Genomic DNA, 144,179 nt, shown 5'->3' with positions numbered 1-144,179 from the left:
TAACGTTAATTACTAAACAATAAAGGCACAGATACATTTTTGTCAGTATGAGTTGCTGAACCTGTAAACTGCTAAGTTACTCTACGTGAGTTGGTGAACCTGTAACGCTAAATTACTCTACGTTATTTGACCGTAACTTCAGCAAGGGAGGGATAGCTAACGTTAGTTTATTTTACCTAGAAGCTAGAATCTGCAAACTCAACTCTTCATTCTCAACTTTTCAACCGTTCACCCGAATATAACCTTTTAGCATACAACATTAAAAAGTGTCTGAACATGGCATTAAGAAACATACATGAACTTCACGTTAGCAGATCAAACTTACCAGCAATGTTACAGCAACGTCTGTGCCAGTCCATCTTGTAGGCCTAACGTTAGCTGAGGCTGCTCGGCTGACGACGAGGCGGGTTCACCGGCTTGCTCAGTCTCATACAAAGCCCCGCCCTTTTACCCATATATGGATTGGCTAGGATGTAAGCGGGGTTAGGATTTCCCAAGGTTTTCCAAGATGGCGCCGCCCATACCCCCCATAAACGGCTTCATAACCGTTCTTCAGAAAATCTATGGGTGACGTCACAGACGCTTTGTCCATATTTTTTACAGTCTATGGTCCAAACGGATCCATTGTAAACAACTCAACAGCCTACTTCATAATCCAGGCCTATAGGTGGTGCTGTTTCTGCTACAGAAATTCACGAGTAATTGAGAAGAAGATAAACCTTGTGCGCTGTATACAAATAGACAGTAGATGAAAATAAAACACAAGAAGACAACGAAAATGACTAGTGCAAGGAAACCAGAATCGTTTGTGTGGACCGATAGTGAAGTCGAACTGCTGCTGCGACTAACACTCAACTGCAAGGCGAGTAAATTGCAAGAACATTTTGACTGGGAGTCGTGCCAGTCAAAGTAGAGTGGTAGATACTACCGTCATTTCGTATGCATTCGATTAACATTTTTACATGTTCCAGTTCGTAACAAAAAATCCCTATGCACGAATGCCTGGGGTTTCGGGAATCATAAAAAATTATGCCCCCAATAGTTAATTAACTGCTCACGAGTCCTGCATTCTTATCCTTGTAATAAAATCAGTGTGTATGTTGTCTCTGCGAGGACTAAAATATATAGAATATAAAAATATAAAAGAATATAAATTATCGCTGAAATATGACTGTTGCTATGCCTCTGCTACCAGCGAAAAACATTAAACTACAAACTGTCTTCCACGCTGTCTCCGAGCTGTGCGTCACAAGGCAAGCAGTAGCTGAACCATGAGCTAACCGCAGTTAGCTTTACTAAGCAAGGATAATAAGTTTCTTCACAACAATCACAATGTTAAATAAAGTTAACATGTCGATTACAGAAGGGTTTGACAGCCACAATCTGTTGGATAGTATAAATCAGATGTTTTAGGTACTATGACTGTAATGTAAAGTTATGTGAGAAGTTGAGGGGAGTGAGTGATGTCATCTGTTACCATGGATTTAGCAATCTTCATTTGTACGAAACAAGACTACAGTTTGTAACAAAATACCAAATAGTAAACTAGAGAATGTAATTCCAGGGAATTACGAGTGCATGAAAATGACGCTAGGACAGACATGGTGGTTGCACAGCTTAATAAAAGTTGATAGTTTAAAAGTAGACAGTTTAAAAGTTGAATGTAGATTGGGAGTTGATCACACTAGTTGACTGAAAAGCCCAGGTTGCCAAACAGTTGTGGGCAGAGGACACAATTGGCGGGAGTCATAGCTGATGACAACTGACAGTTGGATTGGTTCAAATATTTCATAGGGAATTATTGTAGTGAGGACTTTTATTTTGAAACAGCTTTGGGCAGAGGAAACAGTTGACGGGAGTCATAGTTGATGACAACTGACAGTTGGAATAGTTGAACAGTTAAAACGTTGGATAGTTTAAATGATTAAATAATTTAATAGGGGATTATAGCAGTGAAGACTTTTATTTTGAAACAGTTGTGGGGAGAGGAAACAGTTGACGGGAGTCAAAGTTGATGACAACTGACTGTTGCTAGAGTAGTTATGGTGGTTGCTATGCTGGTTGCTAGGTTTTAACTGTGAATGTGGTTGCTAGGCTGTTGCTAGGGTACTTGAAGTCGTTACTAGGTTGTTGCTAGGGTGTCCATGGTGGCTACTATCAGAAATAAAGGAGTTACTACAGTGGTTTGCTAGTATAATCATCTTGGTTGCTATGGAAACTGACATAGATGCTTAATTTCAATGGTTGCTAAATTGGTTGCTAGGTAGGTGGTGGTTTAATATAGTAGGCTAGAGGCATAGTTGATGATAACTGAAAGACTTTCTAGAAAAAATTTCGATTACGCTTGCCCCATTCCGGACTCATGTGGTAGGCCTATCAGAAGGCCCATTCCTTAATCCAGCCGAGGTCGACTTGTTAACTGATAATGTGATGAACTCATTACGCTCAACCCTTGATTCAGTAGCACCACTCAAAAAGAGAATGAGAAAACAAGTAAGGCGTGCTCCATGGTATACCACACAGACAAAAACACTCAAACGAACAGCGCGTAAACTTGAACAAAAATGGCGTACCACTAAATTGGAAGTTTTTCGCCAAGCATGGAAAGATAGCCTTATCACCTACAAAAAAGCACTCAACGAAGCCAAGTCAACTTACTACTCCTCGCTGATCGAAGAAAACAAAAACAATACAAAATTTCTCTTTACCACAATCTCCCGCCTGACGAAGAACCACACCGAAGTAACCGAATCTATCCCTATTTGCCTAAACAGTAATGACTTCATGAACTTTTTCAATGACAAAATTGAAACAATTAGAGATAAGATTAATATCCAGTCAGTCTCACCAAATATTTATACTCCATTGCTGAACGGTAGCGAAAACATAATTGAATCACAGATGAGACGAACAACGTTGAATTCATTTACACCTATTGACATATTAGACCTCACTTCCACAATCTCTTCATCAAAATCTACAACTAGTCTACTAGATCCTATTCCTACTCATCTTCTGAAGACTGCTCTTCCTTTGTTGGATAATGCTTTGCTCCAGATTATAAATAACTCACTGCTATCAGGCCATGTACCACAGTCGTTTAAGTTATCTGTCATTAAGCCATCCCTCAAAAAGCCTACCCTTGACCCTAACAACCTGGCCAACTATAGGCCTATATCTAATCTCCCTTTTTTGTCAAAAATACTAGAAAAAATAGTGTCGAAACAAATTGGTACCTTCTTGCATATGAATAAAATCCAAGAATTATATCAGTCTGGTTTCAGAGCTCACCACAGTACTGAATCAGCCTTAGTTAAAGTTTTTAATGACCTCCTCATCGCTGCCGATAATGGACATATATCAATATTGGTCGTCCTGGACCTCAGTGCTGCCTTTGACACCATAGACCACAACATACTACTCCACAGGCTTGAACATTCGATAGGCATTAAAGACTGATCATACCTTTCCAACCGCAGACAATTTGTACAGGTTCACAATGAACCATCTACCCAGACTATGGTAAAATATGGGGTGCCTCAAGGCTCAGTACTAGGGCCCCTGTTATTTTCTCTCTATATGCTTCCTCTAGGCTCAGAAATTAGGAAACATGGCATTAAATTTCATTCTTATGCAGACGATACACAACTATACCTTTCCATAAAACCTGACGAATTGACTCCGTTAGCCAAACTTGACACATGTATACGAGACATAAAGACATGGATGACAAACAATTTCCTGCTTTTGAACTCCGATAAAACAGAAGTCATGGTTTTAGGTCCTAAAAAGATGAGGGATATCCTATCCTCATCACAGGCTACATTTACTGATCTCCGACTATCCTCATCCACATGTGTTAAAAATCTAGGAGTTACAATTGACCAAGACCTATCACTAAGTAATCACATAAAACAGATTACCAAAGTTTCATTCTATCATTTAAGGAACATTTCAAAGATAAGGAAGTCTTTATCCCTACCAGACGCTGAGAAATTAATCCATGCTTTTGTCACCTCAAGGATTGATTATTGCAATGCTCTATACGCTGGCTGCAATAACACCTGTCTAAAAAGCTTACAGCTTATACAAAATGCAGCTGCTCGCACACTCACTAGAACTAAAAAATATGAACATATTTCCCCTATCCTGGCATCTCTACACTGGCTGCCTGTTAGAAGTCGCATTGACTTCAAAATATTACTTCTAACATACAAAGCCATTAATGGCCAGGCACCAGAATATATTAAAGATCGATCACAGAATACTGGCCTTCTTGTAATTCCAAGAATCTCAAAAACTACAGTAGGAGGCAGAGCTTTCAGCTATTGCGCACCCCTCCTCTGGAATAATCTTCCTACCTCAATTCGACTAGCAGACACCCTCCCTATTTTTAAGTCTAGACTTAAAACATACCTCTTTACTGCCTCCCATAGTTAGGTATGGTGCGTGGAAATTCACCCACCTCAGGGTTTTTTGGAATGGACCACCCTGCTGAGTCCTCGTGTGACTGGCACCCCAGTCGCACGTGCGATGGTGGTCACTGACCATACCTGCGCTGGTGTCGACTACCCCTCACCATGCCTTAGTTATGCTGCTATAGCATAGTGCTGTCATGGACTTTTCATGTGTCACGCCGTACAACCCCCCCCCTCTCCTCTCCCCCCTTCTCTCTCTCTCTCTCTCAACTCTCCCTCTCTTGCCTATTCCCACCATGGTATACTGTAACAATATATAGTACTACTGATTACTTATTGACATTAACCATTCTGATTTTCAGTAATACTAACCCACTCTACATCTCTCTTTCTTCCCCCTTACTGTACTTCACTTGTGAGGTATATCATCACCAGTCATCAACCATCCGTGTGTTGGCCCTCCTCTCACCCATCTCACCTGAAGTCCCATCCTCGACTGCCCTATTACTGCCCCCTATCTGGACTCCTGGCCCGTACAGCCTAGCGACCCACCACCAGCCTATGACAACTCTGCCCGGATTACTGGCCCATCCACCAACCCACCACATGCCCCTCGAAAACTCCCTTCCCCTGGACAATCCCAACGCTGGACTATTGAACTTTCTGTCACTAAATCAGGAATAACGAATTACCATAACGGATACGTAATCATCCCACCTCTTGTAACTTTCAGCTCAAGTGCTTAACACCATGTCTTATTCTCTACACCCGACTATCATATGCATTTGTCATGTATACAGACCTTACTGTCATGTACTGACCCTAGGCAGATGGGTCAGGCCCTTGAGTCGTGGATCTGCTCGAGGTTTCTTCCTATATATATCTCCAATTCTAGGGAGTTTTTCCTCGCCCCTGTTACCCATGGGCCTCTCTCTTGCTTTCCTTTTCTTCCTTTCTTTCCTTCTTTCTCTGATTGCCTACATTCTGTAAAGCGCCATGATACATGTGTTATGTTTTGGCGCTCTATAAGCACAATAAATTGAAATTGACAGTTGGAATAGTTGAACAGTTAAATAGTTGGATAGTTTAAATGGTTAAATTATTTAATAGGGAATTATTGTAGTGGAGACTTTTATTTTGAAACAGTTGTGGGCAGAGGAAACAGTTGAACAGGATCTGTAGTCTTAAGAGAGCCAGATTGTGTGCTTAAAGCCTGAGACAGTAAAACAACAAAGCAACATGGAGACTGCTGTTACGCGGGGTCGTGGAGTGAAATTTGGCCTGGTGCTTCATTTGATAATTTGCTGCGCAGTTGATCAAGAAACCGCGGATCGACGAAAAAATAAAACAAACGTTTCTGCTATCGATGTCATTAAACATGGAGCCCTACAATTAAGTGGTGGTATGAGCATTCATTCAATGCGCGTCTGCGCGAGAGAAACTGAAACTAATCGATAACGTTGGTATCAAAGCTCCGCTTCAACCTGTTGGAAGGCTATTTATTTATTTAACGAAACTTAATAGAACGACGTTTTTTGGAACTTCCTTAGAAACAAAGCAGAGACTGTATAATACACTGTCAAATTTCAATATAACGTGGCCAAGAGTTATTGTAGCCTTCTTTCTGGGTACATGTAGATGAGCCCTATGACCCCAAAGTCTGCCATGACCGGGCCTCAGGTCAAAGAAGTTTGAGAAAGGCTGGTCTATATAACCTGCATCAGAATGAGGTTTGCAATGGTGCGCCTGAAGGCACAGGTTGAAGACCCAGTCAGTTACGTCACAATATGCACATTTGTGTAAATTCATTCCTACGTAATCACCATGACCAAAATTGTACTTTTTTTTTTACTTTGAATCTTGAAAAAAAAAAAATTGACCTACCTACCGACCCATTTTTAATTTTTTTTGGCTGTTACTGCAAACAAAAATATTTTTAAGGATGGTGTGAGCGACCGAGGCAGCCAGCCCACCAATTGGGATGTGAGCTTGGGGTTGTAGGTGGAAAAGGAGGTGCAGGAGAGGTTTTCAGCGTGCAATTTCTTTTTATTAAATAACCAAAAGAAAAAACTTGCAGGAATAGCAATAGGCTATTATTTAACAAAAAAAACCACTTTCAAACAAACAAACCAAAAATTAGTTCAGTACTCCAGTTCAGCAGTTCAGTATTCCAGTTACCAACAATCGCAGAGCATAAAGCTAAGTCTCTACCTCACAACAGGAGAGCTGCTCTCTCTTTGCTCTCCTGGGGAACTGAGCTACCCCTCTTAAATAAGCCTACCAATTGGCCTAAATTAGCCCAAATGAGGATATTGGCTCAAACCACTCATAGGTAACCACTTTCACTGGACATTCACTATTAACAAAATAACTACCTATTACAAATATATACAAAATGACAATGGTGCATATTACTATGAAAATACATGTTAATTACCATAACCAATATTCCCCACATACATAATAATAACAAGAAGACAAACAGACAAGGCAAACACCCCTGTATCATAATGCCCCACTCCCTCCCCCTGTGGGATGTTGGTAAAAGCACTGTCCCAACGTGAAGCGCGCTTCCGCAATGGGACAGTGGCTGGGAAGCCGAAGCACCAGGAAGTGTTGTGAGTATGGTGAATGTTAACCGGTTTACAGGCGTTTGTACAGCGAATGCAAATGGTAAATGGAATGACAGTGGGTACCACACTATGTGTTTATGTTACCGGGAACAAAGAAAGACATTGTTATAATTAGCGCCGCTTTTGGCAAAACTAAAGAAAAATCGCGGCAGACCAAACATTTGGTCTGACGCATGAATGAACGCCAAACTGGCGGCAAAACTCCCGACACTAACGATAAGACAAAACTGTACACCAAACACACTTTACACAACATGAAACAATACAACAAACAAACACACAACATCGTTTACATGCCAGGGAGATGTGGCGGGTGACTGTGCGTATGGGTGCATGTACTGTATGTGTGTGTGCAACCGAGTGGAGTCTCTCCCTCTCTCGCATTTCAAGTGGCGCACCGAAACGTCTTTAAAGTACGATATAGGGAGAAGGGGGAAAGTTCAACAATGTTTGGTCTTCTACGCGAATTAGGCCTAAATGTGAAGCCTCTGCACAGCCCGCGGCGCCATCGACTGGTCTGGCATATGCACTACAGTACTTTTAGCCGCTTTCACCTCTGTGTGCACGCAAGTTTTTTCCTTACCGGTAGGCCCAGGGTGCGATTTGTAGGGGGGGATGGTGAGGATTTCCCCCCCTTTCCTATCCTTACCTCTGCTAAATTATTTTTATCGTCGGGGGGGGGACAACATTTATCCCCCTCTGCCCCTCATATTGATTAATGCTACTTCATATAAGTAAAGCGCTGCAACGTGAGAACAGTCTAGTAGGCTAGCCTACATAATAATCTGACATCAGAAACATACCTCAGCAGTGTTTATACCGGATCTGTGTTTGCATATTTAATACGTTTCATACACGTGTTTCAACGCTGCATTTCGGTCGTTGCTTTTACTTTACCATTACCTTACGCATGCCAGTTATGTATCCACCAGCTGCCTGCCTGCAGCCTACTTCCAAAACTCCAAAGCTGCTTGCTGTCAGATTTGGTTCCGAGGGAACAAGTTCAGTGTATCAACAACACTCAATAACAGTTTATGTGATGTGTTACTCAATTAAATTCCCAAACAACAGCTAGTTCTGGAGTAGGCCATTCATCTAGCCCGCTTGCTTACGACAAGACTCAGGCTGCGCAATTGGCACCCGCTTCCTTATTTGGGTTTTGGGTTGCCAGGTTTTAGCCAATGACAAAACGGTTGAAATTGAAACTAAGTGATCGTGTATGTGTAGGGTGTATTTCATACACAACCTGGCAACCTGAATGGATCAATGATTTTAGTTTAAGTTTGATGGCCATGCAAATTACGGGAATTCCGGGAGAAATAACAAAACGGGAGGGTGCTGGGAGATGACCTTGAAATACGGGAGAAACCCGGGAAAAACGGGAGTGTTGACAGGTATGATCAGAAACGCACCGTCACCGTCAGCACTGATGCTGCTGACACAGTGGCTGCGTGATAACTTAATTTGCCCTTGATCGTGCAGGACATTTCAGACTGAGGAAGGGCAGTGTGTCCCGAAACGTCACATGTGGTGAATAAAAAGAAAAAAAAATTAATGGAGCTCTAGTGTGCGGACTTCTTTGTAATTTTTATCGTCACTTTTTGAGTCCAGCACCTACCTTTTTTTAACATTTAGATGTGCGCACCTTTTTCTACATTATTGCAACCTTTAGAGAACCTTCCCCTAACGTTCCCTAACCGTTGCAACCTTTAGAAACCTTCCCCTAACGTTCCCTAACCGTTGCAACCTTTAGGGAACGTTCCCGTAACGTTCCCTAAACGTTGCAACATTTAGGGAACGTTCCCTTCCCTAAACATTGCAACCTTTAGGGAACCTTCCCCTAACGTTGCAACCTTTGCATACCAATTTTATTATTACTTTAAACTACTTTAAACTGCATGAGCAGGAATGCATTATTCTATATTTGCAGGAATGAATAAACAGGCAAACTTGATGAGATTTATAACTTTAATATAAAATAATCAAAATACAAAAAAATATAAAAGGTCTAAAAATATATATAAACATCAGAACACAAGGAATTTGACTTTGGTAGGTGCTCTATACATTCAACAAATAGACAGACATACTGTACAATAGAGACAACAATATACATTGTGGCAGATACCAACACAATAAAACAACTATAGGATGACCCCACTTATCTGCAGTTCAGGAGAGTGACGGCAGTGGGAAAAGAGTTGTTCTTGTGTCTGGTTGTTTTTGTGTGCAGGGATCTGTAGCGCCTGCCAGAGGGGAGGAAGTTAAAGAGTGTGTGTGCAGGATATGTGGAGTCTTTGGTGATGGTCTCTGCCTGCTTAGGTCCCAGAGTACAAGTCCTGGAGGGAGGGCATTTTGTTCCTCCTCTCCTGCAGCTCAGTGACTGGGAGCTCCTTAAGAGCATGAGCAGCTCATCCATCTTCTCCTCAAATGCGTCCATTGCTCAAATGCGTCCACTATGGAAAAATGGATGGTGTTAGTTTTAGTTGTTAAATACATTATATACTTGCATATGTGAACAAATTAAGTGAGTTTTCTTACCTCTTATTTCCGTCTCCATGGCCAAGCCACCTCCCTCTGTGTGATGAGTCACTTGTGCTGTTTACAACAAAAAAAAGTTAGTTACTCTCAAGTTCCTTGTCATGAAATTGTATTTACTTGGAAATGGAAAATTCAAAGACACTGTACCTTGAACTGGGTCCCAAGATGAAGTGGCAGGCGTTATAATAGACCCATCCAGCTCTGGGCAATGAGCTGGTTGCCTGTGTGGTGTTGACTCATCTAAAAAGAAAGTAAATATGAATATTGGTCAGTTCATTTATGGTAGGTTTCTTGCACATGACATTTGCAAAAGATAAACCTATGCTGTTACATTAAACAATCGCTAAAAAGAAAAACTCACATGCAGGTGGTGGAGGCAGTGACATCTGCTGACCTAAAAAAAGGCAGGAAGAGACATACATCAGAACAGTCACATGATATGCACCAGGTTAATAAACATGAATGTCAGTAGTTCAATGGTAGGAAATATGACTCAACTGGTTTCTTAAATACATGTATAAATGTTAACTTACAGCCAGGGATTCCAGGCACACGCACCATCCTGGAATGCTTTCTTGCTTGCGGAACGGATTCATCTGAAATAAAAGACCATACAATCTGCACTGTTTGCAAAAAGAATATTTGAATTGTGTAAATAATGTAGTCTGTATTTAAGAGGTCTTACCATCACGTGACCCTGCACTGCCTTTTGTGGACGCTCGCATCTTCTTCCGCCTCAATGCTAGAAGTGTCCATCAGCCGCTGACATTTTTCCATAGCTTTGGTGTATGAATCTACGTTAAGAGAAGAGAAGTTTTTGTGAGCCAGTAGTAGAACAAAGCAGTATTTCCATACAGAGAAATCTATTATTGATAGTATTGCAGCAATCAGTCACCTGTACCCAACCAGATTTTCTTGACTGGATATTTGGCCCAGCTTTTGACTTGATTATTGTATTGTAGCCCAGAGAATTTCTAATGAGGGGACACAGCATCCATAGAAATGCATGGGCTTAGTTTGTAAAGCCAGTATGGCAGCTGTGTAGCCTACTACAGACATTCCGCCCCTTCCTGTATGCTTCCCAACACATTCCGCCCCTTCCTGTATGCTTCCCAACAGACCTCTAAAGTTCGCCTACAAAAAGGAACCAAAACTGCCATCTTTGCCTATAAGGAGATCAGGGTGTTAATTTAACCTAACTACCTATGACAAGTTACATTGCAAGTTAGGTCTGGGGTAGCAAAAATCTAAGTTGCTGTCTTAACGTAGGCCTACCGAAGATCACAGTTAGCCTACCACTCGAAGGCAGAGGACAAAAGTGTGTTGAGCAAAATGTCTGCATTTCAGACTTCTTCGTCCCCGGGAGAGTGCAATAATTCTCTCCCCATGTTATTTTCCCATAGCAAAAATCGCAAGATAGGCTACCGGATCTCAGCTTTTTGAAGGCAAAATTCAGAGGTCTATTCACTTGAATCGTCTATCCGATAAACTGTGTTACAAGATGGCCACCGACAGTGTATACTGTATGGTTATGGTTATGGATTTAGCAGACGCCTTTGTCCAAAGCGACACATAAATACAAAACAACATAATAATATTTAAAATTGAACAGGGAACAGATTAGAATGTAGGTCAAATATAGTAAGGAGAATAGTTATAGTACACAATAATATCAATTCAATCAATAGCCTAATAAAAAAGCAATGGAAAAAAAAGGGGAAAGGCAATAATAAACAATAATGTCCATTCAATCAATAATATAAAAACAATGACATGCTAAGACTACATTAAGGAGAATATCAATAATAAACAATGTCAAATTAATTAACAGCCCAATTAAAATAAAACAACATTATACAAACCATAACACATAAGCGCTTAAACAACTAAGTATATGTTGAATAGGAATGTCTTTAGACCCCTCTTAAACGACCCAAAACTACCACAGGAACGGAGAGCACTGGGCAATTCATTCCACCAACATGGAACCACTGAAGAAAAGAGTCTGGAATTAGACCCAGTTTTCATGACTGGTCGACACAACATGCGCTCACCAGAAGACCGCAGTGGGCGGTTGGGGATGTAAGGCTTGTATTATTGAATTAAAATAACTAGGAGCAGATCTAGTTAGTGTGAAGGAGAAATTTTGGATTACTAACATTTTTTTATATTCTGTATATGCTTTCTATACATTCAATACTGTGCATCAACTTTGCTTTGTCTGTCATTTGCTCTCTCCATGTCATGATTTTCTAATAAAGGTCATGCGACCCCCTTTGTCACGAGTTAAGGGTATTCTGCCTGAGGCAGTAATATTAGGAATATCCCGACAGGAACTAGACTATGGCAAGAGAATGCTGAAGGATGTATATGTATTGTATTGACCAATTATCTACTTACTTGGAGTAGCCCCATGACTTGCGTATGGCGCATGGATCACATGCTATGTCCAAGAAGTGTATATGTATTGTTGTATTTCTGCATGTATGAGGATTTTTGGAAAAGACCATTGTACTCATGTGATTTGTATTACCAATGTAATTAACATGTATAAGATGGGGCTTCGCCCTAGAGAACTTTGAGTAGTGTTACTGGAACATGATGTTGCTAGTGACCTGCTCCCGGTATCGTGAATAAACCTGCAGTGGTTCCTCACACCTGAGTGTTGCCTGGATATTTTTGACCACATTTTGGTGGCAGCGGTTGGGATACCTAACTCTGAGACGCGGCGGTGAAACCTGGAAGGCGTAGGACCCGAAAAGGCCTTACGGGAGATCTATTTTTGATTTTGGGACAATACCGTGGAAAAAAGGCAACAACGCCCGCGGGACCCATCCTTGCCGGAAGGGAGTCATCCTGTGTCTCGGATACGGTATTACCATATTGTGGTCACAGGCACCTAGGTGGTGAGTGGGAAGCGATTTTTTTCTACCGCTTTGTAGTTAAGAATTGGCTTGTGTGCCGGGGTGCCACCGAAGCAATCTGCTCTACTTGTAGGAAGGTAGAAAGGTTGGCTTGTGAGCACAGCCGAAGAGCAATCGATAAAGGATCTGCTAAGAGAAGCAATCGGTAGGATTGGCTTAAAGCGCTTGATACGGGGATTGGATTGGTTGAGAACATTGCTATTGTACTCTGATAGTTTGCTCTGTTTTAGGCGTGAGGTAATTTGGCTAATAAAAATATATTAAAGGGACACTGCTATGGGGACTAGTAATAGTAAAACTGTTAAATTGCCCAAAGGTATACATAATTATGGATGTTTAAAAAATATGGATAAGAAATATGGACCTGAATGTGTAGATTAATGTTTATTGAATAAGTGGAGTAGATGGACTGAAGGAAAATTTCCTTTAGATGGTACGTTGAGTTTTGAAAGGTTAACTGAATGTAGGGCTAAGATGGAAAGGAAGGCTAGGCCTTTTAAGTATGATTTGTTTGATAAGTGGGAAAAAAGAGAAGCGAGGGAAAGAGAGGAGAAGAGAAAAGTTATGGAACAGAAAGAGCAGGGCCAGAGAGAGAGAGAGAAGGTTTGTGCGGAGCTATGGACATTTCAACTGAAGTCTATGTGCAGACGAGTGAACCTGACAATCCAGCCCTTATAGTCCGTAAATCTCCACCACCATTCCCTTCAGCACCCCCTACACCACAGCTGGCTTTGGCTGTTCCTGCCCCTAAGCCCCTGCAAGTATTCACCTACTGAAGATTGGACTAAAATGGCCATTTCTCAGCTTACAACAGACTGCTAGAGAATTCTTGGGAAGAGTGGCTTCAGCAGTTAACAAACTTTGTGGAGGAAGGAGAGCAGGATTTAGGTGGACTGAAAGAAACGGTTGCTGGAATTGTGGAGACATAGAACACATAGCGAGATATTGTCCGAAGCAGGGTGACTGGAGACAAGACGGGGATAAATCATCACAACGACGCCCTCAGGGCCCGGTCTGGACACAGAATAAAATTTCTGAATAGGACAGAGAAGACTCTGAACAGGGGACTCCGGGACCCCTCACCAACACTTCTGTATCACCCTATGAACTTTATCCACAACTGACTTTGAATGCTGCCGCACAACCTAAGCTAACTCTTTCTCTGAATGGTAATGATTTATCTTTTTTAGTTGATACAGGAGCAGATGTTAGTACACTTGGAAGGAAAGATAGTTACGTTAAGTACGTTTTTTTTAACATTAAAAAAGCAATAGAGTTATATATGTAACAGGAGCTTCAGGCCAATCAGTGGCAGAACCAGTTTCTACCCCTTTAGTGGTTCAATATGAACATCAGACAGTAGAACATTCTTTTCTCCTGAGCAGTGTTTGCCCTGAAAATTTACTAGGCCGAGATCTAATGTGTAAATTAAATCTTACACTTTTTCTTTCTCCTGAAGGAGTAGGTCTAGAAGGGCCCATTTATCTGTATTGTCAGAGAGTTAACCCCACATGGATAGGATATGAGTGTAAAGACATTAGTTTAGCATTAAAATCTCCGATCTCGGTTCTAGAAAAGACAGAAACCCCTGAGCAATTTCAGTGTACAATCGCATGTTTTCAAGGCTCTCCAGATCAGCTGTATGTGAAAGAGTGGTACCAGATAGGAAATAGTATTGAGACTATTGATGTAGCCGGCGTATTGACCTCTAAAATCTACTCTGCAGTAGTAGTAGACCTGTCTCCAGGTCTGAAATATTTGTTTGCAAACCCAAATTCTTATCCACATGTTGCATTGGTGAAAGCCCAAGATAATTAAATTGATTTAGGGTCGTTTGTGAAAGCGTGTGTGAATGCTAAAGATTGGACAGGGGTCCAAGAAACCCTAAATTTGTTTTATTAGCCATCACAAGATGCATGCAAGATGCATAGTGTTCTTTGAAAGTTACTCCTGTGCAGAAAGAGCTCTCTGCATGTTTAACACCCTCATTAACCCAACCCAATGAATGGAGGGTTCTCTCTTTAAAAGAGAAAGCAGATCTGTTAGCCGCTGTTCCAGATAATCTCTGGGCAGCTGATAGTTATGACTTTGGGACTATCTACTGCTCAACCATTAAAAATATGCGCAAAAACATTGCATTACCCGTCGAAAGCCCAATATCCGTTGTCGAAAGAGGCTGAGCAGGGGATAGAGCCCGTATTCAAATCATTATTGGACAGGGGAGCTATTGTGCGTTGCAGTTCCTCCCCAGTTTACACACCAATTTTGCCCGTTAAGAAGTCTGATGGCACTTGGAGATTTGTGTAAGATTTAAGACTTGTTAACGACGCTATTCACCCGAGGCATCTTATTGTGCCAAATCCTTGCACAATTCTCTCTAGTCTGCCATCCACTGCGAAGTTTTATTCTGTAATTGATATTAAAAATGCGTTTTTTACGATAAGAGTACATCCTGCCTCTCAATTTTGGTTTGCCTTCACCTTTAAAGGTCAAAGGTATACTTGGAGTCGTTTGCCTATGGGATACACAGAATCACCTTCAGTGTTTAATGAGGCATTAGTGGCCTGTCTGACACAATTTACTCCACTGGCAGGAAGTACTGTTATTTCTTATGTTGATGATGTTTTATTAGGAAGTCCATCAAAAGAATCATGCCTGATTGACACAGTGGCATTGCTGAAATACCTGGCCAGGGTGGGACTTAAAGTCTCTAAAGAAAAGTTGCAACTCTGCCAAGAGCAAGTTAAGTACTTGGGTCATATACTTACTCCTGGCTGCAGGGCCCTGGATGCGTCACGCATCACTGCAATTACTGGTTGTCCGAGACCCAGGACAAAGCAGCAATTGTTAAGCTTCTTAGGAATGATTGGTTATTGTCGTGTTTGGATTTTAGACTTCTCGGAGAAAGCACAACCTCTCCGAGCATGCGCAAATGCTTGTAAGAGTTTGACTGACATTGTAACTTGGACTGACGACTGTGAGACTGTTTTTGTGATTTTTGAAACAAGCTTTAGCTTCAGCTCCAGCTTTGGGAATGCCTAATTTTTCATTTGTTTGTGTGTGAAAAAGGAGGTTACATGTCTGGGGTATTATGTCAGTTGCATGGTGGACAGTATAGACCAATAGCCTATCTGTCAAAGAGACTGGATCGGTAGCAAGAGGCTGGGTGCCTTGTTTGAAGTCTGTTGCAGCTGCCTTAAATGCAGTAATGGCTTGTGCGGATCTAGTATTAATGCATCCTTTGACTGTTCATGTTCCACATGACGTGCATGCATTGCTTTTACAAGCAAAGACATCACATCTGACAACTGCCCGCCTCCTCTCGTACCAACATGTGTTATTGACTTTAGCACATGTCACACTTGTACGTTGTACCACCCTCAACCCATCGACATTATTACCTACCGTGAAGATGGCGAAAGCCATGATTGCTGTGGTGTCATAACAATTTGTACTAAACCTCGTCCTGATATATCTGAGGAACCCCTTACTAACCCTGACTTAATTTTTATGTTGATGGTTCCTCATTACGCTTGGAATCTGGAGAGGTAGGGAGTGGCTACGCTGTGGTGAATCAATTTGAAGTGGTTGAATCTTACTCGCTCCCTCCAACTTTTTCTGCCCAATCTGCTGAGTTGATTGGACTTTTTCGAGCTTGTGTGTTGGCAGCTGGAAAATCTGTTTGCATATACACTGATAGTCGTTATTGCTGGGGAATTGTTCATGACCATGGAGCAATATGGAAAGAAAGAGGCTTTCTTACGGCTACTGGTAAAACTGTACAACATAAAGAGTTCATTGTATTGTTGCTGGAGGCAATTCAGCTTCCTTCTGCTTTAGCAGTGGTTAAGTGTGCAGTGCATGTTAGAGGCGCTGATGAGGTCAGCCTTGGTAATGAGAGGGCTGACTCGGCTGCTAAAAGTGCCGCGAAGGGGGGAGTTGAGAGGAGGATACCACCAGAGTTTTTAAGACTTTCGAACAAAACACAAATGTTTTTGAATTTGAATTTGCATATACCTGATATAGTAACATCAGTTCAAGCTTTAAAGGAAGCACAAAAATCGGCAGATAAAAAAGAAAATGGAAAAATTGTAAAAAGAATAATGATGATTTGTGGCTACATACTCCAACAGGCAAGCCTGTTCTACCAAAATCATGTTTTTATATAGTTGCAAAGATCACTCATAGTTTAGATCATGCGAGTGCAACAGCTATGGTAAAAACAATAGAACAACTTTATTTTGCACCAGGATTCACCACCGCGGCAGCTGCTTACTGTGATAGGTGCATTACCTGTTAAACATAACACCGCACCCACAGTGAGAACCCAAGGAGGGCATCACCCACCACCATCAGACCCGTTTGAATATATTATAATGGATTTTATTCAATTGATCAATTAACAAAATGCAAAAGTTATGAATATTGCCTTGTAATTATGTTTTCAAAATGGCCAGAATGTTAATGGAATGTTGAAAGATAAATTGACTAAAATAATGGGATGGAATTGGTTGACTGCTCTACCTTTGGCTCTCCTCTACCTCAGAGGCCGTGCATCAAGATCAAAAGGGTTAAGCCCATTTGAGATTTTGACTGCCCGTCCCATGCCAATTCCAGGTTTACCTAATCCTAACCTCATGTAGTTGTTACCTTGTCTGGTTACATGCGAGAACTGATTGCTGCTCTATCTTTTGTTTCTTAACAGGTGGCGTCAGCTTTGCCTCAAAGTTTTCTGGATACATACCCAGTGCTTGTTAAGGACTTTCGAAGAAAATGCTGGAATGAAGAACGGTGGCGTGGACCGTATCAAGTTCTGTTGTCTACACCTACTGCAGTGAGAATTGCGGAAAGAGACTCTTGGATTCATCTGTCACACTGCAGAGTGGTGAAAGAACCGGAACATTATCTCAACAGATTGTGACTTTATGCTTGAGGTTGACCAGTGGAGGTTTTGGCAAACTTCACCAGTAGGCCTTTGGATATATGTTCCATCGGGGATAAGGGAAGTGTTGCAAGATCCTGCTTTTTTAACCTGCATTACAACTAGAAAGTATTGGACTGCAAATGAAGGGAAGTATACTCTGAATGTTACACATTTTACTAAGTACACATGTGAAGTCATTCCTTTGAGGGTAGGGAAATCAATTAGTGTGGTACACCAGTGTCCATTTAAATTAGTGGATTCAACCATCCATCATCCAAATCAGTGGTGGATATTAAAAGTAGAAACAAGATATCAGTATACACTAAACTAGCACTGCTTTATTTCCAGTTTAGCTAGATATTTAATCATCGCTGGACAGTTACCTGGGGAGGGCCTAAAAACCCAAGCCAGCTCTGCTGTTGAAGATAGAATAGAGCTTTTGTTGTTTTGTAACTGGGAGTAGAGTGGGGCTAGTGTTGCTATTCTGTGTGTTCTTACTGATTATGCCCACTTCTCCAGAGGAGGAGATCTGTGGTACTAATAAAGCCTGTCAACTTGCTTTCCAAGTTAGAACAACTGTAGCAGGGACGAATGAGACCTGCTGGGTGTGCCAAGAATAGTCTTTTCAAATGTGTGTTTTTCCCTACAGGACTTCTGATGATTCTGCATGCTCTGCATCTTGACTGTGTACTAGTAAAGATTGCCTTAACATAGTAGGTGTGACAGGGATAGAACAATTTATAGGTGGTTCGTCCTTGAATATTATGTTAACATTAATGGATTCTGTTTGGATAAATAAAACTGGACAAAAGATTTGATAGAATGATATTAAATTGTGAAATGAGTTTTACCCTGATATGATGACCCGGAAATGTTTTTGGAAAATGTTATTTGAAATTGGATTTTTCTTTTTTATTTCTTTTTGATTACTAACATTTTTTTGTGGCCTTAAGCCCCAAAGGGGGGAAATGAAGGAGAAATTTTGGATTACTAACATTTTTTTATATTCTGTATATGCTTTCTATACATTCAATACTGTGCATCAACTTTGCTTTGTCTGTCATTTGCTCTCTCCATGTCATGATTTTCTAATAAAGGTCATGCGACCCCCTTTGTCACGAGTTAAGGGTATTCTGCCTGAGGCAGTAATATTAGGAATATCCCGACAGGAACTAGACTATGGCAAGAGAATGCTGAAGGATGTATATGTATTGTATTGACCAATTATCTACTTACTTGGAGTAGCCCCATGACTTGCGTATGGCGCATGGATCACATGCTATGTCCAAGAAGTGTATATGTATTGTTGTATTTCTGCATGTATGAGGATTTTTGGAAAAGACCATTGTACTCATGTGATTTGTATTACCAATGTAATTAACATGTATAAGATGGGGCTTCGCCCTAGAGAACTTTGAGTAGTGTTACTGGAACATGATGTTGCTAGTGACCTGCTCCCGGTATCGTGAATAAACCTGCAGTGGTTCCTCACACCTGAGTGTTGCCTGGATATTTTTGACCACAAGTGTCCTATAGGCCAAAGTGAGAGATTTAAATTTAATTCTGGCTACTATAGGGAGTCAATGGAGAGTAACTAGGAGAGGAGTTACATGTGTCCTCTTTGGCTGATTGAAGACCAGGCGTGCTCCAGCATTCTGAATCAGCTGTAATGATCTTGTTACACAAGCGGGTAAGCCAGCTAATAGTGAATTACAATAGTCCAGCTTAGAGATGACCATGGTCTGAACAAGAAGTTGTGTGGAATCTTGTGTCAGATAAGGTCTGATCTTCCTAATGTTGTAAAGCATAAACCGACATGATTTTGCAATAGAAGCTATATGCTCAGAGAAGTTAAGTCGGTCATCAATTACAACGCCCAAGTTTCGTGCCGATCTAGTTGGGGTCAGTGAAGTTGAGTCAAGCTGGATGTTAATCTGTTGGGGAATAGCTGTTTTAGCTGGAAACACCAAAAACTCTGTTTTTGAGAGATTAAGCTGAAGGTGGCGATCTTTCATCCAGGCTGAAATATCCTTAAGGCATGCAGAAATCCGGTGGGAAACACTAGAGTCATCAGGTGGGAAAGACAGGTAAAGTTGAGTGTCGTCTGCATAACGGTAACGATAATGGTATCACCTAAGGAAGTGGTGTAAATAGAGAAAAGCAAGGGTCCTAATACTGATCCCTGAGGCACACCTGTGGTGAGGTCATGAGACTTAGATACCTGTCCCTGCCAAGACACGTTGAAAGAATGCCCTTTAAGGTAAGATTCAAACCAGTCAAGAGCTTTTCCAGAAATTCCCAGTTCAGATAGTATAGATTATGTACATTATCTATAGCCATCTCTATGGCTCTAGTGTAGCCTACATATGCAGGACTGTTCAGTAGGTTATACCCACTTAAAAACCATCACCATCTCAGTATACCCACTTAAAATAGACTAGGATACATTTGGGGTTGATCACAGTATAGCCTACCCACTACAGCTAACTACTAGCCTATATCACAGTAGCCTATATCCAGCTACATACAGTATATCCACTAGCCTACTAGACTACACCACTGCTGCCGAGTGACTTGCCTAAAAGGACTGACTGTACACTAAAACTAATTAAAAGAAACGGTAGCCTAGTGCTATTATTTGTAACATCAACGCGAGCAGGTTAACACGATGACACAAAACATACAATGCTGCAAAATATAACACGTTGAGAACAGCAGCAAACAAAGACGAACGAGCAATGTGCTCTGGTAAGGTAAATTACAAACTTGGCAGAATCGGAATATAACAAAGCCCTACAAGTGAAAGGACTTAAGGTTAAACCTCAAACCCTTGCATTACAACCACTAGGCCTACATCATGAAACTGTAACATATTTCACTAACTTTTGTGAGATCGACTTCAAGACGAGTGTAATCCTTATATTTTCTTCCAGCGGTGTTCAAGAATCACGGAATTCAAACAGAGCCCGCTAACGGAAGTCAGGACAAGACTTCAATCGATCACCTGAAAGCAGAGGCGCTGTCTTCCCCCTACTGGCGTGGGGGTAGGCCTACGTGTAAGGGAGAGCTTGTCTGATTGAACTGAAGTGAAATGAAAGAAGTGAATTTTCTTAGTTGTGAAAAGTGTTCTATTGATAGATTCTTGTTTAAAGTTCATTCACCTAATACGGTAAAAAAAGCACAAAAGTATTATTTTTATTTAGTAAAGTTGACATTAGCCTAAAATAAATATTATCTTGATATGATGTTTACTTTACTTAGATTTTATAAGACCAATCATTTGAGTGGATCTAAATCAAGTGACTGCAAACATTTTGTATGTTACTTCAAAAACTGAAATGGAGCTTGTTTAAATAAACATTTCAAAACCGCACTCAGAACAACCAAAAAACAACCAAAGACAACCAAACGGGAACGTTGTGTGAAGGTACTGTGCAACCACAGGAGAACGTTTTAGTTGGTTGGTTCCCTTAACGTTTAGGGAACGTTAGAACCCTTAGGGAACGTTCCCTAACCGTTAGTTTTTGGTTTGGTTCAAACTAACCTTTAGAGAACCATACGCTAACGTTCCCGTATAGCCAAAAACGTATGAAATCATGGTTCACTAACATTACAGCTATAGCAGCAATGTAAACTGTAGGCCTACAGTTTAGCTGCAATATGCTGGTGAATCAACACAAGATTATCTCAACTGTCAGACGTCGTACATTAAATGTGCATACCATATACCGGATCATACCGCGACTATTTCACTCTCACACTCGCGTTATATCAACGCATTTACAATCCTCAATAATGCTTCTAACGAGCACAGACTGAACTAAACTTAACAAAGGAGCAGTATCAATACTTACGGCCGGGTAGGCTATCTGAACGCACAGTTATAATAATAACTATTAATACAGAAACACCATCCGCATCTCCAGTCCACTGCTCTGTTATTCCCGCGACTTGGTAGCCTACCGTCGGCGCCGGCATCCTCACACTTGATCTAGGCTACAAGTGCAAGGGCGAAGGAATGACCCAGCAGCAGCAAAAAAGTCTAGCGTAACCAGCTATTGGCATATCCTATTTAAGTGCAATATAAATGCACTCTTTTATTTGTTCTTCACAGGGTCGGATGGAACAGCAGGTGGAAGACCATCCGCAAAATTGAATTTCCACATTATTTTAAATAAAATATCATTTGTTAGTGTACAGTTGTCTTTTCTTTTGAATAGGCTCAACATTAGCAACAGCCAGTCAAAATGCAGGTAAAATATGAATGTGGCTTGTCTAGGCTATCTCAACTAGATTTTGTGCGTGGCAGTCATAAATTGATACTTGTTAGTGCAGCTGTCTTGAATAGGCTTGGGGTCAACATTAGCAACAGCCACCAGCCAGAATGCAGGTATATGAATGTGACTAGATTTTGTGGATTCTATGGGCAAATGAGGACTGCACATGCAGATCCGCCCTAACGTGCTGGCGACATTATGGCAACCTTTCTCAGGAAGGTTGCTAGAATGTCGCCAGTATGTCTTTTGGTTGCCGCAACGTGGCGGTTACGTGGAGGCAGTGTTGGGAACGTTACTTTAAAAAAGTAATTAGTTATAGTTACTCACTACTTGTTCCAAAAAGTAACTGAGTTAGTAACTGAATTACTCTATGATAAGAGTAACTCGTTAACAGGGAAAGTAACTATTTGCGTTACTGTTAAAAAAAAAGTTGCTATATGTCAAAGAATTTGGATTTTTTGAGCAGTTTTGAAAAGCCAGTTGAAATTAGTAGAACAGACAGGTGTTTGTAGGCTACATAACTTTCGATATTTATTAGATAGATAGATAGATACTTTATTGATCCCCAAGGGGAAATTGTACATCGACAGACCTACGGTTGACTTCAGCCTGTGTCATAGGTTTTTGTTGTGAGGCAGAAAGATCTAGCTTTTGCTGCTTGGAGGACATTGCTCTGAGTCCTTCTTTGCTAGTGGATGGCGAGCTATCATCTCTGGTGGAGGGGGGCTATCGGTGTTTTTGGCCACTAGCGTGTGTGAGATGCCTCATTAAATTAGAGTTGCTTACAACGGATGTCGACAAAGTCTTCGCTCCTGGACATAATGTACACATTACATGCACGTTCTTGCCTTTGAACACCAATGAATTTGAAGTAGTGCTTATATCTCCACCTTGAAAATGCCAACTTTTCATCGGATTGCTCCTGACCTCTGCTGTTTCATCGAATCTCTACTTTAGCTGTTGCGTGTGTGTGGCGCGTGTGCTGGCAAGTGTGTAAAAACACTGGCTCTGATTGGCTATCATGAAACATGACTCTGCCTTAGCCAATCCTAATCGCTTACGTCGTTATTAACCCACCTCCTCACTAGCTGTGAGCCAGGGGTGCGTTCGGATTACACAGACATTCAATCAATGCAAAGTAAGTAACGCACCGCATTTAACGTCCAGTAACGTTAACGGCGTTGTAACGTTGTAAAAAGTAATTAATTAGATTACTGCGTTATTGACAAATTAACGCCGTTAGTAACGCCGTTATACTTAAACGCCGTTACTCCCAACACTGCGTGGAGGTTACGTGCGAGAAACGTTGCCAAGATATGTTGCGGCAACGTAAACGCGTCTTTCACCCGCACGTATCGGCAACGTTAGCACTTACGTGGCGGCAACGTATGTTTGGTAATAAAGTTACGTAACCGCCACGTAACGGCGACGTAACTGTGTTAGCTGGGCACTAAACTGCTTTGGGAAAGGTGTGTTCCATGTGAGGGTTCCATGTGAGGATCCTTCCCTCACATGGAACACACCTTTCCCAAAGCAGTTCAGTGTAAATCATGGGAACCCACTTCTTTCCCGTGCTTATGTGCCTCTCCCCCCACAAGAAGAACATTCCAAATCAAACAATGTATCAATATATCTACTTCTTTCTCGTGCTATGTGCCCCACCCTTCACGAGAACAATATCATATTTACTGACAGACACTACATAAGCAGTTTTCATGTTGCTTTGCCCTCATTTTATTCTGCAAACAACATGAAGAGGCGAATGACAGTGATAGAGGCTCTGGAGATTGATGATGAAAAAATAGAAACAGAGTCAGAGCTAGAGGAGGATGTGTCAGAAGACGACTTCAATCCAGACATTGATCCAGAGGATTCTGCAAATGAGGAAGAGGACCAAGAGGAAGAAGCAGCTAAGGAGACATTCCAGTCTAAGAATGTTAAGCTACTTTGGTCTTTATTACCCCAGGAGAGAGCAGGCCGAACAACAGTTGAAATATTGTGAGGATGACCCCAGGGCCAACGCAGTAGGCTATGTCTCATGTTGATGACATCAAGTCGTGCTTCGGACTCTTTTTGCCGGAGTCTATTGAACAGACTATACTGGACATGACATACTTGGAGGGGAGGTGTGTGTTTGAGGACAGGTGGGAAAACTTGAGCCAGGAAGACTTCCAAGCCTACGTTGGCTTGTTGATTCTGGCAGGAGTATACTGGTCAAAGAATGAGGCTACACCTTCTCTCTGGGAGGCCCATTTTCCGGGGAACTATGAGCTTAGAACAGTTCAATGTCATCTCAAGAGTCATTTGATTTGATGACAAAGATACACAACATGCTCGCCAGCGAAATGACAAACTGGTTGCCATCAGAAACGTTTGGGACAAGTGGGTGGAGCGCCTGCCATGGATGTACAATCCAAGCCCTGAGGTGACAGTTGACGAGCGCCTGGTTTCTTTCAGGGGCCACTGCCCTTTCAGGCAGTACATTCCAAGCAAACCTGGAAAATACGGAATAAAGATCTGGGCAGCATGTGATGCCAGGAGTAGCTATGCTTGGAATATGCAGATCTATACTGGGAAACCTATTGATGGAAGGCCAGAAAAAAACAGGGCATGCGTGTTGTTCTAGACATGACAATCGGTCTGAAGGGACATAATGTCACATGTGACAACTTTTTCGCTTCATATGCACTTGGTCAGGACCTGCTGAAATGAAGGCTCACCATGGTGGGGACAGTGAGAAAGAACAAGCCTGAACTTGCTGCTGCACTGGTGAAAGCCAAAGGAAGAGAGACACTCTCATCCATGTTTGCCTTCACTGACACACACTCTCTTGTGTCATATGTTCCGAAGAAGGACAAAAATGTCATCTTGATGAGCACACTACACAAAGATGCTGCCATCAGCACAGAGGAGCACTAGAAGCCACACGATCCTGGACTAAAACAGAAACAAAGGGGGCGTGGACTGCATTGACAAGGTACAGTAAAGCACTTTTTCATCTTTCATACATTTTCATTTTACATTTAGTCTTGTAAAACCTTTTTTGTAAGACCTGTTCGTCTAAAGCCCTCCTTACACTGACAGACTTTGGAAAGATTTGCAAAGATTTGGAAAAGATTTTTGAAAGACTACAGTCTTAGACCCTCTCACATCTAAAGACAAGTAGTAGAGTTTTAAGTCACAGACTATTATTTTGCAATGACTAGGGATCTTGCAGGGTCACTATTTACAAGACTGCAACTAGATTCCTTTAAATTATTACCCATCGTGCAATAGATAAACAGGAACTGAAATGATAGCATACTAAACTCAAAGTCGTATTTTCGTGTTTCTGCAGCATTGTTTCATTCGTGACATCCCTAACCGATATAGAGTTGTTCTGTCACATGGAAGAGCCGACTAAATATGTATAAGAAATGACAAATATTATAAGAATAACAAATAATCATATAGGCTACAGCTGTTGCCTACTTTGTCCCTTCCTGTTTGGTGTTGGAGAGAGGTCACTATTGGTTTTCATATTGTTCACGTCACTATTTGCATGAGCCACGACTCAAAAGACTTGCGATAATATCAAACATGTTTGATATTGTTGTAACGGCAAAACTAGAAAAAGACTGACTCCGACTGACTTAAAACCGCTAAGATTGGCACTTTACACTAAACGATCTAGTTGACGGGAGCGCGCCGCGATTCCAGTACAACTCCCATGATTTCTGTCCCGACTTTGGAAATGTAGTCGCCGACTGTGAAAACAGATAAAAATCGTACAATGTAAGGCCGCCATAATCTCTTTGTATTTCATTGCAGCTTACTAGTACCTATACCTGCAAGCGCAAGACCGCCCGCTGGCCTGTAGTTGTGTTCCACAACATTCTGGATGTGTCTGCATAAATGCATTTGTAGTGTGGACAGCGATAAACCCAGCCTGGAATCATGAGAAACCCTTCAAGAGGAGACTCTTCCTTGCAGAGCTTGGGAAAGCTTTGGCTACTCCTTCTATTCATCGACGACAGCTCCTACCCCGTAAACCAGCATCTGCCAGTCTGGTGAGGAGTATGCAGGGCCCTTCTACTCCCCCATCCCATCAACCTCAGGAGGTGCAAGCCAAACAAAGGAAGAGGTGTACACTCTGTGCCCCCCAGGATGTGAAAACTGGCATCACATGCCACAGGTGCTTCCATTTGCAAGGGACACTGCACCATGACTGCAATTTGCCATTTGTGCGTGTGAACCACCAATGCATGCACGCTGTTGTACAACTACATGTTGTAGTTGTTAATGTTCTAATGAGGTTCTTTTTACAATAAATGTTGTATTAAAACGACTTTTTGTCACTTTTTATTGGTATTTATGGTATGTAAGAGCAGTTAAAACTGTTCGGTCAAATTTGACCGTGAACAGTAAATTAAGGGGGGGTAGCAACGAACAGTGTTTAAAGGTTAAGTGACACATACACGCAAGATGGCGGAAATACGGGACCGACGGTAATAGGGGGACTTCCAATAAGTCACGGCCCTTCCGTTAGCCACCATGGGACCTATCTTTGGAAAAATTATAAACGGTAGTCAATGGCGAAAGAGAAATTATTTTCTGGACCCCATCGACTTGTGCCTTGAACTACCTATATGACGTTTGTCAATTTTAAAGACAATTTTTATAAAGAATTTTTTTTTTTTTTTAATTCAGACCATTCTCATTTATTTGTTTCCCCAGCTGCCTGTAAGGCCTATTACGAGACAGTACACAGGAGCTTCAGGTAAAAACAACCAGACCTTGCATTGCAGGCGGAAACTGAAGAGTTTAGCTCGGAGTCGATCGAGAAGAAAGAGGGTAAGATCTGTTTTCAGGTGCATTAGATGTGTTGTTTCCATAGCCTACACAGTGCATTGTGCACAGAGATTGGAAGTAACGAAGTACAAATACTTTGTTACTGTACTCAAGTAGGTTTTTCAGATATTTTTACTTTACTATTTATTTTTGTGGCGACTTTTTACTTTTACTCCTTAGATTTTAACACGAATATCGGTACTTTCTACTCCTTACATTTTACAAAACTCTTCTTTTTCTTAATTTTCATTTAGTATGTATGCTGTTCAGTGATGCCGGGAAAAGCGTGTTGTGTGGTCGGCTGTTTTAACAACAGTACGAATATACAGACCTAGAATTAAACCGTTTGTGAAATTCACAAACCTTTGTTGCAAAAGTGGATGAAATACATACTTTTAATAAAATAATCCTGAATACCTGTAAGAACATGTATTTTACTGCTACCATGGTCATGGCTAATAGTTATTTGCAACTTCTGAAGCTTGTGAACATATTAGCAACACAGCATTCGGTTTTATTGTTGTCATTAATTAATACACGTCTTAATACATTACCTTCATCGGTAAGTTTTGGCCACTGCCTGACATCATCTACCCAATGTTCCCTTTCACCTGACATTTTTTTCATGAGCAGGATTTCCTATTAGATATTCTCTGACAGGATGCTTTCATTGAAAAGTCATTAGAAGGCACAGGCAAGTGTCACACCGTCACACTCCGCAGGCACGCAGTAATGGTGGCAGGCAAGATGGCGGCGCCCAAAGAGTTTGCGGCGGATTGGTGTATACTGTATAGGTTGCACTTGATGCACCACTACAAGATGACTCGACAGATTTGGGCGGCATTCATTCAAGGCTAATCATTGTAGCTTGATGGCAGTAACGTCAACGTTAGCACGTAGTAGTAGGCTCCGAAGCATCTGGCCCCCCATCTGGCCGCTCAATTAAATTTAGTCAAAAATGCCCTCCACCTCTCCTCGCCTTTGGTGCTTCCCTAACTTCAAGCTGCAGTGTAACCTATATTGTTAGCAATAAGTAGATGCAGCTTGAACAGGGATGTAGTGGAGGCTAAACGCAAGTAGGCTAAACACAGTTTACCCACCTGAAATTTCAGAAATAGTTTATCCACCTCTTATTAGAGTTTATCCACCTCTCAAAATTGTTTATTCACCAATTACAACTGTTAACATTTAAAAAATCACACTGTATTATCCACAATAACAATAGGTACACTCATCAACACTCTATGAACCATTTAATGGCACTTGTATTATATAAACATTGGACAATAACCTCCACCATCATCAAACATGTTCTGAATGCCTCTACAAAAAAATTTGATAGGCCTACGGCATGGCACAGTCCACCTTACTGTGATCACAGAATTGTTTACCCACCTCTTATTTTACCACTGCATTCCTGGTCTTGAAATATTCACAGGAATCCATAGGAATTAAATATTTATGTTGATTTATCCCATATTAGTTGTATAGTCCATTTTATACACACAAAGCCAACAAAAAAAATGCAAAAATAGAGACTTTTGTATAATCATTCCATTTTGTGTTGTCATTATCAGAACCTGTGATACCAGCATTAATTCCTGCAGGCGCCCCTGATTAGGCCTACTGGATGGCCTTTCCCCCGACGACAGTTGCAATTTGTTGTTGCCCGAGTGACATAACCATGTGTCTTAATAATGTCGTTACGTTTGTGTGGAAATTTTCTCTTTAAACAATAAACTACACATTTGAAATAATTGTAGGCCTATTTAATTATTATTATTATTAATAATAATATAATTATTATTATGTAATAATGGTTGTAATATTATTACATTTGGTTTAAGCTGGATGAGAAAGATGTGACATAATTCTATAGCATTAAACAGCTGACAGGAACGAAATTAACCGTTCCGGGAACAGTATTTTTTTGTTCTAACCGGTTCGGGAACGTCAATTTATTGGTGGAACTCATAACCGGAAACGTTATAATTCCGTTTCTGTTCGGAACGAACCGATTGGGGGGAAAAAATCGGTTCAAAGCCCTGCTTTATTATGTATATCTATGGTTCTAATAGGCTTTCACAACATGGCATCTTGTTGGGTTTTCCAACACAGGGAGGGTGAGAGCCCCTAGTGGCTGGAAACAGTACTGATGGGAGAGCAGAATAAACCCCAAGAGCTGGGCTGGCCTAGTTAGATAGGCTATGCATGATCGTACTTCACCACCAATCTAGGCTATCAGCAAACATTCCATTGCACATTTGTTTACTTGTGACAGGTGCATCAGAAATGACAGTAAATCATTTGCTGCCAATTAGATAATTATTCTGCCCCAGTTGTTAAACACCCGGATTGTACCATTCACATCGGAATTGACCCTAGTCAGATCCTCTTCTCACACAACCCTTGACCCGAGTCGGACAACCCGGGTTTAAAAACCCTTCACATCAAGCATCAACCCAGGAAGTTGAAGCCCTGATTTAAAATGGGTATTAGACCTGGCCATTTGACATACACGTCCAGTTAGTTGTGCTTGTGGTGATTATTTGGATATCCTAATCATATTGGAATTAATTTTGCATTCAGTGAGAGATTGCAAAGTGCTGGTACAGTGGGCATCGCTTTCAAATGGCCACTTCAGTCGCGCATTACGAGGCGTGAAGCTGCGTGAAGCTTTAGTACCACTTTCAGCCACTGTGCGTCGCTCTGCCACTGTACATCGCTCTGCCTGCCGCCCCTTCTGAAAAAGCTCGATTTACCTCGATTTAGGCTACTTGGGTATGGCTTAAGGCTTGACTACACGGTGGCAGGCTCGGACTGGTAATCTGTACAACCGGGCAAATGCCCGGTGGGCCGGTCCACATGTGGGCCGGTGACCTCCGGGATTTTTTTATTTTTTTTTAAAAGTTATTTAGCCTATTTGCGGCCCGTCATGTAGACCTAGGCAGGCTTAGCCTATAAATGCAGTTGCATCCATTTGGATTGGGGGGTGACAGGTCAATCATTTTGGCCTCTTCATGACAGGTTCAGTGTGTGTTACGATCGCGCCCCCCTGCCCCACCCCTCAAGTGGATTTGTCCAAGCAGCCGCTTGGTTTGTGGGGAAATATAGCCTACTACGAGTCCATGCATGGTAGCCTAGGCTATATAAGTGCCCTCCGCTGGCTGGTGTTCACATCATCGCAGTTTAACCGTAAACAGCAATCAAAGGTGTCTAGTTTTATTCCATAAATATATTGTTTTTATAGACGTTAGTTACACGCGCTACGAAGAGCTTCCATTTACTGCACCATGTAGGCTACTGTAGTGCGGTTTGTCTGTCAACATAAAAAAAAACTCCGGGTAGCCTACAATTTTCGCACAACTTGGTGGAAAAGTGTAGCACAGGTTAAAGAAAACCTATTCATGTTTGGACTCAAAAGGAACTTCAAAGTATTTTCCATATACAGTAGTAGCCTTTTAGCTCACAACGACACTCTCCACCGAGTGTTCCATTAGATGCACAATCAATCGTGAGTCGATGCACGTGAAAAAAGTATCAACTGGTAGGTTAGTAACGAAGGTAGCCTTATTTTGCAAAATGTGATGATGGCACACAAACTTGCAAAAACGTTTAGTATACACTTGTGGTGATAGCCTACAGTTAATGTGAATCGCTGACTATAACCAAAGTAAAGGAGAAGATTTGCACCAAATAGGCCTAAAGGCTGTGGTTGTGTTTCTACAACATGTTGGCACAAATCGTGATTTCTGTCAACTATGACGATCTCCACGCATGTTTAGTAGCCTATATTTTTCATTTAGTCAAGCAGTGTGGTTTAATACATGTGGTTTAATGCATGGGGTAACATGACGTGAGACAGACAGAAGATGAGCCTGTCTTTAGAGGAGTGAACAAGTCTCTGGTGTCTGCAGAAGTGAGTGTGGCATCTGACTCATATTCTGCGCGAGGGACTGTTGTGGTAGGTGAAATTTCACGGGGAAACCATGACCAAATTTGCGAAAAAGTTGCAGTGTTTGGACAAAATTGCGAGGTCGCCCAGAATTCACGAGGATTTGCTGAATTTGCGTTAATTGTTGCGATCGCAACATCGCGAAATCCTGGAGGGACTGCCTAATGCAGTTCAGTGAATTAGCAAGATACCATCAGAAGGCAACAATCATAAAGCACAGTGCGCGCGCGCGCTCTCTCCCCTGCGCATAAAGCTGTCTGCGTGTTGTAGGCCAGATTTGCGTGAGTTCTTTCTATCTGCTTTACTTTTATGAGTTGCGACCACCTAGGCTATGTTATAGACGTTCTATGAGGTATCAGTGTTTAGCTGTGTCACAAAACAATAAGCTTTGTCAGACTACTTTTAAAATGATATTCAGGGCTATATACATTTTAAACATTCGGGGCTGAAGACCTGACAAAGCCTTGCGTTAATTCTTCAGGTGGGAAGTGTCAGGAATTTTCATACGAGAGACGCTCTCATTGGTGGTCAGTATATGAAGTAGGGAATTGACAGCAACATATCCAATCACATTATGAGAGATGCTGAATTTAACATAAACTGCGATGTTTGATTTTAAATTAATGTAAATTTAGCCGGAACTGTAAGCTGGCACACGTGGGTGCTCGATGTTTTCAGTGGGTGCCCGAGAGACGGAGCACCCATGGTATCGGCGCCTATGACAAGTGTATCTCGCGGTTGCATCCATTACAAACAAACATGCAATGTGAACGTCTGGGTTTGAGCACTAAATGCTCTTCTGAATAAGCACGAAGTCAAGCCTTTAAATGAAAAAAAAACACTCTTTAATAATCAAAGAAATAAACGCTAATGAAGTAAACTTGTGACCATCAAAAATAGTTTATCGCCTGTAACTCTGTGATAACAGGACGTAACAGGAAGGCATTTTGTACTGATCTCCCTGCGCGTTAGGTACTTCGTGTACGTTATCACAGTTCACCAGCCAGCCAAACTCAGGTATTGATGGGTTTCATCAGGTCCCTTTCCACAGGTGTATTAATCAAGCACCATGCATTGATAATCAAGGTGCTTGATTTTATACACCTGTGGAAAGGGACCTGATGAAACCCATGAATAGAACTACACTTGAGCCAGGATTCGAAGCGCCCTGCTCCCTTTATTTCCTTTCACAAAAGTTGCAATACCACGAGTGAAACTGCAAATGGAAACAATACAAACCCTTAGTTTCTTTTTACAGTATGTCGCTAATAAACAGTATAAAATTACGCTATTTTCAAAGTGATTCACAAGAACTACGCGCCAAAAGTCAGCCCTTATGTAAACATGCTAATACACTATTACCGTTAGCACACAATGTAGTTACATTAGCTCATAACCAGGGCTTTGAACCGGTTCAAGGAACGAAAACGAAAACCGGGAACTTTTTGTATTTTACAGGGAACAGAAACGAAACCGGAAACGTTATTATTTTTTATGTTCTGGAACAGGAACACTTATTTAAAATAATGGTAACCGGTTAATACCATAGACAGTAAAAGAAATGGACGAACAGACTCCGTCGTTTTCAATGGGAGGGCACTGAGTCAAATAGAACGATTTTTCAGTTGGTCCCCCCAGTACTGCGCAGACTCACACTTAACTTCGTGACGTTAGCCATCGAACTGAATCTTGTAACTCATATAGATACACAGAAATTCTTCTCACACTTCCTTCGCCTTCAAAGTCATCAAAGTTAAACATTTATTTATGTATTATCATCCTCACCAAGTCGAGTTAATGTTGAAGCTACCACACATGATCATCTTCAAAAACAGTCATGCTAAAACAAAACAAAGTTATAGCCTTGAAGCTAATCTTCTTTCCACTTTTCCGACCTACGGTCAATCCATCGAAAACCTCTGAAATGATTAGTGCCCTTTTTAAAAAAAATTAGGTTTACTTTTTTATTATTATTGGGTTCCCTCTGTGTAATGCTTTACCTTAACATACGGTCGTGTATGCTAGGTTTTGCTTATGAGTTACCGTCAGACAGTAAGGTGGACTGAGCTTCTTATCCAAACAATACGGTTATCTCCCTACGGCGGGAAAGAGAGATTACGTCAAAGCTAGCTTCCTTCCAACCGAACAAGCTAACCGTTCTTCTTACGGGTAACCAACGTTACGGACGAGGTAGTGGAGTCTGTTTTGCCTTTGTAGTGTTTATGTGGATTACACAGAAGCTACAATATCGGCACAGGATATATGTTATATGAAGTTATGGTATTTCAAAAAAATCCTACAATGAATGGACTTCTATGGGAGTTAGCAGAGAGGTGGTCCCTCCAGCCTACGTCGATTCTTCTACTTCCGGGAATTCGCCTGCCCCCTTGGTTAATACCAAGGGGGCAGGCGAATTCCCGGAAGTAGAAGCATCGATGTAGCGGTGGTTATCAACTCTCTGCTAACCCCATAGAACGCCCAGTCATTTAGGATTTTTTTGAACTCCCATAACTTCATATAACATATATCATGTGCCGATATTTTAGCTTCTGTGTTATCTACATAAACAATAAAAGGCAAAACAAGACTCGACTACCTCGTACGTAACGTTAGGTTCCCGTAAGAAGAATGTTTAGCATGTCCGGTTGAAGGGAAGCTAACGCACTGAAGGGAGATAACCGTATTGTTTGGATAAGAAGCGTAGCTGCTAGTCCAGCCAGCACGGAAACTCGTGAACAAGCTATGTAGCCTACAATAGCATTGTAGCCTATGTTAAGGTAAAGCATAGAGGCAAGTAAACCTAATGGAAAAACAGTAGTTTTACCGTTAGGTAGTCTAACGATAATCATTTCAGAGGTTTTCGATGGATTGACGTAGGTCAGAAAAGTGGAAAGAAGATTAGCCTCAAGGCTATAACTTTTTTGTTTTGTTTTACCATGACTGTTTTTAAAGATGATCATGTGTGGTAGTTTCAACATTAACACGACTTGATATCACTTGTGAGGATGATATTAATAATAATACATAAATACATGTTTAACTTTGATGACTTTGAAGGCGAAGGAAGTGTGAGAAGAATTTCTGTGTATCTATCATATGAGTTACAAGATTCAGTTCGATGGCTAACGTCACGAAGTTAAGTGCGAGTCTGCGCAGTACTGGGGGGACCAACTGAAAAATGACTCAGTACCCTCCCATTGAGAACGACGGAGTCTGTTCGTCCATTTCTTTTACTGTCTATGGTTAATACCGGTTTTATTTCGTTCCTCAAAGTTTTCGTTGCCTAATTAACTAAAAAAAAAAAAAAGTCATTATTTTCCTGCGTACGTTACCATGACGGCTGAGGTTCACTTCCTGTGTGACATCACATCAGACATTCGCTGACTGAATGGAGAGAGAGCTCCACTCCACATCTTAAATAAGAGGTGAATTACGATCCATCGTTAATTAAAACGCTCATTCCAAACACAATATCAATAGCTATATTTGTCGACTCCACGTTAATAATGGACTAGCGACATAGGCCCAGGCGCGCCTGCAGGTGTACGTCCGTACGCACTGTGCGTACCATCAAGCTACTCAACAACAGAACATTTCCCTTGTGTGTGTGTATTCACACCAAATTGGCCTACCATACCTTCCCAAATATGCACAGTATCCCTTTAGCTGCATGCCATTGGGCTATTTACCATCTATTACGTAAAGTTAGTGAACTTCAAAATTAACGTGCACGCATTTTGTTTGAGCAGGAGAGAGAATACGCACGCAGACACGCAATAGGCTACTTGTTGTTTTCTTTTACTCGGCTATCTATATATGGTTATCAGCACACAATGTTGAGCTAATTCACTAACTCAATACTCATCATGGATATCACAAGTTTACACAACGACAACAGAAAGGATGGAGGCAGCAAAGCTAGGAGTTATTCCAGATTGGCAAGGTAGGCAATTGGTGTGCTTGTCAGAACGTTAGACTGTGCTAAAGCCAGACGTCACGTTACGCTAGAACAAAACTAAAGGTAGCTTTAGCCTGTATAGGGCTGTATCAAGTTGTCCAAATGAATAGGTCATTGTAGACATTGTCGTTGTATTATTGCATGTGGATGTTGTTATGTTATGTAGGCTACTTTTTTGCTGACCAATGCACGGACCTAAAACGGACAAATATTGTTCACGAGTGATTTTTTTTTTTTGCGGGGAGGTGATGGGTGTGTGTACCATAGCATTAATTCCTGCAGGCGCCCCTGATTAGGCCTACTGGATGGCCTTTCCCCCGACGACAGTTGCAATTTGTTGTTGCCCGAGTGACATAACCATGTGTCTTAATAATGTCGTTACGTTTGTGTGGAAATTTTCTCTTTTAACAATAAACTACACATTTGAAATAATTGTAGGCCTATTTAATTATTATTATTATTAATAATATAATCATTATTATGTAATAATGGTTGTAATATTATTACATTTGGTTTAAGCTGGATGAGAAAGATGTGACATAATTCTATAGCATTAAACAGCTGACAGGAACGAAATTAACCGTTCCGGGAACAGTATTTTTTTGTTCTAACCGGTTCGGGAACTTCAATTTATTGGTGGAACTCATAACCGGAAACGTTATAATTCCGTTTCTGTTCGGAACGAACCGATTGGGAAAAAAAATCGGTTCAAAGCCCTGCTCATAACTTCAACTTAGTGCATGACTTTACAGTCGGTAAACTTTAAACTTACAATGCCTAACATCACATTGCATATTCAGTCAAACTCATACATTAACTAGATGTCCGCATAGCGGTACAAAATATGACCGCCGCTCAGTCCTGTACAGCCGTTCCGCGAAAATAAATCACTTCAATTTGTCTCCATATTTTACTCCATCCCCCACTCTTGAAACTGTAACAAACTGTAAGATTGTCTCAAAATGGTCTTTATTGGTTACGCACCAAAAACATGAACGTCATAAAACAGGCAACACAAGGGAGGTCAATTAAACAAGCACAATACACAAACAGGGTAGTCACATACAATACACGGGGTAAACACATGAGGTACAACATAAAGAAAGACTATACCAGCTAACACATACATGATAAGGTAAACGCCATTACTCATACTAAACCAACATCAACATTACACACACACACACGCACAGCATTATGGGAGTACAGTGATGACAGCTAGGCTCAGATCATTACACAGCCCCCCCGAGACTTAGTCCATGTCCCCTTGACTCAAGTCTTACCCTACGTCAGTCCATGAGCCTGGCTGGGACGCGACGCTGGCGTTGTGGGCGCCCCGCTGTCGCGGCGGTGACTTCCGGTGAAGGCTGCACGGTGATCGGTGTTAGAGCCACAGCTCCATTGTCACCAAGTTCCACAGAGTCAGTGTCAAAGTCTCCACGACCCTCAGCTGAGGCCAGGGGTCGATACGGGGCCAGTCGATCACGGTGGAGAGCCACAACTCTCCGACGCTTAATCAGTCTTACACGATAGACCACATCAGACAGCTTCTCTAAGACATCGCACGGCCCGACCCACTGGCTAGTGAGTTTCAGGGAAATGCCTTTCTTTCTCTCCGGGCAGTGCACCCACACTTTATCGCCGGTCTGGAACTCCTGGCCGCGACAGCGCGTATCGTAAGCTCGCTTTTGACGTATTCCAGCTTCACTCATAGCCTGCCGGGCCAACTCATGTACTCCTTTTAGTCTCTCGCGTAGCTGCTTGTAGTATTCCAGCCCTGGCTTACCTCCAATCTCCGCTTCCGGAGGCGAACCGAACACCAAGTCCACCGGCGTGCGTAGCTCTCGCCCGAACATCAGAGCTGCCGGTGTGCATTTTGTTGACTCTTGCACCGCTGTGCGATATGCCCATAGCACCAGGGGCAAGTGTAAGTCCCAGTCCTTTTGTCGGCGGTCGGCCAATATGGCCAGCTGCACTGCTAGCGTCCGGTTAAACCGTTCGACCAGCCCGTCGCTTTGTGGATGCAGAGGTGTCGTTCTCGTTTTCCGGATGCCCATGCGCTGGCAAACCTCAGCAAACACCTCCGCCTCGAAATTCCTCCCTTGGTCGCTGTGGAGCTCTTCCGGTGCCCCGAACCGGCAGAACATCTCAGTGACCAGTCTGTCCGCTGTCGTGTGGGCGCTCTGATCTGGCACTGCATACGCCTCCGGCCACTTAGTGAAATAGTCCATAGCTACGAGCACGTAGCGATTTCCCCGCTCTGTGACTGGCAGTGGGCCCATGATATCGACGGCTACCCGCTCCATGGGAGCCCCGACTGCGTATTGCTGCAGCGGAGCGTGCGAGCGTCGCGTGGGGCCCTTCTTCGCTGTGCAGGCGTCACATCAGTGAACATGCAGTTCAACGTCCAGCCTGCATCCCGGCCAATAGAAGTGGCTTCTCAGCCGACGAAGAGTTTTTGCGATGCCGAAATGAGCCGCCCCCACAGCCCCATGTACCTGTTCCAGTACACGGGCTCGTAATCCAGCAGGAACCAGCAACTGGAAAATGTCAGATTGTCGATCGGGGGCTCGCCAGTGTCTATACAACAGTCCTTGACGTGCTACTATTCCCGGCCACTGTGAATAAATCGCTTTGGTCTCTGGATCGAGTGCTGATACGTCAGTCCATGGCGGTCGCTGACCGGCTTCGATCCATGACCACACTCGGCCAAGCGTGGCGTCCTCCGATTGCGCCTTCCGGATCTCCTCCCTCGACATCACGTCCACCGGCGACTGCGCGTCCATGGCCTCAGCTGCCGCTCTGCAGTGCTGTGTTGTGGCGTTGGGCTGCGGTGCGTTGTCTCTCTCGCTGGCGTGAAGCTGGCGAGCGGTGGCTCTCTTGATGGCGCGGCGCTGGCGAGCGTTGAGTCTCTCGCTGGCGTGCTGTTGGCGAGCGTTGACCCTCTCGTTGGCACGACGCTGGTGAGCGTTGAAAACAGCGACTCTCTCTCTCTCTGCCAGCGGTGATGCAGCCTGTAGCCGACGAGCGGGCTCCGGTTGAGCCGCGGCCAGGCTCCTCTCCTCCCTCCGGTGGCAGTGCTGGCACTGGTCTGCTGCACACGGACGCCTGGACAGGGCGTCCGCGTTGCCGTGAAGGCGACCCGCCCGGTGTCGAATCTCCGTGTCGTAGTCCTGGAGCGCCTCCAGCCAGCGAGCCAGCTGGCCCTCTGGTTCTTTGAAGTTCAGCAGCCAGGTGAGCGATGCATGGTGCGTTCTCAGCAGGAACCGTTTGCCGTAGAGGTAGGTTCGGAAATGGCGCACTGCCACCACCACAGCCAACAGTTCTCTGCGGGTCACGCAGTAGTTCTTCTCCGCTCGGTCCAGTGAGCGGCTGAAGTATGCCTGCTTGAGAGAGGACGGCGCCGACGCCCACGTCGCTGGCGTCGGTGTCCAGGATGAACGGCAGTTGAGGGTCAGGGAAAGCGAGCACTGGGGCCTCACATAGCGCCCTCCGCAGCCGCCGGAATGCCGCGTCGCACTCTCGCGTCCACTCGAAGAGCTGGCCTTTGTGCGTCAAACGATGCAGCGGACTGGCGACTGTAGCAAAGTCCCGGATGAAACGCCAGTAATATGATGCCAGGCCCAGGAAGCTCCGCAGCTCGGCACCATCGCGCGGAACAGGCCAACGTCTCACCGTCTCCACCTTAGCTGGGTCGGTGGCCCCCACGACATGGCCCAGGAATCCGGTTTGCCTCCGGAACAGGTGGCACTTTTTCGGGTGCAGTTTGAGCCCAGCACCCCGTATGGCGTCGAACACCTTTTCCAGATGTCCTATGGCACCGGTGAAGTCTGTTGCATGACACAGGATGTCGTCCAGGTAAACCACGCAGCATGTACGTGGAATGCCCGCCAGGACACGCTCCATCAGCCGCTCAAAGTTCGCTGGCCCGTTGCATAGGCCGAACGGAAGTACCCGGAACTGCGGGGGAGCGGGTAGGAGTCTTTCCGGGTTACCTGGTTGAGGCGCCTGTAGTCAACACAGAACCGCCACGAGCCGTCCTTCCGGACGAGTACAGCCGGCGCAGCCCAGGGACTACTGCTTGGCTCTATCACTCCTGCCGCGGCCATTTCCTTGATCTTTTCTTCAGCTGCTTGTCGTTTGGCGAACGGTAAGCGATGAGGCTGAAGTCGGATGGGCCGAGCATTTCCGGTGTCGATATCGTGTTGGACCAGGCTCGTTCGGGTCCAGTCCTCATCTCTTGCAGCGAAGATGTCGGTGTACGCTGCTAGTAGTCTCCGCACCTGGCTACCCTGTGCTTCACTCAGCCCCTCACAGCTACGAGTGCAGAGTTCATTTACGGCTTGCCTTGTCTCTACAGAGGGCCGCGCTCTCTGAGTGGAGAGTGGTGATTGCTCAACCCGCGCTCCTGGCTCCTCTCTAGTGGGCGTGAGCTGAGCAGTGGCGAACTCAGCAAGCCGACCTGGACGAGACCTGTTGTTTTCGCGGGCTTGAGTTTCGCGGGCTTGTGTGGGGCGGGGCGGAGACTCAGCAAGCGGACCTGGATGAGACCTGTTGTTTCCGCGGGCTTGAGTTTCGCGGGCTTGTGTGGGGAGGGGCGGAGTCTTGGATGGCGAGCACTCTTTGCGAGTTTGCTTCCTGCGGGCTTGTGTGGAGCGAGTTGGAGAGTTCTTCGTCGCGCCAGCTCTCCGCACTTCATGCTCTGTTTTCCCCGCCGTGTGCAACACTACGCTGCTCGTCCCTAAGTGTAGTGTGAACCGGGAAATGTCCACCACAGCCCCCCATTTCTCTAGCACGTCCAGGCCGAGAATGCAATCATCCTGAATGCTAGCCAACCAAAGCCGGCGGCTCGCCGTCTCACCGTTGATGCACACGCACACCACTTTTTGTCCATACAGTTCCGCTCGCTCTCCGGTAACTGTTGTGATGCGCGTTTTTGTCTTTTCCCAGCCTCTGGGTCTGGCTACTAGCGTGCCGGGTAAGAGACCGGGGCGCACAAGCGAGATGGTGGAGCCAGTATCGATCAAGGCGCGACACCGAGTCCCATCTAGCGTGCAGTCCACATACAGTCCTCTGGTTTGGCCGAGCCGGCCCAGCCGTATGCAATCCATAGCCCCTCCCGCCGTGCCACCTTCTTCTAGTAACTGGGGTGCGAGCGTGAGGGGTGCCGGGGCTGGGCAGTACCACGCGATGTGTCCCGGCTCGCCACACCGGTGGCATCCGTCTCCGCTGGCCGGCCTCTTCCACTCGCGTGGGCGCCGTTGTGGTGGCTGTGCCGTGGTCTGCCGCGTCACCTCCATCGATGTCTGGCGTACGCAATGCCGCGACTCTGTTGTGCGGAAGATGTTTTCCACCCGTTCGGCTTCCGCGAGCGCCACGGACAGCGAGCTGGGGGCGCTCAGGCGAAGGTGTTCTTTTAGCCGCTCTGGGTGGATGCCTCGCACGAACGCTTCCAGTGCCATCTCTTCATGTAGACCCTGGCTGTACGTTGGGTAGCCCCGCCGGGCATACAGCTGCAGGTCAGCCGCGAACTTGCCCAGTCTCTCGTCCTTGTGTCGCCGTCTGGAAGCGAGTTGTTCTCTGGCATCGCTGATGAAGATTCTCTGGCCGAATCGTCGCTGCAGAGCTGCTTCGATTGCGGTCCAGCTTACTTGCTCCGCCGGTGGCAGGTCTTCTAATACTTGTAGCGCTTCCCCCTCCAGGGCCAACGCCACCTGTACGCCCGTTTTCTCCGCCGACCAGCCATTCAGCTCGGCTGCCAGCCGGACCTGTACCAGGTATGTCGCCAGCGGCCTTTCGCCATTGTAGTGGGGCAACTTTACGCTGGGGCGCCCTTCTACCGCCGCCGTCGCACCGAGGACTGGCCGGTTTCCATCGCTCCCGTGTGGAGCGGGTTCAAGTGGCGGGATGCTGCCATCAGCCCGGTTCGTTTCCTCCTGTGGCCGGGGGCGGGTCTCTTCATCACGGTCACGCTGCAGGCTGGCTCCGTCTGCTGGGCTCAGCAGGTGGCCATGGGCGAGCGTGCTGTCGAAGAGCCGTCTTGGCAGGAAACTCATCATCGCCAGGTAATCGGTTGCAGCTTTCTCCTCCCGTCCAGTAGGGGTCGTCATCCCACTTCTGACACCAATGTAACAAACTGTAAGATTGTCTCAAAATGGTCTTTATTGGTTACGCACCAAAAACACGAACGTCATAAAACAGGCAACACAAGGGAGGTCAATTAAACAAGCACAATACACAAACAGGGTAGTCACATACAATACACGGGGTAAACACATGAGGTACAACATAAAGAAAGACTATACCAGCTAACACATACATGATAAGGTAAACGCCATTACTCATACTAAACCAACATCAACATTACACACACACACACGCACAGCATTATGGGAGTACAGTGATGACAGCTAGGCTCAGATCATTACAAAACTTTTGTGTATGCTTGTTTGGCATGCCTGAGTGTGTGTGTGCGGCTGCACAGAAAGTACCCTACTGGTGCTGAAAAGTTGAATAGATTGTAGAATAGCCAAAGAAGATGTAGCATTATAAAACCTTTAAAATCTCTAAACAATCACAAGTAGGGCAGTTCATCACAGTTCATCCATTGCAACTGATTGATGAAAGGTCATTTACACCTGAGGCTACATTGTAGGCCCTATTTGGGAAAAGCAAAAGGTATCAGCATAATGTTATTTATGTATTTATTTGTTTGTTTGTTTGTTTGTTTATGAACAAAAACATCTCTGTCAGTTCCATGCCGTTTTCAACAGCTATCAAAAACAAAGGTCCTTTTTGGATGGATGGATTTTTTGTGAATGTTTCTTCTTCTACATAAGATTTTAGTCATCTTTAGTTCATGTAATACTTCATTGTCAATGCACAAATTAAGTAACAGTAGTCTGAAACGTTATTGTTAATGCACAAATTAAGTAACAGTAGTCTGAAACAAAATGCTGTTTTACATGTAACCAGTGGTGCAAATAACTGACATGTCCAAATGGGCCTTGATGAAATGCGTCGCTAGACTGTTCATACACATTTTAACGGGCCAAAGTTGAAGAACTGTTGTCCGTTATTGTTCGTGCAAATATAGGCTGATTCATGTTCCCTTGCATTGTGTAACTGAGGTCCGTGGCTAGTCTGGCTTTCACCAGACCAAGCTCAATCTTTTAAGAAATCAAAAAATAAATAGCTGGCAGATCAGGCTGGGTTCACCCATCCTAGTCCATGGCACCCGATATTGTTTAATTTTCCGATTGAGATATCCACGCTCTGGCTATTCTAAATGCAAAAATGCATCAGGGAGTTATGACAAAACTGTAACTAACAAACTAGATCCTAATAGAAAGCTGTTAGCTTCCCTAAGCTACAGGTAGGCTTATAAGGTAGGCCTATTTACAACATAAATTGTCAATAGGCTATGCTGGCAACACAAATAAAATCTCCTTTGGAAACCAATGGCTTACGCCTTACAGTATCAAGCGGACTTAAACTGCCATATTGTGGCGAAAAGTTGTAATAAAATTCATGCAGGTCCATGAGTTAAGGAAAGCGCGAATGAAGTAGCCACTTCTAAATGGGACCCACTACACAGTAGCTTAAGGTGTGTTGCTAAAGCAACCATAATGAAATGAAGGTGTCATTATTGTTTGGATACTTCACACACACATGCTTTTTAATTTCACAGACTACAACTACAAAGCTGGAATCAAAGCACATCGATTCCCCTCTCACACACCCTGCACGCACTTAAAACGAAATAAACAGGCGTCTTATCACGCATGTATAGGCAAAACTGTATCAGTAACGTTGGAAAATCTTCCATTGCACAGAATGATTTTTGTAGCACGTGCAACAAATGACAGTCGAAAGATACAATTACAGTGCTGCTATCAATTTGCTTGGTATATCCGCATTTCTAGTTTTCTACAAATGCAATCAATCAAATTGGCCTCCATCACTCAACCAACGCTAACGGTAACATTACCTAGGTCCTTATTGATATTATAAGATTAACGTACCTGCAGTAAAAACTAAGCATGTCCGATAAACATCCTCAGATTTATGTCGGCTTCAAGAAGAAATGGGAATTACATTTAATGTGAACATCGTCCTATCCTTATTAGACGTTCTCTGCGGTAAATTACAGTCCTTGTAGGAAGCGTCCATTGTTTTTTTCAACCCACTTTTAACTTCCAACAAAATTACGTCTCACTGCAACAATGCGCCATCTAGTGGACAAACGACTACTTATCGCCAATACTGGAAATGCAGCCATGATGATGGTGATGAATATTTAGTATGGCTTTCTTTTAATCCTACTGAATTTGTAATTATGTATCGGCCGTTCTAATACCGATAGTATGTGGGTGCCTGTGTGTGTGTGCATGTGTATATGTGTGCACCGCCATCTACAGGCCAATGAGTGTACAGTCACTAACTGTACACATAACCTAATTTTTTTTAGACCCCCCATGGATGAAATTCTACGAAACTTGGCATACCCCCAGAGAATGCCAGGTCAATCATACATTTTGGTGCAGTTCTGAACATCTTAACTGAAGATAGGGGCGATTAAAGCAGAATAATATTGCATTTTCATTTTTTACCGGGGGGGTGCAAATCACAAATGAGTGATTATGGGCCAGGTTGATGTGGGCCCTTGAGACCAACATACCATAAAAGATTCTTCATCCTCAGTTCCACGGTTCAGGTAGTTATTTAGGAAAAACTGCTTTTTTTGCGGTTCGGGGGGCCCAGCACGGGGGTGGAGTGGCCCCCGGGGACAAAACTAAATTTTTCCGTAAAAGTCTAGTGGGGCTACATACCCACCAAATTTCATGTGCCCCGGTGGTTCGGTGTCCCGGGTATCGTTGACCAAAAATTCAGGAAGTAGACGACGGGAAAAAAAAAAAAAAAAACTTTGACAATCCCTATATGACCGCTTCGCTAGCGGCGGTCATAATAAACTTACAGCCATTGCTTTCGTGAGCTTGAGAAGAGAAGATTCATCGAATGACCAACTGAACTGTTACCGTCTTTCTTACTGCTGGCTTCTACGTGCTTCAAGTGTAAGCGTTCATAGTTTACCACTGCATGTCAAAATAAAAGTCCAGTTCACTGTAGAACTATAACTACTTGTGTGTGTGTTATTCTTTCTCTTTACCCGAATACATTCAGTAAATCATTTCAAATACCTTTTACCTTCTTTAAATCAGGAAAATAACTCTGAGGACAGAACACATTTGGCTGAGCAACGGAGGTTAATGCTCTATATTTTGTCCAAATGATGTCTGTCTATCATCGTTGCACTCGGAGAAAACCAGAATGTTTCATTTGTCCTGCGTTTCTTCGGCTGCAAACGGGATTCACTCGCCGTTAATCAAATATTTCTTTATTAGGGCAGGGCAGGCATATTTCTGGCTATTAAATTATTTCTAAACCAGTCTGCTAAAGTCTGTAGTGAAAGTCTGTGTAGGGTTTTCCAGCTCCATTTCTTTTTACGAGACACCCTGCTCACTTGAGATCTCTGCCGGTTGTTGCAGCGTCGTTGCAGCGTCACTGGAAAAATACAAATTAAAGTCGTGTGATGCCGCGTGATCCCGCTCGCGGACCGCGAGGGAAGCTGGCCAAGTCGAAGCAATGCCCACTGTATATTTAAAGACCAAGTCAGTAAGCCTGTAAGTCATTAAGTAAGTAGATACGTAGATAGATAGATAGATACTTTATTGATCTCCAAGGGGAAATTCAAGGTCTCAGTAGCATACAGACATAGATAGATAGATAGATACTTTATTGATCCCCAGGGGAAATTCAAGGTCTCAGCAGCATACATACAACACAAACACATTCTTTAACAGCAGAAAGAGTAATTAAAGTATATAATATAAAAACACAACTAAGCAATAAGGACAGAAGAAGATAAAGAATATGCTAAATATACTAAAATACAAATTATACTAACACACTTAATACAATATATAAAAATATACTAAAATACAAATTACAAAAATACAAATTATACTAACACTTAATCTAAATCAATTCTAAAAACAGTATCCACATAGTGGTGATTAATCAATCAGAGGCGCTTGCAATGACTGAGGCAGGGACTGAGCCTGTGATTCTCTGTGCATAGTAAGGTATGGTAAGGTGCTCTAAGGTGCTCTGTGTGAATGAGTGTCATGGTGGTAGTGCAATGGTGATAGTGGTTATGGTGATAGTGTGATAAGTCCAACAGTGCAACAATGCAGAAATAAAGTAAAGTAAAGTCTATATATCTATATATTTAACTATTTAAGAAAATGTATAAGTGTGGCCACAGTTCGGCTGTGGCATGGAGGGGGGGTTATGTGCTAATGTGCTAATATAGCACGCAAATAGTGAGGCATAAAGACAGTGGTACAAGTGGCTAGTGGGCAGACAGTACCAAACATGGAGGGGATGAAGAGGCAGACAGACTATCTCTCCTCTTCCCTTAAGTGAGGCATTGAACAGTTCAATGGCCCTGGGGACAAATGACTTTCTCAGTCTGTCAGTTGTGCAAGGCAGTGAGCGAAGTCTCCAGCTGATCAGGCTCTTCTGCTTAACAATAGTGCTGTGGAGTGGGTGACACTCATTGTCCAAGATGTTGATCAGTTTGTTCAGGGTTCTTGTGTCTGAGTAAACTCAGCTGTAGCTCAGTCTCAAACTGCAGTACTTATGAAAATAGCAAACAGATAGTAATTTATCCCAAGTGGAATTTCTACAAGTAAATTAGCTATTTATTTCACTATACAGATATAGTTTGGAGAGTGTAGGTCTGAGGAATGTACTGTATACAAATGATGTGGAAATGCTGCTGAAGAGCTGCACATCATCACTGCTAATAATAATAAGTGTGAGTTCTATAAAGGTCATCAGTATTACAGTATTAATTTAATATAAAATATATGATAAAATCACATCTATGTATGCTTATGGAATAATTTCTATGTATATATTTTCATCTAGCTGGTAATGCTCTATACATACATGGTATCCCTATACTATTTTAGATTCATTTGCACCCCTCAGTGGATGATAAATGACATTGCAAGGAAAATATCAGGCCTCTGTTCCTCTTTCAACATTGCATAATGTGTAGAAGTCCACACATACTGAGACATCGAATGTAAATAATTTGTAAAACATAAAAATACATTTTTGTACAAAGAATGTAAAAAGACATTCTTCACTAATTCATATAAAATTACGCAACACAAGACTCCACAGAGCATTAAGCTTTTGGTTTTGGCTTTCAGATTCCACTTGCAGGGAAAAATATGAACATGTGACCTCTCCTGAGTAGCCACTAAAGACATGAGATGAGTCTTATAAAGGGTTTATTAGTGTTATCATTATCATCATATATACCTCGGAAAGAAGATTAGTGTTAGTAAGGATTCACACATTTTTTTACATCCTTCCGCAAGTTTGTGTTGATCATGTTTGTGGTTGCTGACTGAGACTGTTTTGCTTTGGCAAGCACAAATCTCCAGTAGGTGCAGTGACTTCCTGACCACAAGGATGCGTCTGTGTGACATCATTGGTGAGGGTGCACAGGGGGTGGGCTGACTGTAGAGACTCTCTCTCTCTCTCTCTCTCTCTCTTTCTCTCTCTGCTCTCTCTCCTCTCTCTCTGCTCTCTACCAGTTTCACATATATGGAGAGCAGTCTAAACAGCGCCTTCTGATTTGCTACTGAAGTGTTTTAATGACTTCCTATCACTCTGCTAATATGGTCACATCAAGTGTGATTGGCGGCTCAGACATACGCATAGGGTCTAGGTGGGGAGAGGAGGGCACAGTTGTGTCAGTGAGTCGTCTGGGGGAGCAGAGGTGAGGGTTGTGCTGTCTGCTGAGCACCAAACTCAGAGCTTCTGCTGGGGGAGATGAAGATGGAGGGCTGCCTAGGGGTCATTATCCTGGCCTCTGTGGCCCTGACCAACCAGCAAAGTAGGATATGATTTCAAGTTTTACAATCTTATTTTAAAAAATGTCAAATTCCTTTAATTTATGAAGGTAGTATTAGTCTCTGATATGTGCAGAGAGGTTTACAGTTTTTACTTAAGAAAGTGTAATGAAACAGTGAGTGCAGGTCACTTAAATTGTTGCAATTAGTAGTCTAAGTAACTACATGTATATATTGTATAAGATACATTACATTACATACATTGTGTAAGATAACAGTAAGAGGTGATTTATCTCCTTGTCTCTGTCTCAGTTGTAGATACTGTGAGATTGGTGGATGGAGGCAGTCGATGCTCTGGGAGAGTGGAGGTTTATCATGCAGGAGAGTGGGGCATTGTGTGTAAGTATAAGTGGGACATGCCTGATGCTGCAGTGGTGTGTAGAGAGCTGGACTGTGGTGATGCTGTAAAGACTCTGGGTGGAGCTCACTTTGGACAGGGATCAGGGCCAAGATGGATGGATGGTGTGGAGTGTGAGGGATCAGAGTCCAGACTGAAGAACTGTAAACACAGGGGATGGAGTGAACGGAGTACAAATGAGTGTCCTCATTCCAGAGATGCTGGAGTCATTTGTTCAGGTAAGCAGGATAACTTTTTTTTAATATTTAATTCGTTTTCTTTCATTAAATAATATCAAATTAACAAGAAATCCATATTACAGTACAATTCTATTGACACATTTTAACTACTGTGATAAAATGTGCAAGCAAAATTTAATGAAAAGTGTATTAATTGTTGCTATTAGTAGTTTAAATAACTATTGCATATGACATTGTGTGAGATAAGAGTAAGAGGTGATTTATCATATTTATCTCCTTGTCTCTGTTGTAGATACTGTGAGGTTGGTGGATGGTGTCAGTCGATGCTCTGGGAGAGTGGAGGTTTATCATGCAGGACAGTGGGGCACCGTGTGTAGTGATGGGTGGGATATGACTGATGCTGCAGTGGTGTGTAGAGAGCTGGGCTGTGGTGATGCTGTAGAGGCTCTGGGTAGAGTTCACTTTGGACAGGGATCAGGGCCAAGCTGGATGTATTGTGTGGAGTGTGAGGGATCAGAGTCCAGACTGAAGAACTGTGAACACGACGGCTGGAGAGACCGGAGTAAAAATGAGTGTCCTCATTCCAAAGATGCTGGAGTTATTTGTTCAGGTAAGCAGGATCACTTTGTTTTGACATTTAATTTCCTCATTCATTAAATAATGTCAAATTAACAAGAAATCCATATTACAGTACAATTCTATTGACACATTTTAACTATGTGAAAAAAAGTGCATGCAAAATGTAATGAAAAGTGTAATAGATTGTTGCTATTAGTAGTCTAAGTAAGTATATTGTATATGACATTGTGTGAGATAAGAGTAAGAGGTGATTTATCATATTTATCTCCTTGTCTCAGTTGTAGATACTGTGAGGTTGGTGAATGGTGTCAGTCGATGCTCTGGGAGAGTGGAGGTTTATCATGCAGGACAGTGGGGCACCGTGTGTGATCCTGTGTGGGATATGCGTGATGCTGCAGTGGTGTGTAGAGAGCTGGACTGTGGTGATGCTGTAAAGGCTCTGGGTCACTTTGGACGGGGATCAGAGCCAAAATGGATGAATGGTGTGGAGTGTGAGGGATCAGAGTCCACACTGAAGAACTGTGAACACTGGGGATGGGGAAACATGTGTCCTTATAACATATATGCTGGAGTCGTTTGTTCAGGTAAGCAGGATAACTATGTTTTGATATTTAATTTGTTCTCTAATTAAATAATATCACATTAACAAGAAATCCATATTACAGTACAATTATATTGACACATTTTAACTACCGTGATAAAATGTGCAAGCAAAATGTAATGAAAAGTGTAATAAATTGTTGCTATTAGTAGTCTAAGTAACTATATTGTATATGGCACTGTGTGAGATAAGAGTAAGAGGTGATTTGTCATATTTAGTAATGATAAAAATGACATGAAACCTAATTATCCGGAGTAAAATGCACTTTAGATCGATTTACGGATGATTGGGAGTACATACGTTGAGTTGACATCCAAATCATGTCATTCGGATGTGTTTTGAGAAAGTTCGATGTTACCGTTTTTAGTCAAAGCTCGTTAGCGTGGAAGTGAGAAGGGCATATTATTTTGCCGCTACAAAACACTATTTTTATACAGTTCCAGATTGCCAAGTGTGCTCTGGAAATTCACAATTTCGTCGCCGTTTAAAAAAAAAAAAAAACATAGTCCAGTATTTCTTTTGAAATTGAAATGAAGTTGTATGGACTGGACTATGTTTTTTTTTTTTTTTTTTAAACGGCGACGAAATTGTGAATTTCCAGAGCACACTTGGCAATCGACTCCTACGGACTTTCCCCTAAAGATGGCAGCAAAGATGGCAGCAAAGATGGCAACATTTCCGGAAAGGTACTGGCTTGATGAAATTCATTCTGGACTCTACTCTCTATACTCTCTCTCTCTATACTTCGGTTTGGCTTTAGGGACCCTCTACTCACTACCACGTAAGTGTAATGTTGTTTGGAACTGTAGAAGAGGTATAAAAATAGCGTTTTGTAGCGGCGAAATAATATGCCCTTCTCACTTCCACGCTAACGAGTTTTGACTAAAAACGGTAACATCGAACTTTCTCAAAACACATCCGAATTACATGATTTGGATGTCAACTCAACGTATGTACTCCCAATCATCCGTAAATTGATCTAAAGTGCATTTTACTCTGGATAATTCCTTTAAATCAGTATAGTTTTTTCTTTTAAAATCAACCCACATTTTCCCCTAGATTAACAAATGGTATCACTTACTGCTCAGGACGTTAGGTTGCTCCAAAATTCAGCATGAGTACCCAAGCTTTTTAATAGATCCTATTCCTGCTCTGGGAGAGTAGAGCTGCTTCACAATATGGCCTGGGCCATGTGTGTAATGATGCTCCCTTTGACAGGATGCAGAGGTTGTGTGTCGACAGCTGGGCTGTGGGGCTCCTGTAGAGGTGCTGGAACTCAACCTCGACCCCAAGCATGTGATAGCCAATCTGACATTGTTATGATGTGCTGCCTGTAGGGGTGTAACGGTTCATGTATTCGTATTGAACCGAAACGGTACGGGCGTCACGGTTCGGTGCATGAATTTACACGGAGAATACACGGTATAAAAATACATAAAACTCGTGTGCGGATTAATTAATGTCATGCGCAATTACTGTTAAGTAGCGAGAGTTACGGGGGTTCTTTAGCGACACCTAACGCTAATCTGTAGCCTCGCCTTAGCTCTGAAGCTCTGATTGGCGCCTATGTTTTTTTTGTCAGGTCGTCGGTCGATTCCGTCAGTCATTAGCAGCACTAAGGTTAGACCCACAAGAGGATCCGCTGGTCTCTTTAAGATCGGAAGTTTGAGAACTTCAGTTACAGTAACGTTAGTACAGGCGAAAGAGTGGTGGATAAGATGAAACTGTGTGTCGGCGTTGTTCAGCAGTTGTTGGGTATGTGAGTGGAAAAAATGCTACACATATTCGAAGCCATCACCCAGATGATGTAGGCTACCAATCACTGAAACGAGGGGAAAAAACTTCCCCTGCGCTTCAGCAGCCTTTGGATACACATACAAATAGGGCCAAAACCTATGGCTTAAATTAAATGATTTCGTAATGACAGAAAGCTATGTAAATCACGTGGTAATTACCTTTATGTTGGGGTAACTTGTAACTTCTCACATGAGGTTCTGGTAGTGTTAAGTGCATAGACAGTAAAATAAAGTGACAACGCTAACCAGGCTAATAAACAAACCATGCTACGGTGAGTTAACGTCAAAGGGCAAAGTCACGTGACTTCTAGTTGTAGTCTGTTTATGAAATGAAAGGAGCAATTTCGTTTTTAAAAAAAAGGCAAAATAGTGTGATATTTTAACAGTTAGTAGGCTAGATTATTACTTTACACACAATAAAAAAAATATTGAGGCAAATTGTAGACCCTTCCATATACAACTAAACACAGATGTTGAAGGTCTTGCTTAAGTGGATTTTTAAAAATAATTTTTCTATGTAATTTGCACTTTCAGAAATAAGAGATGCTGTAGGCCTATTTTCAGTTTTAGAGCTGATTGTCTTATTTTGTTTACAATTTACAGATGGAGTCTGGGTACTTATTGTACTGTTTAGCTTACATCTTACACACTTCAGGCTGTTGCAGATAGCTCAGGGAAGAGACTGTATGACACTAGGTGGTACAGCCTGAGACATGTACAAAAAAAAGTGCTTTCTGCATTTTTGTTTTGCTTTTCCCTCCATTGTACCGAACTCGTACCGAACCGTGATGTCCGAACCGAGGTATGAACCGAACCATGACTTCTGTGTACCGTTACACCCCTAGCTGCCTGTGACTTGCACTTAGTTAGACAGTACACTGTCACAAGCACACCTCATCCACAAGGGGGCACCATTTTGCTTATTTCAGCTGGTAGCCATTTACATTAGCATTAGCTTTACAGTAAATAGCTACCAGGTTTTTTACTGCAAAGAAGTAGCTTAAATGGGGGATGCAGTTTGGCATGGTGGGGCAGGCCTACCAGTTTGTGGGTCTACTAGTGCCTTTTCGTGTATGTCAATTGTAACGGCGGCCTCTGACACAACGAAAGGAAATGATTATGTTGGGCGCCAGACAGCATTAAAACTGCCGTGTCAGTATTAAGACCAGGGGCGTCACTAGACCTTATTCACTGGGGCACGTGCCTTAGTAAAAGTCTCCAGTGCCCCAGTAAAATTCTAGCGCTGCTCTCGCTGGAAATGGCATTCATGAGCGCATCTCCGTGCCTGCTTTAGTCATGACTCGAGCCTGTCACTTACCAGCCAATAAAAAAAAAAACAAGGAAAAAAAGAAGGGGCCATAATAGCCAATCAGGAAATAGCACCTCTGTAGCTGGGTAAGATTGAACGCAACAACCAATGAAAATCGTTCACATGATTCTTCCGAGTGTTAAGTTTCGTTTGTTTCGTACACACACATATATACAGTGGAAACCGCTCGTCACATCGCTTTGAGCACAGAGTAAGTCGTCCCCTGTTTTAATGTTACAACAAATTCACAAATTGTTTGACAGAAAAAATGACAAGTTGATCGCTGTTAGAGAATGTTGCCCACATAATTAGCATCTGTTTTTCAATGCTTAGCCTCATTGTAGCCTAAATTTAGCAACGGTTTACCAGCTTGTGCTCTCTCCCTCACACACACACTCACACCATGCCTTGGCTGCATGCACACATTTCAGAGACTATTCAGAGATGGACATCAGAAAATTCTTCAACAGAGGCAGAGGGAGAGGAACAGTGAGGAGAGATGAGGAGGACGAGGGAGGTATGATAAATGCCCACATTAATGGTAACATTAACATTTATGCTGGTAATAGCCAGTGCTGTGATTTGATCAATGGTTTAATGGCAAACTTTAATAAGTTTTCTGCATTTGCAAATGTAGCCTATAATAATCTACACAGAATCAGAGTAGCCTATAATAATCTGCCTATAATAATCTACACAGAATCAGATTCTGTGTAGATTATTATAGGCTACATTTGCAAATTATCACAAAGTCAGTATGAAGGCTTTAGTAGGCTATTTAAGCTACAAAGAACTATAGGACCCTTGCCTGGGAGGGAAGTATATCTCAATTTTGACTAAAAATAAGTTTCCCTTGTGTTAGGAAAGCCTATTAAATGTATGCAGTGAATATAGGCCTACTTATGCCTATGTGTTTGGATGTTGCTGGATAGTGGCTGCTACAACAATTGAGGGAGAGAGTGCTGGAGGAGAAGGAGGAGGAGAAGGAGAAAAAGAAAAAGGTCAAAGAGAAGGAGAAGAGAGAGGAGAAAGAGCACAGGCTGGGCAGTCCAGTACCAGGCAGGAGGAGGAGAGACACAGGCAAGAAATGGATAAGGACAGTCCAGTCCAGGGGGCTAGACGTAAAACTATTCAGAGTATGGAGGAGGATGTCTGTGACCTAGGGGAGATATGTGATGGTCCAAATCAGGTCAAATTAGCCCAATACCCACAAAACTGGTTTGGGTTGAAAAAACGATCGTTCAATTCCAGCTGGTTTGTAAATTTTTCTTGGTTGGAATACTCTGTGGCAAAAGATGCAGCTTTCTGTTTTTCATGCAGAATGTTTGGAAAAAATGTGAAACATGACACGTTTGTTACCACTGGATTGACTAATTGGAAAAAAGCCCTTGATCTCTTCAGAGAGCATGAGAAAACACCTGCCCATAAAGCAAGCATGGTGTCATGGCACAGTTTGAAATCAACTGTCTCACATGGGAGTGTGGTTGACCAGTTACATTCAGCAAATGAGGCTGAAATCAGAAATAGGCGAGAATACTTGCGGCGCATTGTAGCCACCACACGATTGCTAGCAAAGCAAAACATTCCATTCCGGGGCCATGATGAGGGGATATCTAGTAGCAATAAGGGAAATTTCTTGGAGTGCATTGATTATTTAAAGGAGTTTGATCCTTTCTTGCAATCCTATTCAGTCCCATCCCACAGCACCTATTTATCATCTTCATCGCAAAATGAAATGATGGAGTGCTGTGCGAAGGAGGTAACAGCAAGTATTGTCAAGGAATTGAGACATGCTGGAATGTTTTCCATTATGGCAGACGAAGCCAGAGATGGTCACACGGAGCAGTTGGCTATATGTGTCCGCTATGTAACTGAGGGTAGAGTTAATGAGTGTTTGCTGGCCATGAGGGAACTGAGAGCATTTGATGCAGAGAGCATAACTGCAGCCCTTGAAGAACAGCTAGTTCATGCCGGCATTTCAGATGTGAAGTGTGTTGCTCAGGCCTACGACAGAGCATCAGTCATGAGTGGTGCTATTAGAGGTGTTCAAGCAAAATTCAGGGACAAGCACCCAGAGGCCATTTATGTTCATTGTTATGCGCATCAATTAAACTTGGTGCTCTGCTACACCTGTCATGCAGTACCAGAAGCCAGTGATTTATTTGACACATTGCAGAGTCTATACTCATTTTTCAGCACTTCACTGGTACACCATCACACATTCAAAGATGTTCAAAATAGGTTGGGATTGCAACCATCTGAACTTGTGGAGCTGTCAAAGACACGCTGGTCATGCCAGTTGCGTTCTGTAAATGCAGTTCTGGAGAACTACCCTGCTCTATTAGAGTGTCTCTCTGGCATAAAGACTGCCAATGCTGTGGGACTATGTGTTAAACTCCGCACATTCTCCACTGTGTATAAGCTCATGGTGTTTAAGACCTTACTGTCTGTGACAGAGCATCTACACAAGTACCTCCAGAGTGAGAAAGTGGACCTGGCCAAGGCTGTGGAGTACAATGGAGCTGTGTGTGAAACACTTAAACAAATGCGCACAGATGAGGATGCTGCTAAACTGTATGATACAGTCAAGACCTTCTGTGCAGCAAATGAGATTCCAGAACCATGTACCAGCAGACAAAGGCAAAAGCAGAAGCGCTTAGATGACTATGTAGTAGAATCTAGTTGTGGTGCAGTGAGTGACCTGAGCAATTCAGAGTGCCTCAAAAGGAAATTGTACTTACCATGCCTGGACAGGATGGTAAGTGAAATCGAGCAGCGATTTTCCTCAGTGAACAGCCAAATACTTAGAGGTGTTCAGGCATGCAATCCCAAGGGAGATAATTTTTTCTCTGAAGAGCACCTTCGTGGTCTAGCTGATCACTACAATGTTGAATTGAAACATGAGGAAGTTTTGGTGGCTAAAAACTTCCTCAAAACCAAAACAGAAATTGTGGATATGCAGGGTGTTCTCAACATTCTAGATACAGAAATGTTCCCAACACTAACTCAAATAATCCAGATTGCACTCACAATCCCTGTAAATAGTTGCAGCTGTGAAAGATCATTTAGTGTGTTGAGAAGGCTGTCCACTTGGCTAAGGTCAACAATGGGGCAAGACAGGCTCCATCATCTGGCTCTATTGTCTATTGAAAGGGACCACTTTTGCAGAGTCAGTCAAGGCAATGTCATCGACCGCTTTGCCTCCATGAAGACAAGGCGATACAGTTTAATTGTAAAAAAATGATTAAAAAATGCATTAGTGTATGGCATTACTTAGTTGGACTTGTTTTATAACATTTTCCAGGTTAAACCTTGTTTAACGCCTTTTTAGTCCATGTTGTTCTACCATTCTGTTATACTGTGCTCCACACAGCTTGTAAATGAATAGGCTATGTGCATGTTGGATGTTACCATCTTGTTAGAGTTTGTTAGCTTAATAATGCACAACAGCTTCTTCTGAGAAGGGAGCATCCTGCATAATATAAAAGAAAGATACTTTTTGTTTTTGTTTGTTAGTTACTTTGCTTTCCTGAACTACTTGCTTAAGCATGGATTGAGGTTTAGGTAGTAAATAATCTGACTCTTTCTAATCTTAAATGGTTGCAGTAAGACCATGTTGTTTGTAAATCTTTGAGGTGTGCATGTGCAAATAAATATCATTATATTGTACTCATGAATCTATCCATGTATCTTTACCAGTGGTTTAATATAGCCTACAGTATGACAGTGACAATAATGAAGCTTGTACCCATAGGCTAGCCATTTAATTCATATTGCGCGCACATTTTTTTTTTTATGTATTGGGAGTTGGGGGCCTGTGCCCCAGCAAAGCTCTAGGTCTAGAATCGCCCCTGATTAAGACCCCGTCACCCTTCCCGTTTTGAAGTTGACAAGAAAAGAAACAACACAGCATATGGTTTTCAAGCAGGTGATGCAGTGTATTAAATAAAATGTCATTCAGTTCAGGACGTCGGCGACGTCGACAACAGTTCATTAGATCAACAAAACGCTATACGTCTATGGCGACGCACACAAAAAACCAAAAAACAACCAAATGAAAACGAGCGGCCTAGGAGAGGCTGGCAGCAAGTGTTTCTGTGTGTGTGTGTAGCCTATATGAGCGTGTGTGTCCCGGGAGGAGAGCAGCAAGGAAGAGATGAAAACGACGTAGGCCTAGTTGAAACCGAAGTTTTTGGAGGTTTGGTATAGGCCTATGCTCGATTAGCCAGGCAAAAAGTGTAGCCTAACACTTCGCACTAATGCAATAGCACAGTACCTTTATAATCCACACGTCCATTACAAAAATCCACGTTCACTTCCAGTAGTCCAATAGGTCCATAGATTTTAGTTTACTTCCAGTAGTCCAATAGGTCCATAGGTTTTAGTTTATTTCCATCAAAGCGCTTCCGAACTTCCACCGAGCTACCGCAACCTCCGACACAACGCATTGACTGAACATTCAACTCCCCGCCGGTTTGACAGCTCACTTCCTATTTTGTTTAAATCGAGACTCCAGCTCATGACCTCCACCACACCTGATTGGCTAGTCAATTAGAAGGTCACTAAGCCAGCAAACTACTTCAAGTGACAATAGTGAGGAAATAATAGATTATAAAAGTGTGATGTAGTGAAAATAAGTAAATAAATATATTTGAGTAGATTAAATATTTTATGTAAACATGACAGAAACGTGATTCTGTCACACAATGCAAGTGAACATACACGCCACTTATCGTCTCACTTCCGCGTGTATGTCAACACCAAGTATATGGCGCCCTCTAGGGTTAGGTTATGGCGTTGATAAACACGGCAAAATGCTATTTTGCATTAGATAACATGCTAGTGGCCATTGGCGTGTCATACATGTACATACGCAGTTCATGATATCAGTTTGTTGTGCCCCTAGGTTTGTGATAGATAGATGGATGTTTATTGGTCCTGTCAGAAATTAATCTTGCACCATACAGCTTGTCAGATAAACAGACAACAGGACAACCACCCAATCACATAACACCCACACAAAATCACTAAGCAATTATGCAATAGTAAAGTACAGGATTGTCAGTGACATTTAGTACTAACAGAGGTGGGAGTAAATCACACATGTGCAAGTCACAAGCAAGTCTCAAGTCTTAACCTTCAAGTCTCAAGCAAGTCCAAGTCATTTTTTGTGACAGTCAAGCAAGTCAAGTCAAGTCATAGCTTGAGTCAAGTCAAGTCATAGCCAAATCATTGAAATTCATGATGATTTACCCATGTTTTCATTTTAAAATAAGCTACAATAGGCTAGTTATGAACTGCTGGAGTTTTATTTGTAACAAACAAATAGACATTGCATTCATTCAAGCCACATAGCCTACATCTGAACGGTTTATAGAATAAGATGAAATGTAGACCTATTACAAAATAGCCTATTATTGTTTCAATATGCCTCAAATATTAGGTAGCCTAGCTACATCAAATCATGAAAATATATTCAAACAGTTTAAGTTACACCTGTCCTGACCTGTCACATCTCCAGGGAACCAATAATGTTGAAAAAGTGAACTAATCAATCAATCAAACGCTGCCGCCGACGTCACTGCTAAACTTTGACAAGCGCGACAGCGCAATGGGTTTTAGGAGGGTTTAGGACCGTCAATGCTATATCATATTATACATAAGCCTAACATGTGAAATAAGCTACTTTTCTATGCTGATTGCTGGCAGTTAGCTAGGCCTACTTACTGTTGTTAGCCTACTACTAGGCTGCAACGTATGGAACAGGGACGTGTTTAAGAGGGAGGGAGAAAGAGAGGCGCTTACTTTAGGTTACATTGGCAACATTTTCGCTATATTAAACTTAGACAAGAAAATGTTTCACTTTGCCATTTCACACATTTTAACCTAATATGGCGTTAACTAAAAATCATAATAGATTCAATGCCAACTCTTAACATGCCTCAAATTTGACGGTTTCTAACATGACTAACTTCGGATGAAAATCAACGTGGTGGTGGTTACAGTATGTCGCTATTTTGCACACTTGCAGACTGCTGTTCATTTCTCTTTTGACTTGTCAGATACATCATCTGTGAAGCCAAACATTATTATGTTTTGGTATAAACGTAGAGCCTTCCAGTTAGCCTACCTCAGTCTGTCTCATTTGATCTGGCACTTGATGTTGGTCTGTCGCGTTGCGTCACTTGGTACAATGACAGGTTCGCTCGCGTGACGCATGCAACAGCACCTAAGCAGATTTTCTAAAATCGTAAAGTTAACTCCTTAATATCTATGAAAAAAATTAAAAGTCAAGTCATTTCAAGTCATTTGTCTCAAGTCTAAGTCAAGTCTTAAGTCATGAATAGCAAGTCAAAGTCAAGTCGAGTCTTTTATACATATTGATCAAGCAAGTCTCAAGTCTTAAAAAATGTGACTCGAGTCAAGTCATGTGACTCGAGTCCCCCATGTCTGAGTACTAAAGTGCATTATTTTCTTTCTAGCTTATTCAGCAGTGTAATGCTGGTAGGGATGAATGATCTGTGAGCTCGGTTGGTTTGGAGGCACAGCACCCTATACCAGAGACTTTCTAATGAGGAGACACAGCACTCAAAAAATCCTCCATAGAAATGCATTGGGTAGTTTGTAATGCCAATATGGCACTTGCTACACATATCACACCCCTTCCGCGGCAAAACGTCGACATGTGCCAATCACGTGCCAATCATGTGTTGTAATCTCACTGCTGGAGCAAGATTGTTGTCGTGAAGCCTTGCGCACGCGCATTTCTGCCGAAATAGATGCCTGATAAGTGCCCAAAAAGCGTTGCAATATGGCCGCCGAGTGGAGGGACTTGTCTAAAAGGACTTTGCCTGATGGCAGCAGCTCGTACAGCTGCAATAGGGGATGTAGCGCATCACCACTAATTGCTTGTCCTTTCCTCACCACTCTGCATTCAAAGATCATGGTCATGTAATTCCTAATCACTAACAGTGAAAAAAATAGGCAATGGAGCAAAAATGTAAAATACTCTCAACAAAAGAGCAATAGAAAAGAACCATCATATCACTATCTACTCTAAACTGTAGATAGTAAATTAAAGTATAGTCGCTGCAGACCCTTTTTGTAAATGGCATAATCATCTGCTGGTGGGTCTACCAGTGCCTCTTTGTTTCAGCTGTTGACCCTTTGTTGGATTTGACCTCTCCCTGTTTTGGATTTACTTTGTGTTTGGGCCTTGACTTACTAACAGACATGCAAGTAACAGGCAGATATTCATGCTTGCATAGCCTGGGAGAGATCGTCAGAGTACGCTCGTGCTAGAGACTGCTAAGCTAACTGGCCATCACAAGCTGCTCAGATTGAAGAGACAGCGTTGGATCGCATTGTCCCACTGGTGTTCCTCAGAGACAGTTAGCACTGGTGTGAACCTGAGCCAGGTGAACTGCTGGATGTTGGCGACCCCAGACAGCTCCCTCCATGGCTGTAGGGCCATGTACGAGGGCAGGACTGCCAGTGGTGTGTGGATGAGTGCCCAGAGATGCCTCCACATCAACACACTAGAGCTATACGTAGTGTTGCTCTGAAACACGTCGTCCCCCCGGCTGTTGGGTTGTCATGTCTGAATCACAGCAGACAACACAGCAACGTTGGCGTTCATCAACCACCAGGGTGTCTTACGCTCACCTCAGCTCTGCCACCTGGTAAGGAGACTGTTGTTGTGGGCACGCACACATCTGTGGTCACTATCTGCAATTCATTCATCTGGTGCACAGAGCGTTGGCGTGGTCTTGCGGCCCAGAAGCTGCCCGCAACCATCAGAGTGGCGCCTGAACATTGAACACGCTTTGATGCTGGACAATTCAACCTGTTTACATAGAGAGAGACTGTCTGATAATAGGTGTGGTCACCGATCCTTGATGACAACCCATCGCTGGGCCTGGATACGTTAGCACACGCCTGACCGCAAACGCTCCTCTATGCCTTCTACACAGTCTCCCTGCTCTTTGAAGTGGCTGGTGTTTGCTGATTGATTCACCGGTGTCACAAGAGCTTCAACTGACTATGGAGTCTGTCAGCAATGGCAACGACTTGCTACGCTGACCACTCCGAGTCGTCAGCACCACCTGCCTAGCGGGTTACCACTGCTCAACTAAAATTCGCCCAAGAGTAGCCTGGACGCTACTAGCCTGTCGTCTGCTCCCACCAAAAAAGCCATCCACAGCTGGGCTCTAGACACACGTCAGCATGCTGCTTAAGCTAGACTGCCAGCTTGTGTTCATGACTGCTAACCATGCGTGGGGCACCCTGGTAGTAGTTAGTACATCATATTATCATGGCTCTATTGTATTCACCTTATTCCGCGCGCATACATGGAGGGCGCTAGCTTTGCCCACATTGTCTCCGAACTTCCGTTTGAGCAGTAGCATCCATTGCGATACATTGAGATAGCAGAGCTCTATCGAGATGACTGGCATCATATGTTATGGGTCATCCATAAGTTAGGAACGTTTATTTAGGATTTTGGTGACTTAAGACATTTCTGTTATACACCTTTCCTATCTGAAGTTAGGAAAACACTGACTTTGGAGCGGCTGTTCTGTAATGACTTTCTAAACTAGTTACCATAGTTACCAAACAGATAAGGATTTGCGAGTTTCTCCATACGATACAGCGGCCACTGCCGCATATCGTCTACCCACTCCGTAGGGGTAAATAGCCTTGGGTAGCGAAGTACAATATTACAATCTGACCTCCTGATGGCATTTGTCGTTTTCCTCCCAAGTTAGCCTCTCTATCCTCTTCTGCTGTGTTATCCCATGTGTTATCCCAATGAAGCTAACTAGGCGCTAGCCGTAGCTAGCCGACCGGAAGTTTAAAGACAATGTGGAATTTAAAAAAATGGGCGGGGCTGAATAAGGTGAATAGCATCAGCTAGATGAGCACGCCCGCCACAGCCAGACACTAGGGACACGTCAGTATCCAACTTGTGTTGTTGGCCTTTGTTCATGACCGCCAACCATGTGTGTGTGATGCCCCCTGGTGGTGAGTCTTATGCTGGACGTGTTGTCCATCGTCACCAATGAGGCGCTTATGGACATCACATCAGTTCTCTAAAGGAGAATTAGAGACATTTACCCTTTCCTGCCCCATTGGCACTCTGGAACTGATCTAATTTGATCCCTTGAGAATGTAAATGAGGCGAAGATTGTTCCAGGTGCAGTTATTTGTCTGAAGTAGTCCACAGGAGTAAATGCATGAGATTCTAGTGTTTTGGTGAAAATAACTAGGCAATAGTAAGCACTAGTCAGCTGGTTGCACAGCCTGTGATGGCTAGTGTTTATTCTTGTCAGGGCATGAATATACACATTTGGACCAAAGGTCCATTTATTCGTTTTTTTTTTTTCAAACTGCAGAAATCAAATTATTAGGCTGTTCGCCTACAATCAAACGATTGGAACACTTAGGATATGCTTTTGTGAAATTGTATAAAATATATAGAGAACGAAAAAAAAAAACGTTATTAACCGGTTTTGTGGATTTCAGAATAACGTTTCTGTTCCGGAACAGTTGAAGACCATTTTGTTTTCGTTTCCGTTTCCGCTCCTCGTAAAATTCCGTTCATTTTCGGTTTTCGTTCCTTGTACCGGTTCGGAGCCCTGATTCTTGGAGCCTTTTAATCTGTGTAGGTTTGGCCATTGTTGCCTACTTTTCAAATCAAGTTGGCAAGCATTTCAGTATTTACACTTAGTTTGGTTAAACTTTACTTGACAGTATCGACATAAGAGTGAAATGACACTGTCATAAACAAGTCATAAACGTAACATACATAAATCATAACGCTTTTGTTATTAAGTGATGTTCGTCTTTTGTCATAACACGTTAGGGTTACATGTAGATTTAGGGTTAGCTTTAGAGTTAGGGTTAGAGTTAAGGTTAGGGTAAGGGTTCATGTTAGCCTGGCGAGCCAGACCCACATTAAAATGTAGGGTCTGGGCACTCACCGTTCGCAGTGCTCAGTCCAAGGGGCGGGATAATCAGTTGTATTTCAAATTCCCTCTGCACGCAATAGGACGCAATGGGATATTTGTTTTCAAGTAGCAGGGAATTCAAGCCAAACCGTTGCAACTCTGCCATCAATCATTATGTTAAGCCCACCAAACGACTCTATACACGATTTCAATGCCAGATTAAGTTTCGATTTCTGGAGCTCACAAGCCAACGGAGAGTTGCTAGACTAGCCCTGGCCGCTAGGGGCGCGTCTAGATTTCTAGGCTAGGTTCATGTGTCATCACAGTGTCATGTCACTCTTATGTCGATACTGTCAAGTAAAGTGTTACCCTTAGTTTTTAGTTCTAGTCTTTGAGCTATTGCAAATCATAATTTCTATCACTGGGACTGTCTGTCTGAAGTCCTCTTTTTCATTTAATTCTCTTTTTCATTTAAGTTCATTTATGGTTCTTGACAAACACTTTTGTCAAAAGCGAATAACAATAAATATTATCATCAAAAATCAGTTGAAAGTTGTCGTATAGCCTACATAAAAATACTAATAATAGTAATAGACTAAAACATTTTTATTGGGAACTCCACATAAAAATACAGTATGCAATTTTAATCCCATACACATTTTGTCAGTTTCAGGTAAATGCTCTTCATGGTCATCCAACTGTCTGCTCAGCTCAGTCTTCATTACTCTGTAAATGGCAAACAAGCAGAGGTGCATAGAACAAGTGTATGTAAGGGCGGGGCACAATTTCATTGGTTGTTCAGTACAAATATCAACAACCTATTGTAAAATTGAAACTGAATGGTGGACAGCATCCTTAAATATGGGTTATGTCTCTTATGAACAACACATTTCATGTCGGTCACATCTGAAGTACTTTGTAAAGGTCCAAACCAGGAATTAGTAAGCGCAACTCTGAACACTTGTGCCCAGCTCACCTGTAGGATACAGGAGCAACATATAGACAGGAGGAGGAACCAGGCAGGGCCATATCAAAATTCATTTGAACCCAGACTTTTCTGTAAAAAAAGAAAAGAAAGAAAGAAAGTGTGGAGGCAACGAGACTCAGATTCACCTCTGCCCAACATCCACTATGGACCACAATTGCTCACATGAGAACGATATAGGACTGATCTGCAGACATACAAATAAAATATATTATTGTTGGATTCATGATAACTGACAGACTGCCATATATATGCACCCTTTAGATGCCCTGAGGTTGGTGAATGGCAGCAGTCGCTGTTCTGGAAGAGTTGAAGTTCTACACAGAGGACAGTGGGGGACAGTGTGTGATAACAGATGGGACCTGCATGATGCTGCAGTGGTGTGTAGAGAGCTGGACTGTGGAGAGGCTGTAGAAGCTCTCAAAGGTGCTCAGTTTGGACCAGGCTCAGGAGGAATTTGGATGAGTGATGTGGAGTGTGTGGGGTCTGAGTCAAGAATGAAGGACTGCAGGTCACAAAGATGGGGTGCAGAAAACTGTGGTCATCATCAGGATGCAGGAGTCATCTGCTCAGGTAGGCTAACTGAAAACAACGCTATTTTAGTTCATCACAGGTCTTATTACACCTGTCCATTATCATAATATGACTATCGATGCATTTTTTAAAACATGCCAGTGTGTGAAGTGATATGTTAATTTAAATAAACACAGGGGATGGAATTAAGATACACATTTTATAGCTAGACATTAGTATTAAAAATATACTCATATCAAATGGCTAATTGCAGGAGTCCAACTGATGGGCCATTCTCACTGCTCTGGGAGAGTGGAGCTGCTTTACAAGGAGACCAGACACACTGTATGCAGTACCACATTTGACCAGCAGGATGCAGAGGTTGTGTGTCGACAGCTGGACTGTGGGGCTCCTGTAGAGGTGCTGGGAGCAGCTGCATTTGGAGAGGGAGAGGGCCAGGTGTGGTCAGAGGAGATCCAGTGTGGAGGCAACGAGACTCAGATTCAACTCTGCCCAACATCTCCTACACCCTCATACAACTGCTCTCACAAGCACGATGTTGGATTAGTTTGTAATGAACTTAAAAATGATGAAAATGAAAATGAATTTAAAAGAACAAAATAAACAATTATTGTTCAATATTCCATCTACTATTTTAATGTAAGAGTTGAGATGCATCTCTATTTTCTTAAACCCACAGATACAGTGAGGTTGGTGGATGGGCCCAGTCGCTGTTCTGGGAGAGTGGAGGTTTATCATGAGGGAGAGTGGGGCACAGTGTGTGATGATTATTGGGACCAAGTTGATACAGCAGTTGTGTGTAAAGAGTTGGGCTGTGGTGATGCTGTAGATTCCCTGTCAGATGCCCACTTTGGAGAGGGAGCAGGGAGAGTCTTGATGGCTGAGGTTGGCTGTGTGGGGTGGGAGACCAGACTGAAGTCCTGTTCTCATAAGAGATTGGGAGAGCATACATGCCAGCCTAAAGACAATGTTGGAGTCACCTGTACAGGTAAGCAGAACACATGGCTGCAGTATAAATACTGTGTGTGTTGAGAACTGGACTGTGGGGCTCCTGTAGAGGTGCTGGGAGCAGCTGCATTTGGAGAGGGAGAGGGCCAGGTGTGGTCAGAGGAGATCCAGTGTGGAGGGAATGACACTCTGCTTTGCCTGACATCTCCTATGAACCACATCTTCTCACATGATAGGGATGTAGGGTGAGCTCTTACCAGGGTTCTGTTAATAGCTCATGTCCTTGGAAAGGATTTTAATTCTAATTTCCTGTTTTTAGAATTATGTATTTGCCTACAATTCTTTTAAATCTTGCAACAGTGTTGTACAAAGTGTGAGAACAACAATGGCGTGTCATCATTTTGGTTCAACAGACTTTTCTGTTCACAAAAATGAAATGAAATGGTTTGTCACTGTGCCCTTTCCAGGATACACTGATGCCAGACTGGCCAATGGCAGTGACTCCTGCTCAGGCCGAGTGGAGCTCAAGTACCTCAGAGAGTGGGGCACAGTGTGTGATGCATCCTGGGATATGAGGGCCTCCAGCGTGCTCTGCCACCAGTTGAAGTGTGGGAGTGCTGTGGCTGTTGTAGGGGCAGAGTGGTTTGGTGAGGGGAGTGGAAGCATCTGGCCTGATGTGTTTGTGTGTGAGGGGAATGAAACTGGCCTCTCAAGATGTGGAATCTCCTCATGGCGTCGAGCTGCATGCTCCCATAGACGGGATGCTGGAGTGATCTGCTCAGGTGAGCTCATGACAAGACATCTCTGGAGAGAAAATGGTAGTTAATTTATGAATGTATCAAGCTAAATGTAACTTCAGGACAGAAAGGCAGTATGATGTAGTTTTAGTTATGAGTGAATTAGAAATATAATATTAGCTTTACATCAGAGTACCGGTAAGCACTCAGTTAATATCACATGTATGATTAATAGTTTATTGGCTGACAAAAAAGTTTAGACACACATACTGTAGACAGAATGCTGAAGTTATCTGCTCAGATGAGCACATGATGAAGACCAGCTCTAGGAGAAAACATCAGGAACAGAAACATTTTAGGTTGCTCAGCATAAATGCATCATTTGGAAACTGATTTTTGCTTTTATTTATATTCTATTTTTATATATTATGTCATGTATTATGATCATTTATAGGGGATGAAAATTGTATAAGCATATAAACTGTTTATTAAACTGAAGACGTTTTGCAGGTTCCTCCCTCTCCCAGTACAATGGGACGGTGCGCTTGTCTGGAGAGAGGCAGTGTGAGGGAGCGGTGGAGGTTTACGTCAGTCAGAGGTGGAGGAGAGTTCTGCTGGACTCCTGGAGTCGGTCTGTAGCCTCCGTGGTGTGCAGACAGCTGACCTGCGGTTCTGCTGTTAGGTTCTTTGGTTCTACTGACACAGAGGGTGATGGGTGTGTCTCGGGGATCCATTGTTCTGGACGTGAGACTCATCTGGGAAACTGCAGCACTCCACAGATACTGAACTGTACTTCTAGCCAGCAGGTGACCATTGTCTGTTCAGGTATGTACACTGCAAAATCTACCAGTGACAGCACAGATAGGACAACTATAGATTAGAAGTATTTTCTAGTGTGTTGCATCTCTTTCCCCCATATCAGGGCATCAGCTAGTCAGGTTGACAGGATCTGGAGGAGACTGTGCTGGCAGGCTGGAGGTTCTCCACAACGGCTCGTGGGGGACTGTGTGTGACGACTCCTGGGACATGCAGGATGCCCAGGTAGTGTGCAGACAGCTGCAGTGTGGCACAGCTCTCAGTGCTGAGGTCCCTGCATCCGTTCCCCCAGGAGATCTGCCCATCTGGCTGAGCGAGGTGAACTGCACAGGAGACGAGACGAGCCTGTGGGAGTGTCCCCCAGCAGAGTGGGGGCGGCACGACTGCTCACACAAAGAGGATGTGCGGGTCATGTGCTCAGGTACAAACATCATTCGGCTGCTCACTGCGCTATACATGTTCGCCTTTAAATGGACACTTAGAATCACCTTTAGTTCGCCTTTAAATGTACACTTAGAATGCACACTATCCTTCATGCTCATGCGCTTCAGGCACTAGCACTTCTCCCATCCCAGGATGCCCCACACACTAGTGCTTCTCTAGGATCCCTCTCACAGCTCACACATTTGGCCTCTGATGGCCTCCCAGCAAGCCGTCCCACTGACCTGTACCGGGTCTCCAAACTGGGTCACCGGGGTACTAAACCTGCAGGTGACCACAACGCCTAAGAGCCAGGCTTATTGGAATGGCAGTCAGAGTGCATACTCAACCGCACTCTGTCACATACACATTGTCTTCATATGTATGACAGTGCTTTGACACTCCAGTTATTCACCAGTGTGTACTTGAAGACCAATATGGTCTCAGTTTAGATGGGTAAAGCTGTTACAATTTGAGACAGGTTTCCCATGTAACTCTTTCTGTGTGGTGAATTGTGGTACTGTCATAGACAGAATTACTTTCATGTGAAATATCTATTGTCCACAGGGTTCATTCAGCTGAAACAAACCACAGACAGTCGTGGGCCATGCAAAGGTGTAATAGATGTCTATTACAATGGCACCTGGGGAAACATCTGTTTCAGTGGCATGGACACAAACACAGGCTCTGTGATTTGCCATCAGTTAGGCTGTGGAGGACTAACGATGACCATTGATGCAACGCCAACTACAACCAAGCAACTGATCCCTCCACAGTGTAGGAAGCACGATACACACCTTGAGCAGTGCCAACCTTTTCAATGGAGAACAGACTGCAAGAGGGTTGCTGATCTAGAGTGTAAATATCAATATTGGTACCGCCTAAAATTATGCTGTAATCATACTATTATTGCTATGCTATGTGTTTGTGTGTGTTTGAATGTGTTCATGTGTGCATGCACAAATGTGTGTGTGTGTCAGTGTACTTGCATGCATGTGTGAGTGAGTGGGTGTGTGTGAGAATGTGCATGCATCTGTGTTAGTATTACTTTTTGCAATTTTTGCATTGCAGCCACTCTGGGGTTCGTGCTCCTGCTGCTGCTGCTGGGCTCACTGGTGGTGCTGGTGGGGGAGAACAGGACACTCATGAGAGGTGCTGCAACCTCTTCATTATTTCATCAATACGGTTTGATAATGCATGCATTTGTTATACATGTGTAAATTAAGCCATCAAATGTACAATAAATGTACATTTGCCATCAAATGTACAACATTAATTTTAGTCAATGCTTTAATTCATGACTGTATATATTAAATATTATCATGGGGGTCGGTACTTTACTCTTCCTGTTCTGCAGCTCTCTACAAAAGGAGACACGTGGAACTGAGTGAGGCTGTCGATGAGGAGCTGGACCTCAGACTGACCACAGCCGGCTCCTCCAGAGGTCGTCACAGAGGTGAGAGGTCCTGCGAGGAGAGGTCCTCCTGTTATTTTCCACATGATTTATTTTTGTGTAGAGAATGTGCAAGACTGAGCTGCGGTAATATTTTGTACCGCTATGCAGTACATCTAGTTGAAAAAGAGATAGTAGTGATTTCATAACATCACATTTGACAGTTATAGAGTAAGAAAATGGAGTTAATGGGTGACTGTTCAATTTATCTGGACCAGTGGGGCTGGCAGTGTTATTCTATTATACCATGTATAACATGCAGCTCAAATGAGAGATGATATAGAGTGGCTGGTGGAGTTGGATGATTTAGTGAGAGGATTTCTGTCAACAGAGTCTTTGAGAGAGGAGGTGCTGGAGGATTGTGATGATCACCACTGATGAGAATGCCCCTAAAATGACCAAGGGTGAGTGTATGTCATCAGCATTTTATCAGTTCTCATGCCATACCATACTGAACGTTGGGAAGGCCCATTCAAATGAATAGATAGATAGATAGATAGATAGATAGATAGATACTTTATTGATCCCCAGGGGAAATTCAAGGTCTCAGCAGCATACATACAACACAAACACATTCTTTAACAGCAGAAAGAGTAATTAAAGTATATAATATAAAAACACAACTAAGCAGTAAGGACAGTAGAAGATAAGAATATGCTAAATATACTAAAATACAAATATACTAACACTTAATACAATATATAAAAATATACTAAAATACAACTTACAAAAATACAAATTATACTAACACTTAATCTAAATCAATTCTAAAAACAGGATCCACATAGTGGTGATTAATAAATCAGAGGCGCTTGCAATGACTGAGGCAGGGACTAAGCCTGTGATTCTCTGTGCATGTAAGGTATGGTAAGGTGCTCTAAGGTGCTCTGTGTGAATGAGTGTCATGGTGGTAGTGCAATGCTGATAGTGGTCATGGTGACAGTGCAAATGAGTAAGTCAACAGTGCAACAATGCAGAAATAAAGTAAAGTCTATATATCTATATATTTAACTATTAAGAAAATGTGTAAGTGTGGCCACAGTTTGCTGTGGCATGGAGGGGGGGGGGGTTATGCATATGTGCTAATGTGCTAATATAGCACGCAAACAGTGAGGCATAAAGACAGTGGTATAAGTGGCTAGTGGACAGACAGTACCAAACATGGAGGGGGTGAAGAGGCAGGCAGACTATGCAGAAAAGTCTATCTCTCCTCTTCCCTTAAGTGAGGCATTGAACAGTTCAATTGCCCTGGGGACAAATGACTTTCTCAGTCTGTCAGTTGTGCAAGGCAGTGAGCGAAGTCTCCAGCTGATCAGGCTCTTCTGCTTAACAATAGTGCTGTGGAGTGGGTGACACTCATTGTCCAAGATGTTGATCAATTTGTTCAGGGTCCTTTTGTCAGATAGTGAAGTGATGCACTCCAGTTCAGCTCCCACTACAGAGCCAGCTTTCCTTACCAGCCTGTCAATTCGCCCCACATCCTTCTTCCTTGTGCTTCCTCCCCAGCATACTACTGCATAGAAGAGGACGCTGGCAACAACAGACTGGTAGAACATCCTGAGGAGCTTACTGCACACATTGAAGGACCGCAGCCTCCTCAGGAAGTACAGCCTGCTCTGCCCTTTCTTGTAGAGTGCATCAGTGTTGGCTGACCAGTCCAGTTTATTGTCCAGGTGGAGACCCAGATACTTGTAGGTGCTAACCACCTCCACATTGACCCCATCAATGTGGACTGGTAGCAGAGTGGGCTTAGACCTGCGGAAATCCACCACCATCTCCTTGGTCTTTGAACTGTTAAGTTGAAGATGATTGAGTTTGCACCATTGCACAAAGTCCTCCACCAGGCTCCTGTACTCCTCCTCCTGCCCGTTCCTGATACACCCCACAACTGCAGTATCATCAGAAAACTTCTGCATGTGGCATGACTCGGTGTTGTAGCAGAAGTCAGATGTGTACAGGGTGAACAGGACTGGAGAGAGCACAGTTCCCTGTGGCGCTCCGGTGCTGCAGATCACAGTGTCAGAGAGACAGTTCTTCAGTCTGACGAACTGTGGTCGCTCGGTCAGGTAATCTGTAATCCAGGTTACCAGGTGAGCGTCCACACCCATCTGCAAGAGCTTGTCTCCCAATCTGAGGGGCTGGATGGTGTTAAAAGCACTTGAGAAATCAAAGAACATGATTCTCACAGCACTTTTCCCCTTGTCCAGGTGGGAATGTGTCCTGTGTAGAAGATAAGTGATGGCATCGTCCACGCCCACTTTCTCCTGGTAAGCAAACTGTAACGGGTCTAGTGCATGGCGTACCTGGGGTCTGAGCATGCCTAAGACCAATCGCTCCATTGTCTTCATCACATGTGATGTAAGAGCGACAGGTCTGTAGTCATTAAGCTCACTAGGGTGTGGCTTCTTAGGGACAGGGGTGAGACATGATGTCTTCCACAGTGTTGGAACTTGTCCAAGGCGTAGGCTCAAATTGAAGATGTGCTTCAGTGGCTCCCCCAGTTCAGCAGCACAGGCCTTGAGTAGCCTTGGGCACAGTCTGTCAGGCCCAGCTGCTTTATTGCTGCGCAATTTCTTAAGTTGGACTGTCACTTGATCTTTTGTAATGGCGAGGGGTGTAAGGGGAGGGGAGGGGGAGGGGTGCATCTGGGATCTGTGTGTCTGATGGCTGTTGACTGAGGTCGTTGTCACCTCATTGTTCGTGATCGCCCAGAGGGGTGCAAAATCCAGTGATGGTGGGGATACGATAGCCTGTGATGATGGAGGTGAGTGTTGCGCTGGTATTGAGGGGGTGTGAGGGTGGGGGCTGGGGGATGGTGGACAGACCACCGCCATTGAAGCTGGAGCAGGGCAGTCAAACCTGTTGTAGAAGTGGTTCAACTGGTTCGCCCTGCCCAGGTCCCCCTCCACAGAGCTGCTGTTCTTCTTCAGAATAGAGCATTCTGCAGCATTATGAAGAGCCGTGTAATAATCACAGATTAAATACACACATGAACATTTGTGCCAGTCTTAGTGAGCTTGACTGTTGGATGTTTATCTATTACTATAAATAAATAAGCAAAACAACATTGATTTCAGTATTAATCAGTACACACTTTTGTGTTGATTGGTCAGTGGGGTCAGTGACTGTTGTTGTTGCTAGGGATGGATTATGATGATGTGGGGGCGGAGTCTGAGGAGTGACACATGAAGAGGTCAGCAGAGCAGAGGATTCATCAGCTGTGGTGGACTGGAGTTCTGAGCTTATTGTTGAGATGCCATATATATTTGATAGCTTATAACAAAGTATGTGCAAAGCTTATTTTTGGATCAATGGATATTTTGTCATTGTTGAAGTTGTAATGCCATGTATATTCCAAAAAAATATTTTTATGATTTGTATATAGTAGTCAGGGGGGAAATTTGCAAAATTAGATTGGACCCCTTTAACACTTCATTAACATATCTCATGAATCATCAGGACTTAACATGAGTTCATATTTTGTCATCCATGACCTCATACATGAACAGCGTATCACCTAAAGCATTACGTACGGTGGGCACATCATTATGAATTATGATTTATTAAGCATGATCATGATTATTTATTTGTCTGCCAAAAATGTGGTAAGCTACAATTCACCACTTTAGTTCAGAGAGGCCACAGACATGATGAGCAATTAACTTTAATGTTATCATGATGATCATGCTCAAGAAATCATAAATCATAATGATGTACCCATTGTACCTAATGCTTTAGTTCAGCGGTTCCCAAACTTTTCCCCCCGCGTACCACCGCCTACATTCCGACTCGGCTCGCGTACCCCACCATCCGACACATAAACACATAAACCCCCCCCCCGTTGACAATATTTGTCCGTTTCCCGGTTTTAGGTGTGTGCATTTGGTCAGTTAAAAAGTTATGAAAATTAGCCTGCATAGTAGCCTAACTACATCCACATGCAATATCTTATAATAGGCCTACAACAACGCATGACAAGGATGTATTCGTTTGGACAACATTAGGCTATACAGCCTAGAAAGGCTAAACTTAGGCTACCTTTAGTTTGTTAAATGTAAAGCCTAGCTTAATGTTACCTTTCTTGCCCATCTGAAATAACTCCTAGCTTGCTCCTTCCCTCCTTTCTGTTTTTGTTGTTTTCAAAAACCTGTTATATCCGCGAAACCCCCCACGGACCATCCAACGCATTCAAAAGTAACGCATTCTATTAGCTATTCCAGGCGTTATGTTTAATAAGCTGCCCTTTTTTTGATGAACACATACAGAGTTTATAAATGATATCCTTTAATTTCATGTTTCCATATCATTATGACCTGATTCAAAATTATGTATTTATTCATGAATTAATTAGAAAAGATTTAAAATTTTCATTTTATAGGCTACCTGTCCGCCATAGCCCTTTTCATCTCGCGTACCCCCTAGAAGCAGCTCGCGTACCACCGGGGGTACGCGTACCACAGTTTGGGAATCCCTGCTTTAGTTGATGTGTTGTTCATGCATGACGTCATGAATGAAAGACTATGAACTAATGTCAATTTCTGATGATTCATAAGATATAAAGCAAAGATTCTGGAGTGGAGCGCTCTAGAATCTTTGATATAAAGGAACAAAGTAATGCATAGATCATGAATTAATTAATGCATGAATTCATGATTATTCATGTACTCTTACCGTATTTTGTACCGTACCGTATTACTTAATTTGGTAAGTGTTACCAAAATAAGTAATTGAGTTTTTTGCATTTTTGGTATCTTAAGGACATCTAGTGAACATTTCTCGATGATAACATCAAATGTAGGCTGTGGTAATTTTTTCATTGGCTTATTTTCAAAATAGTCGCATATCTCCACACTTAATGGGTCAAGTTTGATGGTTTTGATATCGAATCATATGTTTTGGTATTGCATACACGGGTCACGTGTAGATTCCTGCAGAGATGCACTCACTTGTCATCAACATGCCAACATACTGTTTGATTTTGCGCTCCTTGCTCTTAAAGGAAATGGTAGATGTCGCTCATTGATGTTACAGCCAAAAATACACTCATAACTAATTAAGAAACATAAGGCCAACGGTCATCAGTTTTTACTGTTGTCAAGACAGCATTTCAACACACTTTAAATGAACATGCCCATCAGATCTGAATTCCACCAACTTAAGATTCTGATACTATCATCTTACCATCCAGGATGTGGCTAGGCTGGTATCCAGGATGTAGCTAAGATGGTATCAGAATCTAAAATTGGTGACATTTCTTCTGACAGGGTTGAAACGGAGCCATAATGAAGGGTTTTTGCTCTCACCATTTCACCCTGGAGTTCTGTGATGTAGATGTAAATCTGGTTTCTAGGGCAAGTATACTTGCGTATACAAGGAATTTGGTCTCTGCATTTATCCCATCCGTGAATTAATGAAAACACAGTGAACACACAGTGAGGTGAAGCACACATTAACCCGGAGCAGTGAGCTGCCTTGCTACAGGGAGCTCAGGGAGTAGTGAGGGGTTAGGTATAAGTATATAAGTATATATACTCTTTTGATCCCGTGAGGGAAATTTGGTCTCTGCATTTATCCCAATCCGTGAATTAGTGAAACACACACAGCACACAGTGTACACACAGTGAGGTAAAGAACACACGAATCCCGGCGCAATGAGCTGCTACTACAGCAGAGCTCGGGGAGCAGTGAGGGGTTAGGTGCCTACTGGTCGGGGATCAAACCGGCAACCTTTCGGTTTCAAGCCCGAGGCCCTAACCAGTAGGCCACGTCTGGCCCCATGTGATTCACATGCACTAGGCATGCTTACCAATCAGAAGTTGCACAACTTGAAGAGACATTTGGAATATGGAAGTCAATCAATTCGTTGACATTCAAAAATCAAAAATCTCTAATCGCAATCCAGATTCTTCATCATCACAATTAGATATTTTCCCTAAATAGTGCAGCAATAGTGTAGGCTAGTCCCAGATGGTAAAATTACCTTGATTAACACTATAACCAATGTCTCAATTTTTAGTTAGCAAGTGAATGATTTTTTTGTTTGCATGTTGGGCCAGAAATTACCATCACCTGACCATTGCAATATTAACCCCAACCTTTTCATTCACTTTAGAACAGGGGTCTCAAACTCAAATGAGCTGGGGGCCAATTCTGCCAATGTCATCTGATTGGAGGGCCGGCTATTTCTGAAAATGCAATGCTCTTTTTTTCAAATACCACACAAAACTGCAAACAGAAAGTGCAAGTGTTTTTATCTAGTTTTAGACACCTGCTAGCAACCTTAGCATATAAATAAAATAATGATAAAATAAAAATTAATACAAATTATAAAACAAATGAAAAGCATAAAAACAGGTATGTGTGTGTTTCACACCAAATAAAAATATTTTCCTCTCATAACTTTTTTTAAACCTGGCAAACTAGGCGTCAGGGTTAGGAAAGCAACACCATTGGATTTTTATATCAAAATTTCAAAAGGCCATGGCTTGAAAGTGGTCAGAGATAAAATCCTACTGTAAATGTAAAAATCTTTGAGTAAAACAAAAGTTTATGAAGGGGGTAAATTTACCCATCTAATTTGCTACTGGATGGCAAGCACCTCAAATTATGCACCTTTCAGTAAATACTGGATGAACATATTTGAGCAGGTTTAGGCTACTTTCCTTTTTTCATATTACCCACAACAAATTAACAGGAAAACACCTAAGATGTATACCAACACCTAACCAACACCAAGGCCTACAATAAAGTATTCTGGTCAAATCAGTTCGCGGGTAATCTGAGTACCCAGAAGTTTGCATCATATTGCGGGTGACTTTGTAGTTTAGAGCCCTATTTCTACTAGCCCTGCTGTCTGTACCACATCCATTACGGACACTATCATCACGATTACCACCGCAACCTCCAAGCTATGTTGGGCAGAGGGTCGAAATAAGCATGGTATGCTTAGTGGACACCGTCGTATACACACATACGCACCTCCATTCAATAGACGATCGATCATAATCTCCAAAAGGATATTCTCCTTCAGATTTAGAATAGGTGAATAACATGAGACCCCTGCTTTAGAAAATGAACTCAGCATCCTAGAAAACCTTTAGCCTAGAAAATCCAGACCCTGATAATCTAGGAAGATTAAGGGTCTGGCAAAGAGCAATGTAATGGCCTAACTCGAGGGGCGGCAACAAGCATGCATTTAAAAATCTCACTGCACACAATTGGATAACACTAGACCATGTTTACTCTGAATGTTTTCGTACTTTGACGCAATCGGGTAACACTACAACCAATGTGTACTGTCCTCCAACGTTGTAGTGCTGTCTTCATCAGTTTAGCTGGTTCCCTGGAATGTAAGGGTAAAAGTAACGTGCATCATTGCTCTTTGCCAATTCCATTGTGCTCTCGCGAGAACAATAGATTTCCAGGGTAGAAAACCTTTGATTTGATAGCAAAACCATCAAAACTGACCCATTAGGTGCAGAGATATGCTCTTCTTACTCTTTTTCTGGCCATTTTGGAAATATGCCAACAAAAAAATTGGCACCACCTAAATGTAATGTTATCATCCAAAAAATGTTGACCAGATGTCCTAAGAATACCAAAACCTAAATAACTTATTTTTAAGTGGTTCAGCTGGATTTTCTCCTGACTACAGGGTTTTGTATTTCCTGATACGTTTGCTGACTTTTCGTCAATGTACTTTTGTGTTTTTCCATGAGAGAGTATAAGAAGTACTTAGTTTCAATTATCACTAATTAAAAAGTGACAGGTGGGCGGGACTTCCGGTTAATGAAGGTCAAAGGTCTTTGATTTCCGGTGAGGGCGGGACATCCGGTCTTTGAACTAGTCATCAATTGAGTCTGACAGGTTGTTTGAATGTGGCGGGTTGCTTTTGGTAGGAGTCATGTGTCTGGGGGAGGGATTGTGCATGTGTGTGTGTGTGCGTGTGTGTGTGTGTGTGTGTGTGTGTGTGTGTGTGTGTGTGTGTGTGTGTGTGTGTATGTGTGGTGTGTGTATGTGTGTGTGTGTGTGTGTGTGTGTGTGTGTGTCTGTGTGTGTGTGTGTGTCCAGGGGTGGGGGCGGTACACGGATGTGTTGGTAATGGGTGAGCGTGTGTCCAGGATGGGGGTGTACAGGGGTGTGTGTGTCTGTGTGTGTGTGTGTGTGTGTCTGTGTGCATGGGTGTGTGTGTGTGTGTCCAGGGGTGGGGGCGGTACACGGATGTGTTGGTAATGGGTGAGCGTGTGTCCAGGATGGGGGTGTACAGGGGTGTGTGTGTCTGTGTGTGTGTGTGTGTGTGTGTGTGTGTGCATGTGGGGTGTGTGTCCAGGGGTGGGGGTGATACACGGATGTGTTGGTAATGGGTGAGCGTGTGTCCAGGGTGGGGGTGTACCGGGGGTGTGTGTCTGTGTGTGTGTGTGTGTGTCTGTGTGCATGGGTGTGTGTGTGTGTGTCCAGGGGTGGGGGCGGTACACGGATGCGTTGGTAATGGGTGAGCGTGTGTCCAAGGGTGGGGGTGTACACGAATGTGTTGGTCATGGCTGTGGTGTGTCCTGTAGGGGGATGTCATGGGAGTGTCATGCGCGAGCAATTATGAGCGGCGCTGTTAGGGAGAATAAAAGCGGTGTAAAAGTATGGGTAAAGATAGCAAAGTAAAAATGGCTAGTTTATCAACTCCTGAAAATGCGGGTCCTAGTAGCGAGCGGATGTCCCTAAACATTATCCAATCGGTGTCACAAAATGAGATGTGTGGCATGTCATCTGAAAACACCAAATCCTGCGATGCCATAGCATATAGTTTCACACTGCAATCATCTTTGTCAAAAACATAGCCTCCTCTGCGACCATCGCTCAGGAGCCATTGGTATTCCACTGCATCACTCGGTTTACCCAGAAAGTTTCCGATCCTGTTGCTAACCGGCATGAGCGTAACTCTTTTCTTGGAGACGGGTGGGCTAGGTACATGTGTTTCAGCCATGTCGGTAAGTCTTTGAGAGCTATTAACTACATAGCCAAACTAGTTTATATAGCTAGTATATATGCTTATGTTACCACACCCGCCCTAAAATGTTATCGTCCAATGAAACACAACGGGTACAGTTACACATCTAGGTAAGACACAGTCCCCAAACACCCCAAAACAAATAGTTTTATTGCTATTGGAATAGTGTTTGTATGAACTTACATTTTCAGAAAACTTGTGATACAAAACAAAATTGTCTCAACATAAGTAATCAACTAAAGAAGTTGCCACCTAAAGATGTTGCCTGTAGAGGTCTATGTTAGGCCTAACATGCTATTTAGACTACTATTTCGGGGTAACTAAACTATGTTGTTTCACCTATTATTATGCCCTTCTTGACTAGCTGTTCATGTTCTCGCCTGTTTCAAAAGATTCTGACTTTTCAAGAATGAAATGAAAATGCGGAGCGGTTGGTTGTATAGTGGGACTTTGATACATGCGTTAAATTTTTAAACTATCTACATACTTTACCATGTGTTGATGTGTTTGTGAGGGTAAAGATAAACATGTTCAAAATCATTATTCTGTATCTGTCCCTGCCTAAATAAACTTTAATAATAATTGTTATTTAAGCCTATGAGCTTAACGCACAACGTTTTGAAAAGATTAGGCTACCAATTGTATCCATTTTTCATAAAAGCATAACAAGAATCCTTGATTACCCCACCATGTTCTATGTACAAGTTCCGCTGACATACAATCCCCCGCTAAATCAGCCATTTCGACGGATGAGAGTCTAATATCTCCCTAAATCTATGATGTATAACATTAATGACTAAGGATGAACAATGATCAACTTTTCTCCAAAAATGAGTCGGTGTCTCACAACATTGTGTGTCAGCTTTTTTGACCTATTAAGGGACCTCTAAATGCCCTCTAAAAGGGATTTAATATGCATTGGGACATGAACCACCTTCCTCCGTGCCACGGGCAGTACAGTACTTCTGTATCATATTTACACAGTATACCTACTGAATCACATTGGTTTTCCTGCATTTTATTTCTTCAGAGCAAAGTAGGAGAAGGAGGAGTTAGAAACAGACCTTTTTAATTAAAAGGTGAGGGATCCTTTCTTTTTATACTTTAGCCACCCTTGAACTCCTCCTCAGAATAAAGTAAGCATCTACTCATACACTTTGACCGCTGAACGATGCATTTTACTTTTTAAAAAAAGTTTGTTTTTTGTTAAGGATATGACCAGATATTTTGCCCTTGTAATGCCACCAAAAAACAATTATGGATTGTGTCCAAAGCGACTTACTGATGAAAATGACTTTAAAATGTGGTTAAGACTATGTAAAGGAAAAAAGTAATAAACAATAATATCAATGCAATATCCATGACCAATAGCCTAATGAGAAGAAACAAACAGTTAGAGATGAAACTACTAAAGACAATAAATGAGCCGACAAAAGAGATGAGTGAAGAAGAAAAGTTGGAAATATCAGCTTACAAACTTGATGATGAACTTTTATTGGGATTTGGCTAAAGGAGACTTTATAAGATCCAGGACCAGATGGTTAGAAATGTAACTACCGGTAAGTGTCCTACCCCTAATTGAATTTCTAAATGTCGCAGCATTTTACAAAAATCTGTACTTTTCCAAGTTTAAACCTCAATAGTTGCAACATATTCAATTGCTGGCAATTCCCTCAATTTTTATTTTTAATTTTTTTATTTTTCTATAAAAAAAAAAAAAAAACACTACACCTCAGATCTTTTAAAACCATATCACATATCACATTGTCATAACACATCCATCCATCCAGCCATCATATGATCTGATAATGTTTGAACCAGTTACACCCTAATGTAGGCTACTCAATGTCCTACACCTATGTAAAAATGTTTACCCCTAGGATATAGTGTATGAGTCACAGTCTGGTCCAGTTTCTATGTTTCCTGTTCCTTGTCATGCCGTGTTGGTCATGTGTGCTAGGCCCCTCTGTCCACGCCATGTTGTGTCCTGTTACTGCACTTCCTGGAGTTCTGTTGATTGAGTCCTGCATCCCTGTTCTAAGTTACTCAATCACCCTGACTATCTCTGTCACACACTGTCTTGTTTCTGGGTCTTTTCTGACTTATTTTCTGTCGTTCCGCGTCACGTCTCTTTTCAAAAACTCTTGAATTTTTGGATTCTTATTGATTCTTATTTTTGTCTTGCCTCTGTTTCCTCTGTATTGAACCTGACTACCGAGATTTACCTACCGCTTTGTGCTGCAGACTAACCTTAACATTCTAACCTTATATCTATTTCCCATCTCGGTGTCTGCATTTGCGTCCTCCATTTTACACCCATGCAGTATGCCTAATAGTAACCTAATAGTAATCTATAACTAATGCTATAGTAACCTAATATTTTTGCAAAGGATTAGAGGATAATTTAAAGTACGTATACATAGAGAATATACTGCCCAAACATGCCGCATAAGACCCCGCCTCTACATTGCAGACTTTTTTCTCTTCACATGGTGAAGTACACCAAATACATCAATCCAGTTCCAAATTTGATCTGGAAATTCAGAAATTCTGGAAATACTATGTTGGTAAAAAGAGCGGTGTTTGGTAGTTGGGTCAAACAAAAAAGATAGAAAGCTATATGTTACGTGGCTCGACCCAATCTTCATAAGCAATGTTGCTCAAATCTCATCTGATAAATACATGTGGTCCTTGTCTTTCTTCACATGTGCCTACAGTTATCTCTTCCTCAGTGCTATATTGCCTTAATTTTCTGTTGCTGACTAGGGCTCCACTGTTGCCCTGTGTTTAGGCCTGATTGTTGAGTTGACAGTTATGCAGCTAGGAGTCTTTTCACCTTATCATTGTGTTTGATCAATTGGGTTCTGGTGGTAGTATTTTGGAAGAATTTTGGAAAATATGTGATTTCTACATCACAGAGTAGAGAGATATGTTTAGTGTTTTGTAAATCAATGTTTGTAGCGTTTTGCAAAAAGTGTGAATGCTGTAAAAAAGGAAAAGTCATATAACATTACATAATACAGTCTAGTTTGGAATGAAACACCAATGTATGGCATTCAGCTAGTCGTTCCAATTGAGCATTCCATTTACCTAATTGTTTTTTACTACTGTGAAAAAAGGAAAACAGGGTTTGTCGCAGTTAGTGATCCATGGTATTACGTTGAACTGATATATTTTACCTCCTCAATGAATTTATCTGACAGAATCATGTGTAAGTGCTGAACCAGGTAAGCAATTGATCATATGGCAAGTTTTGGTGTTGCCGTTTCATGGTGTTCCCATGAGCCTTTTGCCAGAATACATAGGTTTTTATAAAGACAGTTATGCTAAGAGAACAGTAGAATTTGATGCAGGATTGTGTCTTATATGCTTTGAGAAGAAGTTTGTTGAGAAGTTTTGTTCCACGACATACAGTATAATGGAAGTGAATAGGTGAATGCTGAGGCCTGACCTATTCATGTGGTTTGTCAAGGCTTCAAGACAGTTTTGTCTTTGTCTATTTTGTCTCGGAAAAACGTATATTTTACCTTGCCGTAGTAAATACTTTTCAAGGCTTTTCTATACTTTTCAGCCAAATAGCAAGACTGGTTTTCTGCCTGAGAGACGCTGCCCTCTATGCTAAGTGCACAATACTCCCTATTACAACTTTGTTTGCCTGAATGTCTATCCTCAGTAGGCCTATATACTATAAACTTTATTTTCATGGGATTTAAAATGAAGTAAATCCCATTTTTTAGCGAAGCTAACAATGTGGTTATAGTAGGCTAGTGCAAATATGTGCTGATGTTTTGCTCCTTGAGTTTAAGGTTTCGCTAACTGTGGAATATTTTTGATGCTAGTGTTCATGCAATAGATATAGCTAGATATACCTACTGTGGGGGAAAAAAACCCTCCATGCCATGAAAAAGGAAAGGATATATTGAAAAGGATATATTGGGTGTGAAGCAGAAGGAAGTGTGCGGATGAAACTGGAAATTCTTAATTATTTCACTCATTCCCAACTCCTAAATGTTATTATTGATTATAAAATTTTACTTTTAGTTTATTTCATGATATCCTATTAGAGACACCATCTGACTATGACAAAATCTGCATATAACACTAATATAATCTGACCCAGTACAGGTAAACCCTCAACTTACTTGCCTTTGGTGCCTCTTTTGTTGATATAATGGAATTTCTAGATAGATAGATAGATACATTATTGACCCTCAAGGGGAAATTCAAGGGTCTCAGTAGCATACAGACATAACACACAACATGCACTTACAGCACAATGGTAAACATAAGTATAAGTATAAACATATAACTAAACTCCACTGTACAATAAAGACAGTAGAAGATAAGACAGATAAGAAAACTAACAAAACTAAATACTAAATACACTATATAAGTTAAATTAAGAAAGTCCAATGTGCTTGAGGGTGATCAAGCATAAGACGCGTGTAGTGACAGGGCCAGGACTGGTGAGGTGCTAAAGGGAGTGAGTGTCATGGTGAAGGTGCAAACAGTAGTCCAACCATAGTCCTTAGTTATGTGTGCCTGGCAAGGTGCTCAAGAGAGTGAGTGTCATGGTGAAGGTGCAAAAAGTAGTCCAACATTAGTCCAACAGTGCAACAGTGCAAGAGTAAGCATAAATAATATAGACAAATAGGAGAGTAAAGTGTAATGTAGACAAGGTAAAATAAAAAACTATTTCAGTGCAAGAACAGGTTGAGGTAATAGGGTTATAGCCATTCATTCATTCATTCATTCTCATTTGGTATAACCCGCCCTCTCTTTATTTATTAATGATAAAACAGTAAAAAAATATTCATTAACCTCACAAACTTAAAAAGGAGGTGGTCTGAGTGCAAAGTCCACATGAAGTTACAATATGCGTGTTAAATTAATTCCAGTGACCGGTCTACAGATCATTGGATGGATAATTAGATTGATCAATAGCTCCACCACGTTCCTACAGTACAGCAAGTCTCCCCTCCCCAATCTTCATTCATAAACACACACACAGACACCCATCCTTCAGCATAAAGTACCTATACATAGACCCTCTCTCTCTTTTCTCTCCCCCTCTCTCTCTCACACACACACACGCACGCACACACACACACACACTTGCGACCTACCCTTCAGGGCCCTGGAGCCATGACGTTAGACACGCTTACCCCAGAACATTACATTTATGATTTATTTTTTACTCTAGTTCACAGAAATATGAAAGAAGGTTCTGGACAGGATCAGATCATTCATTTCATTCACATTCAGTTTAATCATCCTAAAAACATAAACATAACTAAACATTCCAACCTTTCTCCTTCTCACTCTCAAGCATGCATGCACACACACACACACACACACACCCACACTCACAACCTACTCCCTCAGGGCCCTGGAGCCGTGACATTAGACACGCTTACCCCTGAACCTTAAAGTTCAGCTTAAATGTAGGATTTATGTTTTATTTTAGTTCACAGCCACATGGCTGAAACCTTTTTAGACTCTTGGCATCATCACCTCCTTGATTCTTTTATTCAGGTTCATATCACTAAAACTTTAAACATACACACAGTCATACAAACCCCCTCATCTCTCTCTCACCCCTCTCTCAGACACACATACACACACACACGCACATACACAGACCTTTGACCATCCCCCTACCCTCTCACACTTCTCTGCTGTCTGATACATTTTATTCTTTTCAATGACTTGATGAAAATCTTGATGAATTTGAATGTAAAACTCTGTTGATACCAACCTTTTTTTATACAGACACATTTTTTGGATCATTTTTGATTTTTGATAATACACTCACGCACACACACACACACACACACACACACACACACTCACAACCTACTCCCTCAGGGCCCTGGAGCCGTGACATTAGACATGCATGACCCTGAACCTTAAAGTTCAGCTTAAATGTAGGATTTATGTTTTATTTTAGTTCACAGCCACATGGCTGAAACCTTTTTAGACTCTTGGCATCATCACCTCCTTGATTCTTTTATTCAGGTTCATATCACTAAAACTTGAAGCATACATACAGTCATACAAACCCCCTCCTCTCTCTCTTACCCCTCTCTCAGACACACATACACACACACACACACACACACAGACAGCACCCTCCCCCAGGCACATGACTCCTACCAAAAGCACCCCCGCCAAATTCAAAGGCACCCATACTCAACAGATGCCTATACTGTTGCCTATAGCTTTCTCTTGTGTCTTTTCTTAATGATTTCTCTTAATGTTTTCTCTTAGGGGCACCACTTAGCCGCTCGCTACTAGGACCCGCATTTTCAGGAGTTGATAAACTAGCCATTTTTACTTTGCTATCTTTACCCATACTTTTACACCGCTTTTATTCTCCCTAACAGCGCCGCTCATAATTGCTCGCGCATGACACTCCCATGACATCCCCCTACAGGACACACCACAGCCATGACCAACACATTCGTGTACACCCCCACCCTTGGACACACGCTCACCCATTACCAACTCTAGATTCTGACTTTTCAAGAATGAAATGAAAATGCGGAGCGGTTGGTTGTATAGTGGGACTTTGATACATGCGTTAAATTTTTAAACTATCTACATACTTTACCATGTGTTGATGTGTTTGTGAGGGTAAAGATAAACATGTTCAAAATCATTATTCTGTATCTGTCCCTGCCTAAATAAACTTTAATAATAATTGTTATTTAAGCCTATGAGCTTAACGCACAACGTTTTGAAAAGATTAGGCTACCAATTGTATCCATTTTTCATAAAAGCATAACAAGAATCCTTGATTACCCCACCATGTTCTATGTACAAGTTCCGCTGACATACAATCCCCCGCTAAATCAGCCATTTCGACGGATGAGAGTCTAATATCTCCCTAAATCTATGATGTATAACATTAATGACTAAGGATGAACAATGATCAACTTTTCTCCAAAAATGAGTCGGTGTCTCACAACATTGTGTGTCAGCTTTTTTGACCTATTAAGGGACCTCTAAATGCCCTCTAAAAGGGATTTAATATGCATTGGGACATGAACCACCTTCCTCCGTGCCACGGGCAGTACAGTACTTCTGTATCATATTTACACAGTATACCTACTGAATCACATTGGTTTTCCTGCATTTTATTTCTTCAGAGCAAAGTAGGAGAAGGAGGAGTTAGAAACAGACCTTTTTAATTAAAAGGTGAGGGATCCTTTCTTTTTATACTTTAGCCACCCTTGAACTCCTCCTCAGAATAAAGTAAGCATCTACTCATACACTTTGACCGCTGAACGATGCATTTTACTTTTTAAAAAAAGTTTGTTTTTTGTTAAGGATATGACCAGATATTTTGCCCTTGTAATGCCACCAAAAAACAATTATGGATTGTGTCCAAAGCGACTTACTGATGAAAATGACTTTAAAATGTGGTTAAGACTATGTAAAGGAAAAAAGTAATAAACAATAATATCAATGCAATATCCATGACCAATAGCCTAATGAGAAGAAACAAACAGTTAGAGATGAAACTACTAAAGACAATAAATGAGCCGACAAAAGAGATGAGTGAAGAAGAAAAGTTGGAAATATCAGCTTACAAACTTGATGATGAACTTTTATTGGGATTTGGCTAAAGGAGACTTTATAAGATCCAGGACCAGATGGTTAGAAATGTAACTACCGGTAAGTGTCCTACCCCTAATTGAATTTCTAAATGTCGCAGCATTTTACAAAAATCTGTACTTTTCCAAGTTTAAACCTCAATAGTTGCAACATATTCAATTGCTGGCAATTCCCTCAATTTTTATTTTTAATTTTTTTATTTTTCTATAAAAAAAAAAAAAAACACTACACCTCAGATCTTTTAAAACCATATCACATATCACATTGTCATAACACATCCATCCATCCAGCCATCATATGATCTGATAATGTTTGAACCAGTTACACCCTAATGTAGGCTACTCAATGTCCTACACCTATGTAAAAATGTTTACCCCTAGGATATAGTGTATGAGTCACAGTCTGGTCCAGTTTCTATGTTTCCTGTTCCTTGTCATGCCGTGTTGGTCATGTGTGCTAGGCCCCTCTGTCCACGCCATGTTGTGTCCTGTTACTGCACTTCCTGGAGTTCTGTTGATTGAGTCCTGCATCCCTGTTCTAAGTTACTCAATCACCCTGACTATCTCTGTCACACACTGTCTTGTTTCTGGGTCTTTTCTGACTTATTTTCTGTCGTTCCGCGTCACGTCTCTTTTCAAAAACTCTTGAATTTTTGGATTCTTATTGATTCTTATTTTTGTCTTGCCTCTGTTTCCTCTGTATTGAACCTGACTACCGAGATTTACCTACCGCTTTGTGCTGCAGACTAACCTTAACATTCTAACCTTATATCTATTTCCCATCTCGGTGTCTGCATTTGCGTCCTCCATTTTACACCCATGCAGTATGCCTAATAGTAACCTAATAGTAATCTATAACTAATGCTATAGTAACCTAATATTTTTGCAAAGGATTAGAGGATAATTTAAAGTACGTATACATAGAGAATATACTGCCCAAACATGCCGCATAAGACCCCGCCTCTACATTGCAGACTTTTTTCTCTTCACATGGTGAAGTACACCAAATACATCAATCCAGTTCCAAATTTGATCTGGAAATTCAGAAATTCTGGAAATACTATGTTGGTAAAAAGAGCGGTGTTTGGTAGTTGGGTCAAACAAAAAAGATAGAAAGCTATATGTTACGTGGCTCGACCCAATCTTCATAAGCAATGTTGCTCAAATCTCATCTGATAAATACATGTGGTCCTTGTCTTTCTTCACATGTGCCTACAGTTATCTCTTCCTCAGTGCTATATTGCCTTAATTTTCTGTTGCTGACTAGGGCTCCACTGTTGCCCTGTGTTTAGGCCTGATTGTTGAGTTGACAGTTATGCAGCTAGGAGTCTTTTCACCTTATCATTGTGTTTGATCAATTGGGTTCTGGTGGTAGTATTTTGGAAGAATTTTGGAAAATATGTGATTTCTACATCACAGAGTAGAGAGATATGTTTAGTGTTTTGTAAATCAATGTTTGTAGCGTTTTGCAAAAAGTGTGAATGCTGTAAAAAAGGAAAAGTCATATAACATTACATAATACAGTCTAGTTTGGAATGAAACACCAATGTATGGCATTCAGCTAGTCGTTCCAATTGAGCATTCCATTTACCTAATTGTTTTTTACTACTGTGAAAAAAGGAAAACAGGGTTTGTCGCAGTTAGTGATCCATGGTATTACGTTGAACTGATATATTTTACCTCCTCAATGAATTTATCTGACAGAATCATGTGTAAGTGCTGAACCAGGTAAGCAATTGATCATATGGCAAGTTTTGGTGTTGCCGTTTCATGGTGTTCCCATGAGCCTTTTGCCAGAATACATAGGTTTTTATAAAGACAGTTATGCTAAGAGAACAGTAGAATTTGATGCAGGATTGTGTCTTATATGCTTTGAGAAGAAGTTTGTTGAGAAGTTTTGTTCCACGACATACAGTATAATGGAAGTGAATAGGTGAATGCTGAGGCCTGACCTATTCATGTGGTTTGTCAAGGCTTCAAGACAGTTTTGTCTTTGTCTATTTTGTCTCGGAAAAACGTATATTTTACCTTGCCGTAGTAAATACTTTTCAAGGCTTTTCTATACTTTTCAGCCAAATAGCAAGACTGGTTTTCTGCCTGAGAGACGCTGCCCTCTATGCTAAGTGCACAATACTCCCTATTACAACTTTGTTTGCCTGAATGTCTATCCTCAGTAGGCCTATATACTATAAACTTTATTTTCATGGGATTTAAAATGAAGTAAATCCCATTTTTTAGCGAAGCTAACAATGTGGTTATAGTAGGCTAGTGCAAATATGTGCTGATGTTTTGCTCCTTGAGTTTAAGGTTTCGCTAACTGTGGAATATTTTTGATGCTAGTGTTCATGCAATAGATATAGCTAGATATACCTACTGTGGGGGAAAAAAACCCTCCATGCCATGAAAAAGGAAAGGATATATTGAAAAGGATATATTGGGTGTGAAGCAGAAGGAAGTGTGCGGATGAAACTGGAAATTCTTAATTATTTCACTCATTCCCAACTCCTAAATGTTATTATTGATTATAAAATTTTACTTTTAGTTTATTTCATGATATCCTATTAGAGACACCATCTGACTATGACAAAATCTGCATATAACACTAATATAATCTGACCCAGTACAGGTAAACCCTCAACTTACTTGCCTTTGGTGCCTCTTTTGTTGATATAATGGAATTTCTAGATAGATAGATAGATACATTATTGACCCTCAAGGGGAAATTCAAGGGTCTCAGTAGCATACAGACATAACACACAACATGCACTTACAGCACAATGGTAAACATAAGTATAAGTATAAACATATAACTAAACTCCACTGTACAATAAAGACAGTAGAAGATAAGACAGATAAGAAAACTAACAAAACTAAATACTAAATACACTATATAAGTTAAATTAAGAAAGTCCAATGTGCTTGAGGGTGATCAAGCATAAGACGCGTGTAGTGACAGGGCCAGGACTGGTGAGGTGCTAAAGGGAGTGAGTGTCATGGTGAAGGTGCAAACAGTAGTCCAACCATAGTCCTTAGTTATGTGTGCCTGGCAAGGTGCTCAAGAGAGTGAGTGTCATGGTGAAGGTGCAAAAAGTAGTCCAACATTAGTCCAACAGTGCAACAGTGCAAGAGTAAGCATAAATAATATAGACAAATAGGAGAGTAAAGTGTAATGTAGACAAGGTAAAATAAAAAACTATTTCAGTGCAAGAACAGGTTGAGGTAATAGGGTTATAGCCATTTATTCATTCATTCATTCTCATTTGGTATACCCCGCCCTCTCTTTATTTATTAATGATAAAACAGTAAAAAAATATTCATTAACCTCACAAACTTAAAAAGGAGGTGGTCTGAGTGCAAAGTCCACATGAAGTTACAATATGCGTGTTAAATTAATTCCAGTGACCGGTCTACAGATCATTGGATGGATAATTAGATTGATCAATAGCTCCACCACGTTCCTACAGTACAGCAAGTCTCCCCTCCCCAATCTTCATTCATAAACACACACACAGACACCCATCCTTCAGCATAAAGTACCTATACATAGACCCTCTCTCTCTTTTCTCTCCCCCTCTCTCTCTCACACACACACACGCACGCACACACACACACACACTTGCGACCTACCCTTCAGGGCCCTGGAGCCATGACGTTAGACACGCTTACCCCAGAACATTACATTTATGATTTATTTTTTACTCTAGTTCACAGAAATATGAAAGAAGGTTCTGGACAGGATCAGATCATTCATTTCATTCACATTCAGTTTAATCATCCTAAAAACATAAACATAACTAAACATTCCAACCTTTCTCCTTCTCACTCTCAAGCATGCATGCACACACACACACACACACACACCCACACTCACAACCTACTCCCTCAGGGCCCTGGAGCCGTGACATTAGACACGCTTACCCCTGAACCTTAAAGTTCAGCTTAAATGTAGGATTTATGTTTTATTTTAGTTCACAGCCACATGGCTGAAACCTTTTTAGACTCTTGGCATCATCACCTCCTTGATTCTTTTATTCAGGTTCATATCACTAAAACTTTAAACATACACACAGTCATACAAACCCCCTCATCTCTCTCTCACCCCTCTCTCAGACACACATACACACACACACGCACATACACAGACCTTTGACCATCCCCCTACCCTCTCACACTTCTCTGCTGTCTGATACATTTTATTCTTTTCAATGACTTGATGAAAATCTTGATGAATTTGAATGTAAAACTCTGTTGATACCAACCTTTTTTTATACAGACACATTTTTTGGATCATTTTTGATTTTTGATAATACACTCACGCACACACACACACACACACACACACACACACACTCACAACCTACTCCCTCAGGGCCCTGGAGCCGTGACATTAGACATGCATGACCCTGAACCTTAAAGTTCAGCTTAAATGTAGGATTTATGTTTTATTTTAGTTCACAGCCACATGGCTGAAACCTTTTTAGACTCTTGGCATCATCACCTCCTTGATTCTTTTATTCAGGTTCATATCACTAAAACTTGAAGCATACATACAGTCATACAAACCCCCTCCTCTCTCTCTTACCCCTCTCTCAGACACACATACACACACACACACACACACACAGACAGCACCCTCCCCCAGGCACATGACTCCTACCAAAAGCACCCCCGCCAAATTCAAAGGCACCCATACTCAACAGATGCCTATACTGTTGCCTATAGCTTTCTCTTGTGTCTTTTCTTAATGATTTCTCTTAATGTTTTCTCTTAGGGGCCCCACTTAGCCGCTCGCTACTAGGACCCGCATTTTCAGGAGTTGATAAACTAGCCATTTTTACTTTGCTATCTTTACCCATACTTTTACACCGCTTTTATTCTCCCTAACAGCGCCGCTCATAATTGCTCGCGCATGACACTCCCATGACATCCCCCTACAGGACACACCACAGCCATGACCAACACATTCGTGTACACCCCCACCCTTGGACACACGCTCACCCATTACCAACGCATCCGTGTACCGCCCCCACCCCTGGACACACACACACACACCCATGCACACAGACACACACACACACACACAGACACACACCCCCGGTACACCCCCACCCTGGACACACGCTCACCCATTACCAACACATCCGTGTATCACCCCCACCCCTGGACACACACCCCACATGCACACACACACACACACACACACACAGACACACACACCCCTGTACACCCCCATCCTGGACACACGCTCACCCATTACCAACACATCCGTGTACCGCCCCCACCCCTGGACACACACACACACACCCATGCACACAGACACACACACACACACACACACAGACACACACACCCCTGTACACCCCCATCCTGGACACACGCTCACCCATTACCAACACATCCGTGTACCGCCCCCACCCCTGGACACACACACACACACAGACACACACACACACACACACACACACACACACATACACACACCACACATACACACACACACACACACACACACACACACACACACACACACACACACGCACACACACACACATGCACAATCCCTCCCCCAGACACATGACTCCTACCAAAAGCAACCCGCCACATTCAAACAACCTGTCAGACTCAATTGATGACTAGTTCAAAGACCGGATGTCCCGCCCTCACCGGAAATCAAAGACCTTTGACCTTCATTAACCGGAAGTCCCGCCCACCTGTCACTTTTTAATTAGTGATAATTGAAACTAAGTACTTCTTATACTCTCTTCCATGCAAATAGCATTTATATTTACATTAAACTTTAGCTAAATAGTTAGTGTCACATTTAAAACTTCAGTTAAAAAAAACTTCATAATTGTTTGCTGTGAATGATAAGAATTTAACCACTTATTCAATATTTAAGACTTGTAAGCAGCAATACAACATGACTGCTTTGCTGACATTTTCCTTAAATTTAGCACCAATGCATTTTAAGCAAATCTTCTATATTAATAATTTTGTAACTAATTCCTACCACTGCACTGTTGTTGGACTGTGAATCATAGAACCAATTTACTCATGTGTTTGGCAACTGAAACATCCACGTGTACGTATATCAAGATTATTAGCAGTGAAGAAGTAACGTTGTCTCCCTATTGGTGTAAAAAGCTGTAATGAGCAAGAGAATATTTAATGCTCACAGCCTCCCATCTCCATGCTAACATTTGATGGGACGACGGATATGTTTTTTGTGTGTATCTAGACCAGCGGCAGAGCCGTATAGAGATATATCTATCTCTCTATAGGGCTCAGCCTGAACACATTCCTAGGTTGGTTGTATGATCCCCCTACAGGCCAAAATGTGCAATTGTTGTCAAAAACCTAGGGCCCTATCATGACATTCTAAAGTGCATCGTCACTCGTCAAAAGTCTATTCAAATTTAGTAGAATGTCCAGTTCACATTGGGAGGGGTTTCGTTATCAAACGTGGAACGCATGGCGCAACAAGGTGTTCCTAGGTTTTTTAATCGGTCATATGGGTGTGTTTGGGGCGTAACATCATTTAAACCAATGAGAATGACATCTGTCATTCCCTTTAACGGCGCAAAGCGCGATATGTCAAATACATGCATCGGTATTTTGGCATTCAACGGCGCATTTGAAGGAGGCTGCTTGCGAGACCGTATGGAATAGTCATTCTTAAACCATGCTTTATTAAACCCTAGCATAGCCTTCACGCATTTGCACTCGTCTATTATTTGAACTCATTGGCAAAGTGAAACTAACTTCACCAAGGTGTCAGTCAACGAAGCCAGTTATATGCAGTTACTTTCACTATTGACTGACAATGGGTTACCATCGAAAACATAGGCTGGAAAAAGCAACACTTACCCTAATATTGCTCAAATGACTGAATAAAACAACATTTATCTTGCAGAGGAGTTGCTTATATCTCGTGACAGTGCGTATTTAGCTGTGCTCCATACGTGTCTCTCGCCTCTCCCCTAATCACTTTTAAGGCGAGACACTACAGGTGAATAGGGTAAAATTTTTAAATAATAGACATCACCATGAAACTTCCTCAGTTGATTACTTACACAAGTATGAACAAAAAATGTATTACAAGTTTTTGAAATTCGAATGTTTAATTATGCAAATTAGGCATTATCTCATTAAATATGCGCAAATTTGCATATATTTTCGGTAGATAGATCGATCTGAACATATGATAAAGCCAGGTACAAAATTATTTTTTCATTTTGTTTGCATACAAGATAAAAATAAAATTACAGAGGGATTTCAGGATATCTGCTTTCATTACCTAGGAAATCAGAATATACTGTCCATAGCCTTAAAAAAACGATTTTTGCCATATATTTTTGATTAAAATGTCACATAAATCAGGCCAGAAATGATTTATTAACAAATCCCTCTGTAAATATCTTCAGAACACTGCTAAGTGTATATCTGAAAAGTTTGGTGTACATAGGTGCTACATAGGCTGAGATGTTTCTACTGGAAAATGAGAAAAACTCAATTTGAGAAAACAGCCTTGGAACACAGTCAAGAGATTCCGTTCTCAGCCTAGACTCGCCTTTGAACATTCGCGATTGTTTGCGGTTACAAAGGAAGTGTCCATATTTGGATAGCACAACGTCATGCAGGAAAAACAGAGCTTTCCAATGGTACTACACATGTTATGTTTTGTAGCACGGTCGCGGTAGAGCATGAAACGTTAGAAGACTAACTTTTGGTGAATTTAGGAGAAATATACAGGCGCGAGTTGACAAAATGTAATGAAATAAACACCTAAATGTGTAAATCGGGCTTTGTTGTTGTAGTAGTGTGAAAGAATACATGCTAAGGTAGCAAATTAGATCAAAATCTCGAAATTGACCAGTGCATGAAAAAACGATGTTTTCACCTGCCGTGTTTCGCCTTAACCGTCATTACCAATTTGCAAATGATGGTGAATAACTACTCATCATGATATGTACAGTATTTCGTAATATCTTTATTCTAATTATGTTTCCCATTGTAATTGTGCAATTTGTAATGCTTTGCATGGACGTGCGCTGGTGTGCGTTCATAAATGATAGAAGGATGGTGCGTGCACCTGCCAATATGACTGTTGACATGCGCTCTTAAAATAGCATATGAACAACTCGCCATTGACTTCTGACCAGGTTTAGGTGGTGTACGATAGCAATTTTTAGACAACGCGCCAGGCCCCTCAGGTTGTTAATTGCCACACCCCTGGGCGCAATGTTAATAAACATGCAAAATACTGAATTAAACTTTGCGCGGGTGAAAAACGAGTTTTACACCATGCGCTGGTGTGCAAAATACAGCCCCTGGACATTTGAAGTACTTCTGGACCTGTGATGTAACCCTGAATAGATGATAAATAAACTGTTTAAATTTCATGCAAATAGCCTCATTGGAAGTGTTGATGTGTTCAACACTTATTTCCCCCGCTATAAATGCATATATGGCTACAGTTATGCATAGTTTATACAAATGTATTTAGTTGCTAATGTCAAAATATCTTAAATGTATGTTTCCTGAACAAAATTAATTGGGAACTCCTACATGTAAAGATGGATACAGTCCAGCTGTAAATTAATTAATGCTCATTGTCATCATATCCAATAATATTCTCAGCATTCTCATATTTTGAATCCTGCATTTTCTGCCCCTAGTGAACTACACACAGGTTGGAATGGTATAAAAAAAAAACATTCTATTCAAACTTGAACTTAAAACTTTAAACTTTCAGGGTGAATTTGATGGTAATAATAAAACATTTTACCATTTAAATTTTTACTTTTTAAATTTAAAACCTTTCCATTTTCTTTGGTGGGCCTACTAGGAACAGACGTTTAAGTTAGTGCCAAATATAAATAGAATACACTCAAATAAAAAGATACTGTAGCTTTTGGATAGGTGGGTGGAACGCCCTCCACTAACAACCCAGGCTCAGAGGTCATGGTGAATGAGCGCCTGGTGCCATTTAGAGAATTTCTAAAAGCGTAGACAAGGAAGGTTTGTCTAGAGTGAGCATCTTCAGATAGACCGTAAACACTAACATTCAAAGTCAAAATCACATGCTGCACATGTAGGCTATAGGTTACTGTGTAATCCTTGAGTCTGGCAGCTTAGTGGCCCTTAGGTCTACACTCTACTATGCAGCATGTTGATTGGATGGAATAGTGTATGGCTCAGTCCAAGCACTTTGTTCCTTACCCATATACAGATCCAGGACTACAATCACCACATGTGGATTAGGCTCAAATTAACTACTTGTAAGATCCCTTTTCTGTAAGTTTGTGAGTTTCCTCCCACTGCATGAAAAGTGTGATTTTCGTCCCCGTAAACGACCGGAGATCTCCCTCATTTTCGGTAGCTGACGACAATTTGCAACCCGCGCTTGTCGCCGTTTGTCTGTGCCACAAATTGTCGGAACCGAACAATGACGTATGTGGAGAGCTTGCAGAGTGCTAATGGCCCTAATTAGCATATGAATGCAGCGAAACCGCGGCTGGCCAGGTCTGGCTTGAATATCCTTACTCAGTATTGGATGAAACCACTACTTTCAAACAAGTAAAATCACTCCTGATTGGCAGCAAAACCACACCTGGCCAGGCCAGGCTTGAATTTCCTTACTCAGTATTGGATGAAACCACAACTTTCAAACAAGTAAAATCACTCGTGATTGGTTGGCAGATCTGTCACTATTCGTCACCCTGCCTCATAATAAATGTATATATATATAAATATATATTAATTTATTTATTCATATTGAGCTGTATATTCATGTCATTGTTATCCTATTTAGGCTACCATCAAGGACATGAATGAATTTATAGAGGAAATGAACATTTGCCAGGAACATGTTTATGCAAAGAAAGAGCTTTATTAAAACAAACACAACTATATACAAAGCGAGGATCTGCCCACACATGGGTGGAGGATGATCCAAAAACTACAACTCAGTGAACTGTCCGTTTGCCTCCTCTGGGTTGTCGGTAACTGGCGCTGTTCTTTCCGAGGCAGGTCCGTTGTGCAGACGCCTATTGTGCGTGGCTCTGTACTTCGGAGTCGCCTCTTACCGGGACTGCAGCTTCGCACAGAGTTCAGAGAGCTCCAGCCTACGAAATGACGGCGACCGTACAATCCATCCAGAGACCCCACCAACAACGCCATCTTCTTCGTCAGACAGTTCCACCTAGTCACATGCTAGCACACTCTGTCTCGATTCCAGCAGCTGTAAAAAAAACAATGAATCAGTACTGTGCGATGATGCACTGCGTATGGACACAATACTATCAATGCACCAAATAAAGTCTTACCCTCTTTCTTCTCGCTCGACTCCGAGCTGAACTCTTCGCAGCTTCCGCCCGCAATGAGTTTTCTGGCTGGGTATACCTAACACTCCTGCGTACCGTCTCGTAATATGTCTTACAGGCGGCTGGAAAACAATTAAATGAGAGTGGTATGAATAAAAATCAAACGCAAGTCACAGTAACATTAAACAAGGAAGGAGAAACAGTAAAAAAAAAAGAGTCACTTACACACAATGTCGTCTTTCAACATCGTGTAAATCTGGACTTCCAGATATTGCTCCGAGCAAATAGGAGGCCACCGCCTCATTATGAGGCGAGATTAGTCTGTGAAAACAAAATGTACAGTTATGATCGGTATCTATCCTATGGTATCTATACGTATCTATTTCCTTATACCGCAGAATGAAAGCATATTCTTTAAATCTTACCCTTGCTCCGGTTCGTAGCGCCTGCAATTTGTCTCCGAGTTGTGAAGACGGCGTACTGCTTCCTGTAAATGACGACACAAAAAAATACACTTTAATAAAGCTGGTTCTGCTCACTTGTTCTTTTGCAAGGCTACTAGGCTACTCTTAGCTTTGGTTTTAGGCTATGGTACTTTTAGCTTAGCTAGCAGTCATCGAACATATTCTTACCGCAAGCTTGGGATTGTGCACCAGTCTTCTCTTCTTAAAGTTTGTCTCTCCCGCACAGTTTTTCGACTCCGGAGCAGCCAACCGGTCCTCTATGGACAGCAACCTAGAGTTTACCTAATTGCTTGAATGACTTGCAGACAGCTCCGAGCAAAGAGGAAGTCACGACCCCATTAGGAGGCAAAGTTAGTCTGTGAAAACAAAATGTACAGTTAAGATCGGTATCTATCAACGTAGCCAATCTATTTCCTTATAGCCTACAGCAGAATGAAAGCATAGTATTCTTTAAATCTTAACATTGCTCCGGTAGCACCTATGTGTCTCCGAGTGAACCCTGGTAGGCTACGGCTGGCTCTGATTTCCCGAAAGCAGATGTCCATTCTCCTGGCGAGACAAGTAACCACTCATCTGGCACTAGATCCAATGCTCTCCATTCTTCCAAGCAAAAAGGGAAGTGCTCGTTTAAAGGTCCCCTCTTCTAGAATGAGCGCAGACGATCGTGGGCGCGTTGTTTATGATTCACATCCACATACATCCAAATAACGTGAAGTAGTAGCCTAATGAAACTGTAGGCTAGCCTTACTGTTCTGCTGAATCCAAGTACAGCTCGCTGCAGCCTGTGGGAAGGCGAGGCTTGGAGATGCTCCTCTCTGAATTTGCCGCCGCACACTGACTGTTGTTTATCCTATCAGCTGTTCTGGTGGAAGCGCGACCACAGTGCAACCACTGCTCACTAGAGGAAGTGTCTCCCCTGCTGGCATGGGGGCGTAACGGTTGGACTTAGTGGTTTATTGAAGTGACCCTGCTGTGGCGTATAGACTGAGAATGTTTTGGACTGTGTAAATAGTCTACTACCAGGGAAACAGCCAATCTATTTCCCTGGTAGTAGACTATTTACACAGTCCAAAACATTGGCTATTTCCCTGGTAGACTATTTACACAGTCCAAAACATTCTCAGTCTATACGCCACAGCAGGGTCAATTATATAGGTATATATTTTTTATTCAACAAAAATATATGCAATTCTGCATATATTTTTGTTGAATGAAGATTGTCTTTATCACTATCATTTATATATTTGCCTCTGAAATTCTCATTGTGTTGGTGTGAAGGGAAAATCTGAATCTAAACTCTATCGACTGTTTTAAGTCAGGTTACATTATTGGAGCTTGCAGGGAACAGACATGTCATACCCAGCATCATTTCTGCCTGTTGAGCGTATTACTGTGAGTTGTTTAAGCAAGACCAAAGGCGATAGTCATGCCAGCATGCACAGTTCACTCTCCCTGCTACCCTGATTTGCATTTGTATAGCTCACAGCATTTTCATTTACATGTTAAAGCCTCCCCTAGAATTAGGAGGAGGGGGGTCGTGGGCGGACGACTGCCAAGCAAGGCCCACGTCAATTTCGGACAATTCATGGCAGTTTTCGGCATTGCCTGCAAACTGCCGCGAACAGCCATTAAACTGAACTTCCACGACAATCTACAGTGCCGCATACTGACGGAAATCACACATTTCATGCAGTGTCCACTAATGTACAACCCAGGCTCAGAGGTTATGGTGAATGAGCGCCTGGTGCCATTTAGAGGCTGCTGTCCATTCCAACAAAACACAGAAATTCAAATGCATCACATTTGTGTCTGTATATTACAGGACCTCCACAGCGCCCCCTCTCATAGTCCCATGTAAAACTGTGGTCAGATCATGACCTGCAGCTAACCCTTAAAAAGCTGTTGGGACAGAAATGTGGACTAACAAGGCGGGCCAACACAAATGGAGCGCAGGCCCCAAGTGAGGGAGAGATGATAGAGATAGTGAAAGAGTATCTTGCTGTCCAAGGTGCTGATATATGGTGCCTATTGATCAGTGGCAAGAAATTATTCTGTAGGACCGCTGGCCATAAATAAGCGTTCATGTTATGTTACTTTACATTACAGTAATGAGTACTGTAACTCATTGAATGCCAAGCTGTTTTCGGGAGCTTTGTCCTAGAGTGCCAGCAATCTAGACCATTGTTGATGATTTTTGTACAGCCACAGCATATTCTATGTTATAGCTATGAACACATACAATGGCTCATTTAAAAGGTGAGACTTTAAGCTCTCGGTGGGTGCAAACCGTGTATTTCTACACGCCTCTGTTCCTGAGAAATCCCAAGCTAAACAGTGGCTAGTTTTTATCAAAATCGCTGTTTTTTTTCTAGAAATGGAGATGTAATGTCTTTCATGAAATATGAAGTGTTGCCTGTTACTTACTTGTATAAACTTTCCGGGAAGTGATCAGCGAGACCTGGCGAGACTGCCACCTAGTGATAGACCCACGCAAATGGCCTGGTTTTGACCTGACGTGCATGCGTCACTGATTCGACCCAAAGTGGCAACCGAGTTATGATAAAATGTCCAGATAAAATGTCCAGATTGTGCGTTTTCATGAGTTTTCGATCGTCATATATTTCATTTCCATTAATCACAGAGTTCCCAAAATCACATATAAGGTGTGTTAGAGTGTCTAGTTTCGTAATTTTAAAAAAAGCTAAAAACGTAATATTACGTTTTTGGCACTCAACGCATGGGAAGGAAAAACTTAATATTAAGTTTTTGGCACTCAATGAGTTAAGTTGAAATGCATCACATTTGTGTCAGTATATCACACAGCGCTCCATGGTGACTCCAGCTACTCATGTCATGCATGGGCCTGGTGATCTCTACTAACAGATGCTCCACAGCGCCCCCCTCCACAGCAAATTTAACTCTTACATATATTTGTGTTTTTACAGCATATTTATATATTTATATATAATTATATTTATATCTGTGTGCCATGTTTATGCTACTCTATGGGACTGTGCAAATTGCCCCTCGGGACAAATAAAGTGTTATTAATTGAATTGAATGTCCTCCAGCTGAGTTGTATCAAACTATTCTGACTTGTATCAAATCATTAAATCACACAACCTGTCTAGACAGGGTCAAATGCTGCTCTCCTTCATCCTTGGTAGTTCTAATAGAAATCATAACATGACGACTGCTTGGGTTTCCAACACGGAGGGTGAGAGCCCCTAGTGGTTTGAGATGGTACTGATGGGAGAGCAGTATCAACACCTAGAGCTGAGAAATATATGAACACGTGACCAAACACATGAGCACTTCTTAGATGTTTTATATGTTATATAAAATATGAACACACAAGGTCTACATCCAACCAAGAAGAGCATTCAACATTTACATACTGTATACATACAATATTTGTATACCGGTAATTATATTTATTTTTTATATCTGTGTATCATGGTTTTCTAATGGTAAATATATAAGTATAAGTAGGTAAGTATAAGTATATACTTTTTTGATCCCGTGAGGGAAATCTGGTCTCTGCATTTAACCCAATCGGTGAATTAGTGAAACACAAACAGCACACAGTGAGGTGAAGCACACACTAATCCTGGCGCAGTGAGCTGCCTGCTACAATGGCGGCGCTCGGGGAGCAGTGAGGGGTTAGGTGCCTTGCTCAAGGGCACTTCAGCCGCGGCCCACTGGTCGGGGCTCGAACCGGCAACCCTCCGGTTACAAATCCAGAGTGCTAACCAGTGGGCCACGGCTGCCCGCCAATATCTAATGGTTCTAATATGATTCAGGTTAATCTCACTGGCATGTTTGAAAATGGCACTAATATTCATCATCGGTACTGATGGGAGAGCAGTATAAACCCAAAGAGCTGGGCTGGCACAGTCAGATAGGCTATATGCATGATTGTACTTCACCACCAATCTAATACCTGTGACAGGTGCATCAGAGCTGACAGTAAACCATTTTCAGCCAATTAGATAATTATTCTGCCCCAGTTGTTAAACACCCGGATTGCACCATTCATATCGGAATTGACCCTAGTCAGATTCTCTTCTCACCCAACCCTTGAGCAGGGTCGGACAACCCGGGTTTAAAATCCCTTCCCATCAAGCATCAACCCAGGAAGTTGAAGCCCTGATTTAAAATGGGTATTAGACCTGGCCATTTGACATACACGTCCAGTAAGTTGTGCTTGTGGTGATTATTTGGATATCCTATTCATATTGGATTAATTTTGTATTCAGTGAAAGATTCCAAAGTGCTAGTATATTTAAATACCAAGTCAGTAAGCCTGTAAGTCATGAAGTAACTAACCTCAGCTGTAGCTCAGTCTCAAACTGCAGTACTTATGAAAATAGCAAACAGATAGTAATTTATCCAAAGTAGAATTTCAACAAGTAAATTAGGTATTTATTTCACTATACAGATATAGTTTGGAGAGTGTAGGTCTGAGGAATGTGTACAAATGATGTGGAAATGCTGCTGAAGAGCTGCACATCATCACTGCTAATAATAACTTGTGTGTTCTGTAAACAAGGTTATCAGTATTATTAATGTCATATAAAATATGTTATAAAATCACATCTATGTATTGTATGCTTATGGAATTATTTCTATGTATATATTTTCACCTAGCTGGTAATGCTCCTTATACATGGTATCCCTGTACTACTTTTAGATTCATTTGTGCCCCTCAGTGGATGATATATGACATTGCAAGAAAAATAACAGGCCTAAAAAATATGAACATGTGACCTCCCCTTAGTAGTCGTAAGACTCGTATAAGTCTTATAAAGGGTTTATTAGTGTTATCATTATCATCAAACCCACCTTGGAAAGAAGATTAGTTGAAGGTATGCACACATTCTTTTGCATTCTTCCTCATGGTAAAATATACATGTATATATTTTTTTCTAAACTATTCTCAAGCTTGTGTTGATCATGTTTTTGGTTACTGACTGAGACTGTTTTGCTTGTGTAGACTCCTTTTTCTACCCCCCCTCTCCCCACACAATCACAAATCTGTGGTAGGTGCAGTGACTTCCTGACCACAAGGATGTGTCTGTGATCAATGATATGGGTGTCAGACTGACTGTGGAGATGCTCTCTCTCTCTCTCCTCTCTGTGCTCACTACCAGTTTGACATATATGGAGCGCAGTCTCAACAGCGTCTTCTGATTTGCCACTGAAGTGTTTTTAATGACTTCCTATCGCTCTGCTAATATGGTCACATCGAGTGTGATTGGCGGCTCAGGGATACGCATAGGGTCTAGGTGGGGAGAGGAGGGCACAGTTGTGTCAGTGAGTCATCTGGGGGAGCAGAGGTGAGGGTTGTGCTGTCTGCTGAGCCCCAAACTCAGAGCTTCTGCTGGGGGAGATGAAGATGGAGGGCTGCCTAGGGGTCATTATCCTGGCCTCTGTGGCCCTGACCAACCACGAAAGTAGGATATGATTTCAAGTTTTACAATCTTATTTTTTAAATGTCAAATGTCTTTAATTTATGAAGGTAGTCTCAGTCTCTGATATGTGCAGAGAGGTTTAAAGGTTTTACTTAACAAAGTGTAATGAAACAGTGAGTGCAGGTCACTTAAATTGCTGCTATTAATAGTATAGTATAAGTAAGTAAGTTGTACTGTATATCAGTCATTCCTAAACTGTGGTCCGTGGACCACTAGTGGTCCGTGAGGGTACTGCAGGTGGTTCGTGGAAAAGCAAAATAAAATCTAAAAAAATAATAAACCTTTATTTTACCAGGAAATGCTAACATATATTCTAAGAATATGTATATTCATATCAAATTTAAATGTAAATTAAATAGTAAAGTTATTGTGTGATTATTGTTTGACTAAAAGGCTAGTGGCACTATAGGCTGTGTTCAAGTGCAGTGCCGCTAAGCGCTAACGGTTAGAAGAGTTGGTTAGAACCACAACATGGATCGGTGGATGGCAACAGGTTCTCTGAAGAGAAAAGAGGCTTTGTTCTTTTAACAAGCCTGTTGTATCCGCCCTTTTACGAGTAGCCTATGCGTCAATTAAAGGACAATTCCGGCGCAAAATGAACCTAGGGGTTAATAACACATGTGTACCGAGTTCGACCGTTCGCTGGGATGTATTTTCATGCTAGTCGAATGTGACCAGTTTTATTGCAAACCGCTTATTAGCGTTTAACGCTAGCCTTCGGGGCACACGTACAGTAGAAAGAAATCGCTATTTCTATACCACCAACAAGGCTCAAAATAGCACCACACTTACACAGTAGCATAATGAGGGTCTCTACAAGTAAACCGAAGCATTGAGAACTTTGTAAGTGTACAGGCAGTTTATTAAAAAGAAACACATTACCGTTCACGTCTGGTTCACATATACAGGCAGGCGATGTGAACTAAAATCAAACGTAATTTGCTCAATATAGGCCTATCAGAAACTAGATGTACCGCAGAGCGGTACAAAATATGACCGCCGCCCAGTCCAGCACATTTTTTCCACAAAAAGAAATCACGCTGAAAGGCCTATATGATTCTAACTGTCTCACTAAATTGCATTATCCACACTCAATTCTCACTGGTATCTGCTAGACAACAAGTACCAAAACATGATTAGTTCATAGATTTCACATGTAAAATTCATTTTATACAACCCCACCTCCATCTTGCCTGTTTATAATTCTGAGAAATTCTTGATTGTTTGTGTTATGTTTATGTTATGTGTGTGTGTGTGTGTGTGTGTGTGTGTGAGTGTGTGTGTGTGTGTGCGTGCGTGCTTGTGTTTGTGCCTGCGTATGTGCCTGTGCATGCAAGCGTACATATGTCTACTGTGTGAGTATGTGTCATACGTATGATTACTGTGAATGTATGTGTGTGTGTGTGTGTATCTGTGCACATGTGTGCACATGAAGTGGGTTAACATGACCCCTGGAGGCAACCATACAGAAAAAAATGGTCATCCTAGGCCCTACAGTTCTCAAGATATTCACAGAGAACTGTGTCTGCCCTACCCTCCTTTCGGGGGGTCCAGTCATAATGATCCTACAGTTTTGACTTTGTTAGGTCACAGATACCTTCAATTACAACACCTCATTTTTACTTTTTTGTGTTTAACTAGGTGGCGCTATACATGAAATGAGTGGTTATGGAATGGGTTGACATGGCCCCTTGAGATCAACATACAACAAAAAAATGGTCCTCCTAAACCCTACGGTTTTCGAGATATTCACAGAAAACTGTGTCTGCCCTGCCCTCCTTTCGGGGGGTCCAGTCCAGCGGGGGGGCTACAGATCAAAACGAAAAACGATGGTTCCATGCTATCCATGTGGGGTTACATGCCCACCAAGTTTCGTGTACCCCGGTCTTTCAGTGTCCCGGGAATCATTGACAGAAATTTGGGCATGCGAAAAAGAAAAAAAAAAAAAAAAATCTGACTAAACCTATATGACCGCCGCTTCGCTGCGCGGCGGTCATAATAACAGCTCCGATGTAACATAACTTGTATAGTGTACTTACTTAGTGGATGTCCATCTGGTCCCTCTGGTATGGATCGCCGCCGCCTGTGTGGCATTGACTACAGGTAGCTTCTAGCTCTCTCTCATAGCCCTTTCACGGAGCTCCCGCAGCTCTTCGTTGGTATGTTCCGACTCGAAAAGATAAGGACGTCCAATAAGGGTTCATCCTCGATGTCTTCAAATTCGTTCAAATAACCTGCCATCTGTCTCCTGTTGCGTTCAGTGCTTCTCTTTTGCACAGTCCTTCTGCAACAACGTTTCACCCGAGATTCACTTCCCAGAGTGCTGTTTAACCAAGGCGCCTGCCTGTATGTGAACCAGACATGAACGGTAATGTGTTTCTTTTTAATAAACTGCCTGTACACTTACAAAGTTCTCAATGCTTCGGTTTACATGTAGAGACCCTCATTATGCTACTGTGTAAGTGTGGTGCTATTTTGAGCCTTGTTAGTGGTATAGAAATAGCGATTTCTTTCTACTGTACGTGTGCCCCGAAGGCTAGCGTTAAACGCTAATAAGCGGTTTGCAATAAAACTGGTCAATTCGACTAGCATGAAAATACATCCCAGCGAACGGTCGAACTCGGTACACATGTGTTATTAACCCCTAGGTTCATTTTGCGCCGGAATTGTCCTTTAATATTAATTTCTATACAAATCAAGACAGCGGATTCCTAAAGAAACACAAACACCCACCCCATAAGTGTATTTAAATTAGCTATGTACAGTGACTCGAAGAGTCAAAACCGCTTGGAGCTCCAGTGGAATTTTTTATTTCACGACAAGAATTCAAACTCCGAGCACGGTTCCAATTTATTGGGCATTAAAGCTCACGCTAAGAACCAACCCAGATTTTGTTTAAATCTACACACTTCATATTATGGCTACTGAAAAATGTAAGGTTAATTTATCAAATGCTATTTTGAAGTATTAAAAAACTTTTTTTTTTAGACATATTGGTGCTTTTACGATAGCCTACTGATGTGATGATGCCCAGTTATAGGCCTAGTTTAAGTGCTAGTAGGCCTATTAAGAGGTGCAGATTAATTCAGGTAGGGCTGTGTATAGACATTTTATTAAGGGTATTATGAGGTGGTCCGCGAAAATTCTTCATTACAAATAGTGGTCCACACACACAAAAAGTTTGAAAACCCCTGCTCTAAATGTTTCACCCTCCTACTTTCTCTGGCTTTCTCTTTGTCTTTCTCACTTTTACTTGTCATATCCATGAATTACAGTAAGCCATCACTCTTCCACTTGTAATTGAGCTAAAAGCACAGGCTGCTAGTTCTCTCACTAGCACGTCAAGGTATTATTTACTCAACGTACATACTGCACAGCTAAATACTAGCTGGCTACTGTTACTGTAGTACAAATCAAAATTCCGTAGCTTCTAATGTTATTATGACCGCCGCGCAGCGAAGCGGCGGTCATATAGGTTTAGTCAGATTTTTTTTTATTTATTTTTTTTTTTTTTGCATGCCCAAATTTCCGTCAATGATTCCCGGGACACTGAAAGACCGGGGTACACGAAACTTGGTGGGCATGTAACCCCACATGGATAGCATGGAACCATCGTTTTTCGTTTTGATCTGTAGCCCCCCCGCTGGACTGGACACCCCAAAAGGAGGGTAGGGCAGACACAGTTTTCTGTGAATATCTCGAGAACCGTAGGGTTTAGGAGGACCATTTTTTTTGGTATGTTGATCTCAAAGGGCCATGTCAACCCATTCCATAACCACTCATTTCATGTATAGCGCCACCTAGTTAAACACAAAAAAGTAAAAATGAGGTGTTGTAATCACAGGTATCTGTGACCTAACATAGTCAAAACTGCACGAAATGTAGGAAGTGTAGGATCATTATGACACCCTCTGTATGCACGCCAAGTTTCGTGGAATTCCGTTCATGGGGGGCCACACAATAAATTAATTTATGTTACTATACACCAACTGGCCTGTAGGTGGCCGGAGACAGTTTTCTGTGAATATCTCGAGAACCGTAGGGCCTAGGAGGTCCACCTTTTTTATGTATGTTGGTCTTAAGGGGGCATGTCAACCCATCCCATTACCACTTATTTCATGTATAGCGCCACCTAGTTAAAAATTAAAAAGCAAAAAATGAGGTGTTTTCATCACAATATCTCTGGCTGACAAGGTCAAAACTGCACGAAATTAAAAGTGTAGGATCATTATGACACCTTCCAAATGCATACCAAGTTTCGTGGACTTTCGTTCATGGGGGGCCATACAATAAATTAATTTATGTGTACATTTAGTGACTGTACACCAACAGAGTTTTCTGTGAATATCTTGAGAACCGTAGGGCCTAGGATGACCAATTTTTTGCGTATGTTTGCCTAGGGGTCATGTTAACCCATTCCATATGCACATATGTGCATAAACAGATACACACGCACACACATACATTCACAGTAATCATACGTATGACACATACTCACACAGTAGACATATGTACGCATGCATGCACATGCACAGGCACACACACAAGCACATGCACGCACATACACACACACACACCCATCCACACACACATAAACATAAACATGTACACGCACACATGCACACAATTCAAGAATTTCTCAGAATTATGAACAGGCAAGATGGGGGTGGGGTTGTATAAAATGTATTTTACATGTGAAATCTATGAACTAATCATGTTTTGGTACTTGTTGTCTAGCAGATACCAGTGAGAATTGAGTGTGCATAATGCAATTCAGTGAGACAGTTAGAATATGCCTTTCAGCGTGACTTATTTTTGTGGAAAAAATGTGCTGGACTGGGCGGCGGTCATATTTTGTACCGCTCTGCAGTACATCTAGTTGTTTATTGTTTTTGTCATCTGACTGACTCTCTGTGCCCTTCAGTGGCAGTTCTAGACTCAATTACTCCCCGGGCGAGATCCCCCCGAGCGCCCCCCCAACAACAAAAAAATAGGCTACTATGCTTTGCACTCTTTTAGTTATGACTGAATGATTGTTGTGATTAAAACTGCTGTCACGGATTTGTTGCAAATGCCAAGTGTTCGTCTTTGAAACTAGCCTACCTACCTTGTTACATGAAAATTGCGTTGTCTAAACAGCAACGTTAACCAAAATGATGGAAACTAGATGTACCGCAGAGCGGTACAAAATATGACCGCCGCCCAGTCCAGCACATTTTTTCCACAAAAAGAAATCACGCTGAAAGGCCTATATGATTCTAACTGTCTCACTAAATTGCATTATCCACACTCAATTCTCACTGGTATCTGCTAGACAACAAGTCCCAAAACATGATTAGTTCATAGATTTCACATGTAAAATTCATTTTATACAACCCCACCTCCATCTTGCCTGTTCATAATTCTGAGAAATTCTTGATTGTTTGTGTTATGTTTATGTTATGTGTGTGGGTGTGTGTGGGTGTGTGAGTGTGTGTGTGTGTGCGTGCTTGTGTGTGTGCCTGCGTATGTGCCTGTGCATGGAAGCGTACATATGTCTACTGTGTGAGTATATGTCATACGTATGATTACTGTGAATGTGTGTGTGTGCGTGTGTATCTGTTTGTGCACATGTGTGCACATGAAATGGGTTAACATGACCCCTGGAGGCAAATATACGGAAAAAAAATGGTCATCCTAGGCCCTACAGTTCTCAAGATATTCACAGAGAACTGTGTCTGGCCTACCCTCCTTTCGGGGGGTCCAGTCCAGCGGGGGGGCTACAGATCAAAACGAAAAATGACGGTTCAATGCTATCCATGTGGGGGTACATGCCCACCAAGTTTTGTGTACCCCGGTCTTTCAGTGTCCCGGGAATCCTTGTTGGTGTACGTCACTAAATGTACACATAAATTATTTTATTGTAAGGCCCCCCATGAACGAAAGTACACAAAACTTGGCATGCATTCGGAGGGTGTCATAATGATCCTACACTTTCAATTTCGTGCAGTTTTGACCATGTCAGCCAGAGATATTGTGATGAAAACACCTACATTTTTGCTTTTTACATTTTAACTAGGTGGCGCTATACATGAAATAAGTGGTAATGGGATGGGTTGACATGGCCCCTTGAGATCAACATACAAAAAAAAGGTGGACCTCCTAGGCCCTACGGTTCTCGAGATATTCACAGAAAACTGTCTCCGGCCACCTACAGGCCAGTTGGTGTATAGTAACATAAATTAATTTATTGTGTGGCCCCCATGAACGGAATTCTACGAAACTTGGCGTGCATTCAGAGGGTGTCATAATGATCCTACACTTCCAATTTCGTGCAGTTTTGACTATGTTAGGTCACAGATACCTGCGATTACAACACCTCATTTTTACTTTTTTGTGTTTAACTAGGTGGCGCTATACATGAAATGAGTGGTTATGGAATGGGTTGACATGGCCCCTTGAGATCAACTTACAAAAAAAAATGGTCCTCCTAAACCTTACGGTTCTCGAGATATTCACAGAAAACTGTGTCTGCCCTACCCTCCTTTCGGGGGGTGCAGTCCAGCGGGGGGGCTACAGATCAAAACGAAAAATGATGGTTCCATGCTATCCATATGGGGTTACATGCCCACCAAGTTTCGTCTACCCCGGTCTTTCAGTGTCCCGGGACTCATTGACGGAAATTTGGACATGCGAAAAAGAAAAAAAAAAAAAAAATCTGACTAAACCTATATGACCGCCGCTTCGCTGCGCGGCGGTCATAATAAATAATCAGAACTTTTGAGGTTTTGACCGTTTTGTTGCAAAGCATAATCCATCTCATGGTGAAATTAGTTGTTGTGTTTGTTAAAACCGAATTATTATTTTATAGGCTAAGCATAGGTATCATTGCAAGATGGCTAACAAACGTAAAAGTTATACTAGGCTAGGCCCTATCAATTAACATTGACGTTAGCCCTTCACTCATGACATGATACTGTTATTATTAGGACATTACATACCTTTATCCTTTGCTCGTTTCTCCTCTTCTACTTTTCTTTTTTTTCGGAACTGGGCACCTAATGGCTTTGACCGCTTTCTGTCCATCGTGTTTGGCACTCGACAGTCGACAACAATCCACAAATTCCCATGATCCACTCGCGACCACAGTCAAGACCAAACCAATTCACCTGGGTGACCTCTTAATCGTTTTGTCACCTATTTTTATTAGCCATTTCACAGAGTTAATTAAATGTGCAGGAATCATAGGTCTGCATTCATAACATTATGAGATGTGCGTTGTTTGGAAGAAAGTCAAGGTGTGACTGATTTTAGCCCACTAATAGACTGTTGTAGGCTACTATACAGTGGATCCCCATTCATCCCCCCTTTCCCGTTTCATTAAGGAGACCCAGAGGTAAACTGTCCCCCGCAAACCCCTCCCTTCGCCCCTTCCTCTGCACAGTGCAGTGCAGTAGGCCTACCTTCTGAGCAACAGGGGCGCCAATTCCCTAATTCCTCACACAAGTGATGGATAATAGAAAATCGTTTTGCGACGTTTATTATTATTATTCTTTTTTTTTTTTTTTTAAGCGCTCGTGCCGCCCCCTACAAGATGCCGCCCCGGGCGACCGCCTGGTTCGCCCGTACCTAAAACCGCCACTGGTGCCCTTTGACCCTTTGTATTACCGAGATGTCAGGTCTTCCTAGAATGATGCTGGCGCCTAATGTAATAACATTGTTGTGGGCTTTGTTGTATTGCTTATTGTTTTTGTCATCTGACTGACTCTCTGTGCTCTGTAGGTTGTGGCCCTCCCCCTCCGGTGGACCATACCATACCGATAGAACAGACCAAGTTTCCTGTGGACCACACACTGCGTTACGAGTGTGAGCCTGGTTTTAGGAGGAAAGCGGGAACTTCAAACCAGATCAAATGCAAATTCAACTCAACATCACTAGCCTACGGCTGGCATACACCTTTGCGTCTGATTTGTGTCGGTAAGGCACTGATCTGTAGGCACCACAGAAGAGATTCTGGTGAAGTTTACTGTTCTGTGCTAGTGGATGTTTTTACAGAGAACTATTCCTGAAACTGAAAGGCTTCACAGGCAGAGTTGATATTGACAAAAGGTTGCTGATATTTGAGCTATTTGCTTCTCTGCTCCTAAAGCATAAATACATCAATCAATCAATCAATCAATCTGATCAAAACACCACACTGCAGTTTGGAGTTGCAGTTGATTTATATTGGATATCTGTTTTTTATGTATACTAATGAACTACAGTAGACTAGATGACTGTGAGGATCCATTCACTGACTTTTGCATTGGATTGCACTCATACTGTAGTCTATTCCTTTAGAATACAGCGATGCCACTCATGAAATCGGCAAATTCTGCAAATCTGATGCAGCCAGGGATGAAAACACTTAAGTCTACTTCAAACAGACGACCCATCAATACACACAGCACAGATTGACTCTCTCTCACACGCACACACACACATACAGAAAGAGAGAGACACACACACAGGCGCACACACACACACACACACCATGGGCTCTATCGTGCACTTTAGCGCAATTGACTTCGCGCAAATCGATTTGTGGGCGGATCTTGGGCGCTGTTTCTATTTTACCGGCGGGTTAATGACTGTTGCGCCCGACACAAATCTAAAATGGGGTGGTCTGAAGTAGCTACATTAATCATGGGTGTGGTTTGGGCGTAACGTGCAATAAACCAATCAGGGGGTCGTTTCTAGAAAAGTTAGCAACGACGTTGCTCAACCAACATGGTACGACGCAACTTGCGACCAAACAACGACATTGTTACACATGTTTCCAGAAAGCATCGTACCGCCGACGTTCGAACACTGTAGTTCCAACAACGTTGTTGATGATGCAGCGTTAGATATCATTGGTGGAAGCAGTGGCAACGTGTAATACCCCACCCACTAGAAATTCTCTGCCACAGCCTATGTTGACATTTTTCTCATTTAAACCGAGTGATTAATGCTGGCATTGTCATTGTCATCTGCAAAAACCTAAACCTATTAATTGCAAGTATATAAAACATTTTACTGAAGCCGACCACTATGTGCCATTATTTGTGTTAAATATCTATGTTGGAAAAAATATATAGCCTGGACGAATGTCTGGGTATCGCAAATGTTATCAATTGTCTCGTGGCTTAACGGCAGCGCGTCGGCCGGAGTTCGCATCCTATCTCTTCTTTTCATCTCTGATAGGCCTACGAGACACAACAATAGGTTTTGACCATACATATTTATGTATATAGTTACTCTACATCGAGAGACCATAGGTACAATACATCAGTCAAAAACAATTGAATCTACGTGTCACACTAGTTCACCTGCAGGTAGCGAGAAGCAAGAGGACAATCTCACATCATAAGAAAATTGAACCTACAACGTTGGGATAATAAGTCATCTGCTTTAGCCACTACACCATTTATCACTGCTGATGTAAGGGTCTGTGAAGATTATAATACTAAAAGCAAGGCAATACTTGAATTAACATAAATAGCAAGAATGAGCCAAGTAGGGGAGTCAGTGTCTTAATCAAAATTAAGCTACAGGATAGATCAATCATTGAGTCACGAGATAAACATTAGTGGACACTGTCGTGCACGTAAAGACGCACCTCCATTCACAGACGCACCGTGACTATCACTGTCAATAGACGATCGATCATAATCTCCAAAAGGTGATTCTCCTTCAGAATCAGAATAGGTGAATAACATAGCCTACCTAAGACTCACACGTGAACGTTTTTCAACATTGGTGTAGGCCTATTTCTGCTTCAATTTGTGCAAAACTATGGCCTGCATCGCTTCCGCGTCATTACAAATGCACGTCTTTGTGTTTATTTGTGTAATACAAGTATTTCCTGAAAACTTTGTGCAGCGATTTTGGGTTTGAATCAAGCTCTGGATGTCTAGCAAATAGTGGAGGAGAGTACAAATGAGATTTGTCACTGTACTTGGATCTATCGTCTATTTTAATCAGTATCGTTGTTTGTCGCAATTAAAAATAGCCTCGAGGGCCGGATTACATTATTATGACCGCCGCGCAGCGAAGCGGCGGTCATATAGGTTTAGTCAGATTTTTATTTATTTTTTTTTTTTTTTCGCGACACTGAAAGACCGGGGTACACGGAACTTGGTGGGCATGTTACCCCACATGGATAGCATGGAACCATCGTTTTTCGTTTTGATCTGTAGCCCCCCCGCTGGACTGGACCCCCGAAAGGAGGGTAGGGCAGACACAGTTCTCTGTGAATATCTTGAGAACTGTAGGGCCTAGGACAGGGGTGGGCAAACTTTTTGGCTCAAGGGCCACATTGGGTTTTGAAAATTGGCCGGCGGGCCGCACAACAAATCCCCCACACACACACGACACACACATAAAAAAAAAAAATATAAAAAAAAGCCTATAATTTAGTATGAAAAGTATTTTATAAATATATTATAAATACTGCTAATTTTATGCTGTTTAACAAATGTATAAATTGTGCACTGTCACTTTAAGACAGTCGCTTTAATTCACGTTTATTTCTCAATGATCTTCTGCCTGCTCCGCTATGGCTAGTGCTGTACCTACGGCTGGGCCCTCTCACAGTTTTTAAATGGTCAGTAGTGGGAACTACTGTTGCCTTCATGATTTCCTTTTAAAAGTTTCTTATAAGAAGGAGATATCAATTATCAACAATGACAAGCCAGCTGGAACCTGCGGCTCTCTCTCCCTCTCGTGAGTGCAGATGCGTTCCCAATTAAATGGATCGCATAATGTTCACGTTAGATCTGCTGCAAAGGAGATAACTAAGAGTTAACTTAGTTTAACATGATGTTATCTCTATTTAACATGATGGTTTGATATTGACATTGTAAACGTTCTCTAAGGAGAGTGAAAAGCAGTTTGCAGTAAAGCTAACCAACGTCGTCTCTATCGCAGGAAAAAAATAGCGAGCAGCCTGATAACCAAATGAAATGCTTGGCGGGCCGGATGAAAGTGCTTGGCGGGCCGCAGTTTGCCCACCCCTGGCCTAGGATGACCATTTTTTTCCGTATGTTTGCCACCAGGGGTCATGTTAACCCATTTCATGTGCACACATGTGCACAAACAGATACACACACACACACACACATACATTCACAGTAATCAAATGTATGACACATACTCACACAGTAGACATATGTACGCTTGCATGCATAGGCACATACGCAGGCACACACACACACACACTCACACTCACACACACACACACCCACACACTAGGGATGTCCGATATTGGCTTTTTTGCCGATATTGTCCAACTCTCAATTTTCGATTCCGATATCAGCCGATACCGATGTCGATATGTGGGTTATTTTTCCTCAAAACTAATTTAGGTAACATCACATATCTCCTGTTGTGGAATTAACACAACATGCTTAATGTTATTGTGATGCCCCACTGGATGCATTCTTGAATGCAACAAGGGATACCTTCTTATTATACGTGATTTCTACAACAATGGTAGGCTAGCCTACTGAAAACGTTTGGATATTCTGTTGTTTTCTGCTGTTGGTTAAATAGACACACATATAGGGAAAACACTTGATATTGAATTTATGTGCTACAATGCAGGCCTGTTAACTGTATGACAACAGTGGTTTATTTAAACTACATCATAAGGATTTATTTCGTCAGTCATCATGCTCATTTTAATGAGTAAGAATGAAAGTTCTGCTGTATTTATTGCCAACAAAATTCCGCGATATCTCCCGCGAGTCAAGTCAGGCAGACTGTAGCCTGTCTGTTCGGGATGAGCTGCCCTCTGTTGTAGCTCCTCCCGGCTAGCATCTGAAGATCACGTTTACGTAGTAAGCCAGACCAAGTCAGACTCAGTCCATCTCAAACAAGCCTATTGCAAATCGCAAGTTTAACGTCCGAAGGAGACACTTGAAAATAATTCCAAACCACAGACATAATGTTGAAACAGAGCGAGCAAGTTTGTTACTGCAGCCATCCACGCTTGTTTGTATGCTTCAAGACGCAGCTTGATGAGGTCATCATCTGTGCGCCGGTAAACGCTTCAGGAGCGCTATTTGGGTGTAACGCAAGCATTAATTTATCGGTTTTAAGGCAAAAAAAATCCGATAACGATATTAACAGATATTACATTTTTATGCTAATATCGGGCCGATAATATCGGTGGGCCGATATTATCGGACATCTCTACCACACACATAACATAACACAAACAATCAAGAATTTTTCAGAATTATGAACAGGCAAGATGGTGGGGTTGTATAAAATGAATTTTACATGTGAAATCTATGAACTAATCATGTTTTGGTACTTGTTGTCTAGCAGATACCAGTGAGAATTGAGTGTGGATAATGCAATTTAGTGTGACAGTTAGAATCATATAGGCCTTTCAGCGTGATTTCTTTTTGTGGAAAAAATGTGCTGGACTGGGCGGCGGTCATATTTTGTACCGCTCTGTGGTACATCTAGTTAGGCTACTTATAGTTACTAATATTCTAACTCTCCATTGCTCAGGTAATATTCTAACAGACTAAATCTAAACTACTAATGTGTCATATTTGCTCTGTAATTCAGACTCATATAGTGTCTCACTTAAAATAGCCGTCACACATGGTACAAAGTGGTATTACAAGAGAGCCGGCTCAGTGTTAGCAGGTTTGCATGCTAACTTCAGTGGATATCGGGACAATATGGAGCAGCCATTTTAGACATTATATCGAAACGGCTGTAGCTTCCCATTCTGTTGCTATTTCTAGGTCATTATTGGATGTTTTAAACTAAATAAAATGCCACATAGCTCTTTTAAACCAGATGAATTGGTGACCGTGTTTTTGAATTTGTCCTCCAAAACGTCTTGTCAATGCAATCAGTCATCATTCGGTGACTTTACATCATCTGAATAACTGGATGTATCTTCTCAGATTTTATTACTGACTATTACCAGGCCTCCAAAACCTTCAGCTAAAATCTTTCTTGAAGAGCTAGGTGAACTGATTTGTCATTTGCATAGAGTTCGACTGTTTTGTTATATCAGGGGATCTAAACTTTCTTCCTAACAGTAATTGTCCTAACAGTAACTGACTTTGATTCATTTCAGCTGTACCCTCCTTATCGTGTCTAGTGGACGTGGTTGGGCATTGTTGAGCGGGTTGTTTATGTTCCTCCAAGGTCTGCATTTCAGTGAAGGCTAGTGGGTGAATACTAGAGGGCCCCACAGCGGGTGTGTGTGTGTGTGTGGGGGGGGGCGTTGGCATATCTTTCAGCATGTGCAGCGTGTTTTGGTTTAGCCGAGTTGTTGATGTCATCAGCTTGTTCCGTCTGTGTGGCTACTGAGCGCTTATCAAAGGCTCGGCTCAAGGTTGGCAGAAAAAATGTTGGGTGCAGCATAGGTGATTTTTTCAGTAAGGTTCGCTACACAAACATGTGCTCACTGGCTGTCAGCTGAGCAAGTATAATTCTAGACAGCTGTTTTACAGCTGTGGCTGTTGTTTTTAAACATCTTGCTTTTTTGACATTTAGGCAGAATGATGACTTTTGCTGAGCTGATTCTCATCCTGACATCTGTAGCTGCTTTTGAAAAGGTAATCTCACCACCGATCACTTGCAAAAACATCACTACGTATCAGTATATTTGAGAATATTGTATGTGTCTGTGTGCAGCTATTCCCAAGAGAGGCCAGACCACCGGCGACGCTGGACATGGCAGAGAAGTCTGCTGATGATCAGTACCAGGGCTGCACAAAGGAAACGTCACGCTTGGTAGAGAATACATATCTAAAAAAAGAACTTAGTTCAAAGAACTTCAATGCAGCTTGGAGTGAAGGACAGCAGTGGTGCTCCGGTAATAAGAAAGGAGATACTTTGGGAGGAATTAACTACTGCACTGCCTTGTACGTGTATACTCTACTTGATCCACCGATATATAAGGCTTTCAATACTGACACTCGTGGTGGGAAAACACAATACACAGGAAAGACATATCAGTGGTATTCTCTTCACTTTTTGTTGACACGTGCAGTACAAGTTCTGAAGGATAGAGAGAGGAAAAATGGAACTGAATGCAGATTAACATATCGTGGTAAAGGGTTTGAATTTGATAAAAATGTTCTGAACAATGAGGTTCGATTTGGCTCTTTCTCGTCCTCCTCCATTACACGTAAGGTGGCAGAGGACTTTGGAAAGGTGACGTGTTTTGAAATCAACACATGCCATGGTGCCAATATCACAGAATATTCCGCCAACCCAGCTCAGGAAGAGGTGCTTATTCCTCCATATGAGACCTTTAAAGTCTCTCAAGTCTCAGAGAGAGGAAACAATCCTGATCTCTGGTGCAACACTGTGTATAAGCTGGAGAGTTCTGGGATCAAAAGTGACCTGAACTGTGCATTAGCACCAAAAAAGGTATGATTTATCAGAAATACAGAGACTTTATGTGGCCAATCATAACTTTTATTCATAGCCTTTTCTTACACTGAAAAACAATCTGTAAAAGTTCAAAATCTGAAAGGCCTTATCATTTCACCTTTCTGATCATCTTTAACATAAAGTGTGGCATCATCTTACATGCTAGCTAGTGCAGTCTCACTTAGACCTGTCAAACTGTCTGTCCTTTGCTCTGGGAGATGGTAACACTTAACATGGGCAATTACAATGTGCAAGTTAAAGCTAGTAGTTTTGTTTCCCATACATGAATGAAGTGTATTGTGTTGTAATTTCTTGTATAGCTCATGGGAACATCGAGCCTCCCTGAATTCTTTGATCATTAGACTGAAAACTCCCATCTTGGTTTATAAATGCTGATCAGTTTTCTATTATTTTACAGATTTGGGACTGCTATGTTTATTTTATGTTTTGGTTTGTTGTGTACTTTTTCTCTGTATGTTGAAGCACACTGAGTCTAAATATATTAAATGTGCCATACAAATAAACTTTACTTGAGTTTTGATTCTCAAATTGCATTAACAGTGGGGTCCCCAGGACCCCCCGCCCCCCCCCCCCCCCCACACACACACACACATACACACTCCACCTTTTACATCACTGTCATCCTCTCTATATGTGCACTTTGCCCTCTCTCCCTCTGGTGGACTTTACACTATATGTCCCATACCTGCTGTTTTTCATTTACTCAAATATTCAGAAGACATAGGAATCAAAGTATCTCTCCCATATATGCACACAGTCACACAGAAACAATAGTTCTGGAGTCCCATGCAGCTTAAACTTAATGTGTGCAACTGTTGTCACCGGAACATCAAGCTGCTTGGAGATTATAGCCTTTGGGCCCTATTTTTACGATCAGAAACGCAGTGCATAGCGTATTCTTAATACGACGGAAAGTTTATTCCTGTCTTACACTAAACATTTTCATCATGTGCTTCTTTTTTATTACACAAAGCATTACACCACTGGCTGGTAACTATGGTAACCCAGCACGCACAGCCTTATTGGCGATACTCAGTGAATAAAGTACATTGGAGTATTATGCACTTTGGATATCTTACGTGATTGTAGCGTGTCTAGCTCATCAAAAGCTCATCAAAATGCGTCTAAGATGCAAAGGCATATAGGGCAGGACTTGGACCACAAGAAAAGGCGCGATATTTCGAGAAATTACGGATTATTGGCAGAGCAGATCCATATGAGTTGGGTGAGGGAGACAAAGTACCAAGTTCAACCACAAGCGCCCCCCTTCCTCTGATAACTTCTGGCATTATTGTCCCTTCTCCCTGGTTTTTTAATAACGTTTGGAAGTCGATACCTACACCAGATGTTTTTCTCAGTCTGACCTATTGGTACAACCTAAAACACGGCAATAATTAACCATTTTCCTTGACGATGTTAGGGATTTACTTCAGTGCCTAATGCTTTCTAATGAGGCGAGTATCTCCAATATGGCGATGTCCAGATCTGATGACACGCCGTGCAAACCCCTAATAGCAAAAGGCGCATATGAAGCACAGCTGAAGATGCACTGTCACGAGATGTAAGCAGGAACTCCTCTGCAAGATAAATGTCCTTAGGTTTTTCATTCAGTCATTCGAACATTATTGGGGTAAGTGTTGCTTTCGATGGTAACCCATTGTCAGTCAATAGTGAAAGTAATTAAGTAAGGCAGGGATTCCCAAACTGTGGTACGCGTACCCCCGGTGGTACGCGAGCTGCCACTAGGGGGTACGCGAGATGAAAAGGGCAATGGCGGAAAGGAGTTAAAAATGATTAATTAATTAATAATCTAATTAATTCATAAATAATACATAATTTCGAATCGGGTTATAATGATATGGAAACGTGAAATTAAAGGAAATCATTTGTAAACTCTATAATAGGGTATGTTTTCATTAAAAAATAAGCTACACACAATAGGCTACACGTGATTTCCTGCAGGCAGCCAGAATATCTGGCGCGTTAGTTTCGTTGAAGTATAGGCTAGGTAGAAGGCTGCGTAAACATGGAAAACTGGCTAAAAACAGGGACACTGTCCAAAAGGCCTAATTAAAGCGATCAAAGAGGAGAAGCGAGAGAAACAGAGCAGGACACAGGTAACAATGGGATGGGGGGGGCAGACTAATGAAGGTGGAGATGGAGCGCAGGGGGATAAAAGAAAGAACGAGACAGAAAAGACTGCGCGAAGAAAGCGAAAGTATGATGGATTGGGAGACAGACTGCCCAAAGCCACAGTGCGTGGTCTGCAGTGAGATGCTACCTAACCATTCTAATGTGGTTCTCCACTGTTTTTTGTAACGTGAAAGCTCATAGACCAGTTGCACATTTTGATTATGTTATCATGTGGGGCGGCTAATTAAACAATGCGTCAATAGAATGAGTTACTTTTTTATGTGTTGGATGGTGGGGGTACGCGAGCCGAGTCAGGATGTAGAAGGTGGTCCGCGGGGAAGGTGCGCCGCCAAGGTGTCCTGTTATACGGAATTAGGCCTAATGGACGAGGGCGAGGGGCAAAGAACTCCCCTCCGCCCGAGTCCATTAATTCCGTATATCTGGACACACCTCGAATGCAGTTATCCCGCTTATCACCCGGTTGCCACTGTAAAGCAAAGGAAACATACGGTTCCGTTTACAAAGAAGCTCACTAGAAATTTCTAAGGGCTATATTTTCATACCTGTCAACATTTAGCTTGTTTGTGTTTATACCGGATCTGTGTTTGCATATTTAATACGTTTCATACACGTGTTTCAACACTGCATTTCGGTCGTTGCTTTTACCTTCACCTTACGCAGTTATGTATCCACCAGCTGCCTGCCTGCAGCCTACTTCCAAAACTCCAAAGCTGCTTGCTGTCAGATTTGGTTCCGAGGGAACAAGTTCAGTGTATCAACAACACTCAATAACAGTTTATGTGATGTGTTAATCAATTAAATTCCAAACAATTTCACAACAACTAGTTCTGGAGTAGGCCATTCAACTAGCCCGCTTGCTTACGACGAGACTCAGGCTGCGCAGTTGGCACCCGCTTCCTTATTTGGGTTTTTGGGTTGCCAGGTTTTAGCCTATGACAAAACGGTTGAAATTGAAACTAAGTGATCGTGTATGTGTAGGGTGTATTTCATACACAATCTGGCAACCTGAATGGATCAATGATTTTAAAATGAAGTTTGATGGCCATGCAAATTACGGGAGTTTTCCGGGAGAAATAACAAAACGGGAGGGTGCTGGGAGATGACCTTGAAATACGGGAGAAACCCGGGAAAAACGGGAGTGTTGACAGGTATGTATTTTACAAACGTGTCACACAACGTTGCTGTCTGTGCGCTCATTCAGCTCAGAGAGTTGCTGTTCAGTTACTAACCTATCGGCCAATCAGAAAATAGGATTTCTCAACCAATCAGGAAATTGTTTTGTTTTGATGTGGGTCCGTAACGTGGAGACTGCTGATCCGCGGACTCGGAGTCGTGGAGTGAAATTAGGCTCGGTGATTCGTCTGATAATTTGCTGCGCAGTTGATCAAGATACCGCGGACCGAAAACAAACGTTTCTGCTATCGATGTCATTAAACATGGAGCCATACAATAAAGTGGTGCGTTCATTCAATGCAGGCGTCTGCGCGAGAGAAACTGAAACTAATCGATAACGTTGCTATGGAAGCTCCGCTTCAACCTGTTAAATGCTATTTAATTGTTTAACGACACTTAAAGGGTTGATAGAATGATTATATAGGGTATTTCATGCTGTTCCTTAAGGTTTCCGAATAGAGTATGTAACATTGGTTGGGCTGAAAATGGCCCGTGTGCTGTTCTATGCGCCCTATAAGGCAAGCCTTGGAAATAGGCCCTAGAATGAACGAGAGGTTTTCTCCCTTTTATGGTATGCTCATGAATATTTAAATGAACTGCGTGCTGATTGGTTGGTTTACAACGAGCGAAGCTCCAGAGCAAAGACGGCAACATGGCCGACACCACTCGCTGAAACAGCGAAGGTGGAATACGGAGACATACAGTAGGTGTTGAACAGCATATTTGAGCCTGAATCAGAGGAAGAATCTGAAATAGAGGAGCTACCAGTCGCCCATAAATTGGAAATGACTACAGTGTGTATGAACTCTTGATTATAATGAAAACATTAATAAACGTTCTCTAAGTTGCTGAAATTGCACCCAAATCCTAACAATACATGTGAAGTAATATAATACAGGTGGTATATCGAAGTTTTCAACTTAAACAACATTTTACAGTTACAAAATTAAAACAAAGTGGGGAGTGCTTTATACAGTCAACCTACCCAATGCAAAACATACCGCTTCTGATCGGCTATGGCAACAATACAAGGACAAAACGCAGCAGAGCTGCAGTATACCGTTTCTCCAAAGGGGGCTCCAAAACACCAATCTCAATAAAGCTGCTTACAGTAATCACATACAAACACTAAACTACATTTCTAACTCTGTTACTCCCACCTCCCCTGAATTTAACCAAATTCAAGCAGCAACCAAATAGTACTTCTAAAGGCAAAGGGTACACTACTTTCAAACACTAGACAGAGGGTCACCAATTACAGGACAGCCAACCACAAAGGTATCCAATAATGATGAAGTGGAAGAAGAGGTGCACAAACTCTCACACAACCAACCACTGGCAGTAGGGTAGCTTATAACACCCCACAAGACCATAAAGCCATAAACCATAAATTACATAAATTCTCCACAAAGCTAATCAGAAAAGCTAGATAAATAATAATATGTCATTAACTTTTATATTTGCATATAGTTTGTAAACATTTAACATTTAAATGTTGTAAGAAATAACTTAATTAGTGCCAAAAAGACATTTAGTTAACTATTAACAAATATTAATACAATATTAGTTAATACATTTGTTCAAACATACAGATTTTGTGGAAACAACTAATATTTATTAATGATGAAAAAACTATTAACTTGTGGCAAATAGATATTTTAGTAACAATTAACAAATATTAACAAAGGGTTAGGTAATTACTAGTTTGTTATTTATTATGGCACCTTATTATGGAGTGTTACCCATAATTCTACATTACAATGATTGTGAAACTGGTCTTTGGGTTAAGGTTTTCAGAATGCTTAGCAACACTGCCCCCCTGTGGTTAAAACAGATCTAAGTACACTGTACAACTGGTCCATACTGAAGTCAAGATTAGCAGAACAGGACTGATCCATGTGGTGTGTGTGAAGAGTTCAGTGGTTCTCACACACTCCCGATTCTTACAAGGCCTCAGAACTCCACACAGTGTGTTTGGTAGAAAAACCTACACTTGCAGGCTATTCCCCTCAGTTTAAGGCATAGCCTAAGTACATTTTTTTTAATCAAATCCAGTGAATGATGCTAAGCTAAGCTAGGCTAATGGTGTCAGACTGGGTTATAGCACACATAGAGAACAGAAGGGTATGTATCCTCTTATCTGACTCTGGTGTTGTAGATGGCTAATAAGCTAGTTTCCCAACAATTGTGTGTGTGTGTTCTTTTTTCCTTTTTCCTCAGAGCCCGACGGCTTTATTTGCAATAGGAGAGTAATGCCACAAGGCTCCTGAGTCTACAGAATTAACACCAACTCCACCAACAAGAGTTAGCTTATCCAGGTGTGTTGCTAGAATTACTCCTCAGCAGAGCGATGCGTTTCAGAAGTGACTCTCGCTGTCGTTAATTTCCTGTCTCAGTCTCGTTGGATTAACCTGTAAAGTGGCCCAGATGGACCGAGTCTGGTAATGAATGGCTTGTCCTTTTAATTCTCTCCTCCTTCTCCTGTTTACTTCCGCCACTTCCCTGGAGTCTGTCTCCCAATGATAAGACTGGAGCAATCTCACTCACTCATTCTCTCCACACACACACACACACAAACGTTTAAACATATACACACACACACACACATACTTAAAAACATACACTGACACACACACACACAAACACTAACTCTCAAGCCCGAATAACAGGTGTGTTTACTTGGCTGTAATTAAACAGGCAAGTGGGCACTTAATCACATTGGAGAGACACAGTGTGACATCAGAACACAAGACAAAGACACCGAGACATCAGAACACAACACACACGCACACACCAACACACACACACATACATGTACACACATGCATACACACACACACAATCACACATACACACACACATGCATACACATACACACACAATCACACATACACACACACACACACAGATGCACACACACGCACACACAGACACACACGCACACACACACATGCACACACACACACACACCCTTACCCACCCTACACACACGCACACACAAACACACACACTAACCCAACACGCACACACACACTCACTCACCCTACACGCACCCACACACACAAACACACACACACACCCTATACTCAAGTCACACCAGTACACACACAACCCTCACCCTTTGAACTGCCACCAAACACACTACAGACCCATACTACAAACACACACACACACACACACACACACAATGATTTGTGTATGCGTGTGTGTGTGTTGGGTGAGTGCGTGTTAACCTCCCTCCCGACGCCTTAAGGGGGATCCCATTGCACACGGTATGAGCTGCGCTCGCCGCAAGGTTGCTCTTGGTTGAGGTAACGTCCCAAAGATTTGTGTTGTGCTGACCGCCGGGCTCAGTGCAAAATACCAATGACTGACAGCGTGCCGCCCGCTTGTCCACGCTTTGACCACGGCACGCACAACAGCAGCAAAATGCCATTTGCGCTGCATTTGCTCAGCGCAGCGGTAGACTAGTTCTTGCGCGCGCAAGCCATTGAAAGTAATGTGTTTCATAGCGCATGCTGCGTGCAATGTGATCCGCCCTTTAAGAGTCATGCTAGTGAGAGCGCTAGCAGCCTGGGCTGTTGGCTTGATTGCTATTGTGCTTGATTCCCAATCAGAGGTGTTGCGTGCATGCAGGTTCGAATCCGGACGAGTGCAGGGCTGAGCCTTGCGGTTCAACACAGCGCAGGTTTGTCCGGCCCCCCTGGCTAGTGAGATGCAGGCAAGAAAAAAGGAAATGTGTTTATCAGGAGACGAGAAGCCCCGGTGCTTTGGCCTGGACTGGAGCATCAGAGCTGATTCAGTGAATCCCTGAGACAGTGGTGCCTCGACACATGAATAAACCAAGGGTCCACATCCTATACTCAGTCACACCCGTACACACACAACCCTCACTCTTTGAACTGCCACCAAACACACTACAGACCCATACTACAAACACACACCCACACACACACCCTATACACCCACACACAGTAATGTGTAATAGCTTAACTACATTTGTCAGTAGCTTGGCAGTAACGTCGCTATTTACAAAACCAAGTAACTTTTCAGTAGCTAAGCTCTTTTATTGATCAAGTAGCGCAGTAGCGTCCTCGAAAGCTAATTTCTCCTGGACATTTTTGACATTTCACACATAACAGCGTTTCCCTGCAGCCATCAAACACATAAATTAGTAAAACAGTATGTTTCTGTGTCGACGACAACACGTTGGGTACAAGCGCATGCGTAGGCCTACAGTCTAATGTTCACCATAGACAGCGACACACACACATATACAGACACTGGAGGGAAAAGACAGAATGGCAGAGAGCCCAAGATCCGTTGAAGAGCATGAACATGTTACACCGTGGCCATACCTTCAAACGTAGGCTACGTCACTTTAGTCGAGACCAGCGAAAATAAATATATTTTCTGATGCCTTCTGTGTAATCCAAAGAAAAAGTTCCTGTTGATGTCAACAACATCCACAAACAGGTGATTGAATTTCATTGAACTACCGTTTTTCCATTTTGCATCAATGAATGAAATTAAGCTTAAATCAGCTAACAAAACGAATTAAGTAGGAAGGTGGGAGAATGGAATACATGTAATTGACGAAGTTCAAACAGTTCAAACTCATGCCAATCATATTTCAGCCTTTATCTGACTGACAGTTGTGTTGATCACTAAAATTGCATTGACTTGGCATGCAGTTTGATTAACTGAAAGTACTGTAGCTACTAATGTAGCTTATCAAGCTACTTTTGACAGTGTGTAACTTAGCTTGCTACATTTTTATGGGTGGTAGCTTCTGTGTAGTGAAGCTGAATTTATTGTAAAGTATCTGGTAGCTTAGCTCACAACACATATCAAGTAGCTTGCCCATCACTGTCCACACACACACACACACACACACTATACACACACCCTATACACCCACACAGAACACACTCACTTTAGATCTTTAGCCCCTTCAGACCTGATTTTTTTCTGTTGAGCAAAAAAAAAAATATTCAGCTGATTTTTACTCCTCTCCAATGTAGAAATAAAGGGGAAAAAATAATTATTTGATAAATCATGTCTTTATTACTATTTTTTAATGTCCATTACAATGGACGCCTCGACTAAATAGGTGTAAAATGACATGAGGACTTAGGGAAAAAAACACTATATTTTGTACATATAGTATTGAAAGTAATAATCACATATGACTTAAACATTTGGAACTGGATGTTTGCATGTGTCTAAATGTTTTTATATGTCTATGAGCAGGTCAAAACATGCACATTAACTAATGTGCCAGATTGCGTCCACACAATACCTGTGGTGCTAGTACAAAATGTTTAGCAGTTTTCAATATACACACACAGTTTGCGTTGTTTTTTGCATTTTGCACTGTTGTTTTCACACAGTCTTGTGAACTGAACTGTTAAATTTATTTTTTTTAATTACATGATCCAATAGGAACACCGGGGGTATTTTTGCAACATATTTGCTTGTGTATATGGAGGGAATGTGCTTTACTAAAGTGTGTGTGCTCATTTTACTAAATTGTGCGCTCAATTTTGTAAATCGTGTGCTTGTAAAACAGTGTGTTTATTTTACTACATTGTGGGCTCATTTGCTAAATTGCACTCATTTTATTTCATCACATTCTCATTTTAATCTTTGGAAAAAGAGCACACAATTTAGTAAAATAAGTGTACTTTTTAATAAAACGAGAGCACGATTTAGTAAAATGAACACACTATGTACTGTAGTTAAACGAGCGCACAATACACAAAAATGTGTGCACAATCTATTATAACGAGTGCACAATTTAGTAAAGCGAGCACATGATTTAGTAAAACGAGTGTATGTTTTCTCAATACATAGAAAATCTTGCAATGACACCCCCCAGGAGATGTCATTGCAAGATTTTTTTTGTATATCAAGATAATATACGCTCGTTTTACTGAATTATGCACTTATTTTACTAAGAGTGCGTTTGTAAATTGCCACTCCAAGCGCTCTGAGCCAACTCTTAACTTTTAACCGTTCATAAAATGTGGGTGGAATTATCGTTCGTTTATTCAAAGTGTCACACTCTCAGAGCATCCAGATCGTACTCTTATACTAACAAGAATAGATTGTAATATGGTTAGAACGGAACCCTAAAGCAGTCATTGCAAGATATTATATATCCAGAAAACGTATACTCATTTTACTAAATTGTGTGCACATATTGCTAAATCATGTGCTTGTTATACTAAATAGTGCACTCGTTTTACAAAATTTAGTAAACATACGCACAATTTAGTAAAACGTGCACACAATATATTAAAATGTTATGTAAAATGTAATAAACTAGTTTTTTGAGAGAGCTATTCTATTTTCAGTGTTGAATTTACGAACGCACCCTAAATTGTGCACTCGTTTTACTACATAGTGTGCTCGTCTACTAAATCACTCTTTTTAGTAAATAGTGCACTCATTGTACTAAAATGTGCACTCATTGTACAAAAAAATAGCACAATTTCACTAAATGAGCCCACCATTTAGCAAAATGGACACACTATTTAGTAAACCGAGCACACATTTGAATGAATTCAGTGCACAATCTAATAAAATGAGAGCACGATTTAGTAAAAATGACGACACATTTTAGTAAAATGAGTGCACATTCATCCAAAATAGCTGAAATAAATAAAAAATGCATTCAAAATTATAGCTTGGGTCTTGAGGATATGTCAAAACATTGCCTGGTGAGTGCCTAAATGAGTGTTGGCTAACATCTGATGGACATTAAACTTTGAAAAAATCCTGTACTACACTGTTATGAAATATATTCAAACTAACTTCAAATATCATCACCTGCAATGGTTAGAATTATACTGAGTGCAAATTGGTTATGCTATCATAAACATAAATTCATATTTATGAGGGGAAAAATGTGTTTACTCCTGTTCCTATTTAGCTTCAGAGCCATGCTTGTCTTGTCTGATGTCTGAAGTGCTCTCAGATCAAGTTACAGGCCCTAACTGCATTCTGATTGGGTCATCGGGATCCAATCAGTTACAAAGCATAATTAAAATGGTGAAATCACAGATTTTCATTGGTCTAGACCCAAAAATATGTCATGTCCATTCCAATGGACGTGGGGTCTGAAAGGGTTAAAGAGTTGCCTTCAAGTCTAGCAGATACGTACACACACACACACACACACACACACACACACACACACACACACACTGTTCTTACAGACGAGGAGGAGAACCCCATGGAGCTCTGAGGTGGCACTCAGCATCAGTCAATGCAGAAACTTTGCAAACTTTACGGAAAAAAAAAAATCAAAAATGTTGATCCGCAATGCTTGAACGGATTTGTTCAAACTTCAGGATAAATCGTCAATATTCACACATTTGTATAGAAATACAAGATGAGGAATTATGGTGCTGCTTGTGGATGATCGATGATCAAAGTCTTGTTGTTAAACATTGCAACTTGCCTGCGCCAATGAGCCGTTAACTTAGCCAAATTCCCAACCAAAAGAGTGTCAAAACAAGACAAATACAAAGCGCCTAATTATTCAAATCAGAGTCGAGGTTTTTTTTTTTTTCTCCTCCGCAGATGTCTTCAGGCCGCGGCGTTTCTGTATGGGCGGGTGAAATATGGCCTCCATACATCACTGGTGGGCACTGATGTTGTGCTAACGTACGACCCGTGTCACAGGGACTCCTCTTGGCTGTGAAATATGCTCTCCCATAGCTGACCTTAACCCGCCGGAAATGTGTTCTGATCCTGGAGGTGCGCCGCTGATGTATAACCCTGATGGGTAATCCAATAATCTGCCTCGCTTCACCTCCCTTCTCTTCTCCTCCCTCCCTCCATGCCTCTTACTCTCCCTCTCTTCTCTCCTCTCCCTCTCTCCCTCCTCCTCTCCTTCTCTTCTCTCCTCCTCTCCTCCCCTCCCTCTCTCCTCTCCCTCTTTCCATGCCTGTACTCTCCTCCTCTCCCTCTCTTCTCTCCCTGCCTCTACTCTCCCTCTCTTCTCTCATCCTCTCCCTCCCTCTCTCCTCTCCCCTTCTCCTCTCCCTCTCTCCTCTCCTCTCCCTCTCTTCTCTCCTTCTCTCCCTCCCTCTCTTCTCACCTCTTCTCTCCCCTCTCCTCTCCCTCTCTTCTCTCCCTCTCTCCCTCTCTTCTCTCCTCCTCTCTCCATCTATTCTCTCCTCTCCCTCTCTTCCCTCCTCTTCTATTCCCTTATGCGGTACTTGAAACGCTCACTTCTATCAGTCGCTGCGGAGACAAAACAGAAGCAAGCAAGTGAGCAAGCGATGGAGGGAGGGAGAGAGAGAGGGATGGAGGGAGGAGGGAATGAAGGGAGAGAGGGAAGCAGGGAAAGAGAGAGGAAGGAAGGATGGATGGATGCAGGGAGGGAGAGGTATTTTATGGAAAAAAGCACTTGATGGATGACTGGGAGAGCAGCGTCCGTTTATAATGAGGATGTAAATCGCAATAGGGCGCCCATCTCCTCTCCTCTCCTCCTCTCCTCCGCCTGCCTCTGCCTGCCACTGCTGCTGTTTAAGCTGCATATTTCTAATGCGAGCTAGGGACCTGCAGAAATCAATTCTTCATTATTGTGGCGGTAAAGTGTGTGTGTGTGTGTGTGTGTGTGCGTGTGTGTGTGCGAGAGAGAGAGAGAGAGATGGAGAAAGAGGATCAAAGAGAAATAAAGAAAGAAAGAGAAAAAGAAAGGGGAATGCAGAGAGATGGAGAGAGGGAAATATGCGACCCAACACTGCATGTTGTCATGTCAACCACAAACTCTTCAAGTTCAATCTCCCTACTTCCCTGACTTCTTACAGCTTGTAAAACTATACATTGATGGAGAGTTGAGTAGGTTGTGCCTTGAATGTTAACTCTACGTTTGAGTCTAAAAAACGTATGACACCGCTCAGAGCACCTGATAGAGCATCAGACGTCACGGGCCCAACAGCTTTTTCTTACAAAAACGTTTCTGCTTAACGCTAACAGGCTAATTGGTGTAGCTGTGCAGCCACATGATGTAATCAAAGGTACCACCTTGTTAAAAAAGAAACATGCAGAGAGCTCCAGTGAAAAGGAGCCAATTATGCCACTCAACATCATAAAGGGGCGTTCACACCAGGAATGATAACTATAATGATAATGACCAAAACGTATCGTTATAGGTAATATGAATTATAACGTCCACACATGAACAATAACGATGACGACATGACGAACGATATCCGCCAAAACGTATCGTTATAGCTATTATAACGTCCACACATAAACAATAACAATGACGACATGACGACACGACGAACGATAATGACCAAAACGTATCGTTATAGCAAAATATGAATTATAACGTCCACACATAAACAATAACAATGACGACATGACGAACAATATCGTTGGGGATCACTTTCAGAGCGATTTCAGGAATGATAAAAAGCTGACAGGTAATCAGAATCCATACAATTTCAACCATCACATTCATCACATGAGAGACTTTCCTTAAAGTTGGTCTGTGTTTTCATGGTTAAAATCATAGTTATCGTTCCTGGTGTGAACGGCACTTAACCATGCATGGGACCATGCAGGAAGCTTATCTTCCTCATGTCTTAGATGACATTAGCCATTTCTCAGATCAGTGTTGAGAAGTAGGGAAAGGGAGGCCATGCTGCAGGTGACACGATGTGCAACACAATCTTGCTGTTTTTGACAATAACAGGATCAGTAGCCAAGAGTAATTAAGTATAAGTATATATACTCTTTTGATCCTGTGAGGAAATTTGGTCGCTGCATTTATCCCAGTCTGTGAATTAGTGAAACACACTCAGCACACAGTGAACACACAGTGAGGTGAAGCACACACTAATTCCGGCGCATTGAGCTGCCTGCAACAACAGCGGCGCTTGGGGAGCAGTGAGGGGTTAGGTGCCTTGCTCAAGGGCACTTCAGCCGTGCCTACTGGTCGGGGTTCGAACCGGTTACAAGTCCGAAGCGCTAACCAGTAGGCTACGGCTGACAAATTAAAGGTGCTCTAAGCGATCCCACATTCTTTTTAGGCTAAAACATTTTATGTCACTTACTGCAAACATCACCTAACCAACCGCTAGCTGTCTGTGTCCTGAATACACTGTAAAAAAAATGCGATCTCTGTGGACAGCCCAGGCTCCAAAAACGGCAACAAAAACAGCCTGGGCAAACCTAGCCCATAAAAACATAACAAACTGTTCCAGCAAATCACCGATGAGATGCGCGTTTAGAAGAGTTTCCATTGCACGGGAGCAGCACGGGAGGGAGGGGGAGGAAGTAGCGAGCTAGCTCTCTGTTTTGTTTGAAAGTCAACAGACGTGTCGTTACCCAGTTACCTCGGTTAGAGCACCTTTAAAGAATTTATCTAACAATTATAATCTAATATAAAACAATACTGAAAGGATAAGCTTAATATTAAAAAGGAGACACAATTACTATATGGCTCTTAATCCAATTCTTTGGTATTTATGGCTTTCCAAACTACAGTAAAGGACTTCTGACCCTTGGAAAGCACACCGTTGACTTGTGTGCACATACACACATACTGTAGGCCTACACACCTGAATGTGTTTTGCAGATGGATGGTACCATTTACATGTCATGATGGAGTGGGAAGTGGAAAGGGTGTGTGTGTGTGTGTGTGTGTGTGTGTGTGTGTGTGTTTGTGTGTGTGTGTGTGTGTGTGTGTGTTGCAGCAAGCTTTATCAGAAAATGCAATCGGCTGCGTTTTAATGTGAAAGTGGCGAGACCGATGAAGAGACGAGAAGGAGAGATCAGGAAGCCTATCAAACTTCATTTCATCTTTCAGTATCGCTGTGTAAACAGCATTTGCAGCACGACAGAGGACACAGACACACACACACAAACTCACACAGACACACACACACTCACACACACACACACACGCACACACACACACAGACACACTCACACGCACACGCACACTCACACACACACACACAAGCACACACACACACACACACACACACACACACACACACACACACACACACACATTTGCACCAGACATCTAAGGTTTAAAAGGGGACAGCACAGGTCGGCTTAAATGTGTGTGTGTTTGCTATCTATTTATATACACAAATACAGTACACAAACACACACACTTAAACTTATGCATGTATGGCTGCAGGTTCACACACACACAGACACACACACATAGAGAAACACACACACACATACACATACACACACACACATTTTGCAACATCTTCTCTACAGTCATTGCAATCAGACTATGCAAGCAATGCTGTAGACTGTGTATGAGATATCCCGCATAATCCATGGTAATGAAAAATACACTGCTTTCAATTTATTTCTCATGAATCATTTATGCTGAGTCCAATTGATACTCTACACAGGCTGAGAGATGAAGGCGCTTGGCTGTGTATGTAGTGTGTGTGTGTAGTGGGTGGGTCTGTATGTGTGGGTGAGTGGGGTGGGGGGTAAATTATTAAGGCGCTATGATAACGCATACTGAATAGAGGGTGAAAGTGTGAGAGTGGTGTGTGTGTATGTGTGTGTGCACGTACAGCCTCTGGCCATGGCTCACACACCGTAATCAAGTCAAGTCCACGGGAGAGAAGGCCCATCACACACACACACACACACACTATCACTTCGGACGCATATGGTAATTGCTTGAGTGCGTGCTTTTGAATGTATGGACAGATGTTGCTTCAGATTGTTCGGGGATATTCAACATGTTGAGCAATATTTTTATTTAATAAATTAGTTTTATTTTCTCTCTCTCTCTCATTGCTGCAGTGTTTATGGGAGGCCTTCTCTCTTTCCCCCTTGAAGCGGTCGTATTGCCTTCCACCACTGGGTGGCAGCAGAGGACTAGCACACAATCATGCGACAGGCCAAAAGTTTAAAAGCTTTCATAAGACCCTGATCGTCCAACATAAAATAAATAAATTAATAAATAAAACGTGTGTGTGTTTGTGTTGAACAAATGATTTGATAGCCTCCTTCAACACACTCAAGGGGCTACACTCTGTGTTCATTTCTCATGGTCACCCAGGGCTCGTGTTTGTGTTAAAAGCAAGCTAACGCTAACGCTGCGCAGCAGTCAGAAGTCGTGCGGGTAAAAACCAGCCGCCACAAAGGGAGATAATTATACTTTTATGTGCTCCTTCTCTCCAGCAGGCCGATCTTTTCTGTTCGGTAACACCGGTTATTACCGGAGAGGAAGAGGAAGAGAGGGAGAGGGAGAGAGATAAAGATAGACTGAGAGAGAAAGAGAGAGGGAGAGAGAAAGATAGAGAGAAAGGCGCCACAGAGTGGAGATGAGACTATAATTAGGCGCTAATTTTCCTGTTGGCGCCGAGCATGTGTGTACACTGTATGTGTGTTTGTGTGTGTGTGTGTGTGTGTGTGTGTGTGTGTGTGTGTGTGTGTGTGTGGTGTGTGTGTGTGTATGTGAGTGTCCATGCGTGTGTGTGTGTGTTTGTGTGTGTGTGGTGAGTGTGTGTATGTGTGTATTTTTTGTGTGTGTGTGTGTGTGTGTTTGCATGCCGTGATTCGGTGTTGGTGTGGTGATTAACAGTCCGTGGTTTCCCTCCCTCTGACCATCTGGGCGCCCACTCACTCACAGGACCACTGCTGCCTACCCACCCAATGACCACACACACACACACACACACACACAAACAGACCAACCACACACACACATATACACACACCACACACATACACACACCACACAATCACCACACACACACACACACAGACATGTGCATGTTTGTGCATGTATGCCTGTGTGAGTGTGTGTGTTTGTGTGTGTGTGTGTGTGTGGTATTGTAGGGAACGACTGTGCTGTAATATTGGTTAAACTCTCATCTGCTCACCACTGCCCAGTCATGGCTTTGTCCTTTGGTTAAACTCTACTACCAGTCACAAAAGGAAGTCTCTCTCTCTCTTTCTCTCTCTTTCTTTCACTCTCTCAAATCAATTCAATTAAAACTTAAATGCTTTATTGGCATGACAAGGTCACTCACATTTCCAAAGCAGTTAATAAATTTGGACACACATACATATCAATAGATTTTCATGAAAAATAAAATAAATAAATCAAGTGAAATAAATTCACTGTCTCTCTCTCTCTCTATCTCCTTGACTCCCTCCCTCCCTCCCTCTCTGTTATCTGCTAACCCAGATCTGTCGCCAGACAAAGCAGAGACCTAAAGCAACCAGGACAGCAGGACAGCATTATTCAGTGGAGCACATAAACATTTAGAGTGCTGAATGAGAACACTTGTTTCTGTGTGTGTGTGTGTGAATGAGTGCAAGAGTGCATGAATGTCTCAAGCCTATATATAGATACATTGAATGGGTAAGAAAGTGTGTGGCTATATGTGTGAGCGTGTGTGTTTGAGTGTGTGTGTGTGTGTGCCTGTGTGTGCGTCTGTGTGTGTGTATGTGTGTGTGTGTGCCTGCCTGCCTCTGTGTGTGTGTGCGTTTGTATGTATGTGCCTGCATTTGTGTGTGTGTGTATGTGTGTGTGTCTCTGTGTGTGTGTGTACTCGACCTCCTGCAGGTGCCTGTGGGACTTTTCTGATCCACATTTCAGAGTCTCCACTGACCCCTGTAGCACCCTCTGCTGGTGCATGGCGGTACAGCCCCCCAGGGTAAAAGCTAGGCGAGGGGGGCATCCTCTGTGGCCTGTGACAGGAGGTGAGACAGCACACACACACACACACACACACACACACACACACACACAAACACACAATCATACACACACACACACACACCCTGTACTCCTTATCCAGTTGACCGTGATGCGTGTATGAACCATTGAGGATGCATCATGCTGAAGCAGGCCTGTCTGATGAGGAGGGGGAGAGTCTGGGCAGAGTCCACACAGCCTAATTGAAAACAGCTTGGGCTCAAACATGATTATATTCCCTCTTTTTCACTCACTCCACAACCCCCATCATACGCACACACACACAAACACTTCCTCTCTCTCTCTCTCATTCTATCTGTTTTATGAATCTCTCCCTCTTTCTATATATTTCTATTTCTCTCCCAGTCAATCTGCCCCCCCTCTCTCCCTCTTTCTCTCTCCCTCCCTCTTAATCTGTCTTCTCTCTCTCTCTCTCTGTCTGTCTCTCTCATGCCTTTGAGAGGAAGTGTAGAAATGGGATCTATGCATATTTAAAGGGCAACTTACTTTAAATATGAGCCACTACTTAACATGCCTGATGCAAATAGGAGATGCAAATGCTCTGTGTGTGTGTGTGTGAGAGAGAAAGGGAGAGAGAGAGAGAGACAGAGAGATAGTATGTGTTTATGTGAGTACATACTTGTGTGTTTATGTGCTTGTTTACATGTCTCTGTATGTGTGTTTATGTGCTTGTTTACATGTCTCTGTATGTGTGTTTACGTGCTTGTTTACATGTCTCTGTATGTGTGTTTATGTGCTCTTTTACATGTCTCTGTATGTGTGTTTACGTGCTTGTTTACAGTACATGTCTCTGTATGTGTGTTTACGTGACTGTTTACATACATACTCTGTAATGTGTGTTTGTAGGCGGTAAAAAGTTGCACTACGCATATAGCAAGACTGCCCAATAACCATCAACATGCACTTTGGCTATATTTGTGCTGCAAGTGTGATATGCAGATATGCAGATGCAGATAAACAAAATGTAAACATGTAAACAAACAAACAAACAGTGCTGGCTCACTATCTCCACACTACTCACTAAAGACAGTGCAAAATCTATCTACTTCTTATTAAGAAACATGTTTGATAACAAGTCTTGAATGACACTGGCATCGTCAGCCCTGGATGTGTTGCTTCTGGAGGAAAGAAAGAGGCTGAGGAGACAAAAAACTCTGTTAGATCCAGTTGTCCAGAAGGAAAACGCTATAAGAAACAGGATGGTATCTCCTTACGGGAATATCTGATGATTACACTGCGCTTTATAGCAACAATAGCAAAGCTAAACAGCAGCAGTTGATGGAGGTCCGTCGGTATTGCCAAAGCAACACTGATTGGAGGAGCTATGGATGGTCATGAACCTATTATCAGTCGTCCGGCCATCCGCTTACTCTGCAGTCCCCATTGGAGAGACAGCATGTGTGTGTTTCTGTTTCTGTGTGTACATGTGAATGTGAGTATGTGTGTGTGTGTGTGTGTGTGTGTACATGTGAATGTGAGTATGTGTGTGTGTGTGTGTGTGTGTGTGTGTACATGTGAATGTGTATATGTATGTGTGTGTGTGTGTGTGTGTGTGTGTACATGTGAATGTGTATATGTATGTGTGTGTGTGTGTACATGTGAATGTGTATATGTATGTGTGTGTGTGTGTGTGTACATGTGAATGTGTATATGTATGTCTGTGTGTGTGTACATGTGAATGTGTATATGTATGTGTGTGTGTGTGTGTGTGTGTAGGCCAGATGTCCATAGCGGGCAGAGAAATAAGGGCGATTGGCAGATGGAAAGCGTAACCAAGCATGAGCGATTTCTCTGCGTGCGTCGCATGCTGATCCTAACAGAAACCTCAGAGAGGGATATCAAAATGAGCAAAAACGGATGACTGTGTGTGTGTGTCTGTGTGTGTGTCTGTGTGAGTGTGTGTGTGTGTGTGTGGGGGGGGGGGGGTTGCAGAAGTAGGCTAGAAAAGCAGGCTAGAACCTACAACCAGGCTAGAAGGCTGGATCTAGGCTAGAACCTAGAACCAGACCAGAAGTAGGCCAGATGCAGGATAGAACCTAGACAGGACCAGAAGTAGACCAGTTCTGGGCTAGAAGCTAAAACCGGACTAGAAACAGGCTAACCCTGGGCTACAACCTGGATGCACACGATAAATGATAATTGACTGACCAGGAGTAAGGTTCAGATCTTAACATGCACATGATCCAATTACATGCACAGCTGGAAAGAGTTAATGTGTTGTGCTACAGGGATTTTCTGTGACCTTGACTTGTGTGTGTGTGTGTGTGTGTGTGTGTGTGTTTGTGTGCTCTCTGTAAAGCATTTTGTTCCTCAGACAGTCAGTCACTCAGCCACCTTTCCAAACTTGTGTGTGTGTGTGAGCATGTAGCTTCTAGGAACAGGCGTGGATGAGCTAATTGGTCATTAGTCGGCCCGTCTTTGTCAGATTACAGCTTTGCTGGGTAAACTGTATGTGTGTGTGTGTGTATATATGTATGTGGGTATGTGTGTGTGTGTGTGTGTGTGTAAAAACGGCTGGTTCCTCAAATGCCAGCAGTGATCTGTGTGTGTGTGTGTGTGTGTGAATGAGAGATTACAGCAATGCTGGATAAATAGTGTGTCTCTTCCGTCACCATCAGACCCTTAATCAGGGGAAATGGCTCCCATCTCAGTAATAAACGACTCCTCCCCACGCTCCTACACTCACTCTCCCTCCCTCTCTCCCTCATTTCTAATAATCTCCTTCAGTATTCCTCTCTATCCCTCAATCCAGGAGCGGACAGGGACCAAAAAACGACCCAAGGATTTGGCCTTTGGTCGGCCCAAATCGGGGCTGGGGTGTCGGAGGTTGTAGAGGGTGGATGAGTGAATTGTGAGGGCAGGGCTTACCTAACTCTCCCCAGGTATTCACAGTGCAATAGTACAATAAATGAATTCTTGTGTACAGTAAGCTACAAACAAGCTCTGTGGCTGAAGGTATGTTTACACGAAGCAGGGTATTTTCCTAAACGAATATCTGGCCATCTACGTTTGCAAATAAAACTGCATGTACACGAGACCGTTTATTTTTAAAATGTGTTTACACGAACCCGTGTACATACATGCTGTCATGAGCACGCCAAACCACAGTGGCAGTCTAACGATAAGCTCAAGCTCACATTAACCAATCAGAACCCTGAAAAGTCGCACGTGAGAACATGTAAATGTAAACATTGGTCGCACATTTGGGGCCTGCACTACGAAGCGGGGTTTCTGGCTTATCTGGGTAACTTCGAGAGTAACTTGATCACGTGTGGCGTAACTTCCCGATTAACCCGTACTACGAAAGGTGGATAGGTTTTAACCGAGGTATGCTGCCATGGCAATTTACGCTGCAATTTACGCTCCGAGCAGGTTATGTTCTTGGTTAACCCGAGGTTTCCGTTAACCACACCCTTTATAAGTACCACCCCTCCACTAACAATTTCTCCCGAGACATGTCGGCGTACCTGGATGATCCATACGACATTGGAGCCCAAATCGTGAGGGACTCTCTTCGCAGGGGTTTTAGAGACCGCCAGAAAATATAGCCTACCCGGACGATATTCTCTATGAAGATATAGATTGTCAGCCGAGGGAATTCGTTATCTTTGTCAGATGATCTAGGAAGACGTCTCATAGCAATGCCCGTACGTGGACATTCATGTATTCAATCGGTGATGCAAGAATAGCCTACTGTATGTCCTAAAATAAATCGGACATAGGCCTATGCTGAACATCTGAGCAATAGCCTAAAATAAATCGGACATAGCCTACAGTAGGCCTAATAAATAAAAATCACCATTTTAACAAACTTGTTGAATTGAATGTCATATTACTGTACCCTGCACATAAAGGCTACACATTTCCACAGCACCAGAATCCGACCGAATGCCTCCCTCAACCCCCTCCATAATCGGCCTTCCACTATTATTTGCGATGGCCAACTCCTCTGCTACTGTAAAACACTCTGGTGCCTTTCCTCCTCGAAGACACCTGTTTCTTGTTAGCTGTAAAGCAGAGGCCAAGTGAAGGCTATAAGCTAGGCCTACATGTTTTCATAATAAAGAAATATTAATGCAAGCTATAACTATATAAACCTACTAGGCTATTCTGAATAATGTTTTTGTGTTTCATTTTCACCTGCCATGTGCGTTTGGCAATGGTGTTGCATCTGAAATGTTCACAGGATTAGGCATAGGCTACACTAAATCAGTCAATGGGGGCTACTTAAACATTCAATTATCCTTATTACTATAATCTATATGCCCACTTCTGAATTGGGTTGCATCTGTAGGCCTTTCTATGAACTCAAATTAGGCTATTCATTATTTCAACTCATTTCAGACATTCCGTAAGCTACTAATCCTCCGTAACGCATATTTGAAGAACATGTGGGAATAAAACTTTACTTTTAGGCATTTAGGCTACCCGATCTGTAATACGTTGCCAACAGCCTTGCTTTGCTCACTGCCGACGTATTTGATTTTTGTCGTAGAGTGGGTTTTAATTCCTCATAACTTGTCATAATAATTGTGCATTCCTCATCCGTAAAATAAGGTGATCGCGTCATCATTGAAAGTGGTGACTTGTGCTGCAACCCGCCCCTTTTATGTGAACGCGCACAGGTTAACCCCGGCTCAACAAATCAACTTCATAACCAGCGTCGTAGTACCGATTAACACCACTTAAGATAACCAGGTTTTGTCAACCCTGGTTTAACAAAGTAACCCTGGGTTACATCTGGGTAGGTTAAGCTCCCTTCGTAGTACAGGCCCTTGGTGTACTTCTGTCGCATACTGTGACGTTGGCTGCCCAAAACTCCGTTTACCACAGTTTAGAACCAAACGCATAAACGGAGTTTAAAAAAAAAAAAAACACTTTGGCCGGAGTTTTTTTGGATAACCGTTTTACTGTGTGGAAATGTCTTCGTTTATAAAAATACACATGCTCGTGTAAACGGGGTCTGAGTGGACCTTCCATGTTGGGCGGTGGTAGTGTCGTGGTTAAGGAGTTCAATTCCCGACTTCCACCATTGTGCCCTTGAGCAAGGCACTTAACCCCAAGTTGCTCCGGGGATAATGGCCCTTGTAATATAATTGGCGTAAGTCGCTTTGGATAAAAGTGTCTGCTAAATGAATAAATGTAAATGTAATGTGATGGTGGTAGTGGCTAAGGAGCTGGGCTAGCATGCAGTAGTAGTGTAGTGGCTAAGGAGCTGGGCAAGCATGCATTAGTAGTGTAGTGGTTAAGGAGCTGGGCTAGCATGCAATAGTAGCGTAATAGCTAAGGAGCTGGGATAGCATGCAGTAGTAGTGTAGTGGCTAAGGAGCTGGGCTAGCATGCTGTAGTAGCGTAGTGGCTAAGGAGCTGGGCTAGCATGCAGTAGTAGCGTAGTGGTTAAGGAGCTGGGCTAGCATGCAGTAGTAGTGTAGTGGCTAAGGAGCTGGGCTAGCATGCAGAAGTAGCGTTTGGCCCGTGTTCATCTATCTCCCCTCTCTCTCTCCATCTCTTTCTCTCTCTCTCTCTTTCTGTCCTTCTCAACTTCTGAAGCTCCTGTGGAATGTCAGTGGTGGGAAATCATCTGCTCTGACTCGGTACTCATCAGAGGGGGATGTAACGCTCATATCAACATCTTCATGGGTGACATCTTCAGTTCCTCTTTCTCTTCCCTTCCCTTTTCATGTCTTCCTCTCTCCTACTCACACATTGTCATTCATTCATTCATTTATTCAACAACTAATTTTTTTCTTTTTGTTGTGTGTATCTTTGTCATTGGGTCTGTTTTTATGTATTTATTTATTGTTTTGTAGACCATCTAATCTTTCTTTCAGCTCTTTATATAAACAAAAACACACATAAACACACACACACACACACACACCCTCTCTCTCTCTTTCTCTCTCACACACACACACACACACTCAATCTCCTTACCTATTGCTGTTTCTTTTCCCTTCTATCAATTATTTTTCTCCATACAGTACATCTCTCTCTCTCACTGTCTCTTTTTCACTCTCTCTCTCTCACCCTCTCTCTCTCTCTTTATGTTATAATTTCAGTCCCTTTTTGCCTGGAGGAGTGCTAGAGAGTGTTTTGATCCATGACTGGATGAAAGGTTCCCTCCCCACAAACAAGCACACGCACACACACACACATGCACACACACACACAGTGTTTGTATAAAGACGGATCACTCCTTCAGACCCACACTACAGGGGAGATGTCTCAAAGGCATGAGGGCAAACACCAGTGCAGATGCCCAGAGCTGGGATAGTCTAACGATCTGAAGATCTCAATCACAGTCAGCAGTGAGACCACTCGTACTCCTTGTCTAATTATTTTGGACACATTGTTTGTGAAAATTTTAAATAACAATTTAAAAGACTTTGGGAATCTTGCTAACTTTGCTTTATTTTAAGGCTTATAAGGTGAGCGATGTCACAAAGCTTTATTGTGAGTTTAAAGTGAAGGAAAATATTTGATTAAAGAATAAAGTGTCAAAGCGGCCATTTTGACCAGAACACAGCCCTTAAAGGAGAAGTTCGGTGTGATATTGACCTAAAGTATGTTGAAACATGATACCGAGTGTGAACTTTTGTCTCATAGCTCATCTCGGGTTGTCCCCTGCACTCCGAAATCTGGCGCTAGTTAAGCCCTCCGTACATTCAGACTTTGGAAAAGATTTTTTAAAAGACTACAGTCTCAGACCCTCTCACATCTAAATACAAGTAATAGAGTTTTAAGTCACAGACTATGATTTTGCAATGACTAGAGATCTTGCAGGGTCACTATTTTTACTAGACTGCAATTAGATTCCTTTAAATTATTACCCATCGTGCAATAGATATCTACAGGATCTGAAATGATACTACTAAAACTCCAAGTCATATTTTCGTGTTTCTGCAGCATTGTTTCATGCGTGACATCTCTAACCGATATGGAGTTGTTCTGTCGCGCGGAAGAGCCGACTAAATTTGTTATTTCGTTCTTATACATCTTATCATATTCATGGGTTTCATCAGGTCCCTTGCTACAGCTGTCGATTAGCCTACTTTGCCCCTTCCTGTTTGGTGTTGGAGAGAGGTCAATATTTCCCTCACGGGATCAAAAGAGTATATATACTTATACTTATACTTACTTATTGGTTTTTATATTGTTCACGTCACTATTTGCATGAGCCACGACTAGAAAGACTTGCGATAATATCAAACATGTTTGATATTGTCGTAACGGCAAAACTAGAAAAAGGCTGACTCTGACTGACTTAAAACCGCTAAGATTGGCACCTTACACTTAACGACCTAGTTGATGGGAGCGCGCCGCGATTCCAATACAACTCCCATGATTTCTGTCCGACTTTGGAAATTTAGTCGCCGACTGTGAAAACAGACCAAAATCGTACAATCGTACAGGCTGCCATTAGCCGATGCTACCAACAGGTTTTCGATGGGGGTGCCTCGGGCATCTAACCTGACCCTAGCCAGATGAATTTCGCTCCGCCTAGCTCCACTCATCCATCTGGAACCGATCCATTGAAATGTTGCTTCAGAAGGCTGGACCTAATCAAAAAATGCTTGCATATGATTGAATAAGCCACTTGTCCGTCATCTATTGACGTGCTACTTCAACCACTCTCATCGAAGCCAACCCGTGACGCTGATAACAGTCTCACAGTCGCTTCTACGCTATGTCACATCTATGAAACTCCCGCCCTGCGTCCTGATTCGCTAAACCATAAAGTTGGTTGGAGAAATCACTCTCAATGGAAGAGGTTCCAGATGGATGTGAGTGAAGCTAGGCGGAGCTAAGCGGTAGTACGTCCTTTTTACGTACTTCTCTGTCAGCATGGATGGTGATAGGACAGGCTAATGGTAATTTGGTATTCATGTGTCTCTGAAACATCAGCTCAGCAGGAGACTTTCCTGTTGTGCTGTGAAGTGTAGATCTGTACTCACGAAGGAATATGTTTAGCTGTTGTTTCCATGGTATGCCCTGCATCGGAGCAATTCGAACAGTCTTTCCAATTGTGCTCATGAATCTTTCAGCTGTGGCATTAGCTTGTGGCCACAGAGGTGTTATCTTCCTGTGAATAAAATCCCATGTATTTAGCAAACTGTGAGCCATTAAACGGAGGTCCATTGTCAGTCTTAATGATCTGTGGTATCCCGAACATAGAGAAGATGTTGTCCATGCTGGGTATCACCACGTTGGCGGAGGTGGAACTCTCGGAGCAGTACTTTAGTCTTAGCAATGCCCTGATGGCCTTCATGGGCAAGTTGAAGGACTCGCTGCTGTAGATACAGGGGTATGACTATCCTACAGCCCCTGAGTATTAGATCCTTGCTTGCTGACAGTGTGAGTTCCCTACTGACATGTCTGTACTGCCTTAGTGTATCGGCGTTTGGGGTTTTGTCTGTAATTGTGTGCCACGAGTTATTCTTAATGTGTGTACTGACCTGTTGTAGACTGTTGTCCTTTAATGTCTCTGTCTTTATCTGTTTCAGCGTCATTGCTTTGGGTGTGGACTGCAGAGATATGAAGTTGACATACTCTTCAGCAACTTTTGAGGCTCTTGTGTGTTCAAGCGTTTGCGTTGACATCGGATGTCGGGACATGTAGTCAGCTGGATTGTCAGATGCCTTTCTGTACACGATCTGGAAGTCATATGGCTGGAGCCTGAGTCCCCATCGCTCTATTCTGGCAGGCGGCTTCGACCTTGGATTATTCCATATCAGTTCCAATGGCTTGTGGTCAGTCACTAACGTAAATAAATGAATGTCCATAGAGGTATGGAAGTGCTCGCAGCTCCAAACTATAGCCAATGCTTCTCGTTCTGTCTGCGAGTATCGCCTCTCAACGTCGATACGTGCGACTGGCGTATGCTATGACATGCTTCTCTCCCTTGTCTTCCTGAAAAAGAATGGCACCCAAACCGAATGGGCTGGCGTCCACAACCAGTTCAGTCTGCTTCTTTGGGTCGAAGTACGACATGGTTGTGTGGCTTGTCCGACCCTCCTTGAGTGCTTGAAGTGCTGCTGAGTGTTCCTCACCCCAGTGCCATGGCAACTCTTTTCTTGGTCAGCTCTCTGAGGGGTGCAGTGATTGTGGAGAAATCCTTAATGAATCTGGAACAATAGTTTGCCATTCCAAGAAGACTTCTGATTTCAGCAGGGTCTTTGGGTTCAGAGGCTTGATGTATTGCATCCACTTTACGAGGGTCAGCTGATATGCCATCCGCAGAAAAGATAAATCCAAAGAACTCCAGACGTTGTTTATTGAACTCACATTTGTTGCGGTTGAGTGTGAGGCCGCGTTCTTTCAACCTGGCAAAAACTGCTCTCAAGGCGTCATCATGGGCTTTCTGAGATGTGCCATACACAATGATGTCGTCGCTGAGGTTTTTGACACCTGGGATGCCGTGCAGATTGACATATGGCGTTCTGGAAAACTTAGCAGACGATATTCCAAAGCTCAGTCTCTTGTACAGTGGTTCCAACACCACCAATTGTTAACAAGTTTTTTTTTTAATTGTTTAATTAACATTTATTTAATAATCAATAGTCAACATATGATAGGCCTACAAATGTACTGAATATAATGATTTTAAATAGATCTGTACATAATCTCACTCACAATCGTCTTGTTGAATGCAGTGATCTTATCTGCTAGGTGCTTGTCTTTGCCTTGTAACTGGAGATTTAACTCATTGAGCTTTCCAAATATATCACTAAGATAGGCCAGCTTCGTCAAGAAATGTTCATTAGTGAATGTGCTTGCAGATTCAAACATGCGCTCTTCCTCCAAGAAGAGGCGACTCGGAGCTCAAACACGCGACAGCACTTTACCTCGGGAAAGCCACCTTGCCTCGCTGTGAAACAGTACAGCCTTTTGGTCAGCTCCCATCTCCTCTCAAAGTGCGTCCATTGCGCATCGGGTGCTACCTGGGCCTAGGCTACAGATAAAAAAATAAATACGTTTTTCACGTCAGCCCCACCTGGCATGTCTCCGCTACCCAGTAGTTGGTCGCAACCCACAGTTTGAGAAACGCTGTTTTACCCTCTCTGTCTCCACTCTCGAATAGATAGATAGATAGATAGATACTTTATTGATCCCCAAGGGGAAATTCAAGAATATTAATAAGAATAAGAATATTTTGTTAATGTGGAGAAAATAAGTTTTTAATGTGCAGTGCAAATGTGGAAGTTAAGTTACCAATGTGGGATAGAGAAAACGTTTGAAAAGGCATATGACTTAGATCTTTTTTCGCGTACCCCCTGAATTCAGTCCACGTACCCCAGTTTGACAACCGTGGGTCTAAGGCCTAGATGAGTAGTGAAAGTGGTGATATATCGGCTATCTGGATGTAGCTCTAGTTGATGGTAACCTTTGTTAAGGTCTAGTTTGGAGAAAACACGTGCACCGTTTAGTTCATGGATCACATTGTCCATTGTTGGTGTGAGGTGACGTTCTCGCTGTATTGCCGTATTCGCTTGGCGCGTGTCTACACAGATTCTTACTTTATCAGGATCCTTGGGCTTCGGAGGTGTCACGATTGGAGACACCCAGGGTGTTGGTCCAGTCACTTGTTCTATGATGTCATCATCTTCCAGCTTTTGAAGTTCTGCTTCAACTTTCTGGCAAATGTGGAATGGCACTCTTCTGTGTGGTTGGCATGTAGGCTGAACATCAGGATTTATGTGTAGTTTTACCTGGAAGTCTTTTAGTTTGCCCATGCCACTGAACAGCTCTGGGTAACTGTCAATCAGTTCATCTGCCACGCTTTGGGCGGCTGGGCTGACAGCATTGACGATTTGAATGAGTCCGAGCTTGCTTGCTGTTTCGTAGCTTCGGAGCGAATGTCCATTGTCCCTCAGCACATAGAAAGACGCATATGTGTTCCTATTCTTCGGCTGGACGTTACATGCAAAAACACCAATGATGGGCAAAGCGGTCTTAGATCCATATGAAAAAATTTTGATCTTGGCATTATTGATCTTTGGCTTTGGCTTGAGTGTGTTATACACTGTCTCACTGACTACATTCACTGAAGCTCCAGAGTCGATGAGAACTCCAACTTTGATGCCGTTGAGCATGACATGCGTCACAGGGTGCTTAGTGCAGGTTTCACTGTTGACTACAAACACATACTGGTCATCGCTGCTTGATGAGTCTCTGTGTATGTGGCACTCGGCGCAAGATGTAGTGACTTGATTTATTTTCTTTGTGATTTTCTGTTTTCTATGTGTAGTGTCTTTATCCTGATATGACCTTCGATCATGACTCTGTGCTGGTTTTCTTTGACTCGAACGACATACCTTGCTAAAATGATTTGGTTTTCCACATGTGTTGCAGTCTTTTCCTTTAGCTGGACAGTCTCCTTTGTGATGAAATTTTCCTCCACAATTCCTGCATTGTGTGTTGGTGTTTCTGGATCCTCGCTAATCTGCAGTTTGAGGCTTGTGCTTGTGTTCCAGCGCGTTGACAGTAGCTGTTGCTCCTTGCTCAATGCCTTCAGCTTGCTGTTCCGATATTTCCAATGTTCTCCCGAAATTCAACAGGGCTTCTAATGACATTTCAGGTTCTCGTAGCGCCCTCCTGCGGAGCCTCGAGGAAGTGCAGCTCTGAATTAGCTGTGCTTTGATCTCACTGTCGACGTCCGATGAATTCACAGTCTTTAGCAAGCATGCGAAGCCTTGTGTGATACTTGTCCAGATTTTCACCTGACTGCTGTGTAGCAGAACGAGATACTGTGTGTTCTTCTTAGGGGAAAAGTATCTATCATTTTCGTCTCGGCAAAATCATCCTCTTCGCCAGCAAGAGTATCATAGATGTCATGAACACCTTCCCCAGCTAGGTGCAAAAGTAGTGCCCTCTTTCTTCCATCATTCACAATGTTCATTGCTACTAGAAAGTTATCAAAGCGTTGAATCCACTTACTCCATCTCGTTCCGATTTAACTTGGGTCTGTCTCCGTGTCGAACGGTAGAATAGCTGCATAGCTTGCTATGGCAGAGTTCATCATGTCCATCTGTTTTCTGAACTAGCATCCGTTACTGCTAGCGGGCTGGCACTGAACAATTAGCACGCACGTTAGACTCACGTTGGGGCTCAACTTCGGGATTCTTTCCTTCTTCCTCAAAAGTTTGACGACTCCCACACGCAAAAGTGCATCCAATTTGAATCCTCGTCGCCACTGTAATGTTTGTGGTGTGTATAGTTCAAAGAAGAGATGTTGGAATTCGTTTAGCATCTTTACTGTTAGAACTTGCAGGTTACATTCACACACACCGTGCTCAACTCTAGCTCTCGATTGCGTATCTGTCCATGACGTCACTGCGCAGCGCAGTTCAAACCATTACAATACTGTAAACAGTATTTCTACTGTACCTCCTGTAGTAAAATGTAAAGGAAAAAAAACTGATTTGCATTTTACTGAAATGCTTTTGAATGTGAACATTACATGTGGACATACAGTTTCCAACCAAGAAATTTAGTGTAAAAATGGTGGATTGCATGTTTTGCATGCAAATACCTGTAAAACTGAAACATAAAAGTCTATGCAGTTTTTGTAATGTCAACAATAGCCAGTATTTTGAAACCTGGTGTACTTTGATTGACTGCATGTACCTTGTGAAGTGAAAACAAGTGTTATTCTTTGACAGAATAATTTCATTTTGAGT

The 144,179-nt window shown here is 42.3% G+C and overlaps 1 protein-coding gene, 2 long non-coding RNA genes and 1 pseudogene across 3 annotated transcripts; 2 read left to right on the top strand and 2 right to left on the bottom strand.

Annotated features, from left to right (window-relative positions):
- The first annotated feature begins 46,373 nt into the window (after positions 1-46,373).
- On the top strand, positions 46,374-82,632 carry LOC143136475 (scavenger receptor cysteine-rich domain-containing protein DMBT1-like; annotated as a pseudogene).
- A 10,974-nt stretch (positions 82,633-93,606) lies between these two features.
- On the bottom strand, positions 93,607-94,146 carry LOC143136691 (uncharacterized). Its single transcript, XR_012989403.1, has 2 exons — positions 94,067-94,146; positions 93,607-93,981 (listed from the first exon to the last, which is right to left on the bottom strand). It is a non-coding gene; the product is annotated as an uncharacterized LOC143136691 (long non-coding RNA).
- Positions 94,147-94,299: 153 nt separating this feature from the next.
- Positions 94,300-94,775, bottom strand: LOC143136690 (uncharacterized). Its single transcript, XR_012989402.1, has 3 exons — positions 94,696-94,775; positions 94,489-94,550; positions 94,300-94,384 (listed from the first exon to the last, which is right to left on the bottom strand). It is a non-coding gene; the product is annotated as an uncharacterized LOC143136690 (long non-coding RNA).
- Positions 94,776-107,574: 12,799 nt separating this feature from the next.
- LOC143136474 (erythroblast NAD(P)(+)--arginine ADP-ribosyltransferase-like) lies at positions 107,575-134,332 on the top strand. The gene is made up of 5 exons (XM_076297198.1): positions 107,575-107,605; positions 107,763-107,957; positions 113,529-113,590; positions 113,670-114,410; positions 134,252-134,332. Exons 1-5 carry the CDS (start codon positions 107,575-107,577, stop codon positions 134,330-134,332), a joined length of 1,110 nt encoding a protein of 369 aa, XP_076153313.1.
- The last annotated feature ends 9,847 nt before the right edge of the window (positions 134,333-144,179 follow it).

The sequence above is a fragment of the Alosa pseudoharengus genome, unplaced genomic scaffold (genome assembly GCF_046254945.1).
Source record: "Alosa pseudoharengus isolate Yale_2024_CS ecotype anadromous, Long Island Sound unplaced genomic scaffold, YU_APseudo_1.1 YU_APseudo_1.1_scf_20, whole genome shotgun sequence".
NCBI lineage: Eukaryota > Metazoa > Chordata > Actinopteri > Clupeiformes > Clupeidae > Alosa > Alosa pseudoharengus.
The sequence above is the reverse complement of the archived record's forward strand: the minus strand, read 5'-3'. Positions and strand labels throughout refer to the sequence as shown.

Excerpts from the sequence above, each read along its gene's own strand:
- LOC143136474 (XM_076297198.1), top strand. The coding sequence starts at position 107,575 with ATGCCGCCCCGGGCGACCGCCTGGTTCGCCC. Across the intron at positions 113,591-113,669 it reads CTGTAGCTGCTTTTGAAAAG|CTATTCCCAAGAGAGGCCAG; the intron begins GTAATCTCACCA and ends GTCTGTGTGCAG. Across the intron at positions 114,411-134,251 it reads GTGCATTAGCACCAAAAAAG|GAGCGGACAGGGACCAAAAA; the intron begins GTATGATTTATC and ends CCCTCAATCCAG.